Source organism: Taudactylus pleione, unplaced genomic scaffold (genome assembly GCF_031769625.1).
Source record: "Taudactylus pleione unplaced genomic scaffold, aTauple2 ptg000038l, whole genome shotgun sequence".
Classification (NCBI taxonomy): Eukaryota; Metazoa; Chordata; class Amphibia; order Anura; family Myobatrachidae; genus Taudactylus; species Taudactylus pleione.
Window position 1 is genome coordinate 2,004,995 of NW_028284440.1, and position 144,179 is coordinate 2,149,173.

The 144,179-nt window shown below is 42.5% G+C and overlaps 3 protein-coding genes across 4 annotated transcripts; 1 reads left to right on the forward strand and 2 right to left on the reverse strand.

Moving 5' to 3' along the window:
* Positions 1–778: 778 nt before the first annotated feature.
* NUP107 (nucleoporin 107) lies at positions 779–55,761 on the forward strand. The gene is made up of 28 exons (XM_088452484.1): positions 779–885; positions 3,629–3,720; positions 5,370–5,450; positions 6,694–6,806; positions 10,772–10,916; positions 10,989–11,092; positions 17,303–17,430; positions 18,707–18,755; positions 19,481–19,552; positions 21,651–21,739; positions 22,216–22,291; positions 23,177–23,290; positions 26,563–26,653; positions 26,786–26,862; positions 30,670–30,729; positions 33,056–33,201; positions 33,281–33,329; positions 33,734–33,803; positions 34,061–34,179; positions 41,655–41,693; positions 42,565–42,715; positions 42,913–43,025; positions 43,749–43,851; positions 44,377–44,537; positions 44,737–44,862; positions 47,031–47,144; positions 54,937–55,104; positions 55,464–55,761. The coding sequence occupies exons 1-28, from the start codon at positions 878–880 to the stop codon at positions 55,569–55,571; spliced, it is 2,766 nt and encodes a 921-aa protein (XP_088308610.1). The 5' UTR covers positions 779–877; the 3' UTR covers positions 55,572–55,761.
* Positions 55,762–62,370: 6,609 nt separating this feature from the next.
* On the reverse strand, positions 62,371–78,758 carry YEATS4 (YEATS domain containing 4). The gene is made up of 7 exons (XM_088452457.1): positions 78,404–78,758; positions 73,146–73,265; positions 71,417–71,483; positions 71,213–71,307; positions 70,272–70,364; positions 63,564–63,651; positions 62,371–62,884 (listed from the first exon to the last, which is right to left on the reverse strand). The coding sequence occupies exons 1-7, from the start codon at positions 78,452–78,454 to the stop codon at positions 62,715–62,717; spliced, it is 684 nt and encodes a 227-aa protein (XP_088308583.1). The 5' UTR covers positions 78,455–78,758; the 3' UTR covers positions 62,371–62,714.
* A 9,131-nt stretch (positions 78,759–87,889) lies between these two features.
* Positions 87,890–110,212, reverse strand: LYZ (lysozyme). Of its 2 annotated transcripts, none has more exons than XM_088452458.1 (4): positions 110,015–110,212; positions 104,803–104,967; positions 90,522–90,600; positions 87,890–88,442 (listed from the first exon to the last, which is right to left on the reverse strand). In XM_088452458.1, exons 1-4 carry the CDS (start codon positions 110,157–110,159, stop codon positions 88,352–88,354), a joined length of 480 nt encoding a protein of 159 aa, XP_088308584.1. In that variant the 5' UTR covers positions 110,160–110,212; the 3' UTR covers positions 87,890–88,351. The 2 variants fall into 2 exon arrangements, with proteins under 2 accessions (XP_088308584.1, XP_088308585.1); XM_088452459.1 differs by lacking the exon at positions 110,015–110,212 and adding an exon at positions 107,779–107,924.
* Between the last annotated feature and the right edge of the window lie 33,967 nt (positions 110,213–144,179).

Below are 144,179 nucleotides of genomic sequence, written 5' to 3' on the forward strand. Positions count from 1 at the left end.
GTGGTGAAGAAGAGTATTTAGAAGTTTTTTTTGCAGAAAATAAGTAGTCCCAGCAAATTTTGGGTACTTGAAAATGGGGGTGAGCATATTTAAAAGTTGCTAAAGTGAAGTTTTAAAAAACGTGAAAAATCCACCTGCCGCAAACACCTGAAATGAAAAAAACACCTGGGCCATACTTGGGGACCCCCCTAGATTGTAGTTCGCTAGTTTTTAACTTTGTACCTCCCAATTTTTTTTTTCACACCCAAAATGAAAGTGCTTTTATTGGGGTTGTCTGAGGTATTTTTTTTTAAATTTTTGACACAATTTACCTTTGGGGTCTGTCTGAAGGTTGCAGGGTGGTTTCCGAAATGTTGCACCCCAAAACCCCAATTCTGCACTTTTTTTCACCACCCATTCCTTGGTGATACTTTTTTGCAGGGTCGAATGCAATATACTCTTCGCACCGGCGAAAAGTTTTCAAATTGAATACAGTGTAAAAGTAAAAGCGGCGAAAATGACGTCATCCGAGCGAAAATCTTGCAGAAACTGAGTTTTCGCTCCATATTGAATACCCCTATTAATATGGATGATATGGATCATAAACAACCTATTTATGAAAACAATTATATGTATAAAAAAGTGGGGGTTACTTTTAAATTCACTAACTATAGCTTTATGGGCTTATCGGCATGCCTACAATGATAAATGCGATCCTATTACCATTTACCAGACAGTTCCTGGAATATTCCCTCAACAAAGATGGCGGCATACGTTGTTTGTCACCGGAAGTGGATCGTCTAGTTTGGATGGTGTCCGGCGGGTAGCACACAGCTTACTTCCTCCCGGTGTATGTCATCAGTAGCAGCCTGGCGCGAAGTTTGTGGCTGCTGTCATCATGGACAGGTGAGCCGGCCATTAGGCTGCCTGTATGTGTATAATGTGTGCCATTGTTATGCACATGGTAGAGTGATGTACTCGTACAGATTACACCGGGGAGGAGGAGGTGTGAGTGGGGATAGACTTGGCCCCTCCATATACAAAGCATGGGAAGCTGTCACACGTTCCTGCCTTCACTGATTTTATTGGGTCACCTATTATTGGATAACATTTATTTTTCCCTTATTTAAAATAGTCTCTGAGCATAGTGCTGCGCCCGGCGTGTATGTTACCTGTGTGCAGGGGAACGCTCCTAGAGGCAGAGCAGGCAGCAGCGGGAACTTTGTTAGATATATACAGTATTTCACTTCTGTTAAATATGGGAATATTGATGTGTAAATATCATATGCTGTAGCTGCCTGTGCCACCTAAGGTTTCACATATCCAAATGGGCATACACACACATTGGGCTCATCACAATTAGGAGCGAGTTTGCAAAAGTGAGTGTGTTTCATGAAGCTCAAATACATCGCATGAATACTCGCACCCGAGAAATGCGAGATGGAATTATGGCAATTTGCGATACTTGCGCGGAGGATGTGACTTTTCTATAAAATACCACCTGGGAGAAGTGCCTGAAAGTGGGGAAACCTGCCTGGACCCCAAAAAAGTGATACTGAAATAGCAGAACGATATAGAAGTCTTAGTGGTCATAAGGAACGTACTGGAGGTTCTTAAATGGTGTCAAATGACTGATTTATGTACTTTTTATTAATGGTGGGAAAATGATAGCGAGCAAATATATTACATTAAATTGTCTTTCCAGCATCTTACAGAAAAATGTCTGTATAGTAGGTATTCAGTGTTTTTATACAAGTTTGTAAAAAAATTAAATAAACACGCTTACCTCTCGTCTGCAAAACCCCCCTAATTTAACCCATTATTGAGCTTTTTTAGAGGATTTCTCCTGAAAACTGACAAATAGCATAATTTGGCCAATAAAGACTTAAGTCACTCCAATTGCATGATTATTCATTACGAGGGGTGTACCAGAGTTTCTGCACTGTGTTCCGACATTTGTACCTTTTTAAAATAAAGATTTTTTTTTTCTCTGCCTCTTCAACTGAGGAAAGTGCGCACAAAAAAACCCAGAATGAATGCAAGTTTGGAATTGAATTGCAATTGAAGTGTTAATTGAAAATGTAATACGCAGTGTGAGTTAGCTGTGAGAACTGATTGCAGAACACAACTCGCACCTAAATGGACTAATCTTATTGCTTCTGTTCTGTTCTGCATGATATACACATACAGAAGTGGCATACAGTATGTTGACCTCTAATATGTTGACATAATTAGGGCAGTGGTTTCCAAACTCAATCCTCAAGGCACCCTAACAGTTCAGTTTGATTCACAAGCATGAATATCCTTAAAACTTGGACTGTTAGGGTGCTTTGAGGACTGAGTTTGAGAACCCCTAGGTTAGGGATTCCATAGAAATGAATTGTCGACATGATCAACAATCAGTTTTGACTTGATAAACATGTTGTCTATCAACATTATCACTGTGTTGACATTCTCATGTTGACATTATGAATGTCGTTATGGTCACCATCTACACCACGGTAGATGTGTGCTTATACACTCCAGACATGATTTGTCATAGACTAAGGGTTCTCAACTTCAGTCTTCAACAGGACATGTTTAATGGATTTTTTTCAATCGTACAAGTGAATCCATCTATTTTGCTGGATGAGTAATTATCCCACCTCCTTCCAAAGGCAGAAATACTTAAAACTTGGCCTGTTGGGATATCTTGGGTGGTTGAGAAGCCGTGCACTACATTATGTAGAGATGAATGTAGTGCATTACCAGGCTTTAAAGATTTAATAATTTCTAGTAAATTATGTGTTGTAATCTCTAAAGCAATTATTTCAGTTTATCATCTGCCCTTATTCATATTTTCTTAACATTTCACTGCACATTCTGTTTGTTTCTATGGAGAGAATTTCCAGTGGTCAGACTGTGTGTGAGCTGTCAGTATTTGTGTTTAGCTGATGACTTATGCACAACACAATTATTACAATGAAGTAGAAGTAAAAGGAATATTCATATAGTATGGTTTGTTATAAGTTACTGGCTAAATACTATTATAGGAATTGGTAATCTGTGGTGTTACCATATCTGAGACTGCTTAGGTTATTGTGATGTCAGGCACTGGAGCACTTGTCACATTTGCAACATACTTTCCATACTTGTTTTTTTGTTCCTTCTGGATCAACAAATGGCTACAGAATGGCTACTCCCCCCTTCATTGTTTTAAATATAACTATTTACAACACGAATTTCAAAAAGTAGCAGAACTGTGGTAATCACATTCTTGATGCATTTATTCCACAATTCTTAAGCTGGGTACACACTGGAGCGATGTCTGGTTGATATGCCGTTTAGTAACGATACATCGCTCAGTGTGTACGCATGGTTGTGCACTTCCGTGGTCTCCAGTAACGGTCGCCAGGTTTAATGTGCTGCACATCAAACCTTGCGATATCGCTAGCGGTCTCTGCATTGTTAATGAATGATGGAACAGTCATCGTTCTGTCATTCATTAAAGTTGTCCAGTGTGGACGCACAATCACTGTTCACTCACAAAGAATGCCCGCCGCTCCAGTATGTACCCAGCCTTAGAATTTGATTACATGGATGTATTCTGGTTCTATTTTGTAAATCTAGTAAATTCTTGAGAGTGAGAGCTTATCCTATTCTGTTACAGAAGGACACTTGAGGATATGTCGTCTCCAGTCATTCGAGAAGCTGAAATTTCCAGGGCTGCCAGACGGCAAAGCTCCAATCAGCGGGCATCTGGTATCCTTACTTGTTTTGTGTTGAGGTTTCCTGAATAACATCAATTGTGCGGGTGTATATGTAAAAATATATTTTATATAATTTGTGGGATTCTGCTGGGACCCAATGCATTATCTTGTGTGCACTTTAGTACGGATAGAAATTTACCAGGACTTTTCTAGCCATGTATCATCTTTCTGCAAAAAGCTGATTGTGGAGATGTGTAAACTGCTGCTATATTGGAATACACCTGCTATCAGTGATAATTAGAACCCCTGGCATTTAAACAATCTTCTCCTATAGATTGACCAGTATACAGTATGCTGTTATTTCTCTCCCCTCCACCACTAACACCATGGACCCATATAATATTTGCCATATCCTGGCTTTCCCATTAGTGTGGCAAAAGGAAGAACTGGAATTCTGCAATATTTTTACTGTCCTTCAGTGCTTATCCACAACAACTCCACAATGTTGTTTAGTTGATGGGTAGAAGTTGCTAGGGCTGTTTTCAACTGAACTCCAGCACTGACCAGGTACTACAAGTTTGAGGTGCCTGTATTAGCTCAGCAATTTTACTCGGCTACTCGTTGTTTGATAGTAGCAAATTTATTAGGGGTCGATTCAATTAGGAGCGTGCAGGGTGAAGTACCACTGCAATGGCATGAAAACGCGCCAATTGCACCTTATTTAACTCTGGACTTGTGGATTTTTTTTTTTTTTTAAGGGTCAAGGATTTATAATAATTTGTTTACGGGTGCACAGTTTAAAAGATACATTTTTTTTATATCAACAATAAACAATCATTTATTATGTGGCTACAGTTGTTTTTATTAACCTGGTACCAATAGTCCAAAGGGTTCCTGTATGGGCCCAATGCTGAATAACTTGGGCCTATTGGGCAGGGAAAACTGCACAGCTTGTTTTATTCCTTACGCACCACATTCTTGTGTGAGGAGGTCTAGCTTCTACTTCTAATATCCTCTGATTACTGAAACCTATTTGGTGCCCATGATTACTAGCCACCAGCCAAAGGGGAGTGCGCAGAGGTACATTCACTACCCATTATCAGATACTGATTTAGCCATCAATCAAGTTTACTTAAAACCCCTCCTTAATTCATCAAACTGGTATGGGCCTTCATTCAGCATGACTGCCTCTGGATGCCGTAGTCATTTAGTGTGTGTTACTAAACAACTCTGCTTCTCACTGACGGGCCGTGGTACCACGCTGATAGCATAAGATGCGGATACACTAGGTCCACAGTAAAATCCAGTCGCCAGGTTTAAAATCCTAGGTGGCCTGGTGACTGGTGTGTGTTGAGCTCTGGCTTAAGCAATGACCATCATGCATCGTTCGGAACATATACCAAACAGTATTGGACAATGAGCTGTGGAGTTTAGATCTAGCAGCATTGGATAAAGCTGTAATGTAGCTTTCCCTCACACCTATAAACTGTTCCCCTTTCTTATCTCCCTCCAACAACACTCCCACCCATTCCATCCGGAAAAGATTTCAGCAAAGTTTTTAATAAAACTTTCATGTACACTTAACTTGCAAATATTGGTTTACATCTTCAGAGATAATATTTAATTTTGCTTGCTGTTTTTATTGTTTTTTTTCTGTCTCCGGCTTATTATTACATTATTTTCCTTAATGCATTCTCACAGCTGATGAGAGCTGGAGTGGGAGTAAGGCAATAAGAGGCCACACTGCCCAAAGGACTCCTGGATCTCTTCTCCGACAGCAAAGTAAGATTGAACTGCTTGTGTTTCCATTGGGGACATGGAGAGCACGCAGTAGAAAATGCTAAGGCATCTGTAATTACATTACTGTTCTAAGTGTTCTCTAAATGCAAGATTTGAAATACCAGTTGGTCATATTTGAGTCACAACTTACTAACAGCACTTGGAAAATAATACTTCTTTTGACATAAGTTCATAAGGTTTAATTGGTAGCATAAAAGGGATATTTAAGTATTTGGTTAAGGTTAACTGCTGAGTTGTGATTAATACACACAGACCATGTGCAGGCCGGTGTAAAATAATTTCATACATATCTAGTACCAGGGACTTATATTTTTATTTCTTGAATCCATATCATAAATGTCAGACAGGTGTCTTCAGTTTAAAGAAGCCCATGAAAAGTTCCTTCTGTGCATCCAAGCAACTAGATAATAAAATCCTCATTTAAGTCTAAAGTCCTCTGACATAGTCAATGACCAGTGAGTAATGGTGGTGTATCTTCTGCAATGCTTGGCCCCTTTCCATATATGAATGCTGGGTTTTTAATATTTGCAAATAGGGTACCAGAAAGTCTGCTCAGAGTATACCTTGTGGTCATTCCATTTTCTGCATTTCTGGTGCCAGAGAGGGGCAAATGTTTGTGTTTGGTTCTTGACCTTAATTCCCTGAACACTTTTTTTCTTTTCCAATATGATATCCCTCTCCATATGTTTGGTGGATGTTTTGGGCTCCCTGTTCATTAGTCTCATTTGTCCCCTCACGGCAGCATGTCATGGGGATTTTTCTGCTCTCATGTTTAAAACAACAGCTTGGCTGAGATCTTGTATACACCAATAATTTTCACTGCCCTTTTCTCTTTCATCCACTAGGGGACACTGGCGTATATATAATGGGGTATAGAAGGGTGAGAGAGTGGAGTCTGGCACTTTACATTTCTTTAGAAGTGTAGTTGTCTCATTCACCTCTATACCCCACCAGACCTCAGTATGGTTTAGTAGATGGATTCTGATTTGAAAAATAAAAAATGACTGTTAATCTTGTCTTCTGTATGCAAAATATAGTACACTGGCTAGCATAACATTGATACATATTTACTGTCTATTTTGCCCATTTTCCTTTAGTATAGCTAATTGCATGTACATTATGAGGACATGACCTTCTGTTCTGGTCTTATGTTTTCTTTAAGTTGGTGATGCTTTAAATTTGTGGTAAGAGTTGAGAAACAATATCTGTAATACCCCCTCCCCAGTGACTCCACAGCCCTGGAACACAAGGCCGCCAGATGTGTCTGCGATAATTGGGTCAGCAGGAAGATCGCCACACTTGATGCAGACTCCTGGGCGCTTCAGAGACATTTCCATGGTATGTACCCCACTGTCGTCCCCCCCCCCCCCCCCCAAATGCACCTGGTTTTCTGATGCTGTTACATTTTAATCGGAATGACAAGCTTAAGTATAAACCACATTAGTGATATAAAGTTGTACTTTATCTAGTAAACTGAACTCCAATCCTCCTTAATTGGTATAGACTAGATCAGGGATTCCCAACCACGGTCCTCAAGGCACACTAACAGTCCAGGTTTTAAGGATAGCCATACTTGAGCACAGGTGTCTTAATTAGTACCTCAGTTATTTTGATTTAACAATCTGTGCTCAGCCATGGATATCACTAAAACGTGGACTGTTGGTGTGCCTTGAGGACATTGGTTGGGAAACACTGGACTAGATAGTTTGTGCTTCTTATTCATGACCCCATGGAGATGCTGTCACACTAACGTGATATAGTAAATTCCAGTTCCTAAAGAAAGAGAAGTTGCCTTCTGGGACATCTTATTGCGTTAAAATGTCTACCGTTTTATAGGCTTGATTCAGCAGTGCACTGCTGAACGCAGACTCCCGATGTTTGGGAATCTGCGCTGGTGCCAGACCCCTTCTGCACATGTGCAGAACGGGTCTGCGAGTCCGCTTGCTGACTGTCGGTGATTGACAGTCTGCTGCCGTTTGGGGGCGGCGACAGCCTCCGTTAACCGAAACGGAGGCGTGTAGCCGCCATTGGGGGGAGGGAAGAGGCCAGGATCTCTGTTATGTGACGGAGATTTCCTTGTCTCTTCCTCTAAATTGCGGCCGCCAGCTGTGGGACCCTATGGGTCACCGCAGCCAGCCAATGGTACGCAGGTTAACCGATGCTGCGTTGAATAACGCAGCTCAATTAAGTAATGCATAGGGGGCGTGATGCATCCTGTGCATTACCATTTTTGCAAAGGATCTCAATTGCAAAGCTGCCTGCGTGCATACATCATATATCTATAGCCTGAGTGTAGCTTTGCGATTAAGAACCTTACAGAATCAGGCCCTGTATCCACATAGTAGCTACTTCACAATGATCCTAATTTGAAGTATGTAGTATAAATGAAACTCCATAAACAGCCAGAAACATTGTTATATATAAGGAAACTTTTTATTTTTTTTCTAAACAGCAGGGAGATAAAAGGCAACTGGGGAAGATGTGGAAGTTAACAAATCCATCAAGCAAAATAATTGTATAAACCATTCAGTAATACAGTAATGAATTGTGTAAAGGTTTGAGCAGAATGAACAATAAATGTGAGAGAACCTACAATCGTAGACTAGTACATAAGAAAGAGCTAATCCAAGATACATGGGGGGAGGGGCATTGTGATATATTGGTCACGGCGACCAAATGGAAAGTGTCCTATTATCTGCTACTGTACTCTATTTATATGCTCCATCTTGTAGGTAAACCATATTGCTTCTTTTATGGAGGAAAGTGATGGTGGGTCTGCAGACTTCCAATTGAGTGACATTTTGTTGCATTGATTATATGCCTTATGAGATTTTGATTGTGCTTTGAGTCACCGGGATAGTACTAGATAATAGGTAGGCGAGGTCGCAACTGTGGCGTCAGTGACCTTGGTGATGAGAATAATGTACACCTGTCCACATGGAAGTCAATTTTGGACAGATCCAAAATATGTGCTAATGAAAATCCTGATTTAGAAGTGTATGCAGTAGTGATCAGTGCTGTGTCCTTGGTATCAGCGGATCTGCAAAGGTATGTAAATAAAGCAGGTGTCGTTTTTTCAGAGGACACTCCCACCTGTGCCTTCTCAGATCCACTGCATGCATCCGAAGATACAGCATTGGATCACCACCGAGAGGATCTGTGTTGTTAGGAAAAAAACATTTCATTTGAGAGAATTTACTCTCTTGTTTGAAAGGTGTTCTTTGTCTTGGGGTCCAAATGGAACCATAAAACAACGTCAGGGCTCACAAGAAGTGAAGCAGACATGATGTTTGTAAACCATGCATATTTCGCTAAAGGCCGAGCTGCACGTTAATTTTTATAGGCGGATGGTATACAAGCTGTTCCATTTATTAAGCACTATGTTGCCAAACTACATGGCAAAACTAGACTAAGGGGTATATTAACTAAAATGCAGGCTTTTAGAGGTGGAGATGTTGCCCATAGCAACCAATCAGATTCTACTTAACATTTATCTAGCACCTTATAGGAGATTTTAGCTAGAATCTGGTTGCTATGGGCAACATTTCCACTTCCAAACAACCGAATTTAGTAAACATAACCCTTGGTATAAAAAAAATTGATCCTCGGTGGAAATATAAATGTTTGCACACTTTTCTGGAATTGCATATTTTTGTGATGGAATTGAGATAATCATGTCAGACCTTTTCTTTTAATGCAACTCTCCAACCAGCAAAATACAAGTAAAAAAAAAAAAAACAGATTTCTAGGAAACATGAAATACAAACCCTGCAACACCCTGGTTGCATACTTATGCACAACCTTTCATAATGGGACTAGCTGTGTTCAGAGGTGACATTCATTATGGTCGGCAAGGGGCTTTAAAAACATCTATGGTATCTCATTGTTAAAAGGTAGATGGATCACTCCAAACCACATGGCAGAAATGTCTGTTTAAACCAGGGGTAGGCAATAAGCGGCCCTCAAGCTGCTGTTGAACTACAGATCTTAGCATGCCTTGCAACAGTTTTAACTTGGTCAAATAGCAAAACAGTGGCAGGGCATGCTGGGATGTGTAGTTCTACAACAGCTGGGAGCCATGTATTGCCCACCCCAGTTTAAACAAAGGTTGAACTTCCTGGTCTTATTTCTAAAAGAAACGATTGTGGCAAAGACGGGTCAGCTCATTACCTAATAAACGCCATGCTTAATTTGACGCATGGTGGTGGCAGCATTATGCTTTGGGGTTGCTTCCTTCAGTTGGGACAAGGGTTCTTCTAATCAGAAAAATCAAAGTACATGGGATGGCTCACTCATGACTCAGACCTTGATCCATTTGATTGAGTTTAGTCTCTTTGCAGGGAAGAGTGGTATAAAATTGTAAAGTCACAATGTATAATTGCAGCTGTAGTCAATTTTTATAGATCAATTTACTCCGAAGAGAATGACTTTGTCATTATTGAATGTTCATCTGTATTAGTGAGAAAAATTGTCTAATTCTGAACTGAAGAATAAGTATTACTTTACCCTGAATAATCTGCCTATTGTGTATTCTGTTTTTGTAAGACTGAGGGGTATATTTACTAAGGTGCGGGTTTTTAGAAGTGGTTTTGTTGCCCATAACAACCAATCAGATTCTAGCTATTACCTTCTAGAAGGTGCTAGATAAATGTTAAGTAGAATCTGATTGGTTGCTATGGGCAACAAAACCACTTCTAAAAACCTGCACCTTAGTAAATATACCCCTAAGTATGCAAACATAAGAACCAAAGACATGGGAAAGGATGGAGGGGGAGAATACAGGTAATTGTGTTGCTTTTTAAATATTTTTTTTCTTTATATTTTATGTAGGAAAGTAAATGTGATTTGTTTATTCAAATTATCTAAGGTGGTTTTGATTTCTCTGCAATACTAGTCTTATCTGTTAGCACTCTATCACTTGTCTTTTAAAGAGAAATGAGCTGTAAAAAGGTAGTTGTCCTGCAACTGTCAGTCATTATTTTTTATTGAAAGTCCAATATAGTTTTCTGCCAGAATCTCAAAACAATGAGTTATATAGTGTACAATTATAATTGTTACACAGTATTACATTTTTTGCTCTTCACTATTGCTGTTTTTCAGAATTCTTGTCCATGCTTATTGTGTTCAGATTTTCAGGGATACTGTAATTGTGAATGTAGGTTTTCAATTGAGTAATATTTTATGTATTTTTTTTTGTAAGAGGTAAAATTGTTTACTTTCTGCTAAATTGATCATAATCCCATTTAGAATGTAAAGAATTATTATTATTTTTTTAAAATAAACGTCTTATTGCTTGGTTGCAGCTCTCCAATATGGATGATGGCGCATATACAACCTCCTTTTCCCCTCAGCGGACAGGAGCATTTTCCTCTTTTGATTCACCCAGTTTCACTGAAGACGTCACACTCAGTGCAGTTATGATGCGAGAGGAAGATCCAGGAGAGAGTGGTAAGTTATAGTGACATTTCTCTAATGTGTGATAAAAACATGCACTTGGTCACTACTTTTTTTTTTTTCCAGCAACAATGAGTCTCTATCAGGAGTTCCTGAATTCATTCCAGAAATTTTCTTCCAGTGAAGTGTTTGACCTTATAGGAAATTATGAATCTATATGCCATGAACAGGTACATATTTGTATTTATACACTTTTTGTAGTCTTGTTACATTCTAATTGGACACACTGTGGGAGAGAAGAATAAAATTGTCTGTGGCGGACATGTCTCTCCCTGTCCACATCCTCTCTATCTTTCTTTCTCTGTTGTGGCTAGTTTTTCATTAAGTATTGAAAACTGTGTAGAGCAGATGTGTCAAACTCTCCCCAAATGCATATTTTTGCGGCCCCGCATTTACGATTGTAAAACAAGTGGAATGCAGCCCGCCAGGTGAGTTCCTGCTGGGGCTACTCACACTGCTGCGGTGCCGGAGCTCAGCTCTGATCGAGCAGCATTCACCGTTCTGACAGCGAAGGAAGCTTCTGCGCAGAAGCTCTATGTAGAGACTGTAAAATGTCCCGGGGAGACATGCCCAGCTCAACAGCTACTCTCTCATGGGCCTTTGCAGTTCTGACTTCACAAACCTCTGCCACCCCACCGCATCCCGCCCGCTTAGTACAAGGAGCACTGATGACACGCTGTCCGCGCCCTGTGTGTGCCTGGCTGCCCCCGAAGAGCAGGAGGATTCATCTTTATTCTGCAAGGAAGAGGAGCAGATGACTGTTAAAGAATAAAGTAAGTTGGAGGGGGCTGGCACAGGTTGGAGGTTGAATAGGCATAGGACAGGAGGCACAGAGGGCTTGTAGTTTGAGGGACAGAGGGGGCTGGAAGAGACACGTGCCACGTTAGAGAGAAACCACCATTTAGGTAAGCCTTACGTATATGGTGGTTTCTCTCTAACGTAGAACATGTCACTCCAGCCACATGCTCCCTGTGTCCCCTGTACCTGAGGGCACACTGGCAGGGATGGTAAAGGGAGGAGGCAGTATTAATTATCAACTCCTGGCACACACTGTGTGGTAATATTGCACATAAGACTTTCTTTTTCTTGCGGCCCACAAAATATTAGACCTTCATTATTTGGCCCAATTGGGATTTTGAGTTTGACATGCCTGCTGTAGAGGATGAAACTATGTAGCTACACCCCATTGTGGTGTTTTCAAAAATGAAACCATAAAATAGCTTCACTTTCAGGTGCTCCTCTTTTGGAGGTGTGGCCATTCACAGGCTCATTTATCTCTGAATCTCTTTTCAAAACGGTATGTCAGCGGATAATCTCTGTATTGCTAAACTCTGCTGCGTGAGAGTTGTGTGGCATATAGGGGTACATGTACCAATAATTGCGGAACTGCTGCGATGATTATATAGCCATATTGCTGGGGATATTTTCATTTTTGATGAAAATATCCCTGCTATTTGCAAAGGGGAACTTGAAGGGACAGCGGTTGTGGTAACCGCTGTCCCTGTGCGTTATATCTCCCGGCAAATTGTGGAAGTCTTTCACAGAAGTGAAAAACTTCTCCGGGGGAAGCCAACACTGCGCTTGCGCACAGTGTCAGCTTCCAGAGCTGGCCAGGGCTGCGAGAAAGATCTAAAGATGGTGTAAACTACTGGAGCCAAACTCTGAAAAGGTTTGGAGTTTGGTACACAGAGGTCAGGTCATAGTCCCAATTGATGATAATAGGGACTACGATCTGCAGTGCTAATTAGCATTTTGCTGGAGATTTCTGTGAAATCTCCATTGTGCCCTTAGTACTTGGGTACAATACATACAATTTATGCAGTTTCTGCATAATTTTATGTAAAAAAAAAAAAAACAGCTTGATACATAGGCCTCATATTCCATGTATGTCTCGTTGATGCAGCACTCCTGTAACAAATCTCTTGATATCCAACTATATCACAAGGCGGTTTCATCCCTGGTGTAGATGGACCATGCCTATCTATTGGTAGGAAGATTCTTAGTCCTCATCTTGCAGTCATTACAAAAGCCAATCTTTGTTGATCTGCACCAGATGAGCTAGCTTGGATACAATGTCTGATCAAGGTTTCATCTACCTTGGAAAGGAACATGGAATCTGCCACCACTTATAGACCACGGAAACATCATATTCTGACACTGCTTCAGTCCTGCAAAGAGGAGAATTTTCCTCTCTGGGAGAAGGTGGCTGAAGACCTTGAGGTTTCCTTTTGCTTGGACAAAGCCAAAAGGAAGCATGGAATGTAGTGTAAGCCGTCCGTCAAGCATTAAATATTCCGGACAGACTTGTTTTCCTCCCCTCAGTTGGAAGACCATTTATGCAAAGGGTGCGTGAAACGTGATAGGTTTTCCTGGCTTTTCGGGATGTAGTCCCTTTATACTCTCCCTAGCAGGCATACAGTGAAATTAGTGTATCCACCAAATGTAGATGCTACCGTAACATATCTGTCTAGGACCATCATAATTCTGATTCTGTATGCAGCTACTTTAATGGTTAGCACAGGCACGAAGATTGTGGTCTCTTTTTATTGGGGCAGGTGCCTGATCTCTTTTAGCTTCAGCTTGTGCCAATAAAGCAGCTGAGAGCTGGCTGGAGGAAATGGCAGAAAGCTGTCTTGTAGACCCAGTTAAAATTTGCTAACTCTGGAGCACATCAACGATTCTTTCAAATACATGGGGAATCTGGCTATTGATGAGTGACCTTATTGTCCTTAGGATTATACTTTAGCATACTCAATACTCCCTGCTCTCTGACTTGGGGTATTAGAGGTGGACCCTGGGATTTTTTTGTTGGGTACTGAACTGGTTATGATGATTTTCTTTGCCATGATCAGAAAACATACCTTTCTACCCATCAAAGCCCCTGAACTAAGTGCACTAGGTTTATTTCCTCTAGGTTAGCTGTGAGACAAACTTCCAGAGGACAGCTGAGCGGAAAGTGGGGTTTTGGTCTGCTAAGAATAGAGATCCTTCTGGTAAACATTCTACATGACTCCCACCAGCGAAATCCCACTGTGGGAGTACATCTGCTTCTCTTTTTGGACCTGTGCTTTCAATCAACCTTAGACGTATTGGTGAAATTAATCATAAGTAAGTGGATACATGATAGATATACTGATGTTCTCATCCAGATGGTTATTCTTTACCGGCCTTCCTGCAGACAATAAAATGTGTTTGGTTTGATTTATTGAAAGCCATTGAGGTCTTGATCTCTTAAGGGTTACTTGTTCTGAAAAGCAGAAGTGATTGGGTTTAGACTCCAATATCTTGTTTCAGAAGCCAGACCAATTATTTCAGCCTAGTCTGAACCTGAAATCTCTAAACATCCAGCTTCAGATGTGCAGGTTCTACAATGGAGTTCTTGAGGCCCGCAATAAATTTCACGATATAGAATGAGTTCTGTCCATGAATGTCAAGTACGCTTCCTTGCATGCTCTGGCCTGGGAGGGACACCGTTCATTCTCATCATTTATCAATTTTGGGTATTACTATTTGGACTGAAGACATTGCCTAGGGCAGTGGTTCCCAAACTCAGTCCTCAGGACCTCACACTGTTCACGTTTTCCAGTTCACCTAGTAGGTGTACAGGTGTGTTAAGTACTCACTGACACATTTTAAGAGCCACAGGTGGAGGTAATTATTTCACTTGTGATGCTGTGAGGAGACTTGAAAAACATGCGCTGTTTAGGGTCCTGAGGCCGAGTTTGAGAACCTGTTGCCTAGGGTGTTCACGCCTACCTGGACGATGTACTGACCAGTGTGGCATACCTGAACTTGCTACAGGACCATGTACAGATCTTAAGGTGCGTATCCACTACGCGACCTTACTGAGCGATTGCACGATTATGACATCGTAATCGTGCAATCGCTCAGTAATCGGCCACAAATCGGGCATTTAAATGTCAAAAACCACCAGAGATGCGCGCGCCCGCTGGTCGTTTTTGACATCTATCATTGCCCGTACATGCTGGTCAACCTGACTATCACATCAGGTTCAGCATGTACGGGGATGATGGATGTGCCTAAACTGAACGACTGAACATTCAGTGTAGGCACATCACAGACTGTGAAACGTCAGCACGATTACAATGTCATAATCGTGTTCTCGTTTCACAGTCTGAAAGTGGATGTGCGGAATTAGAATCTCTCTGTTGGATCTTCAATTACAAGGAATCCAACTTAACACCTTTCCAGCAGATGGTCTTCCTAGCTCTATTGTCAGCTGAAGATTTTTTAACATCGTATAATAACCTTTCCTTAGAGGGACTATTGAAATCCTATTTGCATGATGTTCTTGGGGAACATGGTCTTTCGCAGTTTGCTAGGTTTCATATTGATATTAAACAAGTCACACTATCATTAGCCAATTGGTCAGATTGTCTCCAAAGGTGTGTCAGTCACTTCTTTGGTGGCTTAGGGATGACAAGGTGTGTCTGTCCCTTTTCAGTCACCCCTTCACTATTTTGGATTGGAAAACTTTTTAAGAGGAATGTCCATAAAGATCCAGTCAGACAATGCTATGGCATCAGTTAGGCATCAAGAACTTCTTTGCCATCAGAGAAACCAGAAGGATCTTGTATTAGCTGGAAGAATATTCCAGCTATCGTTAGCAGTGTTCGTACCAGTGCTGTAAAACTGGGAGGCACATTTTCCCAACAGATTGTGGAAATTTAAGGCTAGTCAGATGTTTCAATTATGCAACCATGCTTCTCCTTGCAGACAAGTTATCTGAAGGTGGTGGTTAGGAGACACCATGTCTGTCACTTAGACTTTTCATGTGATTTATATGTTCACTCCAGTAGCAGTGCTTCCGTATGTCTTTAAACTATGTAAAAAGAGAGGAAGTTCAGGTGATTTGGTAGCACTGGATTGGCCAAGGATGTCATTCTAAACATGATAGTGGGTCAGGTCTTTAAGGCCAGACCTGCTGTCAGGGCTATTTAATCACAAAGGTTTAGCTTGACTGACTACCAGCATGCTTGAGACCGTGCTTAAAACTAGAAAGCCAGTTTCTGCCAATACTGTCACAGGGTGTAGATTCTTACTTCATTTTCTGCTACTTGTGTTGCAGGGTATGGATGGCTAGCTGTTGTTTTGCTTTCTGTAGGTTCAGACTTCAGCGCTTTTATCCGAAAAGCAAAAACAAAGTTGTCCACACAGAATTATGCTAGTTAACAATCTTTTCCCCTTGATAATTGATCCTTATTAATAACTTTGAAAGGGGAGGTGCACCTGAGATTAAATATATCTTGCAACACACAACAAAAGGCAAAGTATTCTTATATTGGCAACAACCAGTTTTTAATTGTATTATTGCATGGACCTCACTAATGCGTTATTTAACTATAACTTTTATTTGTTTATTCCTTAAAATTGATAAGTTGAAATATAAACACAAAGGTGAGAAAGTAAATAACGTATGTTACCTAATGTTGAATTAACATTAGGTAATACACATTTTGTTTTCTCACCATTATTAATTTTGTTTATTTTGGTCCTCAACTATGATGTGTGACCCAGCCGATGGTACTAAGCAATGTAACGATTTATCACTTTCGTTACATCCTGAATGTAACAGCACCAAGTCGTTCATTGTGTACAGCACAGCACAACAATGCGATGAACAACCGTCGTGCACGCGCAATCGGGCATGTACACTGCACGATCCATATGATATATCGTATAGTGTGTACCAGGCTTTACAGTGGTGCACGAGAGCCTCGTCCTTAAAATGTGACCGTACAGTCTCCCAAAGGTTTGGCATATTTTGTCGATGGTTGATATGTCAAAATGCTAATAATGACAGCGAGCGGCTGTTCTGACAGTTGTGGAGATAGGTACCCTGTGTCCCTAAACCTAGTGTTGGCAGTTTGCATAATGTTGACATTTCACTTGTTTATGATGTCAACATTTTGCAGACATGTTAATTGTCGACATTTCAATAGTGTCGACAACTGTAGATATGAGTGTTGACATTGTAACAGTCGACTTGTTGACTACTTCCCTTCTCCCTGATCAGTGAATCACTCCTAATCGGCTGACCTCATTAACCCCCTCTTCCTGTGGCATAGCCCCACCCACTCACCTTATTGCAGAGGGTGGGGTATGGGTAACTGATCATCAGTTTCCAGCAGGGTAGTAAGAAGTTTATAGAGGAGTACAGGAGTATAATAAATTCCAGGGTCATGCTTTCCCAGGGATTGAAAATTAATTACTTAATGGTAAGAATAAAAAATATCACCTGATCTTAGGTTTCTTTTTGTAGCATTACGGATATTCTGAGCACGTTTGTCTACAAACTTAAAGAACTGCAGGTGCAATGCAACCTTGATCATTCTTCAACAGTCATTCTTTTATTTCAGGTCACTTTACTTCAAAAAATTGTCAACCGTGTCACTCCAGGGCAGCAAAAGTTTTTCAAAACTGCCAGTGTCTTATGGCTACTTCGGCAAGAAATGGTGACGTGGAGGCTGATTACATCTCTCTACAGGTTGGTCTTTCCTTCCTTTACCTTTTTATCATGAAAAATGCATAAACTACCAGAAACAAAGAGAATCTCACCTCAGTTTTCCTTGAGACAAAAAAATAAGGCTGTCCCACTAATATTTTTCTTCAAAATTAATTACATTTCTAAATTTTCATGAAAAGATAATATAATATATTTTCTTTTTCTTTTATATTATTTTGATACATTTCAAATATTTTTTTTTTAACTTTCATTAAACATATATACTGTATGTGTGTGTATATGTCTACATGTATATAGATAGATGTGTGTGTATGTATGTATTTTTTGTGTGTATATCTTTAGATACACCTAACTAAAGCACTGCACGGTTTTGTTTTAGTTTCTCAGGTTTTTTTTTTTTTTCTTCCTAGTTCTTCAACTACGTTGTTTCTACACACAACTTATTTTAAGTTATTTTGCAGGGATGGGGATAGCAATTATTTATTTTCATCTTTGAGTTCCGTTTTTAAAAATGGGCCTTGCTCTAGTCTGCTCAGCTTTTTTCATTCTTCAATTAATTCGTCTTTGTTAGTCTTCGGGCAGGTTTTGCCTTATATTCTTATATTTGCAACAAACATCTGACTCAGTCATTGATGCCATTTATTTCTAATTAGCCTCCCCAGAAAGCATAAGGATTTTTTCTGGTATAGTTGTGTAGTTCTGCCTATAATGTACTTGATTATTAAGCACAATTGTAAAGAAGGCGAAGAAGCTTTCGGATTCCCTGAAGAAAATCTTTTTGACTAGACCCAATTCAGGTTTACTCCAGGAGGCTTGGGCAACTTTTTGATGGTATTGGTAAAGAAGGCAGAGTCCATGCTCAGTCTTGTCTACATCTAAGCACCACTTTGTCTCCAGGAATGGTAGGGACTATGCTGTTTGTCTTTGCAGTAACCTTTTTGCTGGCAAGTTCATCAAATAGAATAGAATCAGACTTGGTGGCTACCGCATGTTCTGAGCGCATTTTATACAATACGTGTTCCGGAGAGTGATTTACCTAAGTTGGTACTGAGGCAGGCTATTTCACCAGTGGTGGTCACTGGAAGCTGAATTTGTTTTGATTAACATTCTGCAAGATTTTTGTTTTCTGCTTCTGTATGTCACTTGTTTCTATATGTAAAGTATGAGCCCAAGTTATTTTGTGTAACATACCAATGCATCCAGTGAATGACCTAAAACATGTCAGTCTGTGTTCCACATTGATTTTTGGTTAAAACTATTCATAAGTAAAAACTTTTTGTGTTTTATTAATATTTAGAGACCGGATACAGTCTGCATTAGAAGATGAAAACATGTTTGAGGTTGCGGTGAGTCACATATATCGGTTGTTATATACAGTACACACCTGTATGCTGTTGTGTTTCTTCCTCCCAGCACACATGGTAATCATTTTCATGGGTCTGCAGGTCTCCAGGTCCATGCAGTTGTCCTGTCTCTCTTTGGGGTGATTCAATTTGCTGGATGGTAGCTCCCGTGCTAAGTGCCCGGTAGCTATTTTTTATTATATTTTTTTAAGTTGCACAAGTGTAAAAACAGCAAAAGTTCCCTTTTATACGTTAAGCCTACCAGAAGGTGGGCAAATATTTGCCTGTCAATGAATGTTTAAGGCAAGGTTCCACTCCTCCAGCAGCATCAATTTGAGCATATGAAACAATAGGGAATACTCATAGTGCAAAACCTTTTATTAAGTAAATATTTATTAAAACTCATAAATCAGTCAGTGAATGCGCATACCAGATGTATCTAGAAGGCAGGTCACATCGCAAAAGTCCACAAAGTCCCGGACACACTGCTTGGTTCCGATGGCGCCCCCTTGTCTCAGGTGTATGCATATCTCTCCAGTATATTCTTTTTGTACAATTTAGGGAAATATGATGTCAAACTTTTTTATTTCCTGAAGGCTTGCTGTGTATACTTTGTTCATTGCCCTTCTGGTTTACACCCATCCTTTTGCTTATTTCTTTGCATATGAAAATGTTGTGCTTTCTTTGGTATCTTTACGTAATATTTTTATTCTCTCCTCTTGGTTTAGGCACCAAATGCCAGTGAGAAAATGATCATGGACAAACTGTTTGAGCGGGATTCACTTGTTCGACAGAGCCAGGTAAGGCGTGGTATAATCTTTCAGGATGGAATGTAAAGGGCTTATGGAGTTTTTAAAGCAAGTTTGCGTATTGATAGACTACTGTAATGAAAAATGTAGTCTAGAGCACAAGAGAGAGGAAGAGAGCTGGATAGGATGCTTGCAAGAAAATAGAAGAATTAGCTGCAGCAAAAATGTTAAATTACCATTAAAATTCTTATTTATCCTTCAGATCATTACAAATGGTGGATAGTCTCCTCCACTATTTAGGAGGCAGTTAAAGATAATCTGAACCCTACACCGCATGTCTAAGATCTTCTTTTTTTTTTTTTCTTGGTTTAAACCTGTCTAGGGTTATTGATGGCCTATAGGATTTTGCAATCAATAGGTCATCCTAATCTCATTTACCCAAGATTGTGTTGTACACCTCTCCAGATGAAGAGGAGTGTAAAACTAGGGATGAGACCAAATATCTTTTTAGCCACTCCCTCAGAATGAGTTGCTTTTCACTGTTGCTGAGGATGCATAGCTCGCTCCTCTGATGGTTGAGGAACAAACAGGTGCCATCTGTCTTGCCAAATGGAATTGGACAACTGTGACAGCAAAGCCAAGCCTTTTGAGCTTTTGCGCTGCTGGTCATTGCTGGTTTCAGGGTCTAGAGTTAAAGTTGCTCTTAAACACCCAAGTTCAGGAACCACTTTTCTTGTGGAGAGGGGTCCATAACAATTCAGTCAAGCAATGGCAAAATGGTACTTTAGGGATGCACAAATAGCAATGAAGGAGGCCACTCGGATCATGCACTGGATAAAGCAAAATATTCAGGCCAAATAGGCAGTCTCTTACCATAGGTGGAATTGCTTGGAGGACGCCATGCATCCAGGAGAATGGTCTCTCAAACAGGGCATTTTTCAGTGGTTAAGGGCAGATGGAGTCAGCATAATAGCAAAGACTAGCTCCATCAGTGTAACAGTTGCAGCTGTGATTCTTAAGTTGAAGGGTTACTCTGGCAGGCTGATCAGATACTAGAAAACTTATTTTGTGAAACTTATCATCAGGTCTAGATGACCTATAGTTTGTGGTTTGAGAATATGAAGTTTCCAACAACTACTTTCCCCTTGGCCCATTTATTACTGTTCCGATAGTATGACTAGGATAATCATTTGAAACTGAGTACCCTAAAGGTTCAGATTTCTGCACTCTGTTTCCTCCAGAAGAAGCTAATGCTTTTACTAGAGATCCAGAGTTTTGTACAGGAAGTGACTTATTTGAGACCACCATTAACTGCTCCTTCAGTCCCTAGGGACTTGAATTTAGTGTTAAAGAAAATCACAAGAAGTTAATTTTAAACTATTGGAAGCAATGATCTCAAGTTTCTCACACTGTATTCATTCTGCTCATTTCCATGGCCTGGAGGATGTTGGCACTAGGGGCTCTTTCAGTACATGATTGGGATTCTGACATAATGTCAGGAAGATGTATCCTTACTTGTGTAACTTGGACAGTGAGAGATGTATTATTACAGCACCTTAAGCAATAAATAGATAGTCTTTAGCACAGTATCAGTATAGTAAGATCTTAAATTGTAGCTCTTGGGTCTGTGTTGAGGTTTTGTATGTAGAAAGGGTGTGTTTGGATGCACACTATGTTTTGTCTATTGTATATAATTTACCAATGTATATGAAGTTCACTTATACCTCTTTTACACCAAAGCCCCAGGTCTGACCCGGGATTTGGAACACGTTTCCAACCCATAGAGAGACCCCTTTTACACTGCGGCCCCGACCAGGGCTTTGTCTGGGCCGACATCGTTCACACCGGAGCAGGGTCTGCACAGACCCGGCGCAGAAGAACAGCGTTTAATGGTTCGATCCTTTTACAGTGACACAAATCCTGGGTTGATGCGCGTACATGTGCAAAAGCGTGGGATTATCATGTCGATGTAAAAGCTGCATAAGTGTGATTTATATGCTTCTGTTTTGCCAGTTTGTCAGCATTGTCTTTGCTTCAATAACAAAACAAAACTGTAGCTCTTGTACTTTTGATTCCATCATGAATCAGATTTTCTTTTGTGCTATTTGAAATTGGCTTCTGGAAAGAAAACATATTTTTTTACTTTTAGCTCGTAGTAGATTGGCTGGAAAGCATTGCCAAGGATGATGTTGGTGACTTCTCTGAAAACATTGAGTTTTATGCTAAAGCAGTATACTGGTATGTAATAAAATGAATAACTACTTAGGGGGGTTTTGTAATTTATAAAAAAAAAAAATTGGGGGGGGAGGGGTGTCACAAATTTTAATGCTGAAGATGCAATGAAAATCTTAGTCACAATCGTTCTATTGGACTGCCTAGACTTCAGTGGTATGTGCGTTTTCAGATTACAATCTAAAATGAAAACATCCCTAAGATTATACAATGTGTTTAGAAATTTCACTCTCTAAATTATGAGTGTGGTTAATGAGTAAATGTGGGACAGCAATTCCAAATTGGCTTTACTAAAATGAGTACATGACAAATAGCATGTCTTAGTTTTGTGTGTCTAACAATTAATGTAATAGTTTGCAATAATACGTTAATAAATATTGATTGTGTGTCCGGTGAGTAAGTAAAATATTTTCTTTTGGAAATAAATGAGCTATAACACTTGGTCACAGAAAATAAGATCAATCTATTTTTTTTCCTGCTAGGGAAAATACTCTACACACGTTGAAACAGAGAAGTTTTTCAGCATTAGGCAGTAGTCGGCCATTGGTGTCTGAACTGGTACGTATAAACTATAAGAGTGTAGTGTTCACGCTTAGGCAGTCGGCTGGAGGCCTGTTGGAAAAAAGCACTTTAGCACATGTTGAAGACGCCCCTGGAAAAAGGGGTTGTGGCCTTAAGACGTGCGCCCTTTTCATCACTGTAGGTGGAGTGCCCAGGACTCGTAGAGATGCTGGGCTACCTCTGAGCTCTACCCACAGTGTGAATAGATGCCATGCGCACAGCTTCTATTCACTGGCCAGTGATTCTTTTACCGGAACTTCCCCTCCCCCCGCAGGGCACTGCGGCCCTCGGTTGGGGACAACTGTTTCAGCAGGGAGCTGCCATTACAGTAGGGCGCATTTTAGCGCTTTCAGAACAGACAGGGCGCGACGCTTAGACAGCCTAGTGGGAAAATGATGTATAAAACTGACTAAAGGATTTTGAACAAATTTCTGTTTATATGGTTTGAACAGTAAATTAATGTATATGGAACTAATCTAACTTTTTTTAGAACAGCTAATGCAAAAGTCTTTGGACACGTATAACTGGGGCATACTAAAAATATTGCAAATGACAATGTAAATTGTTTTGTTTTTTTCTCCCAGCAATATGTTAGCTCCTGTATCAGTCTGCCTGTCTCCATTGAACCACCCCATATCTGTTGCCTCATTCTACCAGTGTTGTCCAATCCCATACTGTCACTCTTTTTAATTACTTTTTAGCTTTTTTGTGCAAATTTTAATCGTATTATAGAAGATAATACTGGGTTTATAGCTGTACTGCTAAAAAAAAAAACAAAAAAAAAAAAACCGAGGGGCTTATAATCGATTATTTCACATATGGGAATATTCAGATTAAATGTCTTTCATCAAAAATATCCTTTCTTTATTTGACTCGCTGAAGGATCCTGATGCACCTATTAGACAGAAACTTCCCTTGGATGATCTTGATCGTGAAGATGATATCAGACTTCTGAAATACCTTTTTGCTTTGATCAGAGCTGGAATGACTGATGAGGTAAAATCTATTGTAGATGTCAGTTCTCGAATAGCAGAAACCATCACCTGACCTGGCTTTATCTGTGAGATGATAATGGTCTTCCAAATTTAGCTTAAACTTTTGATTTGAATGACCTGAACCCTGATTGTCAATCAGAAAGAAAGTGCTGGTCTCAGGAGCTCCTTGCGGTGTCCTGTGTGTTCAGGCTGATGTCTTGTTACTAATCTTAAATGGTGCTCCAACCAATCAGCTCTTAACTGTCATGTGTTTGATAAATGACAGGAGCTGATCGGTTGGAGCACCGTTTAAAATTAGTAACGAGTGATGACAAGGATATCACTCAGTGATAAATGAGGCCCTTAGTAATTATTAAAGTCACAGATAGAGGTCAAAATTGAATAGTAGAGGTTGTTGTGGAAAAAATCACACAGGAATCTTTTTATTACTTAACCCAGATGTTCCCAATCTCCACCATTACAGTACATGTTTTAAAACTATCTATGCTTGAGTGCAGATGACTAAATTAGTACCTCAGTCAATTGGATTTAACTATGTATAGTAACAATTTTGGAAGAAAAGTAGCAAAATCAAAGGGCGTGAGGGGAGGGGGGGAAGGAGGAATTGAAGGTAGCGAAGAGGCTTTGCGGCTTGGAGAGATGAGGGATTTCAAGTAAGACTGTTATAAGAGTGCAATAAAATCAATGTTATATTTCTATAAGAGCATACTGTTGGGTCTAGAAATAGGATTAATCATTTTATAAAAATAGTAAAAAAAATACTTGGCAAACAGAAACACAATCTATTAAAGAAACAAAAAAACAAATACAAGGTAACCTATGTATAGATCAGGCGCAAAGTGAACACAATTAAAATATGGTTAATTAACAGCTGTAATGCAGCTCTCACTTAAAGTGCTGGGAACACTTGTATAGCTATACAAAACTAGTAAAATACAGAACAAGGGAGCGCATATAGAATAAAACAAATTTTGTTTAATATAACATGAAAAAAAATCAATATTAGATAATAAAACAATAAAAGAAATAGAAACAATGTCTATAGACAATAAATGTCACTGATTGGTCTCAAGTTTCCGGCATAGAATTGACATTTAGATAGTCAGATGTTCCAATTAGTATTATATTGTGGCAAAAGTGCCAAATAGTTCACGTGCTCACTCTCCAAGGACTTAATCTCACCACCAATGTTGATGCCTAGCAATGTTTATCACAAAAAAGCTGTGGTGGGAGAATGGCCTCTGTGTATTACACTCCCCGGCTGAATACAATGTAGCCGCAGTCTTGGAAGAAACACATCCACGGCCTAATGTAATGTGGAGGGAGACTCAGCTTATGCTGTGAGCAGACATGCACAGTTCAGCGTATAAGGTATCTCACCAATCACAAGTTAAATGTCCAGCAGCCAGTATTAATGTCCAAAACAGAGCTTAATGCATTTCTCCGTTATTTATATCCAACGGTTTCATCAGAAGGTGAATATACATAACGGAGAAATGCAATATTAAAGAAACACCAGTTCCAATCAATCACAGTTGATTGCCGTGGATAATTTTATATAATACAAACAAAATCCCCAGCCACTTAGCTAAGTGAACAAAGCATGCCTTTTTACTGGTATATACAGTATTTAGAAAAATGCATCCCTGCTAGTTGGGTAGGATCATTTTAGTACAGCATATATTGATAATGAGTAGTATATTTTAATATATCACATGCTGGTCTGTAGCGGGTCTCGCTTGCAACTGTGTCACTACTCCTGCAATGATCCTTGGACCAACATGTCCACACACACACAGGAGAGCTCTTATCAACATACAGATGTGTCCACATACATCTATCCTCCATGCGCTACAAGTCACGACACACAACGCGAGAGCTCCGTGTGCCTCGGTAACGCCGAGCATCTTACGTGCGGCTTTTTACCTTCACATGCGTCTTATTCCCACAGTCTTGCACACTCAGCTTCTGCTGATTAAAATGATATGCAGCATGCCTATGTTCTGTGTGCATCTGTGGGTGTATCTGCATGTGAAATGCTACATTCGTGTCAGCGGCTGTAACACTTAAGTAGTGTTTCGCATGCAGACGCACAGAGAACACAGGCATGCCACATATCATTTTAATCAGCAGAAGCTGCTTGTGCTAGCTATTCGCATCACTGTGTGAATAAGATGCATTTAAAGCTAAAAAGTTACACGAAGGACACTCGGCGCTACCGAGCCACGCCATGGCGCGAATAGAAGGGCTGTTTAACGCGCAAGGAGGCTAGATGTATGAGGACACATCTGTAGTTCCTAACCAGTCACAATACATATTTTCTCCTTCCCACACAAACCGTCGCTCCAATCAGCTGTGACAAATGTTTTCCAAACAGCAATGGCTCCCAACTTCTATTTTTAATATAAACTAATTTTTGTAATATTCAGCCCGTGGAATTGCCACTGCGCTGTCTGATTTACTATACAGTATTTCCTTATTGCTGTACAAGCATTCTTATTGCTGAGAGCTATGTTGGGTTTGTGGTGCTGGGTTTTCTAATTATTTACTATCCATTTTAGAAGTATGACGAATCCATGGATTTGATATAAATAATAGATCTTGTTTTGGTTTGATGAGTCATATCAGAGTGTATTTATAATCAGGAACTTGAATCTGGACAGTTATGCAGCTGCTTTGATTTGAAAAAGTGGACTTTTAAATGCCAATTTTGAGAATGAGATCTATTGTTTAATATCATTTTGAAAGGAAGCACTAAGGTGTATGGCTCATAATATACGTCAAAAACTTTACCAATTCCTGTACTATGACTTATTGACCACAGCCGTCCGTGTAACTGCCCAACGGACAGCTGGCCTAATGCTAGCTCCTGGTTCTTCCACTTTCCCAGCCAGGATTCACCACTCTACGCATTTTGATTTTCAGCTCTCTGTTCCATAATTCTTACTTTTTTTTAAATTAGAAACCAAGTAGCGATTTAATGCATCTATGATTGTATGTACAATTTGGCTCATTTAAAAAACAAAATTCATATATGGAAGAAAATCTTTACGTATTTGTTTTCATAAAAATTTTTTTAGATTTCTGGTTTGCAGTGTTTATTTTTATTAACACAGGCTCAGAGCAGGTATTTGTGATCGGTGTTACAAGAGCTGAGTTTGTGTTACTAGACGTTCACTTATGTCTGAATATATAATATATGTGGAGTATAATATGTTTATTGCCTTTTAGTGAATAGGTGGTGTAGTAACTACTTTATCATGTTTGTGTCAGGCACAACGCTTATGTAAGAGATGTGGTCAAGCCTGGAGAGCAGCGACATTGGAAGGATGGAAACTTTATCATGACCCTAATATAAATGGAGGTAAGCTGTTCCAATAGGCCTAACTGTTGCTTCAGTCCTTTGATACTGATCACCTCTGTGTACTGTAAAGTTGTGCTAGATTTAGTTATGGAGCAATTTCCTCAGTTTCGCTAACAATTGCTTGTCATGTAGGCGGTGAGTTGCAGCCGGTGGAAGGTAACCCACAACGCTGTGTCTGGAAGGCTTGCTGCTGGCGTATGGCAGATGATGTAAGTTGTCACTATAGATACTTGTTACAGGACTTCTTCCAAGTGTTACAAAAAATAAAAACATCATCAGTGCTATGTTAGCACTTGAACATCCCAGAGACGGATGGTTGTGTAGGGGAGACATGCAGCGGGTCTCTCCTGTTTGTTAGCAATATTAGATACATGTACGCCCTTAGCTTCTGTTAAATCCAGTGTACACTAGTAATATTGGCAAAAGAAGAGACCCATCAAGGCAAATCCATGTCATTCTTGCTTGGAAGCTAATATCCCTGCATATTTTTGTCTAATTTTATACTACATCATATTTGGAGGTTATTAATTGAAACAATAACAATAATAATTACTTAGCTTGCTTTGGGAACAAAAAAGTTCCACAAGATGGTACATAAATAACCAAAGGGGATACAGGCTTTAGACAGTGGGTATAGGCTGGAGTAGGAGTCCAGGCACCAAACAGTTATTAATTTTCCTCCCAGCAGCCCAGGCTCCTTCTCCCCCATACCCAACCCCAGGCAGGCAAGTCATAGTTTAGTGCCTGCAGGAGCGGGCATGGTTTAAACAAGAGGCTGCTTTATGCAGCTTCATCTGTTATTTTCTTTAATTTTTTTTATTTTTACTTCTAGAGTGGGCAGCGTTAGGCTTCCCACAGGACGCCCGCACTGCCGCCCAAAAAAGAACCCTGCGGGGGCCGCAGTGCTGGTGACTGAGTTAGCATCTTTGGGTGGGCCCTCATCAACACACTGGGGGAGCCAAAGACTGATAATGCACGGGGACAAGTAAGAGCAGGGAGCCACATGGTAGCTGCGTTCACCAGCGGTGCAGGAGACCACCGGCGGTGCTGACAGTGGGGGTCCTGGCCGCCTGGTACCTCCACTAGACCAACAGGGTAGCAGGCAATAGGGCACTTCTTAGGAGATGACCATTGTCCTGGGGGTCAATGTCAGAAGGGGGAGGTAGGCACTTCCCGTTAGCTTCTCCCCCGCCCCTTGGCGTGTCACTTCACAGAGCCTTCAAGCTATAGGCTATTCCACCCCTCCTCCCACACACTGCTGCAGCCAGTCTCAGGAGAGTAGTATCAGGCTCCTGGTCTCACTGTATACCTCCTCCTCAGTGGTAAGGTTATACAGATAGCTCCTTTCTGCTGAGTGGGGCTTGGATTGTTGAGCACTTACTGCCCATTTTTATCTGCATTGAATCTATTTCTCCTGTTCTCTTATTCTATTCTGTCTATCCTTTTATGCTGTGGAGATAGCTTAAAGTGCTAATTGCTGCAGGGTTTAGTAATACCCTCTTCTGTAAAGCCTCACTTATTGTGGTGCGGTCACATTCATTGCACTTCCCCTTATTGCACACAATAGGTTACCTAGCTGGTATGCGGGGACTGCCCTGGATTGCTGTACTGTGTCTTTCAAGAGCAGGGATGGGGGTGCTTCTGTGTTGTGTAACTGCGGGACTTGTACCACCTGTAGTTTCTCCTCAGGCTCTGGGCCAGCCTTTCTCGAGGTCCCAGGGTTACTCATCCAAGGGTTCCAAGCCCCAAGCTAAACAACCCAGGACTACCAGATGCCCTGCCACCAAGCCTGCCACTTGACAGGGCAAGCCTCCACCTGGGGGATCCTAGCGTGGTAGGCCGACTTCTGCTGTTCTCCGAGAGCTGTATGGCAACCACGTCGGACGCGTGGGTGCGAGGTATTATCTCCCTGGGCTACACCGTAACCTTTTGGGGAACCAATTTTTTTCGACAGGTTTTTAGATTAATACAGGCAAAGTAGAAGCACTGCGGAGTCTGTTCCCTCCCTCCTGGCCTCCACAGTAAATGCTCCAGTTCCTCTGTCTCAAAGAGGCAAGGGCTTTTATGCCAAACTCTTCTTGAGAAGAGTCCAGAAGCCAAGCGGTTCCTGCTGGCCAACCCTCAACCTGAAGACCCTCAACAAGTTCTTGTGGGTCCACTTGGAGTCTCTACTTTCCATCCTTCTGGTGCTGGAGCCAGGGGATGGGTGACATCCAGGATGCTTATGTGCATGTTCCTGTCTGGCTCAGTAACCAGCGCTTCCTCCAGGAGGAACTTTTCCAATTTCAAGCATTGCCCTATGTCCTCATGAAAGTCACGGCGGTCATGGCAGCTTATTTGCGATGCAGGGGTATCGGGATTCTACCTTATCTAGACGACATTCTGATCCTTACCTGGTCACCGGAAGTCCTAGGGGACACATCCATCTCCCGACAGATCTCCTTCAGTCCCACGGATGGATCATTAATTGTAAGAAATCCTCCCTGACTCAGTGGGTCTTCCTCCTGACAGAAAAGCTTCAGGACCCATAGACCAGGATTTGCAGGTTCTTAAGTCATCGCCGAGTGTCAATACACTCCTGTATGCAGATCCTGGGCTTTCTAGTCTCCACCTTCGAGTATGCCCAGTTTCACTCCCGGCCTCTTCTGATGGAGGTTTTGACTAGGTGGAACAAGACCCCATCAGCAGTTCAAGACCCAAACTATCATTCTCTCTTAGGAGGTCCGGCTCTCCCTCTTATGGTAGCTCCAGACGTTTCACTTAGACAAGGGCCGTCCCTTTTGGATTCAGAACTGGGTCCTCCTCACCAACGCAAGTCTTTGCAGGTGGGGGGCAGTAACCTGTCAACAGACCTTTCAGGGTCGGTAGACTGCTTCAGAGAGCCGGCTATCAATCAATCTTGTGGAAATCCAAGCGGTTTTCAAGAGCTTTGTGCCTAGCTCTGCTGCTCCTCCAGCATTTTCCGGTTCTGTTACAAGCCGTCGCCTATATGAACCATCAACCACAAGCTACTGAGGTACTGCTCACACACCAAGAATATGGGAGCCCTTCTGGTGGATGCCTTAGCGGTTAGATGGACTTCCCATCTTATGTACATTTTTCTTCCGATCCTGCAGATCCTCCGCAAGTTGGAAGGTAGCACCGTGATCCTGGTAGCTCCTGATTGACCGCGCCGAGCTCGGTAGCGGATCTCCTAGGTCTCTCCATCAACACTCCGTTGCATCTTCCTCTGCGGCCGGTTCTTCTATTTCCAGTCCCATACTTCCATCCTGATCTGGCCTGTCTTGCTTTGACGTGGTGGCCCTTGAGACATCTGTCCTAGAGCTAAGGGATCCTCTAGATCAGTCGTTTGTACCATGCTGAATGCCTGTAAACCACCAAAATGTCACTGCGTCTGGCTGGCTTACTTTGCATGGTGTTCAGCCAGGGGGTTAACTCCAAATCATTTTGAGATTCACATGTCCTTTCCTTTCAGTAGGCGGGTTTGGACTAGGGTCTCCACCTCACTTCTTTGAAGGTGCAGGTTTGTGTCCTATTCCAGAGGCAGATTGCTCTAATGCCTGATGTACAGACTTTTCTGCAGGGTGTCCTCAATGTTTAGCCTCCGTTTGTTTCTCTCCTGTCAGTCTCTTCTGGGTATGTGAACCTGTGTGTGTCGAGGTTTTTTTATTTTTTTTTTATTTATATTTTTTTTTAAATCACTCCTGTCTTGGGCTTGCTAACTAAACTGGCCTGCTGGGGGTGGGAAGGGAAGGAGGAGCCTGGGCTGCTAGGAGAAAAAGATTAACTGTTTGGTGCCAGGACTCCTCCAGCCTATACCAACTGTCTGAAAACCTGTGTCCCCTATGGATATCGAAGAAAATAATTTAACCAGGTAAGAACATCTTTTTTCTGTTTTTGCTTATTTTCAGTCCTTTTAATACAGTTGTTGAAGCAAAATCCAGTGCTGTGTCCAGTTTTGAATCAGACTTACATTGTTTATTTAATTAAAAAGTGATTGTATCTTTTTGTTCCAGGAGCAGTTCAGTAGATACGAAAGAGCGATCTATGCCACTCTGAGTGGGAATCTTAAGCAGGTGTGGTTTTCAAATTCCCATTTTTACAAGGGGTAACGTGTGTATAAACATATAGCGCCATAGTTTATGCTACACTTTGCAAGAGACAATACAGTAAATTCTAGTGTCATACTATAAATGCAAACACATTTTGAGACTAGAGAGCTTACATTCTAATTACGATACATATAGGGATAAGAAGGAGAGGAGTACTTGCAGTAGATGGCTCTATCTGGCTACAGAAGTTGCTGGGTATGACTGTTGTGCCTTTTAGTCTGGGATTAAAAGTGAGAAGAGAATGTACATAACTATTGTGCTGACACTTGGAATACATTAAGTGAAAGAGTGAGAGGTGTTTATTGAGAGAGAGAGAGAGAGAGAGAGAGAGAGAGAGAGCTATAGAAGTTTATTAGTGGTTTATTCAGGATATGGTGGGCTTGGTATAAAAGATGAACAGGAATTAGACAACAGATATTATACAGCGAATACAGTAGGTCGACACAAAAATAGTCTGTTAATATATTTATTCTAACCCAAACCGTCCCTTCTAGTGCCTAACCCCAAAACCCCCCAAAAAATGTGACAAGCATTTTTGTGTCGACCTTTTATCCATGTTGACCTTTACTGTGTCAACCTTTTGTCCCTCTCCACCTATTGCCTGTCTAACATCTATTGTCTATCTAGACATTGTCGACCTTTTTACTGTCTATTGACTGGAAGCCAAATATGATTAGGGACATGGCGAGAAAGTAAAATCTGTAGGGAGAGGCAGATAAGTGTAGGGCCTTGGCTTTAAGCAGCAGTGCTTTGTACTTGAACATTATACAAGCCAAAATAGGGATTTAACTAGGATGTGTGTTGGGACTGAGTGGGAAGAACATTGGTTCTCAAACTCTGTCCTCAGGACCCCACACAGGTCACGTTTTTCAGATAACCCAGCAGGTGCACAGCTGTATTCATTACTCACTGACACATTTTAAAAGATCCACAGGTTGAGCTAATTCTTTCACTTGTGATTCTGAGTAGACCTGCAAAACATGCACTGTTTGGGGTCCTGAGGACCAAGTTTGAGAATCTATGGGGAAGAACATGAAATAATTCTCACTGCAGAATTGAGGGTAGATTGCAGTCGAGAACGATGGGATGTAGAGATGCCTGTTGTTAGTAGGTTACAGTCCTCCACACAGGAGGATAAAGGTATGAATTAGTTTGCCCATGTAATGAACAAAAGTGTAGATCTTGCTCACATTACAGTGGAAATGCTTCAATTTTATTCCATAAATGAATTTTTTTTCAGAAAAAGAGAGGAAAGAATCAAACTTCACATCTATATATCATGCTTGATCAAAGTGTGATTGTTCCATTGACTAAGATATTGAAGCTTAGAGATGGGCCACATTTCAGAGGAGTCATTTTAGACCCATTACATTTGACCTGTTGTAGTACTATTAAAACGTAATGTATAGTTTAGTAACATGCTGACCACCACTATTGCTGAGATCATGTCCTGCAGTGCGGAATGGCAGGCAGTATGGAAACTAGCCCTGCATCATAGAAATTTATGGCAGTAACTTGCAGTGCTGGGACACAAGCCCGCGTAAACACTTGCCGATATTTTGAATGATTGAACGATATTATCGTTCAGTTGTTCACAATAACGGAAAGCGTGTGTTCTAAAAACGACCAGCGATGCCCTCTCCCGCTGGTTGTTTACGATATCCCCAGTCGGCTGTACATGTCGCCCAATCTGGGTATATAAAAAGCGATGCCATGCTACTGAATGCAGCATTGCCCCCGCTCCCCCCCCCCTGCCGTCGCTGGTCGGCACCGGCAAGTGTGTATACACTTGCTGATGCCGGCACCCCTCCCGGGCCCGCCGATGACTATATCGCCACATGCACACATCATCTAGTGTGTATGCAGCAATAGGTGTGTGTCCTGGCACCGTCAGTAGTAGCATGATGAGAGTATGTCCACTGACTGGTTCTGGATAGAATATTTGACCAAGAGCTGTAAATATGAATTCATATTTATATTCTGTGTGCAATTTTATTCAGCCTCTTTAAATGTATACCTTTTGTGAATTAGATTTGAAAAGAATTGTGCAACAGCTTTTACAAACATAACCATTTACATCTAGGGATAAGGTAAACAGTTCCCAATGATCAGGTCCAGTTTGAGATACTTTGCTAACCATGTCCTTATCCTATACTAGATGGGATGCATTTCTATTCCCCAGTCATTTCACTCAAATAGAATGACCGAAGAGCTGTTTTGAATATAACGTTAAGCATTCTTTATATGAACACTGCTGAATTGAAACTGATGGAGTGTCTCTGGCTTCCAGCTCCTTCCTGTATGTGAAACTTGGGAAGATTCAGTTTGGGCACACTTCCGGGTAATGGTGGACAGTCTGGTTGAGCAGGAGATCAAAGCCTCATTTATTTTCTCCACAGAAGAAGACGAGCTGCCTCGAGAATACTTGGAAGCAAAGTAAGATGAGCTGTGCCTGTCAGGCTTAGCCGCTACTCCACATGATTTATTATAATGTATGTTTGTTTTTGTTTTCTAGTTGGACTTTAGAGAGAGTCTTTGAGGAGCTTCAGGCTACTGATAAAAAGGTGTGTAGTTTAATTCCATTTTACAGATTTGGCATGTTTCTTTTTAAATTGTTGAAGCCAAGTTCCACATGATGTATTCATGTATGATAATGGCACTGTTTTGGCTTAACCTTGTGCTACCACAATTGAGATACAGAGGTAGGTCCTCATGCACCATCTCACGAACCCCTAACCCTCATTTCAAGCTAATGATCCAGCTTGAATTGCTATAACCTTATCATCCATTTTAATTCAATAGTACCAGGTAGAGTTATGAGCAAATGGTTGAAATGATGGGCAGTGTGACTTGTGCTTATTTGTACCAGGCATGTAAAGGATCGTGCTTATTTGTACCAGACATGTAAAGGTTCCTTGCTCCTCAAATCCATTATTATTGCACATGCTATAACAACCATCCTTTTCAGAGGGTGTTGGAAGAAAATGAAGAACATTATCATATAATTCAGAAGTTTATTATCCTCGGGGACGTAGATGGTAAGTGCCTTTTGATGCTAGTGTGGTGTTTTTTGTCGGGGAAGACGGGTATGTCTATTTAGGTGATTTTAAATGTGTGTGGGGTGTAACATTTTGAAAATTAATTTTATATGGGGTATCATGTGGGACACAAACAATCTCTTGTAGGAACTACCACACCATACGCCCTTTTATTGCTTTGGGTAATGTTATATTGTTATGGCCCTGTGTTTTGCCCCGATGTGGCCCTGTTTAAGTGGTGAATATTTTTGTTCTAGGTTTAATGGAGGAGTTCAGCGAATGGTTGTCAAAAAAGAAGTCTTTGCTTCTTGGTCACTTACTGCGTTTCATGACCCACCTCATATTATTTTTCCGAACGCTAGGACTGCAAACTAAGGTAACCGTAAGGTTTCCCCAGAAATATTGTACAAAAAAAGGTACGAGGAGTCTTACATCATTTTATTGTAATTACATTTCTTCTTCAGGTTCCATAGGGTCCACAGGAACTACCTTGGGGTATGTGGTTGGAGTGATCCAGACACAAAACAGTCAAAACGCTTTCAGCTCCCAGAATGCCCTGGTCCTCCTCCACATATACCCCAGCCACAGGCATTCAGTTTTTCGTTTGGTGCTGCAGGAATCAGACGCACCTTTATAACCGGGGTACTGCTCAGGCAGTCCCAAGCTTTAAAATAAAAATAAAAAATAAAATTAGAGTTAGCAGTGCTGAGCATTTTAATAATACGCATGCACAGCAACTCGGACTACCTTCGTCAACACCAGTAATGTCCCTGGTGATTTCGGCGGCTCACAGCAGAGCTTGCAAGCGGTGACGCTGGGGGCCCAGACTACAACTATAAAAATCTGCTAAAATCACTTTTTTTTTTTTTGTGTGTGTTTTGTTCCTACAGTATTATTAACCTCAATAACAATAAGTTCCACTCGTTTCCAGTCAATTTTGGCCACCTCACAATATTGTTTTCATCCAGCTTAGGCCCAAAATTTGCAAAATTGGCTGACTAAGCTAAGTGGCAGCACAAACACGTGGCAGTTCAACTTGCAACATGGCACATCAGCAACCAAATTTTTTTATTATTCAAGAGGCCTGAGGGAGTTGGATTATATATGTAGTTGAAGGCAAGGACAGGAAGGGTTGATTGGTAGTAAATTTAATTACATTTTTTGATTCCGAAGTAAATTGATGAGGGGAGGCATTTACAAAAAATATTTTACTCATTCACATCAGTCCTTGCCCCGGAAGCATCCTTGAGCGCCATACCTGCTGCTCGGAGTGGATTTTCATCCCAGAAGGGGACCATCAAGACTACTAGTAGTGCTTTCCAAAACAATTGACTGTTAAATAATCCTTTGCAAAGATTCCACTTGAAAAGCATTTCCCAACCTGTACAGGGACATTAAAAAAACATAGTTAGTGGCCTCCAAACTGTCGTCGTACCCACTGTCCACAAGCCGAACAGAGTAAATGCAAGATTTAAGGTTTAGGTCTTACGTTGTCTTCCTTGAGAATCCTTGAGCGCTATGCCTGCTGCTGCTGGGTGTGGATTTTCATCCCAGAAGGGACAAAGACGTTGTTTCTTTCTTCCCAACGGAGACAGAACTGAAGAGATGTAAAGAGCTGTTAGTAAGCAAATTGTCAGCTCAAGTGGCACGTGATACAGCGATGGCTTCTTCGGTTTCTCCAGCAAGTGCATCTGCCGAGAAAAAACTGAACTTTCAATACACCCACTGGTGATGCAGTTGAGTCAACACAACCAAGTTTTAACTTTTGACATCTGGTTGGGTTAGAATTGCCTACAATTAATTACACCTCTACCGTGACTCCATCTGATATAGTCACCATTCAAAAAATGATGGAGGTTTATTTAAAAAAATTTCATGATCCCATCCAAATAGGCATGTCAGACAGTCTGTTTGACTACTGTAAAATTGTTTCTCTGCGCTCAATCCACCAAATTGTCAATTCTATTTGAGCTGCTGCTTCTAATGATAGGTGCGTTCTAAAAATGCACCCAAAATAAAATGACAAACCAAAAATAGTAGGAAGAAGTGGTGCTCAAATAATGAACTGCTATAGATATAAATGCTTAAATATATAATGGACTGTTAGTCTCTAATATACAGTCAGGTGTATTAATATTGGGACATTGACAGAATTTTCATGTTTTGGCCTCTATTCACCACTACAATGGCTTTGAAATGAAACAAACAAGATGTGCTTTAACGGCAGACTTTCAGATTTAATTTGAGGGTAATTACATCCAAATCTGGATAACGGTGTAGGAATTACAACGGTTTCTATATGTGCCTCCCACTTTTTAAGGGGCCGAAAGTAATGGGACAAATTAAACATTCCTAAATCTACCTTTCACTTTTTAATTCTTTGTTGCAAATCCCATGCAGGCAATTACAGCCTGAAGTCTGGAACGCATAGACATCACCAGACGCTGGGTTTCATCCCTGGTGATGCTCTGCCAGGCCTCTACTGCAAATGTCTTCAGTTCCTGCTTATTCTTGGGGCATTTTCCCTTCAGTTTTGTCTTCATCAAGTGAAATGCATGCTCAATCGGATTCAGGTCAGGGGATTGACTTGGCTATTGCATAACATTCCACTTTTTAGCCTTAAATAACTCTTTGGTTGCTTTTGCAGTATGCTTCGGGTCATTGTCCATCTGCACTGTGAAGCGCCGTCCAATGAGTTCTGAAGCATTTGACTGAATATGAGCATATAATATTGCCCGAAACACTTCAGAATTCATTCTGCTGCTTTTGTCAGCAGTCACATCATCAATAAATACAAGGGAACCAGTTCCATTGGCAGCCATACATGCCCACGCCATGATACTACCACCACCATGCTTCACTGATGAGGTGGTATGTTTTGGATCGTGAGCAGTTCCATTTCTTCTCCATACTCTTCTCTTCCCATCACTCTGGTACAAGTTGATCTTTGTCTAATCTGTCCATAGGATGTTCCAGAACTGTAATGGCTTTTTTGGATGTTGTTTGGCAAACTCTAATCTGGTCTTCCTGTTTTTGAGGCTCACCAATGGTTTACCCTTGGTGGTGAACCCTCTAAATTCACTCTTGTGAAGTCTTCTCTTGATTGTTGACTTTGACACATATACACCTACCTCCTGGAGAGTGTTCTTGATTTGGCCAACTGTTGTGAAGGGGTTTTTCTTCACCAGGGAAATAATTCTTCTAGCATCCACCACAGTTGTTTTCCGTGGTCTTCCGGGTCTTTTGGGGGTTGCTGAGCTCTCCGGTGCGTTCTTTCTTTTTAAGAATGTTCCAAACAGTTGATTTGGCCACACTTAATGTTTTTTCTATCTCTCTGATGGGTTTGTTTTGATTTTTCAGCCTAATGATGGCTTGCTTCACTGATAGTGACAGCTCTTTGGATCTCATATTGGAAGTCGACAGCAACTGATTCCAAATGCAAATGTTACACCTAGAATCAACTCCATACCTTTTACCTGCTTAATTGATAATGAAATAACGAGGGAATAGCCCACATCTGTCCATGAAATAGCTTTTGAGTTGATAGTCCCATTACTTTTGGCCCCTTAAAAAGTGGGAGGCACATATAGAAACTGTTGTAATTCCTACACCGTTCGCCTGTTTTGGATGTAATTACCCTCAAATTAAATCTGAAAGTCTGCAGTTAAAGCACATCTTGTTTGTTTCATTTCAAAGCCATTGTGGTGGTGAATAGAGGCCAAAATATGAAAATTCTGTCAATGTCCCAATATTTATGCACCTGACTGTATATAAATTTGGACTTATTTACTAACCGTGATAAATTGGACTGAGACCACTAACTTATAGAGAAGAGACAATAACTGAGAATATTATTACAATAACTATCAAGACATTGTGGCTGGATTACTACCGAATGGATACATATTAATCTAATAGAGATGTCAGCTTTATATCTATAGCGGTTTTTACTCTTGTATACATATTAATTTTTATTAATTTTATGCGCTTTTTTATGTAAAGTGTATAATTTATGGGAAATATTAATCCATGTTAATAAAAAAAAAAAATTTCTGGTGTCGCAAATCTAAAATCTTGTGAAGTTCATTATTTGAGCAGCGATTCTTCCTACTATTTTTCATTTGACTACTGGCAGGAAAAAAAAAAGTTATTTGGAGGCCCTTGCACAAACTGGCTTTGCTTTGCTTGAGCTGCCCACCCTCCAGTGTGTACTCAAAGTGTTTTCCGCACAGCCGGGAACCTTGTCAGTGATCGGCCTATGAGACTACTTCCCCAAAATGTGGAAAAGATGATGTCCATCAAAATGAACTACAAATTCTACGAGAAAGACCTTTACTGTCAATTGCGTGCAAAAATTGCAGAGGCACCTGTAATGGTGGATTCCAGCGGGGACAAATTAATGTGTGACGATGATGTATACACTGATAAGGGTGAGGAATCTGATCACTATGGCGACAACATCTTGCCTCTGTAAAGCCAGTTTGTGCACGTAGAGATCATTGCCAGCAATGTCAGCTGCCCATTTGTAGCTTGTTTTGTGGGGGCCCAAACAAACCAATCGCTTCATGATCGAGGATATTGTTGATGAAGGCGTTGGTGGTGAAGATGGCAGGTGCTTGGATCTAGCAGAGAGAAAGGAGCTAGCTGACACTGGGCTGCTTGTTACTTTTTTATCCAAAGTTTCTGAATTTTGCATAAACGTGGATGTGCTGCAGATGATGTAACAGGGTGAAGATTCCTAGATGGTTAAGGTCCCTATCTCTACTAATTTTGGCTTTACAAATGGTACAGATACCTTCACAACTGTTGTCAGGATTTGGGTTAAAATAATTCCACACCCAAGATGTGGCTTTTCTGGTCTTATGCCCAGGCATCACCCCAGCCAATAACCCCAGTTTATATAATTACCCCAGCCTATACCATCACCCCAGATTATACCAGCACCCAAGCCTATATCGTCATCCCATCCTGTGTTGTGTATAAATTACAGCTGCGCTCCCTGTTAGATTGGGGATTAATTTTCCACTTTAGTGGATGTGAGCTCCATTTTTTTAAACCATATCCTTTATTTTCATCTTTTGAAAATATGTTTGTGAATCTCAGCTGATGCGTTTGTGATGTCATTATGTTTAATATATTATGCACATTATTTAGCACTTTGTTTGGTCTTGTAGTCGGCCTGTAGACTAATAATTTATTCATGATTGAGGAAATAAGTGAAAAGTTGCATTTTTTTTTTTATTGCTAACTTTGTGTTAATAAATTGTAAAGTTTCCACTTGGTGTCACAAATTAATTTACGTGTTTTATATTACACTGTGGTTCCACCAACAGTGTCACAATATTTTTTACGAATACACTGTGTTTTCCACTTAGTACACTGCGCTATTACTTAGTGTCACAAACAAATGCATGAATATTACACTGCGGTCTGACAGGCAGCGTCCACAGTAAAAAAAAAAAAAAAAAAACATAATAGTACACTGGGGTACAGCAGAAAAAATATATATTTTTTAAAATTAATTTTATTAGCGTTTATTTTTTTTATACACTGGGCACCCCTGGATGGACACGGCACATCCGTTCACTACACTCTCCACAGCTGGAGTGAAAATGTTGCTGATTATAGGGACTTTAATATAATCCAAAACCCGCAAGAATCCGACAGCGGGAGGACGACGTTTTGAGATTCGAGTCAGGTGTGAAAACCCGAGCTGGACTCTGTTCTCACCACAGATCTGCAAATTCGGGTGGTTCCGGTTCTCTGAGAACCGTACCCGCTCATCTCTAATTTTTTCCAGCTGACCATTGCCTGTCTACAGGAGCACTGCTGGATAATCAATTGGAAAAAGTCTTCCCTTTCTTCAACACAGCGGGTGGTACATCTGGGAGCACTACTGGATTCCCTGGCACAAAGGATCTATCTGCCAGTGTACAAGATTTCTGCTCTACAATTGTGCGTGCGCAAATTGCTCCACAATCGAAGAGTATTAGTTCACTCAGCGATGCAGGTCCTGAGGTCCATGGTATCCCGTAGAGAGTATGATCCTAACGTTTTTATGGTCTCCCGAGTTCTTGCTTTTCTCAAGGCTGGATTAGACCTCGGTCTCCGCCTGGCCACTTTGAGAGTTCAGGTTTCTGTGCTGTCAGTTTGGTTTCATCGTAGAATCGCTCCCCTGACGGATATTAGAATGTTTTTTTAGGGTGTTCTCCACCTTCAACCACCTTTTGTCCCTCTGGTGGCACCGTGGGATTATTCCTTGGTACTCAGGGCTCTACAGGCTCCTCCCTTTGAACCCTTGGATACAGTGGACCTCAAGTGGTTGACAGTGAAGACACTTTTTCTCCTCGCTATCTCCTCAGCTTGCAGTGTCTCTGATTTGACCGCAGTTTCTCGTCGCTCCCCATTTTTGATTTTTTTGCCAGGATACAGGTGTCCTTCGTACACAGGCGGGTTATCTTCCAAAAGTAGTATCCCGTTTTCATTTGAATGAGGAAATTGTAGTTCCAGCCTTCCAGTCTTCAGAAGTGTCCGTAGGTGAAGCTTTCCTGGATGTTGTAACAAGTCCTCCGTATATACGTGGACCGTTCCATCAGGAAATCAGATGCGCTGTTTGTGTTATATGGTTTTCACAATTGAGGCTGGCCAGCTAACAAGCAGACTCTGGCTCGGTGGTTGCGTATGACTATATCTCAGGTTTATACGCAGGCTGATCTCCCTCTTCCAAACAGCACATTCGACACTGTCTGTGGAACCATCGTGGTCGTTTAGACATGGCGCCTCTGCTGAACAAGTGTGCAAGGCAGCCACTTGGCCTTCTGTCCACACTTACAAATTTTATGCATTTGATACTTTTGCCTCTCAGGATGCTTCCTTTGGGCGGCGGATTCTCCTCTCTGCTCAGGAGCGCCCCCACCCTTAAGGGAACTGCTTTAGGACATCCCCAAGGTAGTCCCTCTGGACCCTATGGAACTGAAGAAGAAAATAAGAGTTATGGTAGACTTACTTTTGTTTACTCTTTTTCTTCGAGGTCCACAGGGCACCCACTCTGACGCACCTGGCTTCAGTTGGCATTTGTTCCTTTTTGTCACTGATTCCCTCATCTTTCTGAGAGTGTGTCTAGTGTAAATTTTACTTCTCTACTTCTCCTGCCTTGGGCTTATTTACAAACTGAATGGCTGGGGGCGGGGTATATGCATGAGGAGGACCAGGGCATTCTGGGAGCTGAAAGCGTTTCGACTGTTTGGTGCCTGAATCACTCCAACCACATACCCCAAGGTAGTTCCTGTGGTCCCTATGGACCTCGAAGAAAGAGTAAACAAAGGTAAGTCTACCATATTTCTTATTTTTCACATCTGGATGTACATCTGTGCCTCAGCATGTTGTGAGGTACTATAAATCTACATGCTGTCCATATGGCCTACTCTCTGCTTACTGCGCTCATCAGCTAGTGTGATCATGTTTCTACAGTCTCCCATGGTGCAATACAAATAACCAGTTAAATATCACATTTTTGGGCTGATACATGTATGTTCCCTATAAAGCACCAATTCACCTCTACACTCCCCTGTCACTAGCTTATGGAAGATGAAACAGGAAAAAAAAAAGGCGAATGTCTATTTTATATAACAAGCAAGCTACATTTTCCCTCACACGTGCCCAACACCAGTAACAACCACATCTTATATCAATTGCCATTGTGTTCTCTGAGGTGTTTGTACACATCCTTTGGTGTGACATTCATCCAATGTTATTTACTATGAACATTTTATATTGCCGTAACCCATTTACTGTAGTTATGTTCCTTAATATGTGGCTCTATAGCTAATGTATATATTATCTTATGTTTAGGAAGAAGTGTCTGTGGAAGTGTTAAAGACTTACATACAGGTGAGCTTTTGTTTCGGTGGTATAGGCTAGTATATTGTGTCCCCTTTGGTGTAATTGGTGTTACACAATGTGAAGATATAATTTTTCTTTTTATTGATTTGGAGTCGCTCAACAGGAGGTACGGTTTTCCTTTTCCTATCTCATATGCTCAACCACGATTCAACTCCAATGATAGCTGCCTGTAATGTGGTGCAATGACAACAACTATTTGAGATCAGGAATAGCTACAGTGACATTGCAGCTCTCCAATGTAGGGATGTCTATTCTAACAATAAATCTGTGGGGATTACATTCTTTTATGCATACCATAATAACAGTGGTGCCTTTTGGCTTAATAAAGCAAACGCTATGATGCTCCTCATTTGTCAAATGATTTGTCCTTGAGAGAATGAGCACATTCAGGGCCCCATTTATCAACGAGTGATATTCTTATCACTTGTTGCTAATCTTAAATGGTGCTCCAACCAATGAGCTCCTAACTTATTTTTCAAACACATGCCAGGAGCTGATTGGATGGAGCACCATTTAATGTTAGTAATGATCAGTGGCGGCTCCAGAGGTGGGGCTTCAGTGCAGTTCAAAATTCAAATAGGGGAGCCATACCAACTGCCATTTCAAATGCTGCCAAACATCACTGGCTGGGACTCACTGGCAGTTGGTGTGACTCCCCTATTTGAATTTTGGACTGTGCTGCAGCCCCACCTCTGGAGCTGCCACTGGTAATGAGTAATGACTAGAATATCACTCGTTGATAAAATAAGTCCCTTAGTGAGGCACAGAACAAAAAGCTTTGTTTATTGTTTGAGCATGGATTAATGTAATGCTAAATAACAGTGTTCATTTGGCTTGCTTTTCTCTCTTTATACTCCAGATACTTGTGAAGGAGAAGCAAATTACTTTGATTGCTTTCTATGTCAGCCATCTGCCACAAGACCTGGGTATCTCTCAGTATGCGGAGTTTCTAGAGCACGTGACTGAAGCAGAGCAGCGGCATCAGTGCCTGGAGCTCGCTAAGGAAGCAGGTTGTTGCAATATATCACACAATACATTTTATTGTGTTTGTCACAATACATCAAATATGTTTAGCAAAACAAGACAAATCCAATGTAGCAATTGGTGTACGGCTCTTTCTATGAATTATGAGAGTACTGCTTTGTGTTCTGTTTAATCTCTATTTTATGTTTTTCCCATCTGACCTATTTTATGTTGTTATTTGAAGGTTTGGATATTGCAGCAATAACTAAGACTGTGGTTGAAAACACACGAAGAAGAGATGGTGGTGTATTAACTCCTCATGACTTTGCGCCAGCTGTGGATTCTGCCATTAATGAGGTCAGGACATGACTACCGCGAATTACTGCTGCCACTATTGTACTGAATGACACCATACATAACCGAATGCTTATTCCATATCTATGTTAAATTGTATCTGCCTAGTTCTCTGGTTCCTGTTGAAATTTCTGAAAATTCCTTTGGCTACTGTTTAAGATGGCAGTGTGCAGTATTAATATAGTACATCCAAGAGGACCATTTCCATGGTTCCATCCCCCTCTGTGTTTTGAAATGAGTTTACATGTAGCATTATGTAGTTACATAGGAGAATGCAGAGTTGTATAAAAAAGTTTCCTATAACCTCAAAAGTCTGAAAATAGACAAATCTTTGTCTTAAAACTGGGTCTGGCAGAAGCCTGACTGCTTCATGCTCCCCAAAAATAACCAGGTCCACAAAAGTTTGATCATGCCACATTCACTGTTTATTGTGTCAATTAAACAAATTAGTTGTGCATTAAATTGTCTAGAAATATTTTTACGCTTGTATGCTTTGTACATTGTGTTAATGTGCCTTCACACAGTGATTGAGTACAGTTTGACTAGGGGCATGTAAATGATAGCAAACCACTATAATCTGGTATTTCCAGAGTATTCGTATAATAGATAGTATGGACAGTGAACTTAAAAGGATTGTGCAATTTCCACAGTAAATGTCTTTGTAGAAATGTTGTTTTGCTTTTCTAATCAGCCCATCCATTACTAATCTAATCTTCCTGACTACAGGAGGACCGTGCAAGGATTGACGTGATAGACTGGCTGGTGTTTGATCCTGCACAGAGAGCTGAAGCTCTAAAGCAGAGCAATGCTATCATCAGGACATTTCTGGGTATGGTTTCTTCTGTGTGTAGTTTGTATGTATTTTTCTCTTTTACAGAGTAGTAACACAGCATTGTGCATTTAACTTACAAACAAACTTTGTATCTATTTGATGAAAATAAAAAAAAATATTTGATGTATTCAGGCCAGAAATCGATTTCAGCATCATTTATTGTTGTTGTCGCTTTTACACTTTTCATCAAGAAATAGCACATTAAAAAAAAAAGTGATAACAGAGCATTTCCAAGCTGCCGAATATGACTTTCCTAGAATTGCCTGACTTTATCGCGAGCTTTTACAGTAGGTGAAGGTAACATGGGGATTACCAGCTGCCACTCTACAGGATTCTATGATGTTAAAATGTAATATGTGGTAGGCCTCAGTGACTCCATGCTTACCTTCGATATGCAGTATACTGTACTTTCAAAGTGTAGGTAGTTACTACAGTTACATCTAATGCTGTACGTTATATCTATACAGTTTCAAATCTGTATACATTTTTTTTGTAGACTCCCATGTATTTTTAACTTTGTAGAATCTAAGAAACATGAAGCTGCAAAAGAAGTGTTTGCCAAAATCCCCCAGGATTCAATAGCAGAAATCTACAGTCAGTGGGAGGAGCAAGGGATGGACAGCGCGCTGCCAGCGGAGGATGACAATGCTATACGGGAGCATCTTTGTATAAGAGCTTACTTGGTGAGAACGGGGGACTAAAAACCAACACGTATGTTAATAGAATAAATATATTTTCTTCATTTTTAAAATCTATTCTTTATAAAGGGGGTTCATGTCCTAACCGCCTTCTCTATGAGCATCACACATAGAACATGCCCTCTGATAGGTCAGCCGCCCATAACAAAGTCTATATAATAGATAAATTTTCCTTCTCCTGTAGGAAGCGCATGAAACCTTCAGTGAGTGGTTCAAGCACATGAATTCTCCTCCTCAGAAGCCAGCACTGGTTGAGAATGCATCCTTCACTGAGAGAGTGGCTTACGAACACAAGGAAAAGAAATATGAGGCAAGTACTGTATTACCATTTGATATTCATAAAATGACCTGCAAAATACAAGATAATGTTTCTAAATTATTTAGTTCAGAATTGTAGGGGCTCAAGCCTGGTTCAGAATAAGTATTGCTGTTTATTGACTTGTACAAAAGCAAGTGCAGGCTCTCAGCAACAACATGTTCTCTGAATAAGTTTCAGGACATGTGTGCTAAATGCCAGACCTCATGGACTAATTGGGAAACCCTCATGCACTTGTGTTTCTCTGCAGCTGTCAGGTGGTAATAATACCCTTGCTATGTCTGAGTACAGTACATCAACAGTATTTCCCACCTCCGAATCCTAGTTTGAGAGGGCTCTAGCATGTACTCTGCTCCCATCCCAGAACCTACCTGAGCTATGTCCTCAACGCCACGATGGACCTTTCTAGGTAGCGGGTAAGGGCTTCAATGTCACACATTATTCTGAAAGCATACCCTCTTCTTATGGGGCACATCCACTAGACGATCTAATCCCTATCCAATCTCTAAACTATTTTCCCTTGATTTTTTCCCTTGAAATTTTATCTTTCAGTCTGAACGATTTGCAAACGATTTGCAAACTATCGTTAATAGATCAAGTGAAACTGACCTGCATGTTCAGTCGACTGACGAGACGATCAAACGACCAGCGGGGGCGCACATCGTTGATCGTTAACGACCAAACACTGCACGATTTATAAACGATTTTTAAACGATTGAATGATAACGACGTCGTTATCGTTCACTCGCCTACTAAAATCATGTAGTGGATCCCCCCCTTTACAAATTACATTCCAAACAAATCTGTGATGGACTGTTAAGGTGCGTACACACTAGGCGATCAGGAAAGACAGTACGATTACGACATCGTAATCGTACCGTTGTTCCTGATCCCCTGTAGTGTCTGCAGTGAACGATCAGTCGTTCAGTGCAGGCACTGTCCATCATTCCTGAACATGCCAATCTGTCGTTGTCGGCAGATTGTGCTGCATGTTCAGGCGACGGACAATATTGGAAACAACCAGTGGGAGTGCGCATCGCTGGTCGTTTCTGACATAAAAGTGCACGATTACTGAGCGATTGCACGATTACGATGTCGTAATCGTGCAGTCGCTCAGTAATGTCGCCCAGTGTGTTCGCACCTTTACAGGTACAAGGATTTGGCCCATGGTAGTGCAGTTGTCCATTTGGAATTTATTGCCTCTCTGCTACCAGTTGATCAAGCTGACTTATTATGGTGGCTCTCTCAGCTCTTGAATATCAGGACAGAAATAAGCAGTGAACTCCCACTTTGCATTTTTGGGAAATGTACCCACTGACCAGTCATCTTTACCCCTGTCCCTGAATCTTCAACAAACTGATGGTGGGGTGTGTCCCATAATATTTCAGATCAACCATAGATTATAGGAAACCTCAAGTAGTGTATCCTCTGGCCTAGCATCTAACTAATCTACAATTCCTCTCCCAGAAATCTTCAGGGAATCTTCAGAAAATAGGCTGTAAGGTTTTCTAAAGAGCATATTCCCCCATTTTGTTTATGCGCTTAGACCAGCATTTGAAAATTTTTGTTTGGTGGTAGTGACTTTTAATTGGGTGGAGCTCCTCCTTGAAGGGTTGCAGAAGGGCACACCCAAAAAGTACTTTGTTCATCTTGACTCTTATATATTGTGCTTAACTGTCTTATTGAGAGGATTTGACATTGGACAACATAGTAACAAGAGCGGCTACTGGTATGGTTGTGTGCAGGGTGCTTTGTGCTTGTGCTTGTCACTGGTACTGTTGACACCATGATGCTAAAACTGGAAAGGTCTTGTTGTTGAGGTGATATGATACTGTGTGGTCATTACTACATCATTGTATGGATCAAGCCACCTTCTCTTGTGTCTGTGATAGTTTTGCTGGTCTCATGTGTTTGTGTCAGAGGTTTTGTGTATATCCTACGTGCTGCTTTTTCTCCAGGGATGACTAATTGAAAGTGATTAGGTTCTAACCTCACAGAAGGTACAGTAGTCTACTAGCACCCTGACTTATTTCTCCTGCTGGTGGTTTGGTTTTCCTGGAAGTTGTGACTTGTGGGATTCCTTTTTATATATATATATATTATGTCATGCGTAGTGTCCTCGCTTTCCCTCCTTTTATTACCCAATTGGTTTCTTATTACAGATGGATTATGGCACTTGGAAGAATCATCTAGATGTCTTAACAGTCGATGTAAAAGAGAAAATTTACAATGTCTTGTTGTTTGTGGATGGAGGCTGGATGGTAGATGTCAGAGATGTGAGTAACCTCTTCTGTTTCTAAATGTTACCATACATTTAAACTTTATCCACTTTTTTTTTTTTCTTGCACAAAAGTAAGTAACAGATTACATGTGGTGTGAAGTACATGTAAATAACGTAGGAACAGTGGGTTCCAAGATGAAGATTCTTGTTTTCCTGATATTAATTGCAAAAAATTGTACTGTGCAACATTGACAGTTTGGTATATATAATAACCATTTCCTTACTTAGTATTGTCTAATATTAAATACTACCTAGCAGAGAACATATTTTTATTATCCCCAGAATCTTTCCTTTTATTAAACGTCCAACATGTCACACTTGTCTAAAATATAAGAATGGTAAAGGTAAATTTGGTGCAGCGCTTGGCCTATTGTGGTGATTATGGAAATCAGGTGTAATAATTATATTTCTTGATTTATATATGGTGGTATGTACCAATGACCTATATTGACATAATAATTATGTATAAAATATTAGGACCAATGGATATTATTAATAATGAGATTTACGTCAAATAGGCAGATAGTAAAAATTGATTAAATACAAATGAAGATAAAGGATAAAAATATCAATAATGTTCCATTCAAAGATTAAAAAAGATCTATATGCTTTTGATAGTTTCCCAACTGGTTTTTCAGATATATGTTCCCGATATTGCAGACCAAAGTATAGGTATATTCAATAATTGATTGTCCAGAAATGTTACAGAGTGTGGCGTCCCGCTACTCTGGCTATTGTAAAGAATGTGGAATAAAGTTCGTGCACATATCCGTGTTGGTCTTTTTTCTTCTGTGTGGTAATGTGGGCAGAGTATGGAAGGTATGCTAGGTTTAGGTTAGGCTTTGGTAGTCTTTGGAGTAGGGGAGTTTAGGGTTAGGCACCACGGGGGTAGCGGGTTAGGCTTGGTAGGGAGGGGCAGTTTAGGGTTAAGCACCAAGGGAGGAGGCTTAGGGTTAGGCACTAATAGGGAGGGTTAGTAAGAGAAGGGGGCGAGGGTTAGTATACTTACCCAACCCCTATCAGGATTTCGTGCATCGGGATGCTGCTGTTGGCATTTTGACAGCAGGCATCCCGACTGCTCGGGATATCATACCCAGCCCCATTAGATCAGTGGTTCTCAACTGCAGCCCTAAAGTACCCCGACAGGTCTTGTTTTTTGGATTTTTTTTTTTAATCATGCACAGTTGTTGTTCTATTTTGTTGATTCACTAATTATCGCACCTGCTTCCATAGACAGAGAATTTTAAAATATTATCTGTTGAGTGTTGCTGTTGAGAACCACTGCACTAGCTCACTGTGATCTTTTCTGCAGAGATTCATGGGAGACAATGTATCAAGTTGCCTCTGCACCAGTCCAATCCCTCCAAATCTGTTCCATGAGGACTGGAGCTGAGAAACCCTAACAGTGCATGTTTTTCACATCATCCAGCAGGAGCGCAGGTTTCTTAATTATTGACTGACACATTTTAAAAGATCTACAGGTAGTACTAATTTGATTTGTACTTCTTGAAGATACCTATAAAACATGCACTGTTAGGCTTCCCTGAACACTGAATTTGAGCAACACTGCTTTGAAACAGCTGGCTCTCCTTGCCAGCCTTGTCTAACGTAGTAGTAGTTGGCATGTAGACAATTTCTTCTTCAGGGTTCCATAGTGTCCACAAGAATTACCTTGGGGTCATTCCTTGCTGGGAACCACGTGGTGGTCCATACCTCCGGCAGTGGAGACCTGCCTGAGGCTGCTGTTGTGGGGAATCAGGGACGACTGCTTCTCCCACTAGACCACCGGGGCAGATAATTCTGGCGCCGGGGAGAGTGGCGGTGGCCATGTAAGAAGCCATTGCACCTGGTAGATTGACACAGCCTAGGGGAGGTAGGCTCTCCCCGGCAGCTCCTTCCTCAGCCCACACACTGGTCCAGAGACGAGGTTTCCCGCGTCTGGGTTGCTCCTCCCTGCCTCCTTGGTATATGAGACGCGTGAGACCACTTTCAGATGCTCTACTGAAGGTGCGAATCTCAGGTGGTTTGGTCAGTCTATCTGCAGACCTCTCCTTTGGTGGCCAGGTTATACAGAGCTCAATATCCTACTAAGCTTTTGTACTTTTCGTAGCTGACTAAGAACCTATTGTGTGTGTGTGTGTGTGTGTGTGTGTGTGTGTGTGTGTATATATATATATATATATATATGTGTGTGTGTATGTATGCATATATATATGAATATATAGTGTACACAGGGGTTGAAACGTGAGCGACAAAAGTGCTTAGTACACTCTATTTAAATAATTCAATAAATCTGTGAAAAACACTTAATTCATATGTAGTGTTTTTAAATCATAAACACAAGCTCATAAAAGTGCAACAATGAACGCATAAAGTGCCAAGTGAATAATTTACAAGCTAGCCTACAAGCATGAATAAATAGTTTAAATACAGGTGACTAAATATGTGTTTAAAAAGTTAATAATTAAATAAAGAATGTACCTTAGCTAAATAAAAAGTGATACATAATCAATAAAAAATATATATAGTTTAATTCATAAACATGACACCTACAGTAATAAAAAAACATAGACAATGTACATAAAAACATAACAAAGAGTAATATAGTTAAGAGGATAAAAAGGAGGAAAAAAACTGCAATATGCTTATCTTTTAGGTAAAAAAGAGATTGAAGAGTTCATGGAGATGTATAGTCAGCCTGTGTGTGTGTGTGTGTGTGTGTGTGTGTGTATATATATATATATATATATATATATAATCTATGTACACACACACACATTTTTATTTATTTTTTTTGCATTGTATGTGACTTATGTAAGTTCTGCTGTGTGTTATACTGCCTTTTTTATTCCTGAATGACTGTCAGTTATAACTATCACTGCTATTTCTCCTCCTAACCCTCTGCTACGGGTGTGTGGGTTGTTTAAGGAGTGAAAACTGTCACATTGTATTGTTATGTCTAAAGATAAGGAGAAACAGGAGGCTAAAGCCCCTGTGCTGGTTTCATGTCAGGTGGGCTTGTCCCCTCGGGATTTCATACAGGATGGATTGTGCTTATGCTGTTATAAGAAGCCACCACATCATTCCAGCCTACTAGCTTCTGGGCAGGAACACCCTTGGGCTTCCTTTTCTCCGATTATGGCGCAGTTGTGAACTGGTTGTCAACACCCATGCCGACCCCTACTATGGGGTACCCTTAGCAGCTACAACCTGCTAAGTTTATGCATCCGTCCTGGATGGATGTTTATGCCCACTCAAGCCAGAGTATGGCTCCGTGCCCTGCTGCATGTCAACAAATTCTGCAAGCAGGCAGGCCGGTAGTACCTATAACCAGAAGGCGGTCGGTTTCTTCCTATCAGTCCGTCCAGCCTGTAGATTCTGATGCATTTTTAGATGATTTTGAAGAGGTACAGGGCTCCTCACAAGAGTCTCTCTTAGGAGAGGAGGACCATCTGGCAGCAGTGGATGTTGCCTCCTTAATTAGGGTGGTCAAAACTATCTTAAACATAGTGAAGAACCAGAACCTAGGAAGGCTCTGGTGTTCAAGCGCCAGAAGATTGTTAACGCTGAGTTTCCCAAATCTGAGCAACTCTCTGCACTTATGGGGGAAGCATGGAGTTCTCCTAATAGACAAATAGACAATTCCATGTTACAAATAAAGTTACAGCTTTAATACCCCATTACACCGGGCGAATGTGCTAAATGGGAAGTTCCGCCTACTGTGGATGCTCATGTGGCACATCTGGTTAAGAGCGTCACATTGCTATACCATCTGCATCTTCCCTTAAGGATCCCACAGGTAGACTTGAAGCCTGTCTCAAGGCGTTTTTTCTCTGTCAGGAGCTGTTACCCGCCCGGCTATGGCCATGGCTTGGGTGTCTAAGGCCATTGAGGAATGGTCAGGAGCACTAGACAATACTCTTCCAGAGGCTTCCAGGGAGCAGCTGACGATTATCTCCTATATCAAGGAGGCAGCCTCCTATTTGGGATATTCTGGCTTCTAAGGCACTAGCTGCTTCAGTTGTTGCTCGCAGAGCCCTATGGTTAAGGGACTGGAAAGCAGATGCATTTTCCAAGAAGGCTTTGGAATCCCTGACGTTTACAGGAGGCATACTGTTTGGCACATAACTGGATAAGATTGTGGCTACTTTGGCAGCTTATAAAGTGGCTGGTCTACGTTTAAGGACTACCCCTAGACCTGGGCAGTCGTCGTTTTGAGCCTTTTGCCCGCAAGGAAAAGTGAAAGGCCAGTCTTCCTTTAGACAATCCAGTTGTCGTAGGAGACTGCGAACTAGGAGATCTTGGGCAAGCTGATGTCCGGCTTCCAAGTCAGACGACAAACCCTCGGCCTGATGGGGCGGGCCTCCCCCTGGGGAATCCCAGGGTGGGAGGCCGACTTCTTCAGTATTTGGGTACCTGGCATCAGACAACAGACGCCTGGGTCCGAGAAGTGGTCACTCGAGGGTACGCCCTTACTTTCTGGAAGAGTCCCCCGAAAAAGGTTTTTTATTGTATAACTCCCCTGAGTCTGCCAAGGCCTTAGCCCTTCAACAGGCCATTTGTTCCCTGCTGGGTTCAGGGGTGATAATCCCAGGTTGTTATTCCAATCTATTTTTGATCCAAAAACCCATTGGGTCCCACCAGCCTATTCTGAATCTGAAAGGCCTTAACAAATTTATCCGAGTACCCAAGTTCCGTATGGAAACTCTTCGGTCAATTGTTCTGGCAATGGAACCAGGGGATTTTATGGTGTACTTGGACATTCAGGATGCGTATCTGCATGTGTCAATTGCATCTTCCCTCCAAAGGTTTCTGCGGTTTGCTGTTCTGCAGCAACATTTCCAATTTCAGGCGCTGCCTTTTGGTTTGTCAACAGCCCCACCGGTTTTTACCAAAATAACGGCAGTGATGACGGCCTACCTCAGGCGTCAGGGAGTGAGAATACTGCCATACTTTGACAACCTCCTGATATTGGCACAGTCTCCAGATGCATTACAACATCATCTCAGACTGACGATTGTCTGCCTACACAGACACGGCAGGATCATAAATTTGAAAAAGTCATCGCTTTCTCCAGTACAGCAGATGGTGCATTTAGGTGCACTCCTGGATTCTCTGGCAAAAAGGATATTTCTCCAAGGAGGCAAGATTGTGGCCCTTCAATTGCGGATTCGCAGTTTTCTCCGCAATCAGACGATATCTATCAACTCGGCGATGCAGTTTCTGGGGTCCATAGTGTCCTCCTTCAACATGGTGGAATATGATCACTTCCACTCTGGACCACTGCAACAGCTGATCCTCTCCCGGTGGAGCGGGAAGTATCAGTTAATAAAGTCACAGACAAATCCGTCTTTCTCCAGAGGTACGGCTTTCCCTCTCATGGTGGCTGCAGACATTTAGTTTGAACAGGGGTGGCTCCTTCTGGATTACAGATTGGATGCTCCTTTCCACGGATGCCATCCTCTGCAAAAGGTCACAGGGACGGCTCGTCACACTTTTCAGGGAAGATGGATGACCAAGGAGGGTCACCTATTCATAAACATCCAGGAACTTCGTGCAGTATTCAGGGCACTCGTTCAGGCAGAGGATATACTGAAGGGCAGGCCTGTCCAGATACAGTCCGACAACGTGACCGCAGTAGTCTAGCTCAACTATCAGGGAGGCATTCGAAGTCTGGCAGCCATGATGGAAGTGACAAACATTCTGGTCTGGGCAAAATGTCATCTTCCAGCAATCTCGGCAGTATTCATACCAGGAGTCCTCAACTGGGAAGCGGACTTCCTAAGTAATCAGGATATACACGCCGTGTCTTTCAAATTCTAGTGGACAAATGGGGACTACCAGAGGTAGATCTCATAGCCACAACCACAAGGTCCTCCGGTACGGGTCCAGAACCAGGGATCCCTCATCCAATTTTGTGGACACTCTAGCAGTGAAGTGGGACTTCAAGCTAGCGTATCTCTTTCCTCCGATTTCCCTCCTCCCAAGGGTCATCAGGAAATTCAAGCAGGTGGGCAGCACAGTAATACTGATCCCTGCTTGGCCCAGACGCCATTGGTTCACCGACCTTCAGAGTCTCTCCATAGACACTCCATGGCCTCTTCCTCTAAGGCCGGACCTGTTAACGCAGGGTCCCTGCCTACATCCAGACCTTCCCCGTCTATCTTTGACGGCATGGCTCTTGAATCTTCCATCTTAAGAGCCAAGTATTTTACTACTACTGTAATTCAGACGAAGATTAGTGCACGGAAGTCTTCCTCTGCCTGCATCTATTACAGAATTTGGCGCTCGTATTTTCAATGGTGTAGTCATAGAAAATATGATCCTGAAGTTTTTAGGGTCTCACGAGTGCTTGCTTTTTCTCCAGGCTGGATTAGACCACGGTCTCCACTTTGCAACCCTGAGCGTTCAGGCATCTGCACTCTGGTTTCAGCGAAGGATCGCCCAGCTGCCTGATAAGACATTTTTTTTCAGGGTGTTCTCAGAGTTCAGCCTCCCTTTGTCCCTAGGGTAGCTTTGGTTCTCAGGGCTCTACAGGCTCCCCCATTTGAACACCTGAAATCAGTAGACCTTAGGTGGTTGACAGCAAGAAGAAGAAAAACTGTCTTTGCTATCTCCTCTGATTTGGCAGCCCTTTCTTGTCGCTCTCCCTTTTTGATTTTTCAACAGGATAGAGCTGTTCGTCCTACCAGGGCAGGTTACCTTCCTAAGGTAGTATCCCGCTTTCATGTAAATGAAGAAATAGTGGTTCCAGTCTTCAGACCTCTCTGTAGGTGAAGCTTCGCTGGATGTGGTGCGTGCCCTATGTATCTACGTGGATCCGTACCAACTCCTTTTTGGAAATTGGATTCTCTTTTTGTGCTGTATGGCTGTCATAAGCGAGGCTGGCCAGCTAACAGACTCTGGTTAGATGGCTTCATATGACGATTTCTCAGGCTTACACACAAGCTGATCTCTCTCACAGTGACAGCACATTCTACTCGATCTGTGGGACCATCGTGGGCATTTCGTCATGGTACCTCTGCTGAACAATTGTGCAAGGCAGCCACGTGGTTTTCCGTCTACACTTTTCTCAAATTTTATGCCTTTTATACTTTAGCCTCTCAGGATGCTTCCTTTGGGAGTCTGATTCTCCTAAACAGGAGCGTCCCCACCCTTAAGGGAACTGCTTTTGGACATCCCCAAGGTAATTCCTGTGGACCCTATGGAACCCGAAGAATAAAATAAGAGTCATGGTATAAAATACCTTTTTGTTAACTTTTTTTTTTTTTTTTCTTTGAGGTCCATAGGGTACCCAGGGCACACACCCTAACGCACCTGGTGTTATTGGGTAATCTTTTTTTTTTTTTTTTCCTTTTGTATTTCCATTATACCCTCTTCTTAGAATGTGTCTGGTGTACAATTGTGCTTCTTTCTCCTCTTTCCTGTTCCTGGCTTGGTAACAAACTAATTGCATGTAGCCAGGGGCAGTGCATCCTGGGAGCTAAAGCTTTTAACTGTTTGATGCCTGGATCACTCCCAACCACATACCCCAAGGTAATTCCTGTGGACCCTATGGACCTCGAAGAAAAAAAGTTAACGGTATGTTATACCATAACTCTTATTTTTCATACTAGCCCTTATCTTTGCTGCAGTATGTTTGTTTCCATGGCTTTTGGAGGAAATAGTACAGTCGTGGTAGACATAATCTGCATTTCTTAGGCACCAGATAATTTTAAATGGTAAAGTAATCTCATATCCCAGACTCATTATTTTTTTTTTGTGGCAAATGCTATATGTTTTACTAGGATGCAGAGGAGGATTCAGAACGTAAGCACCAGATGGAACGGCTAAGGAGTCTCTGCCTGCCAATGATGTGTTTCTTGCTGCACACCGTGCTGCATAACACACAGCAATACCAGGATTGTCTTCGACTGGCTGATGTCATCTCCTCTGAAAACCAGAAGTTATATAAGGTAGGTAGCTGGTACACATTCATGTTTACAACTTGTATACATTTTTGGTTTTGGAATTGTCTTGTGTACATACATATTTTGCTGAAGGACAACATTGCTGTGTCCCATTGTTTTTTTATCTGTAGCCCTCTTAGCAGAGTCAAGTACAGACAAAGTAGTGTTTGTTTTTAATTCCGTAGCATATATCATGGTCCCATTAGCTGTTAGTTTTGCTACTTCTTATGGCTGTTTACAACCTGCAGATTACAAAGTAAATAAAAAAGGTGTGAGAGATACTGATTCATATACTAGAAATGATTCATCCTATTTGTGTCTTTACAAGGGGAGAAATATGTTACATGTTTCCATTGTGAATACAGGTGTTTTCTAAGTCGGAACTGAAGAAGGTGTTGCAGAAGCTGAGGGAATCGTCTCTTATGCTGTTAGATATGCAACTGGATCCTTTAGGTTATGAAATCCAACCCTAATGTCACTGCCGACTGCGTGTGCGGAAATGATCTGGTCCTCTTAAAGAACTATTTATTGCAAATATTTCTGGATTTGGTTGTAATCTTCAAACAAACAAAGGCTGTTTGTACTTTTTCATATTAAAAAATATCTGAAAATGCTCAATAAAAATCATTCTTTTGTATTTCAGTAATAAAACATTTAACATGATGACTGCTTTGTTAATAAAGCATTTATGTGGCTTTTTAGAATTCTTAAAAAAAAAATGTCGTATTGTCTGAATTGCTAGTTAGTCTATATGTGTAATGTAGCATACTATATCTGCCATGGGAACACTTCATGCGTGCAATGCAGGATGGGATAGGGGTGCATCATAGAATAAGTACACGCCTTAGCCTTGATAAATATAGACACCCCCACCCTTTTCCCAATTGCAACTCCGTGTTGTTGGTTCTGTCTGCAGGAAATATATCCCCAGGTCTACTGCTTGGTAATAACTCATAAGGGACTAGCTGTCTTGTCTTATGTACAGTGCATACCTGTGTTTGTATAATATTTGTGAAATACTGTGAAGAAAATAAGGTAGGTACTGATTAAATGTGGCATGGCCATGCAAAGCAGAAGATGCACAATATTGCAAAAATAGGACTTAGGTTGAGACCTGTTTGAATTCTTGATACTCTACCCTCGGGGGACACTGGAACCCAAGAAGTTACCAAAGCTGACCCATCTAGTACGTACTAGTTGCAGTGCACTGTATGTACATTAAAAAAAGAAGAGAAAGGTAGCACTTAACACTGAGTCAACAATAATATGTGATTGTACCAAAACAAAGCTGTAAAAAATAAAGCACATGTATTCTTAAAATATTAAAAAATATCACTCTTAAAGATTCTAATCACTGTAGGAAATACATGAAGGTATTTCCAAATGTTGTTGATAACAAGTACTGTAACTATATAGTATATAACAACCCGAGTACCTTCTCTGTGAATGGCACTTCAAAAATAGTCAAGGATGTAATAATCCATTATTTTAGATCCATGCAATTGCAACAAAAGATTAAAGCAGCAGTCAGTACAATCTGTAATCATGAAAGATGATGCTATATGAAAAATTAACAGATGTCACCACAAATGTTTATCAGTATAAGTACAAAATCCCAAGTGTATAGTAAGGAATTTTACCAGCTCTCAAGGTTTTCTTTGTAGTCTGTTTAGCAATCAAATGTTCATATTCATCTTAACAGCAGCAACATTTCTCCTTCATCCACTAAGCGACACTGGAGCTACAACACAGGGCGTATAGACGTGGTGAGTAGAGCCTGGCACTTTAACTACACTAAAGAGTGTGACTTGCTCCTCCCCCTCTCTGCTCCTTCAGCCCCAGTTTTGAAAATGTGCCTGAGAGAGCTAGTGCACAAATTAGCTAGCCCTATTCGTTTAACAACTGATTTATTTACGGGCTATATGAGGACAAGCAGACTGCTCACTGCGGCAGCCTGCCGACTATGTAGGAGCTGCGGGAAGGGCACTGCCATGGCTACTGCAGCCTGTGTCCGGTGCCCTGAGAGGGGACCCCTGTGAGACATCGGTCTTGGTGAGACCTGCCACTGCTGGAAACGGCTTGTGTCTGGGTTCCTCACAAAAGCCCCCATAGCCCAGCATTCCGGCTGCAGTAGCACCAAATGTTACCACTGCTTCTGTCTAGCAGGAGAGGTGGGTTAAGTCTGGGCTCAGTGACAGCTTGCATTCAGTGTCTGTCACAGAGTACCGCATAGGAGAGAGAGAGCAGATGGCCAGTAAAAGCACTGGCGCTCTCTGTGACTGCGCGGACTCCTGCGGTTGTCATGGTTAGTTTAGTCGTGTCCCCACTCCCTCCCTCCTTCTATTGACAAACCATGCTACGCCATTAATTTTTACTGCCGCTGTCATTCACGGCGGCGTCAGCGCCCAGTGATGAGGGGGGCGGGGCTAATAGGGAACGGCCATTTTCTGCATTTACCAAGAGGACTTAGCACTGCCCTCTGCATAACCTCTTCAATTGGTGAGCACTGTTCACTCGGAGTGGCGCCATATTCCTGTGGTTCTCTCCATACACACTGCTGATAGAGTTCCTGAGCAGTTTTCTTATAGAGTGAGTGCTGGGTTGCTACAAGCTGACTGTATCCACTGCTGCTGCCTGGAGCCAGAGTTAATAAGGGGCTTATAAGTTCCCTCGGCGTTTGGGAGTATTATTGTAATTACTACTCTATCGCCCTTGTTTTATGATTATTCTTTCAGACAGGCTATCTGTGTGGTTTGTTTTTTTCTTGCTGTGTCTGTGAAGATGGCAACTAAGGCAGCAGAAAAGACGTCTCAAAAACTGCTTGCTCCAAATGCAAGAAGTTTTCACATGCTTGTTCTGAAGGCTCTTTTCTGTGCGAGGCTTGTGATTGAGAGGGATCTACAGTGAGTGTGCAGGGTCAGGCCATACCGCCTTCCTGGATGCATAGTTGAAAAGGGGTTATGGCAGATCTAACCTAAATTAACTGCTTGGAAAGAGAGACTGAGCGGCAGCATGGGAGGGTCCCAGTACAGCCCTAACTAATGAACCCCCCAGGCCTTAGCCCAGTCAGTGGATAGGTGGGTGCCCGCCTTCTACGGTTTTCGGAACTTTGGTTCCACGCGTGTTCCGACAGTATTGCACAGCCGCAGGGAAGCGGCTGTGCCATACCGTCCAACAAATACAAATGGAGCTAGAGGTGTCTGTAGGTATAAGACTCCTGCATGCATCTGCGATCCAAGTGCAGCGTCTGTAGACACAGCTTTGCCCAGGCTGCGTAAACTGAGATTTACTCAGCCTGGCCAACAGTTGCTCCATCCATTTTTTCAGCAAGCCGTGCTTATACTAGGTCCGAGTAATGCACCAGCTGCTACAGATTTAAGAATGGCCTTGAATCTTCTATAATATATACACTTTGCCTAAAGACTGCAGAAGTAGGAATTGAAAATGTATGGCCTTAAGAGGTATAGAGAGGTTTACAAAGTAGATTACATTTTCCATTTACAGTATCTGCACAGTATACTCTTGAGATAATGGATGGAGACTAATTTGAAACTAGTTCAAGCATAGATCAGGACTCACTGTCCTGCATTGGATAGTACCTGCTGAACCTGCCTGCTCTATACCATCCAACCCCATGTCATCTTGCAGAATCATCAATGCCTAATTCTTTCATTACCTTGCCTTATGGAGAGGAGTATTTAGTGTTGGACCAGATGAAGACTCGATTAAGCAGAAAACCTTAAGACATTGGTCTGTATTCAATGTTTTGCACCCACGATACTTTTTCGCCTGGTGGACTTTTCGCCTACATCGCATGTTTTGGGTGCGTCCCCAAAATGAAAGTAATTTTTTGGGGTGTTAAGTCTTTTTTTTAAGAATATTTTTTACACAGTTTACCTTTGGGGGACTGTCTGAAGGCTGCACGGGGGTTCTCACAACGTTGCACCCCAAACCCCCAGTTCTGCACTTTTTTCCGCCTGCTATTCATAAGCGAAACTTTTTCGCCTATTACATTGCATTGACTTTCCGCCTAGGCGGAAAGTCTTTAAAAGTGAATATGGCGATACTTTTCCGCCTGGCAAAATGATGTCATCAGCTAAACTTTTTCGCCGATCTCGGCTTTTCGCTCCAAATTGAATACGGGCCATTGCACTGATTTTGCCAAGCACTGTGCCCAAACCTGTTCATCTTGTGCTGTTGATAAGACATTAACTGATCTCTGGCAAACCACACTGGGACACATGGGATCATTCCTTACAGAGACGGGGAACAGCAAGTTATGCAAGCGCAAAAATAGAAATAAGGAACGTCACACAGGCTGGTTTGCCCAATCAGTGGTCACCCCTGTAACCATGTGTGACAGTTATCAGTCCACTTAGTCACCTTTTACACTTGTGTAAAATGTCATGCTAATGAAGCCCGCCAATCCTAGACCTGAAATTACTCTCTTTCTCCAATCAGGGGAATAGCAGCAGATCTATAGTGTGAAAAATTAGCCAAGGCCATATGCAGGGCCGGCGCTTCCACTAGGCAAGCTTCCCAGGGGCGATCACCCTCCGTGCTGGACTTTTCGCTCCACATCGGAAGTTTTGCAGGGATAAAGTATTGGGCGGGCGCGCGCCCGCTTTATCCCTGCATTCAATTAGATAGGAGTGGCGGAAAGGTAAGTAAAGGGAAAAAAAATAGGGAATTTTCAGGAAATCATCCAGGGATCCCCCCTAATGATGTCATGACATGGAGGATCACTATGGGTACCCCCATTTTGGCCTGCGGAAGGTAAATATGGTTTTTAAATAGCCGTGGCAGGTGTTTTTTTTCACCTGGGAAGAAGGGGTGAAAAAGAGCACCTAGGTTTTAAAAAGAAAAAAAGCCTATTTTCAAGTCCCTAAAGTGCATTTTTAAAATTCTTCAAAAATGCACCTGCCGCTACCACCCGCATTCTTTAATACAGCCGCATACTTGGGAACCCCCCCTGAATTAATTTCGTTAGTTTGAAACTTTGTTCCCCATAATTTTTTTATTTTTTTCCCCCAAAATAGATTTTATTTTTTTGGGGTGTCCCTATTTTTTTCTTTTACAGATCATTTTTAGGGGCCATTCCCAGGGGTGCAGGCTATTTTTATTTTTTTTTAAGCCTGCACCCCTAAGCCCCAATTCTGCACTTTTTTTGCCACCTATTCTGTGGTGAAAACTTATCCCCGTTTTTTCGCACCGTAATTGAATACGGGGATAATTAAAATAGGCGAAAATGATGTAATCTGCGATAAATTATCGCCGATTTAGACTTTTCGTAGCCTAATTGGATATGGTCCTATGTGTAGAGCAGACAACTTCAACTGTTCTGGGGTCAAGTGTAGAGCACACCTCCCTCCGACGAATTCTGCAAGTCACCCTTTCTCACTTTGATGCTTAGTCAATGCTACAGAGAAGGAGCTGCAGGGATCTGCCTGCTCTATGATACCGGCTGCTCTTTTTCTAGCAGTAAACAAAGGGCCTTATTCCAAGATTTATGCTAATGTAATTGCAACTGCATTCTCCCACAGTTCGCAGTTGCCAAAATATGCTAATGCCTTCCAAAGCATAGCCAAACATAAGGACACCTACTGCTGGCTTCTCATATTTGATGTGAAACAGCGTAAACCTCGGTAACATTGATGCACATCAGGCATTCACACAGCATGTACGTAAAGTCTGACCAGCCGCAAACACTGCAGCTCTCCTGACATGCTCTCATGCTGTGAAGGAGATCGCAATGGCTAATTTATGGACACCAATGCAGCAATTGCAAAAATTTGTAAATTGTATTTACACGCTACAGGTAGTGAGGGACTCAGGTTTTAAAAATGAGCAGGTCTTGCAGGACGTGTTGTGCGCGCACAGCAGCCAGCCCAATAACTTCCTCAGCGTCTCCCAACCAATCACCACGGGTGGCAGAGTTTCCTCATCCAATTGCCACCTAAGACCTCTGTCCTTCCCTCCCTGCCTGCCAGCATGCCTCTCCTCTCCAGGCTCTGCATTGTACATCCTCCTTGGCTGCAGCAGCATTGTCAGTGATTATGGGTCCCTCCAGCAGCCTGCGCTCCATCCCCGACTCCTTCAGCCAGCACTCTGCACGTAGTAGGCCAGGGAGGTTGCCACTGCCCTGGACAGTAGGCAGATGGAGGCAGACAACAGTGGCACGGCCAGGTCTAGCAGGAGGAAGTAACCAGTGCCCCAACTGCTATCTACCCTTACCTACTGCCTACCCCCAGTACTGCCCCAGCTGATATCCTGACCCCTTCACACCCCGTATTGCCTGCCCCAAACCTCCCCCTTGCCCCCCCCCCCTGAATACTGCCCCAGCAGCTATCTACCCTTATCCCCTCCCTACCCAAGTACTACCTGCTCCTTGCCTTCAGTACTGCCCCAGTACTGAATTACCCTCCTTACCCCCAGCACTACCTGCCCCTTACCCCCAGGTACTGCATCAGCTGCTATCTACCCTTGTCCCCTACCTACCCCCAGCACTGTCACAACTGCTGTCTGCACTTACTCCCAAGCTCTACCCCAACTTCTCCCTGCCTTTACACCAGGGCCGTAATTAGGGTGGTGCCACATGCCACGGCACCGGAGGGCAGGGGGCGCCTTTCAGCTGCGGTTGTTAATTTTCTATTTATAATCATTCTAACTTGTAGCTTCATCTTCTTTGCGACACCTCCTTACAGCCCTAACTCCCCCTTAATCTGGCCACCTCCCCTCCAGTCACATGCTCCTCTTCCATCTGAATACAGCCACTGCTTGCCCTTAGCCTCCTCTACTGTAACTGCTACCTACACTGTTCCAACTGCTGCCTGCCCTCACCCCCCATAATATGTGATGGACCCAAAAACAGTGAAGTAGGACCTCAATTTTTTTTTTTAAAGGGAGGAGTCTCTGGGACCTACAATTTTTTTTCACACAGTACAGTCACTGCCATGAATCGGTGTGTACTGTAAATAGTTCGACAACAGTGTTTTTCTAACCTCCCCGAAACGCTGACTACCTGTCACTCACTTTGCGAGTGGTGTCTCTGTCCAAGTAATAAGGAAGAAAGCATTGGAAAAAAAAAAAAAAAAAGCACCGGTAGTGATGATAGCTAATCCCACTACAGGGGAAAATGTTTCTATTTATACTATGGTAAGAAATCATCACCTGTTTGGCAGCAATTACATTACAGTTTACAAAGTGTGCGCATGTCTTAGACCTAAGACAGGAAGCCAAGAAGATGGTAGTGAATGGATCTGTGCTACAATATAAAAACAATCCCTCTCCTTTTATTCCGGAACAGTCTTGCTCCAACAACAAAGTCAGTAAAACCAGATCAGATCCCAGACTTGCATTTCAAGAAATAAATAAGAGCACTGACAATACAGGAAACCTGGTGAACATTATCCATAAAATAAAAATTAGCATCAGGTAAGTTAGAAGGTTTCTCTCCTAACAAGTTGTGTTGCTTTTAATGCAAATCTACATGGTGTCTCTTCTGCATGTAAAAATTAATTTAAGTCCATAGAATCCAAACAAGTAAAGTTTAAAAAATATTTACAGTAAACAAAAAAACACTTTCTGGGCAGTTATCCATAACACTCTCAGCAAGTTCATATATCTTTAGACTGATCATCTTCTTCAAGTTTCTTGATCTCATTTTTCAAACAGTTTATAGTTTCCCGACTGGCTTTTAATCTCTCCTTTAGCTCAGATATTTCAAAACTGGTCTTCTTCTTGGCAGCCTCAACCTTTTCTCTGGTTTTTGCCTCCAAATCTGGAACTAAAAACAAAAAGCAAAATGTAATGCACTAAAGCTATAGGTTGTATCACCCCCTGTAGCTAGACAGAAAACATTTTGTTGTTTTATAGAACTCACAACTATCTCCAAGAAAGATCAATCATGCCAAACTGAGTCACTATAGTAATCAAACTGCATGCACACTGAAACATCGACAAGTTAATGAGCCACAAATTCAGGGGTGGTATTTCCTGTACTGCAACATAGGTTACAGACAATGGGGCTTCCTTAAAGAAAGGGCACTTAAATCTTTTCAGCTCTTACGTTTCCCCTTTTTCCGCTGGCTATCCACGAAGGCATGGCTTGACACATGAAAAAGCCAGCAGGGATACAGATATGTTAGTTACTTCTAAAGCTTAAGGCATCATCTCACATGTGGGTGGTGAGAATAGCAGGATTTTTGGACTTACTGTTAAATCCCTTACTCCGAGTTGATGGGGGACACTGGAACACTAGAGAGATGCTATAGATCGTGACAAGTTAGTACACACAATTGCATCGTTGCATTGTTCCAGTGTCCCCCATGAATCAAGGAGAAAAATCCTTTTAAGCAGTTGCTGACTTTCAATTTAGTATTATACAATACCCATACAGCAGGGTATTTGGTTTATATGCATTCAAAGAAAATCAGATGGAATTTCACATGCTATACAAGACTTACATTCAGTTTCATGTTTATATGCTCCAAGAGTTAATTGGCGAGATGTAGTCAGAAGCTGCTGCATCATGGCGGTAGGGTCCTGGAATATCTACAGTGATAAACAGTTTTTATTCTCCACCCATTAGAAATGCTGCCATTGACGCGATTACACTGAATCATATATGGACCATATTCAGCTTGTCAGATAAAATGCTAGCTTCACTGATCAGTCGAAGGCATTAATTACATTTGTTTTATTAGCAGTTTCTTTCAGAATACGCCTTTATTTAGCATTATGTATTTATTTCATATACATGTCATACAATAGGGATTAGCACAGGAGCTTTTCTATAGCACGGATGTTATATGTATTAATGACATTAGCATGGCGATGTCTGGTTTCATGTGTACACACATCATAGCCACAGAAGGGGGGCCCTCTGATATAGCTATACTGGTTCTCCGACTCCAAACACTTCCTAATTGTTTCACTAAATAACTATATAATGTGATTAATGACAGGATCCCTAGTGGATATTTACAGCCAGCGCTCTCATCTATTATTATGGATAGCTACATTTCCTATCACTTTATACTAGAATACTATGTTAGCTTCATGTACATTAAAGCTCACATTTTGCAGCCTATGCCTGACTCAGTGTGCTGCTAATCTACGGGATGTAGTTAATAGACCAGCGGACTACATGCCGCCGGTCTATATCCCGATAACCAAAACCCGAGGGGGAACTTAAGATAGGCGTTAAAAATATGAGATATGGTAAGAACTTACCCTTGTTATCTCTATTTCTACGAAGTCCATAGGGTTCCACAGGATACCTTGGGTATAGGTGATGACGTCAACTCTATGGTGCCCGATGCCTGACATCATCACCTATACCCAAGGTATCCTGTGGAACCCTATGGACTTCGTAGAAATAGAGATAACAAGGGTAAGTTCTTACCATATCTCATATTTTCTACTTCAGGGTCCATAGGGTATCCACAGGATACCTTGGGGATGCTGAAAGGAGAATCCGCCGCCCGAAGGAAGCATCCTGAGAGGCAAAGGTGTCAAACGCGTAATACCTCACAAAGGTATGGACAGAGGACCACGTGGCCGCCTTGCAGATCTGGACTGCAGAGGCACCACGTCGAGCTGCTCACGAAGGACCCACAGACCTAGTGGAATGAGCCTTCACAGAAGGAGGAACCGGCAGGCCTTCATGAAGATAAGCTTCTAAAATCGCCATACGGATCCAGGCTGCCAAAGTTTGCTTTGAAGCAGGCCAACCCTTTTTACAGAAGCCATAGAGGACGAACAAGGCGTCCGACTTCCTAAACGAAGAAGTGCGGTCAATATAAGTCCTTAAGGCCTGCACAACATCCAAAGTGGCCTCACCGACTGAAAGGCCAGGTGAGTTAAAAGCCGGTACAACTATTTCCTCGTTAACATGAAACCAGGAAACAACTTTGGGAAGAAATTCAGGACGAGTGCGTAGCACTGCCCTGTTCCCATGAAAAATCAAGAAAGGAGGTCTACAGGAGAGAGCCCCTAAATCAGAAACACGTCTGGCCGAAGCTATAGCCAGAAGGAAAACAGTCTTAGCTGTTAGCCATTTAAGATCCACTGAGCCCAGTGGTTCAAACGGCGGTCCCTGGAGAGCCCTCAGGACCACAGCCAAGTCCCAAGGCGCCACAGGTGGAACAAATGGCGGGTGAATTCGCAGAAAACCTTGCATAACAGTGCGCACATCAGGGATTGTAGCAATCCTACGATGAAACCAGACAGACAGGGCAAAAACCTGCACCTTCAAAGAGGCAAGGCGAAGCCCATGGTCTAGTCCCGCTTGTAGGAAGGCTAGCACTAGACAGACGAAACTCCCGCGGTGCATATCCTCTCGGTCAACACCACTGGAAGAACGTATGCCACACGCGATGGTATATTCTCGCGGAAGACGGTTTCCGAGCTCTTAGCATGGTTCGCACTACAGAGCTGGAAAACCCCCTGGACCTCAACATGGCCGTCTCAACAGCCACGCCGTCAAAGACAGCCGAGTCAGGTCCGGGTGAAGACAAGGACCCTGTGACAGAAGGTCCGGTCGTAGTGGTAACCGCAGAGGACTGTCCACGGACAGACCCTGCAGGTCTGAGAACCAGTGCCGTCTAGGCCATGCGGGAGCTATCAACAGGAGCGTAGTCCCCAGGTTCCAGCGCCAGAATGATGGACCGTAGGGTCTCCATCCGAAACTTCGGCACCCGCAAAGACTTGTTGAGAGCTTTGAGGTTGAGTATCGGACAAAACGACCCATTGGGTTTCTGCACCAAAAAGAGATTGGAATAGAAACCCTGGCCCTTCTGGGAGAATGGAACAGGCACTATAACTCCAGCCTGTAGCATAGTGTGCAAGACCTTCCGCAGCTCCGCGGCTTTGTTCCGGTCTGATGGCAGACCCGTGGTGAAGAATCGAGACGGGGGTCTGTGCCGGAAGGAGAGGGCATACCCGTGTGAGACCACCTCGCGAACCCAAGTGTCTGTCGTGGTGACTGACCAAAACCGGGCGAACTGCAGCAGGCGGCCTCCCACCTTGGGATCCCCCAAAGGGAGGCCCGGACCGTCAGGCCGCAGGCTTGTCATCTGGCTTAGGGGCCGGACGTCTGGTACTCCAGGCCTGCTTCCGGGGCTTGGCCGATTTTTTGGGGCCAGCCTGTCGGGGAAAGGACTGTGCTTTAGGCCTACCCTGGGCCCTATAAGGCCGAAAGGACGACGTACCTGAACCGGAAGGAACTGCAGCAGACGGGAGACATGCCGATTTGGCTGCCGCCAGCGTGGCTACAATTTTGTCCAGGTCCGGACCAAAGAGAACTTCTCCGTAAAAGGCAACGCTTCCAAACCCTTTTTGGAATCAGCGTCCGCCTTCCAAGATCGCAACCACAATGTGCGACGAGCAGCTACAGCTGCCGAAGAAATTCGAGACGCCAGGGTACCAATATCCAAGGCCGCTTCGTTGATATAAGTGGTCGAATCCTGGAGATTTCCAAACAACTCCGTCTGTTCAGCCGACCAGTCGGATTCAAAGGACGCCTCCAACGTATCCGCCCAGCGCTCCATAGCTCTGGCAACCCAGCAAATGGCCATAGCTGGCCGCGCTGCCCCCCTCCCCCCGCAAGGGAATAAACAAACTTTAGGCAGATCTCCACCTTGCGGTCCGTAGCATCCTTAAGGGTGGACATGGATGGCATGGGTAAAGTGGCACTCCGGACGAGGCGTGTCATATGAGAATCCACCTGTGGAGGGGATTCCCACTTAGAAAAACAATTATCCGCGAACGGATAAGCCACCGCCAAACGCCTCTGCGGCTGGTATCATTTGCCAGGCTGTTTCCACGCCGCCTCTAAATGGTCCAACTGACCCGAAAGAGGAAAGACTGTGGCGTCACCCTTAACATCATTAAAAAAGGCATATTTGGATTTAGACGCCGGAGGAACTTCGTCCTCAATCACCAAAGCTGTGAGGACTGCCCGAATAAGTCCAGGAATATATACCTTGGACCTAGCGTCCGCCTCCTTAGTACGGAGAGGTTCCTGGTCGGAAAGATCTAGAATCTCCCCATCATCAGACGTCACTTCGTCATCCTCATATGGAGCAGACAGAGACGCCACTGGCCTCTTATGTGGCCGCAACACAGACTCCCCTTGTAACACATCCGACAAGTGCTGCACAGAACTAGTCAGGGAATTAACCCACGCCGACTCCTGAGAGACCGGGAGAGGGGAAATAGGGAGACTGCGGGGTACCATCAATTGCCTCGGGAAACCCTGCATGGGTGACGACACCACTGATTGCTGGGACAATCCCATCTGTGAGAACGCGGGCTGCGGAGCTAACTGGCCCACCAAGGATGTAAGCGCCTGAGCGAAAAAAGCCCAGGGCGGCTCCTGTACAGGTGCTGTGACCGTAATTGGCCGCGCCAATAGAAAACACTGCCGGCATAGACCCTCCGCGCTACCCTCCCCCTCCGCTATAGGTACTTTACACGTAGTACACTGAAGCCGGAGGACAGTTAGAAAGTAAAAGTACAGGCAGCAGCGCTAGCACAGTCACATACAATGCAAAGAAAAACAATTCCTGCACTAACAGCGCTGATCAACTACACAGACACAGAGTCTGGTAGGACACAGCGCTACATACACAGACCTGACCACAGCGGAGGAGAGGTATGCGGGGGGACCCAGACCACGATGTCTCTGTCCAGACTTCCAGCAGCGTTCACCATGCGTTCTAGAAGATGGCCACCGAGGAGCATAGAGGAGGCTGGCCTGGGGGAGGAGCGCTGCCACAGGGCCAGTTGGCGTGTGCAGAGAGGGCTGTGTGCAGCGGGGGAGGCGCCGGCTGTGAGACAGGGAAGGCGCGCTCCCCTGGCATGCATGTAACCCCTGGGACGCCACAGTGCTACCGCTCTGCCGCGGTCCTGCTGTCCCAGGGGGGTAGTGGAAGCGCAGGTTAGTACCTGGCTCCACGCTGCAGCCAGTCCCCAGGGAGCCCCCCTGCCTGGGGACTCTGGACCATGTATCAGCGGGGACCCACCGCGGGACCCCGCTGCTTACCTGCTGTCCCCCTTAAATCCGGCCATGGTCCTAAACATCTGGGGTCACCGCTAGCTGTGACCCCAGATGCCTACCAGCATCCCCGGATCGGTACCGGCGTTCTGGTACCGGCGGGGGTGTAGGGAAGACAGCATGGACGTCAGGACTGACTGTCTATGCTGTACTTCCAGATGTGCAGCCACAGCTGCATTGTAGAAACCTTCAGGGGCTCTTCATGGCCCCCCTCTAACAGGTGCATCCGACTCCGGTCGGGCACCAAACTAAACTGAGATGCCTTGGCTCGGGGGCGGGGTATAGGAGGGGGACCCTAGTGCATCCTGGGAGGCTGAAAACTTAACTCTATGGTGCCCGATGCCTGACGTCATCACCTATACCCAAGGTATCCTGTGGATACCCTATGGACCCTGAAGTAGAAATACAGACGCCTATCTTAATCCCAACGGCGGAATACAGAAGGACGCCAGACCAATCTAGGCAAGTTCGGGTGTCTTAGCACTTAGCCTGGGGGGCGGTAGGTTTAGGGTCTCCTCGGGGGGACTTAGGGTTAGACACTCCTCCGGGGGGGGGGTTAAGGCTAGGGGGAGGGGGGAGGTTAGGGTTAGGCACCACTAAGGGAAGGTTAGGGGGCAGAGAGGGGTAGGGATAGTGTACTTACCTGCCCTGTCAGGATCTTCTCCCTTCGGGGCCTCGGGATATGAACCGGCTGCTATTCAGGGACTTCATAATGTACACTATGGGCTTCAATGTTTTTGGGTGCTACATATCATACTACCTCAACGAAAGACTGTTCCAATTCTGTACACAGGGGATCTGTGTGGGCACTAGACTCCTATTCCTTTCTAAAGATTGTTAAACAGCAGCTCAATTAAGCTGCAACTTTTTGATCCTCCCCATTCTATTGCTGGTGCTAGTCGCAACACATTTCTAATTAAAATAACACAGCAGGATTTGTGCATATAAGTGAATGTCTCAGGGCTGCTGTGCCAAATCTATGCTCCTATGGACACAGTCTAACCTGTGCTAAAGGTGACTAGCAGGTCCAAGCCACATGCGAGTCCTGGAACCCTGCTAAATGTAAACATTGGTGGAATTCCCAAGGGAGAGACCTCCCAAGTATTATTAGTGGGATTTACTAAATGTGGAAAGACAATTTTAATTATGCTTCTCTGTACATGGACTAAGGCCCGTATTCAATTTGATTCGCACCCACAATACTTTTTTGCTTGCCGGACTTTTCGCCTATATCGCGTGTTTTGGGTGCGACAAATTTTCGCATGCGTCCCCGCGATTCCCCGTATTCAATTTGAAAGTAGGTGAAAACGGCACCCGGCGAAACTTGAACAGGCGGAATGTCCTCTCCAAAATGGGGTAATCAGCCTGGCACCCCCCAAAAGATGCACTGACATGGGGGATCACTATGGATACCCCCGAATTGGCCTGCTGAAGGTATTTGGGGATTTAAAATGGTCTCAATAAGTGCTGTTTTACGTATTTGCATAAGGGGTAAAGAATAGTATTTAGCAGGTTTTTTTTGTGAAATTAAGTAGTCCCATCAAATTTGGGGTACCTAAAAATGGGTGCTAGCATATTTTAAAGTTGCTAAAGTGAAGATTTAAAAATCGTAAAAAATTCACCTTCCGCAATCACCTGCAAACTTAAAAATACCTGGGGCATACTTATGGACCACCCAGGAGTCTATTTCGCTAGTTTTTAAGTGTGTCCCCCAACTTTGGTCTTTTTCGCCCCCAAAATGAAAGTACTTTTTTGGGGCGATCCGAAGTATTTTTGAAACTTTTTTTTGACAGTTTATCTTTGGGGGACTGTCTTAAGCCTGCACGGGGGTTCCCGCAACGTTGCACCCCAAAACCCCAATTCTGTACTTTTTTCCGCCTGCTATTCATAAGCAAAAATTTTTTGCCGGGTCCATTGCATTGACTTTCCGCATCGGCGAAAAGTATTTGAAATTGAATACGGCAAAACTTTTAAGTGGCAACTCCCCGGGCAGCATGCATAAGAACAGAAAGATGTATTTTTACTGCAGCAAAGGTCAACAAACTGCAGAAATAATTTCTCAAAACAGCTTGTTCCCACAGGAAGCACAAACAAGGACAGCAGATTTTCTTACCATTTCATCATAGAACTCTGAGACTACTGTCTTTTTCCCCAACATCACATTTGTGTCAGACTGAAACAGCTTCAGCAAATGGTACAATGTAACCTGAGTAGTTTTAACAGAATTAAAAAAAAAAAAAAAGTTTTCAGGAATCATAACAAAATAGAGGACAAATAACAAATCATATTATTATATGAATATATCTATCTATCTCCAGATTTCCAGACAACGCGAGTAGTATATGCCAGTTATCAGCGTGGGCTCCATCCTCTCTGGCAGCACAGACTCTGGCTTCGTGCCAGCGTCTACTGCGCATGCACAGGTCTCTGGGAACAGGGAGCCCGCGCTATATTCCCAGAAACTTCTCTACTGCACATGCCCAAATCTCCGGGAAAATGACCGCTGCACCATTTTCCCAGTGATTTCTGTCTGCAGCAACAGCCAACACGCAACTCCGGAGAGGCAAGTATAATCAAATGGAACCCAGGGGCCTGTGCACACCGCACACCTACTATAGGTACGCCAATGGTATAACTGTCTTTAACCTCCAGGGATTTCAGCATTTTGAGAGTTGCTCAGACATTCCGGGATAGAAGACTAATATGAGAGGAGGTTCAATTTTCACCATATACTGTATAGTTGTATCACCCATCAGTCCAGAAAACAAATGCAGCTACAGATATATATATTTCAACAAATAAAAGTATAATACCTTGTGTAAATGACAGGTCTATGGTTACACTACCTGGGTAAAACTACATAAAAATTTGGGTTTTTATGCCTATGTTTACCTGCCTCTCAGCCCTAGGTCAAGGGGGAAAAAAAACAAACACGTTACACAAACAAATTGAAAAGTAGTCTAGGAAAAATAAACAAACTCCAAAATAATTATCATCTATTACAATCTATTAGGGGTAGGGAACTCATACTGGGGTCATCCGTGAAATACTTACTGGTCTTTCATTTGGATCGATAAAAAATATTTTTATGATTATCTCAAATTCTCCCCAACCAGTCTCTGTAATTTCATAGGGGGGCTTGGTTACCACTATAAATACAATTGAACAATTTCATAATTATTGCATAGAAAAACAGATAAAATACATATAAAAACACAAATACACACACATGTAGAAGCACTGGCAATGTAATGTTACCTCTCAGAGGATTTCCATAGCTTTCGTGCAATTTAAACTGAATTTTCTTCACATAGGCAGACATGTCCTGAAATAAGCGAAAAAAATAAGGAGGACTCTCTAGAATACTTTAAATTATCTCATAAAAATGATACCTCCATCTCCATAACAAATGTTTATTGAGTCTTCAACTGTACAACAGAGCAAGAATAATATATAGATGGTGAGCTTTCAGTGTAAATACATAGTTTAATATCACGTATATATAGCCTGGTTCCATTCATCATAAGGTTTCTCAGTTGGTAGAATCATGCAATTGCTTAGTTACTACTGGATGATAAATGTTGGCATCACCTTACATTGCACATTTAAAAAGCATCAGAGTAAATGTACTTATTAGGGGTAGAGAAAGAGAAAACACTTTGCTACTGGCACTTCTTATGTTAATTATGTATAAATGTAGTGTATAAAAAAAAACTTAACCTCTAACAATATCGCAATAAACAATATCTCATTAAAATAAAGTGAGAACATTTTCTCATCTTAGTTTATTGAGATATTATTAAAGGTTAAGCTTTATTTGATAGGATATGTAGGTCAATAGTTTTGTAGAGGTATATAAAAGCCCTACGTGATAAAGTCAGGCTAAAAAATAAAAAAAATATTGTCTCCTGGTTTGATTGCTTTATGATTAATTTATCTTTACTTCGCTTTTAATAAAGAAATCTCTCATGTAACATTTTGGTAATTTCTGTCAGCTCACCATACATAATAAAAATGGATCGGAATTGTATGGTAGAAAAAAATAAGAGGAATAGCAGAAACCTATTCTCGCATTTCAATCATGTGGGGAGCAGAGTTTCTCATTCAGCCTTCTTTAAGGTTATACCAAACAATTAGATATTAATGTTGATGGGAAACTTTACTTAATTAATCCAGAGTTTTAAGCATTTACACTTGTTCTGCAAATTTTCCCTGATCTGCTCATTCTCCTTTGTGGAGCACAGAGAACTAAACGTCAAAACAATAATTCCCAAGAATCTGGAAAATGGTACCAGTTGCCATCTTTACTTTTCCACCAAGCAGTGAGTGATGCCATTGAGGGCCCGTTAATAAGGCTGAAGATCTACCATGCACAACTTTCCCAAAGTTCATGACCTTAGCTTAGTTTATGATGTTTGGATATACATTTGTGAATGACAACAGTGATTCTTTCATATAACCGTATCTTAGCATTATTGGGTTTTTAACAGTACGGTACCTTAAAAACAGATATATAAGGGCCTATACAGAGATGAATGCAAGGCAGTTTTGCAATGGACCTTGTGTTCTTTTCGCACTGCACAAGCAACATTGCTGAGCCCCAACGTCTATAGGCGATGCACAGTCATACACAATTCAGTCGCATGAAACAAGAAGAATCGCCTGGATAAGTGTGAACGGGCTGTAATGGTGCATTCAGTGACGATATGTAACAGAAGAGCAGGCTACGCAGAGTTGTGTGTACATGGAGTTATGCCAGTTTTCAGACACATCTCTTGCACCAAGTATAGGGCTCTGGCTGTGCACACATAAGGAGGACGGCTATGAAATGAACCATACTGTATGGATACGGGAAAAGCAGTAGCACAGATTCATACAGCTCTGCATATGAGAAAATATACATCTCTGTCAGTTCACACAATGAAGTGTATTGAAGGTCGACTTGCATTCGACTCTGCAAAATACAGATACGCTGTGTTATTGGTACCTCATTACGATAGGGTTTCACATAAACGGTCCACTGGTGAGTATGCCCATCTTCTTCTCTTTTCTTACCAAAGTATCGGGCCACATTTCCATAGACTATAGGTTTCACAATTGTTATTCCCTAAGAATAAGAATAAATTAAAATCAAAGTGCATAAATATTTGGACTCAAAATAATGATTGGTCCTTACTGCCATAGACTTATAATTTCCTTTGCCATTTTTATTTGCATTAAACAAATTTTACAACCGTCTACTCTGTTTGGGTAAAAGTATAGACGATATTTTTTATACTACCGGACCTATAAGCAGTATGATTTCCGCTGTCTGCCGAAGAGACAGCACTCTACGGTATTTAAAATGCCATAACACAATTACTTTATAGCAATCAGAATTGGAGATGGCCAAGAACTCAATAATTTAAATGTTCCTAACATTCCTCTAGGATTGTACAGCATCTGTTCCCCCTCTGCAACCTGCTTCACTGGCTCCCTATCCCTCTCAGAATCCAGTTCAAACTCCTCATCCATGCTTACAAAGCTTTATCACTCCTCCACGCCCTACATCTCTAATCTCATCTCTGTCCCCCCCACTCCACCCTGGCTACCTCTTCTCAGGCACGCCTCTAAAGCTGGCCATCCACTATACAATTTTCTGTCAGATATCTGTCCAATCTGCCTGGTTGGAATGAAAACCTGGTAATGTATGGGAACAAATGACAGTCGATCATATGGTTTTAAACACTGGAAAAAGGACAATAAAAAAATAAAATTGTTCAAATTGGTTACATTTGTTTGTTTTAACCAAATTATCTGAACGACCATTTTTGGCTATATTCCAGTGTTTGTGAGCAAATGGTCGGTAATGACATTTGCTCCCATACATTACCAGGTTTTCATTCCAACCAGCCAGATTGGACAGATATCTGACAGAAAATTGTGTAGTGGATGCCCAGTTTAAGAATTTCTCAAGGTACCCCCATAAACCCTAGAACTTCCACTCCTTTGCCGAATCAGACTCTCTAACAGTCTCTCCAGCTTTACACATGCTCTTAAAACATAACTTTTATTAAAGTACACCAGTTCGCCTCATAACACAAAACTATTCTACTCTACTCCTCCATCATATATCCTTCCCAGTTCACCCTTTCCCCTTAGTATGTAAGCTCTTAAGGGTAGAGCCATCCTACCTCTTGTTCTTCCCTAGCATTTTGCTCCCTTGTCTCATTCTAACCCTCAGCAACTCTGACTGTTTTCCCATATATAGGTTAGGTACAGACTCAGAGTGCTAAAATCGATTTCCACCTGTGACTCGCTGCTGTATTATTTTCCTGCTAGCTTTAGTGAGTTGTCCTACACTTAACAGTTATCCATTTGTTGTTTTATGTTTGGTAGTACTTCTGCTCTTATACCCTGTTACTTTGAAAGGATTCTATTTGTTTACCATGTACGAGCTGTTGACACTTTTTTTTTTTTTTAGAATTTATAAAGAACTACAAAGTAAAAATAATAAAAAAATCTGATAAGAATAAAATAATAAGATAATAATAGATAAATAATAATAATAGTAAACTAGGCTGCTGTAGTTTTAGTAGGCAATATATACTCCAGACGTGAACAAGCCACGATTTAGGCAATTTTTAAAGGCTAGTACAATTTTCTTAAAAGTTTAAAACCATTGTAAGGTTTAAAGGAAAACAAAACTTTTTAGAGGGTGGTGCATGTAAAATTCAGAGAGGACAAGAGCAGTATATAATTATTTCAGATTTCTAATTTGCCTAAAGCTGCCTGGAGACAAAATGAAAGGCAGCTATATCAAGAAAATTGGACCTCTCCGTTCTGCACGAGATCTGCGTCTCTCTCATCCACGAGCATTACTTGTTCCCATGCACGGTTACAGGACCTTTTTTGGGTTGCACCCACTCTGTGGAATGCCCTTGCACACAATAAAGCTGGGTACACACTGACAAATATATTGGCAGCTCAATTGATAGGCCAATATATCTGGTGCCTGTCGCCCAGTGTGTACCAGCTATATGACTGAACAACATCGTTCACAGACAAATCGCGTCAGCTGTGCTGAACAGATATATCTGTGTGTACAGACAATCTGCCGACCACCCGTACAAATGCAGCCGCGGGGAGGGGGTCGCGGCGGGACCTGCGGCTGCCTGGAAGATGATGGTTGTTCAGTGTATATGAACGACCATCATCTACAGGTATATCTGCAGATATATATTTGCAGTGTGTACCTACTTTAACATATTCCGCTAGTGTCCAAACAACTTTCAAGCGTTCCCTGAAAACACATCTCTTCAGACAAGCTTATAAGATTCCAGAACTACCCACATAACCTTCATAGCTTCCAAATCTAATTCCACCCCCTCTCACAGTCCACGCATAACCTCACACATTTTCTTTCTTCACTTTGACATCCTCCTGACCTTTGGCCTATATTCCTGTGTGGCTGGATCATACAGCCAGTGGCGGATCTAGACTTTACTTTTAGGGGGGCTGTTTAAGAATTAACACTGGCTCCTCCCCTCTCTACTCCGCCCACTTACAGTTCTGCCCTTACCAAAGGCTCGCCCCAGCCCCACATGTGCGCTGTGACCAGACCCTCTGAACAATAATATTCCCCACAGAGCAGGCTAGCACCCCCAGCCCCACATTTGCACCAGACACTCTTGGACCCCCCCCCCCCCCAATAATAATTTGCTGCATAAAGGCTTCCCCCAGCCCCATATGTGCACCACCCTTCCCCCCCCAACCACCCTGATATGCTCCACGGCACTCTTCAGAACAGTGACAGGCAGGAGAAGACCACAGTGTGCCAGCCAGCCCATGTCCAGCTCCTTTGTTAGCTTTATATTTTTGATTTGCCTTTTGGTCAACAGCCTCAGCTCCTATTTACAGGGCACAGGCAGTCAGAGTGGGTCCCAGTAGTTAGATGTTAGGAAACCCGCTCTGCCCCAGCTTTCACATGCGGCTGATGTCTGAACTTTGCGCACAGATCACCCATTCTCTCATGGAAGGATCTGGTGCATTAGAAAGAAACCTCAGATAAGCCAGCCACTGCCTACCTGCAAGTAGCGCTGACCTTGCGCATGCGCAAAGGAGGACAGGGGGAGCCAGCTGAGCCACGGAAAAGATTAACTCAGCCGCGCCACCCGTGTTCCTGCCAGCCAGGACTAGAGACGTCAGAGAGTCACATAACAGACCATCGCGCTAGTGCAGTGCCGCTGCCGCCTGTGCGGCTGCACTACTTACAGGCAGCAGCTCCAGCAGCAGCTAAGCCAGCTGACAGGACACTAGTCGCGACTGGTGTAAACAAGCATTCAGGGCTTTTGGGAATCGGGGCTGTGTGTACGGGGGGCGATCGATCGCCCCCCCCCCCCTGGATCCGCCGATGCATACAGCCCACCTAAAATCTCTGCAATCTGGCTGGGCTAATATGCAATATATAGCACCTATCCTTGTGTATCAATGCCTATCTCCCTATAGATTGTAAGCTTGCGAGCAGGGCCTTCCTGCCTCTATGTCTGTCTGTTATTACCCAGCTTGTTCTATTAATGTTTCCAATTGTAAAGCGCAACGGAACATGCTGCGCTATATAAGAAACTGTAAATAAAGCAATAAACAAATAGCATTATTGTATCTAGTTAACACTATTCTTTTGTTTTCAAAGTTTGCATCACTGTTCAATATATTATGTTACACTGGATACAACAATGTAAACAGCATTTCTAAACAGAAGAGTTTAAGCTGCCCACACACATAGCGATATTTCACCCGTTTTGGCCGATTTCAATGAATCGTGACGACAAATCGTGTAAAATATGATCTTGAGTGCCCACTCACGTTCATGATACCAATGCGCGTCCCCGCTCGTCATACACCTCATCTTCAGATCTGCAGTGCTGTAGGGCAGATTTGCCAATCTGGGACACAATGCACTGGATGCACGATAGATCTTAAATCAGATTGGACATTTTTTACTCCAAATCGTGAGTAGGATTGCTGGGGAGTTCAGGGGAAATCGCACACATCGTGGGATCATGTGCAGATCGCTATGTGTGTGGGCACCTTTACACTCCTGTGGAAAAACAATCTTATCTCATTTAATAGTAATTCATTCATGGGTAGATTGTGTCCCCCTTTTTGCATTATTCTTTCATAACCACACTGCTCTCTTATTTAAAACAGTTATGATGATTTTTTATTTTTTTTAGTTTGAATTTTGGTTGTTTTTATACATAATTTCCATACAGTGAACTAGATATTCTAATTTTCATCATTTATGACTAATCCTGGAATGACAAAGGTAAATTGAAGCAGATCTGAGCAGAGTGCTGATCTCCCTAAGCCAGCGTTTTTTGCAGCTGTCAGCTCAGGGCACTTGTACTGTAGTGTGTTTTATTCCTGAGGAAGCCAGTGTATCAAGTTTTATGCCTGTGGAGGCCAATGTGTATGTTTTTTCATTGGACACACACACACACAATCGCCAGATAGTGTGCCTTGGCAATTTTAAAATATGGTGTAGTATGCCTAAGCTATACTTTGCATAGAGGCTGCGGTATGTTGCATGAAGTTTTAAAACAAGCGTTTCCACGCCCATCTCAGGACCCCATCCCCTGACCATGCCTGCAGTGCCAGTCACCCCTATGACCATGCCTGCAGTGCCAGTCACCCCCTATGACCATGCCTGCAGTGCCAGTCACCCCCTATGACCATGCCTGCAGTGCCAGTCATCCCCACTGACCATGCCTGCAGTGCCAGTCACCCCCACTGACCATGCCTGCAGTGCCAGTCACCCCCACTGACCATGCCTGCAGTGCCAGTCACCCCCACTGACCATGCCTGCAGTGCCAGTCACCCCCACTGACCATGCCTGCAGTGCCAGTGATCCCCACTGACCATGCCTGCAGTGCCAGTCACCCCCTCTGACCATGCCTGCAGTACCAGCCACCCCCTTTCCTTGCAAACACTGCAGATTGTAAAACTTTGACTTAAAATGTGTTTCTTGCTCACCCAAACACTGTGTTACCTGCAGAGCCCTGGCACAGTGCACACGGTGATGGATGAACCCACATGCTGACACTGCTGAGTGCCAGCCACACAGAAAGAGATTTCAATGTGAACACAGCGTGATAGTCAGTGGACTAATGCACAAGTAAGGGGAAGACAAGCTCCGGGTAGAGCCCACTGCGGGACTGAGATCCTGCCACAGCTGTACATGCAGGAAGGTCCAAAGCCCCTCACCTTAACTCTCCCTCCGGAGTCCGGGCCGAATTCAGCCATCCTCTTGAACATATTGCAACAGCGGGAGGCGGCCGGGGAGGGGCAGGGGCAGCTCACGGCCGAGCCAGCGCCACACACAGCGGGAAGCGACCAGACAGTGACGGGGAGACAGCGGCCGCTGCGGCAACGGGTGCGGGAATTTCAGCGGCTCAGGCCGTTAACGCAATCCTGGTGCAAACGGCCCGCAGCACTCGAACCCCCTCCTATTTTATTGCGAGAATGGTACAGTCCGACCAGGCACCCACCTCTCTTTGTCACAGTAGCGGGCGTGCCCAGGCTGAAGCAGGGGGGTGGTGCCACGTGCCGACGCACGCAATGTCTGCTCATGTACTACTGGTACTTCTCCTTCGTAGAGTCCACTATGCACGTTCACATTTGTTTATTATTTCATTGCAGACAGTGAATAGCAAGGAGAAAAGGGTGTTACCTCTAATAACCTACACATGGTTATATGTCGATTTTGAAGAGAGAACAAAGGGTTATTTTTATTGATGTGCACTGTCTACTAATGTATACTACTAGCTGAAGTACCTGGTTACGGAATGGGATTGAAATGCCGACGGCTATGTAGCCGCCTGTTCAAATCCCGACAACGCTAGCCCGACACGGAGGAAATCCCGACAGCGGAGCCAGAGGTAAGTAATCTAACCCTCCCCTCTTCCCCCCCCCCCCCCTAACCCTGACCCTCCTTTAGGGGTGCCTATACCTAACCCCCCCTTTTCCTAACCTAAACCTCCCTGGAGGGGTGTCTAACCCTAAGTCCCCCTGGGAGGTCCCTAAACCTAACTCCCCATCCCCAGCTACATTGCTACTTACCTCCGACGCTGGACGATAGTCAGGGTCCCGGCGTCGGGATTAACATAGGCATTGGTATTTCAACGCCAATATTAGATCCCCTGCCGGGATTGTAGTGTCGGGATTGAGGCCCTGATTCAGAGCCGGACGCTCTGAATCAGGGCCGGGTTTTTTTTTTTTTTTAGAACGGCCTCCTGGCCGCTCGCATAGCTGTGGGTGACCACCCACAGCTATAGCGAGCGGCCAGGAAGATGGTCGCGATGGTCAAGACCATCACGACCATCGGGCTTGCGACGAGACCCTTGTGGTAGGATCTCGTTGCCGCAAGCCCCAGAGAGATTTCGGATCTAACAGCCGAAATCTCTCCCACTGACATCACTCGTGATGTCAGTGGGGCTGGCCCCAAACGGAGGCGTTCAAATGGGAACGCCTCCGTTTGGGCAGCCACTCCCTGGCCCGGCCTCCAAAGGAGGAGCACGCCCCCTTTGGTACGAGACCCAGAGCGACGGAGTGCCCGTCGCTATCCGGGTCTCGCGCATGCGCACGATGGAGCCGGCTCCGTCATGTGCTCTGGGCCACCATCGACCCGGTTGCGGCTCCGTTGTGCGCATGCGCTCTGGGCCACCATCGACCCGGTTGCGAGCACTCATCGCTTGCGACCGGGTCTGAATTAGGCCCTGAGACCGGCGGCCGCATTATAACTACAACCCGCTGATTACACCTGGGTAGACCTTAGATCTTTTCATTTCCTTCATACCATCTTAATTTATATTCTTAGTTTATTTTATGCCTTTGTTGTAAAGGAGCGTGCTAGCATGAAGGATCCCATCAGATTATTGTGTTAGTACTTAGGGCCTGAGTCAGACCCGTTCGCTAGGATGTTTTCGCACGCAGCCGTCAGCAGCCAAAGTATGCAAATCCCGCAATCGCTAGCAAGACATTAGCACGCCCACTATGTTTTGCCGTGCGATCGCGATATGTATTTAGACGCCCACCAGCCTAACACAAGACGCCCACTTTCCCTTAATAACACACGTCATCTCCAGGAAGTGTATTAAACAATCGGTAACATCGAACCCATACACAGCACTTGTGGCTGACCATACTCTACCGCAAGCACTGCGAGTGTTCCTGTGTGTAATTCAGCCATGTAACGTGTATGCTAACACTGCATCTTAATTATGCACACCCCTGAAACAGCGTTCAGACACACCTGCGTTCGCACCACCACACCCTCGTTTTCATTGACCACCCGCTGTCACCACCCACAAATGGCATGTCCTGTCACTCCACTCATTCTAGCCGGGCGTCTGTGTACAGGGTGCAAGTGCTTCACGATCGCATGGACTGATTCGCGCACTGCATCTTATACGCATATGCAGATTGCAAACATCGGCAGGCTACGCAGCCTAGCAAACGGGTCTGAATCAGCACGGTCCACCGTAGGATCAAACTGCGCATATTTCCGTACCCTCTTTTTAATGTGGGTGTATCTGGCACAACATTTGGCTTGAGCCTCCTTGGGAACAGGAAGAGTTGATGCCTCTGAGAGGTGTGAGGCGGAGTTGGGCTGGAGGAGGGGCAGTGTGGAGGTTCATATGGCAGGTACCCATTGCATTGGCTCCTAGAGAGGTACTGAATAAAGTGTAGCCTCACGGGGTGATGTTCAGCACAAAACTCTCCTAGAGCTCACCATTGTGGTAAACCTTGAAGATGAGCTCGAACAGTTGCCCAGCCACCACCAGTTCTCATAAACCACCATAAGTAAAGGGTTGGGACATGTCAAGGAGGTACACTCAGCTATTGGCTAGGGAGGTGCGTGAACTAATTGTGAGGCACGTGGTGGAAAACTGGGAGGAGTTCTCCATCACGTCCCACAACATGCTTCATGCCATTCCTTACACAGGTTCTAATTTGTTTTAGAGTAGGAAATTCTTTCACTTCTAGCTGTGCTTACAGATATAGTCAGACCAAAAGCAGCTAGTTTTGCTTACTTTGCAAAATATTTTTTGAGCTCAGTTATTATTGAAAATATATTAATAATTTGTTTTGAATCTAGATTTTTTGTAGGACCCAAGGACCTCATTCAGAGTCGGACGCTATTTGCGGACGCTCGTTCAGAAAAAGGGGCTGGCTATTTAAATTAAGCGCTCGCTCTTTGCGGTCTGTTGACGTCTCTATGTCTGAACGAGCGTCCGAAACATGCGCTCGCTATTTTGTAAAGACGCCCCCTGGCCGCTCGCATCATACGTCATCTCCGCTATTTATTAGATTAATCGAGTACATCGAACGGCGTATGAACTGCTCGCAATTCTTGTGGTAGCATTTTCCTACCGCAATCATGCGAGCAGTTCAGGCTAAAAGACAACCAAGTGACGTGGTCGATGACGCTGCTTTGTTAATTATGCACACCCTTAAAACGCCCGTTTTGACCGTTTGGCACGCCTGCGTTCGGATCTCCACTCCCCGTTTTCAAGCACCTTCCCCTGTTACCACCCACAAACGCCTCATTCTGTCACTCAAATTAGCAGGCATTCGCTATTTTGCGAGCGCACGATTTCCGACCGCACTGACTGGTTGGCGCATGCGCATTACAACCCATACGCATGCGCAGATGTGCGAACATTGCTCGGAGCGAACGAGCGGCCGCTTATGAGCGGCTCTGAATCAGCTCCCTAGTTCAATCAATTTTAATGCAACTACCCATTCTTATTTACTATTGTCATAGTTTAAGATTGCAGGACTTCCATTTTTAGAATAATGTTTATTATTATTATTTCAAATTCTTACTCATTACAGGTAATAGCTGACTGAAGACAGTTATCATTTTTAAGAGTGGCCCAGATACTGCACTCTTGCTTTTTGGACACAAATAATTTTTCTAATGCTGGGTACACACTAGATCACAGGTTCTCAAAGTCGGTCCTCAGCAGGGCCGGCTCCAGGGGTAGCCGCGCCCTAGTTGCGTGTGGCCAAAAATGGGGTGTGGCCTAATTACCATAGACCACGCCCCCTAAACAACATTATTTGGGGGCATGCCCGCATGGTAAGCCTCCCGTATAACATCAGGCTGAGGGCAAGCCCAGCACTCCGTCACTAGCTGGGCTTCCCCCAGCCCTCTCCCTGCTCTGAATAGATGTCGCGCGCATGCGTGGAGCATCCATTCAGCTACTCCGGTGTCCCGACCACCTGCGGGACACCGAAAGTGGGGCTGTCCCGCTGAAATCAGGATGTTGGGAGGGGTGCGCTCTCTATGGGGTGGCGCACCTGTTCGACTGCACTGGTCGAACATACCTCAAGCCGGCCCTGGTCCTCGGGACCCCAAACAGTGCATGTTTTCCAGGTCTCCTCGCAGAATCGCAAGTGAAATAATTAACTCCACCTGTGGATTTTTCAAACTGTATCAGTGAGTAACGAATACACCTGTGCACCTGCTGGGTGACCTGGAAAACGTGAAATTGTGTGGGGTCCTGAGGGCCGAGTTTGAGAACCACTGCACTAGACGATATGTCGTCCGATCCCGTGGATTAGATTGACATATCGGGTACATCGTCTAGTGTGTACCCATGATATGCGTACTCCCACAGGTCGCTAGCAACAACACGCGTCGGCCCTGCTGCAAGGCCGACGGGGGATGTCGCTAACGATGCCATACTGCAGAATGCAGCATGACAGACCCTCTCCCTGTCGGACCCAGCATCGGCAAGTGTGTTTACACTTTCTGCATTCTGGGTCCCATCACCAGTGATGTCTTGCTGGGTACACATCGCCTAATGTGTACCCAGCTTTAGAGTAACCCAGGTATTGCACAGTTGCTTTTTGGAACAAATAACTTTTTTTAAGAGTAACTAAGGTATTGCATGGTTGCTTTTTGGACACAAATAACTTTTCTAAGAGTAAACCTGGTATTGCACAGTTGCTTTGTAGGCACAAATAACTTTTCTAAGAATGGCTTAGATATTGCACACTTGCTATTTGGACACAAATGACTTTTCTAAGAGTGGTCCAGACACTTGCTATATGTGTCACGACCATGTCTAGTTTTCACCTGGGTCCTTTCCTGTCTGTGAGCACTGCTAGCCCTGATTGGAATCACAGGTGTAGTTCTGACTCAGTGCTGCAGAGATGAATACTCCCTCTGCATGTTGTGCCTTCCACCACTCAGAATGCTACTGCCAGACCACCTGTCCATATCCACCAATTGCAGCCAGACCCAGGGTATATATATCCTCTCCTGATAGCATTCTGGGCCTGAACATCTCGTTACTTCCCATGGTGTATGGTTTGTGCTGTTTCTGTGTACAAGTGTATCCCTGGCTCCTGCTGACAGCAATACCTGGCAATCCAGATGTCCTGCTACAGCAATACCTGGCAATCCAGTTATCCTGCTAGTTCCCAGGCCAGTGCAACTCCTGTGTTTTCAGCTATAAGTGAGTTCCTGTGTTTCTGACCTTAGTCCTGTGCTCTGCTGTTAGCCCTACTCCTGATTAGTCCCTGGCACCCTTGCAAACCTGCATTGTGCTTCCTGCTGTGGATCAACTCCTGCTCCTTCTACCTATCCACTCCCTCCCTGGACCTAAAATCCCAAATCTACCCATTCCTTCCTGAACCTGTTGTTTCCAATTACCCTATCCAGCCTGCACCTGAGTTCAGCCTTTGTCACACCATTTCCGGATTACCCTGTTTAGCCCTCGTCTCAGCATTACCTGATTTCCCTTCAGCCAGTGTCACGTTATTCCAGTCCAGAGTCAAGTTCCAAGTTCATCAGTTCAATCCACGTTATTCCAGTCCAGAGTCAAGTTCCAAGTTCACCAGTTCAACTCAACAAGTCTTCCTGCCGGTTCCAGTCCGGTTCCTCCAAGTTCCTGTCATTCATCATCAAAGGCAGTTCTCACTGCTACATAAATCTTGCAATAGAGCTATCTACGTCATCTGTGGTTCCAGTCATGTCGGTCTCCATTGAATCCCACTCATCACCTGAGACAGGTTACTCACAGACACCATTCTTGACAATATGGACACAAATAACTTTTCTAAGCGTGGTTTAGATACTGCACACTTGCTTTTCAGACACAAATAAAACATTTTAAGAGTGGCCCAGATATTGCACAGGTTCAAAATTCAGGGCAAAGGTAAAACTGGAATAATGGATCCTTGCACAAGTCCAACACTGTTAGTATTATACCAATTAGATTTGGCCCCTTAGTGTTCACAGCAAATTATTGTGTATATTTAAAGGAGGTGCAGCCTTTTGACAACTGTAAGACCTAAAACGCCAAAGAAGAAAAAAAAGTATTGTCCTGTTTGGTGCACCAATTAATAATATGTGACCTTTATTAAATCCAATTAAAACATGTAAGCTAAATCACCGAAATATTTAAAAACGGTAAGTGTATAAAAAGGTGAATAAAGTGATTAGAAAACAAATTGACCCACTGTGTTGTTTATTTGTTGTACATTAGCAGCATCTGTTTTATATTGGGTGTTGATTAATTCAATGCTGGTAATCCAGTTCAATAATATGTTAATACTGTATATTACACCCAATAAAGTTTGTTATTCATACGAGGGCTGGCTACATTACACATTACATACTATTGTAGCAGATTCTCCTCCAGCAATTTTCTCAATATAGAATGTCATGTGTAAACACCTCATGCATATTAAGCTGGTTATCTGAGCACAGAAGAACAATCTGATATAATAAATCAGTATACTGTGTTTAAAAGTATTTGTAATTTACCAAATGCCTTCTGTTAAATTAGCAGTTGTTTACTGCCAAATCTTGCAATACTTCCAATTAGTAGTCTGGCGCTGACGATCAAAAGGCTCAATTCTATTTTCTGCGAGTTCCATTGCTGCATGAGTAAGTGCGGCTATATGCTACACTTATGATTCTTCCAGACTCTCAGGTTTTTGTTCTCAGCCCCATAGGGCTGCATGCAAAAATCAGCGATTCTGGGGTGAGATCGGGTCATGAGGACGGCAAATTGCAGTGTTGTTGCCGGTGTTTCCTGTGTGTCTATGCCATTGCAACAGCAACTCACCCCCTTCACGGCTAATAGGATTGAGCCCAATATGCAGGCACAGGAAATAGAGGGTTTTATGTGTGGTGCTCCTGATGTAATGATAGTAAATAATAACATCGAACCCATACGCACAGTTGTGGTTGAGCTGACCCTGACTCACAAACTGCAAAACTTCCTGTCGACATCTAGACTTCTGGCTACGTATGCAATCGCATGAGCTTAATTATGCACATCCCTGTAACGGCGTTCAAGGGCACAGGCACACCTGCGTTCCTCCGACCACCCACCACCCCCAAATGGTGCTTCCTGTCAATCACTCTGCAGAGTCTCTGCACGTCCGCTGCATTAGATTTTGCGTTCGCAGTGGCTGGTATGCATACACAGAAAGCAATCATCGACCCAGACTTGGGATCCAAGCTGAATTAGGTCCATAGTGCATCCAAATATCATATAGTGGACCATATCTTGACCACTTCCCACACCTATCTCCCTTTTATTTATTACAAAGGAAAGGGTAAATCAAAACAAAACCACTTGGTCTGTTTGCAAATATTTAACTTCCCCTGAATTTATCTTACACTCAATTTTATCTACCCAGTAATGTCACTACTAATACTGGGCATACGCTGTCAGATACAATGCCTGTAAGACTGACAGACATTTTATCTGGCAGCCTGACAACCAGCTGATATCACTGGCATACACTGGGCGGGACGCAGCAAAGGGAGAAATGCATTTCTCATATGCACTAAGCCTCGGAATGCGGTGCATTGATCTGGATCCCTCTCAGCATCCCCCGCATCGTGTGCGTCAAGGACGCCAGAGGGGCTTCTGGCTTATAGAACCAGAAGTCCTTCATCCACAAAGGGCCGCTCTTACCGAGACAGCGGTCCTTTGCGCATTCCTACATGCATACTGGTGTTACCACTGGGATGCTTGCGAAGAGCGGCGGGATGCATTGCATCCCGAATGCAATGCATCCTGCCAACTGTGAGATAGCTCACGGTCTATTGGCCACAATATCTGCACCCCAGGGGAGGAGACATTTCCCCGTTCCTTCCCTGTGAAGGAACAGGGGAAATGACTGTCCGTCGGCCTCGGCTGGGCATAATCTGCCTGATGCGACTGACTCACTTTGAACATATTAGATTGATATCGGATTGGCCAGATAATTGTACAGTGTATGCCCAGCATAAGATTTGGTTCTAAGGGCCTATATATTAATAATCAAGGTACTACAGTGATTATTGGCAACAGTTTACGCCATCAGAGGATGTAGCTTTTACAACTGGCGTCACAAATGGGGTGCGGGACGTGCCGGGTGACACCAAAATAGCAGAGCTGCTCTGCTATTTTGGTGTCATCCACTTGGATGGTGTCACTGAGCAGCTGCAGCCACGTTTGTGAGATGCAGGGGAGAGGCTGTTGGCTGTCCAGCAGTGCTTCTGCGCTGAGCTGGAATTACTCAGCGGAGCAGCACAGCAGCCCCTAGCTCCTCCCTGCCCATTGATTGCAGAGGACAGGGGGCGTGACCAAGAGTGCGAAATATAAGTGGGTGTGGCTTCATGTGACAAAGAAACTCCCCCCTCCACCTGAGTCAAGCGATAATAGAGATGAGACAGACAGAAAAGAGAGATGAGACAGACAGACAGACAGATGATAGAAGGGGACAGACAGAAAAGAGAAGAGACGGACAGATAACAGAGAGGGAACAGACAGACAGATAAGAGAGATGAGACAGACAGATGACAGAGAGGGACAAACAGACTGATAACAGTGAAGAGATAGACAGGCAGATAACAGATGGTCAAACATAAGTGGGCGTGGCTTCACTCAACTAAGCCACACACCATTCCTCCCGCACGCGTGAGAACATGGCCCCCGGACCGACCACCGCACCGGGTGCATTTCAGGTAAGTGACGCCACTGGCTTTTACATAACCAAACCAACTTGGCACATGAATTCTATAAGAATACATAGACCGTACATTCAATGGAATAAATACATAAACCATGCACTTCAACTTGGACTGAGCTTCAATAGCAGATTGACCCCATGAAATCATAATTTCTTTAAACATTCACTACTGCCACCAAACCCCATTCACTGTGAGGTCACTATCAGTGGGTCTGCATGTACGTTTCTGTACTGCTTTTGTCCCAACACACTCTTGTAAGGAATTCTATAAATTAAATATTTTTGCTCTGGGAATTCATACAAATATAACAGTAAGTACGATTAGCAGAATGTGAATTTACGCATAGAAAATCATTATGATCTCCCCAGTCAAAATAAATACTATTAGGTCAGGTGTAATTTGGGTGAAACAGCAGCCAACAGCCCATTTTATCTCCATCAGTGAGTTGCTGGAGCAATTCTATTTATTAGATATTGTATGGAAGGCAAGTACATATTGACATCATATAAGGTATGCATGAGTCGTTGTATGCCTGTAACATAACTTATTTAAATCCTGGCAGGTATAGTGGTGCTGTGAAATCTGTCTATCCTTTTAGATTTTCTGAATTTAAGCATAAATGTGACCTTAAATGTGTGTAGATCTTCATCTGTCATAAAAATAAAGAGAAACAAACATTAAATAACACACAATGATATACAGTATATTGTTCATTAATTTATTGATTAAAATGATCCTACATTAAATTTGTTTATTGGAAAAAGTATGTCAACCTCTAGTATTATCAGTTCAGCTAAGGGGATAATTAGGCGTATATTTACTAAAGGTTGATTTTAATCGATGTTTATCGATTTTGATCGATTTTAAATCGATGTGTTTCTGGGGCTAAATCACACATTTACTAACATTGGAGTCAGACTGTAGTCCCCATTGATGATAAAGGAGACTGCGGTCTGCAGTGGTATTTAGCCTTCTGCAGGAAATTTCTGTGAAATCTCCTGCATTAGGCTGTTAATACAGAGCAGAAATCATAAAATAATGCAGAACCTGCTGTTTGTAATAATTTTATTTAAAACAAAAAATGCTTGATAAAAGGCCCCTAAATCTGGAGGGATACAATGTAGCGGTAGTGTAGTGGTATCAAGAATGATCAAATATGATGGAATTTACAAGATTACAACATCAGGAATATCAAGTTTGCAACCCCTGACCCATTGGGACAAGTCTCTTCCTTTGCAATTATTTCTCCATCCAACCCTGCAGGAGAAAAAGAAGTAATTATAAGGCTCATTTATTGAACTGTATGTCAGCGCAAAATTTGTAAAGAAATTGCCAAAAAAAAAAAAAACTATCAGAAAGTAGCGTCGATCTACCTAGTACAGGTTAGACAAGCAAAGAACTGGTTACTAGGGCGTCATGCACCTTTTGCAAATGCTGTATTAGTAAATAAGCCCTTTATTCAATAATTACAAAACATAACTTGATTGTATGTATGTATAAAAAATTTTATACTTGTATTTATATATTATATATTTTATAATATCTATTTTTAAATTTTTTATAAACTTTCATATATAGCCAACATCATAATGTAATTTGAGGTGCAATTGAGTGAGATAAAATAACCTGCACTTTCCAATCCTCCATTTTGGTAGTTCCCATGATGCTTCAAACGGTCTCCCTCTCAAGACAGGAAAGGGGGCTTAATATTGCCACTATAATTTTTTTTTTAAGATAACTTTGTCTCGTCCCAAGGAGGAGAAAGGATTTCCTTCTTGGATCTTTTAAGGCATCACTATAATTCTGAATAAATGATGCTGCCAGGTAGCCTGGGGAGATATGCTACAGTTAAGCAGCCTGGTTGTTAAGAAGGTCCCACAGAAAACAACTGCACATGGGCACCATTCCTTGTTAATACACCCCTGCAGGTAAGATCAGATAAGTAATGTTTTCTTAAAATGTCTCTCATAATTCCAATCAAAACTACATTTATAGTTATTTTTGGTGGGAAAAAGTTTCTTGTTTTGGTTGTTCATTGTTACTGACAGCAATGTACTGCAGTATCATATACTGTGGTTCTTCTAGTTAGGTATACATGGTTGAACAAATGGCTCAACATTCACCTACATCAGTAAGACAGATTGAAATAATGAAAGAAGATATTTACAGATTGGTGAGCAAGTGATAAAAGGAAACAAAAACACAGTAGAGATTAGGGAGAGATGCTGAGATGAGGGTGAACAAGCTCACACACTTCTATCCCTTTGGGGGCTTTTTAACCATGTTGATAGGTATAGCATGGCTGCCTTATAGTACACTGACATATAGGTATAGCATGGCTGCCTTATAGTACACTGACATATAGGTATAGCATGGCTGCCTTATAGTACACTGACATATAGGTATAGCATGGCTGCCTTATAGTACACTGACATATAGGTATAGCATGGCTGCCTTATAGTACACTGACATATAGGTATAGCATGGCTGCCTTATAGTACACTGACATATATAAAATTTTTACTTAATTAGGTTATATTGCAGCCCCTTAAAATGATGGTGCTCTTCCAATGTGGCCCTCAGACCAAAGAAAGTTTTGTAGATTGAAATTTCATGCAAATTAAGAATTACAAACCAACTAATATAAAACAAATATGAATTATACACCAAAAATCCATATCCAAAGTAAAATATCCTTTAGTATGTAAGATGTCATGGCAGGGGATGGGCACTCCATGCCACTAGTGCTCCACTGCCTTGTCACCTGATCCCCTTCAGTTAATCTGATACTATTTGGCAATCCATAAATTAATTCAGGATCATTATTGAATTGACCCCACCACTGCCTCATCTTACCACTGCTTTCTCTTTCAGTTTTTGGGAGTAGCCATACTCTGCCCTTGTTTTTGGTCCTAAGCAGTCTGTGATCATAGCAGTGTTTGGTACTGATGTCATGAATTTATGCTATATTTAGCTGGTGAGTACTATACTTATGCTCTGATACTCTTATTTTTTAATTTCTTTATCCCATATGACACTGCACACTTTGTGGTGCTTTAATTAAAAGATAATAATAATAATAATAATAATAATAATAATAATAAATCCATGTCCCTAACCATTAGGCAAAGGAAGAACTAAATCATTAATATTTAAAAAAGAAAAAGATAATGTCAAATTTTAGTCAGGTTCAGGTGAGAAATGATTAGCTGTATTGCATGACATGATTTGTGGCTGATCTCTACTGTCTATTTGCAAACTTTTCTGTTTCTTCTGCAGAAATAAACAAGCAAGAAGATACATTATTACTGTCAATGTTTAGCATCTAATACTTACCATGCATTCATACCATTTGGATCACTCACAACGCGTTTTGCACATCTCACAGATTCAGTGATATCATCTTTCAGTAGTGCTGTTAAGGAAAAATAGTACTGATTATTAAATAATAATTCTTTTTGGGAAAATGGTCAATATTACACCCAGGACCACTAGTCTGTCACTAGCTAGGTGTAGAATTCTAATGATAAAAATCCTAGTCTGTCCTCTTTTACTAGCTGATACTGTTCTCTTTAGCAAATAACCAGCATCATATGGGCAGCACAGAGGGTGTAATGGTTAGTATTCCTTCCTCACAGCACTGAGGTCGTGGGTTCGATTACAACTATGGCCCTAACTGTGTGGAGTTTGTATATTCTACCTTTGCTTGTGTTGGTTTCCATCAGGTACTCTAGTTTTCTCCCATACAAAAAGATTGATTCAGTCCGATCCCGGCAGCGGCAGCCCGGCAGGGGTGAAAATCCCGATCGTCAAAAGGTAAGTATTCACTAACCTAATTCTACCCCCTAACCCTCCCTTAGGGGTGCCTAGCCCTAACCTTCCCCCCCAAGTGCCTAAACCTAACCCCCCCTTCCCCACAGCCTAAACCTAAGTCCCCCGGGGGGGTGCCTAACCCTAACCTCCCCCCGGTGGTGCCTAACCTCCCCCCCTTCCCCTAGCCTAAACCTAACCTCCCGGTGGGGTGCCTAACCCTAAGCCCCCCCGGGAGCCCCTAACCTATCCCTCCCCCCCGTGGCTGTCCGTGCCCGGCGTCCGGCTTACCTTCGATCGGTAAGCCGGGTGTGGGGCTCCCGGCGTAGGTCTAATGACAGGCGTCGGGATTTCGAAGTCTGTCATTAGTGCCTTGCCAGGATTAGACAGTCGGGAAGTCGGCGGTCAGCATTACGTCCGTCGGCTTCCCGACTGCTTCCCCAAAAAGATATACTGGTAGGTTAATTGGCTCCCAACAAAAATTAAAGCTAGTGTGTATGTCTGTGAGCATGTGGTAAGGAATATAGATTGTAAGCTCCACTGGTGCAGGGACTGATGTTAATGGCCAAATATTCTCAGTAAAGCAGAATATGTGCATGCTATATAAAATAACTGGAAGTAATAATAATAAATCATATTTATGAAAGGTGTTATAAGGTCAAGAATAAAATTACTTAAATTGTTTAATTTGTGTGTTCAATATTTATTTTATATACAATCTACCGCGGGCTTGTCGCAGTGAGTTGAGCTATTGAATTGCAGCCAGCAGGCTTCACTTAACGCATATTTCTGTTCGCCCATTGTTGAGGCTCGAATAGAAATCTGTATTTAGTGGGGCTTTCTGCCCTTACTGCAACATGTTAACCCAGAATCTATGGGTTAACGTGTGTTAGCCGTACTTACTGTGCGAAGAAAAGGGCTCGTAATTGAGTAGCTCAGTGCGTTAAAGTCTGAGGCTTCAAGCCCACGGTAAGAATCTCAGATAATTGAATCCGGCATATAGAGTAAGCATTTATTGAGAGTTATTTACTAACATTGTTTATGCAAATTTGGTCATAATTTGCATGTACAAAAGGTGCGTTTTATTTAGTATGCAGAGAAATGTCCAGCTCAGCATCGGTAGCATATGCACCAGCTTTAATCCTGGAGTGAATAGAAGTGTATGGGCCTGGTTTATGCCAGGCAATATAGCTTCACAGTAGCAGCTATAGCAAATTATTAAAATAGATGCACAATCCATGCTATAGTACTAGACTGGTATTTACAGTGTAAAAGGAAATTAGTCCAAGATGCAAAGACAAAATGAAACATTTATAAGTTTCAAATGAATGCACACATCCTTGTTGTATTTTGGCCACTCTTAAGGTGCGTACACACTGGGCGATTAAAGTGGACGACTGAACGATAACGATATCGTTATCGTTCAGTCATCCACTTTATTGTCCATTTTTAACACTAAAACGAACGATAATGACGATGCACATTCCCGCGGGTCGTTCGTCATTATCGTTCTTCGGGCAAACATGCAGGCCAACCTGTCAATATTGTCAGGTTGCTGCATGTTGGAGAATGGGGGAGAGAGCCCGGCGCTGAACGATATCATTAATGATATCGTTCAGCGGGTGTGCTCAATGTCATGAATGACACTGCGCACACCCTGCCGGGGACACACTAGACGATATCGCTCAGGGAGCATAACGTCTAGTCTGTACACTCCTTTACATCCACCCACCCCAACACACCTGCACCTAGTCCCTTTTTTAGTGCACCCAGGGAAATCTCGAGAGGTTTGATCATGTCCTCCCAATCTCTCCCTATATCATGCCCCAACTAAACTCCTCAACCCCACATCATCATAGAAGTAAAAAATAAAAATGGTGTGTTGCGCTTGTATTTCCGCAGCTCAATAAATAGTGGTCAGATTAAAAATATGGGTATATGAGTGCTGGTATGGATTAGAATTGGTGGACCGCACAAATAAAAATATATGAATGTAATGAATAATCAGTAATCAATAATAAAACAAAACAAAAAAATAAAAAATAAATAAAAAAACAAAGATGAAAATAGAAAGAAAAAACAGCAAAGGAGAGAAAAGGCATAAACAGTATTATGGAATTAATGTTTATAGTCTTTATAGACTAGTTGGGGGTGTGCCAGTTCTGCATGTACCCCACGAGGGGTCCGCTGTGCTATTGCCACCTAACTCACCCTAACTAGCTCGGCGTTGACTGCTGACTTCAGCTGCAGATTCCCATCTGAGCCGCGATCACATGTCCCGCTGGGCTGGTGCCGCTTGATGACAGAGGGCGCCGGGGGATGTTCAGTGGCCTTGTAGCGGCAGCGGCAGTTGTTCTTTTCCTGTGCACTCCAACACGTTTCGGACCTTCCATGGGTCCTTTGTCAAGGATGAAGGGGGTGGGCCTTGGTATGGCTTTATTTATAATAAAAGTCGCCATTGTGCCAAAAATAATTTTTCCTAAGGATGAAATCTATTGAATCCATTATGAAGTTTATTTGTTCGTTTGGAATTGTTGATTGAGATGATAGGTAATGTCTAGTTGCGTCACATCCTTTTTCGTGATTGATGACTGTATATAATGACTTTATATCACTTGAACATAAGAGGTAAGTTTTTTCCAGACAAAGGTATCTAAAATTTGTACCCCTTGTGTCTAAACAACAAAGTTACCTTAAAGATACGATGCAGGTATTACAAATTTTAGAAATCTTTGTATCTTTGTCAATCATTTTTGGCACAATGGCAACTTTTTTCTACAAACAAGAGGAGCTGCAATGGGCACATCCTTTGCCCCTTGCTATGCAAACTTGTTTGTAGCATGGTGGGAGGATACTCATATCTGGCAGAATAACCCATATATTGGAAACATCAAATTATGGCGCAGGTTTATTGACGATTTGCTATTTATCTGGGATGGAACAGAAGATGACCTGAAGCAATTTCTTATTTCTCTGAATCAGAACAACCTAAATTTAGAATTCTCATCTAATTATAGCAAACAAATGATTATTCTTCTGGATTTGGAAATATTTATAGAAGACAGTGGAATAATGACCAGAAATCATGTTAACGATGTCAGTGGCAATAGCATTCTGCCTATTCAAAGTAACCATCATACAAAATGGAAAAACAACATACCAGGGGGCCAATTTTGCCACCTAAGAAGGAACTGTACCAAAGATGACACCTTTAGGGTATAGGCAACAGAAATGAAGTCAAATTTCACCAAGAAGGGTTATAAAGAAAAAAGACTATCAGAAGAAATAGAAAAAATTGGCAGATTAGACAGAGGCACACTCATTCAATACAATAACACAAAACAAGAAGAAGAAAGACCAGTCTCATTCATAACACAGTTCAATAGCAATTACAAACAGATCGAAAACATCCTTACGAAACACTGGAATATATTGAGGTTAGATGAGGAAGTGAAGAAGATACTGCCAGCACAGCCACGTATTATATACAGGAAGGCGTCAAACCTCAAACAACAACTAACGAAAAGCTTCTACGGGACCCAGAACAACAAAGAGAAAATAAATAAAGCTTCAAAGGGCTTCCATTTTTGCAAAAGTTGAACTGGCTGTAAGAACCAGATTAATGACACCAACAAGAAAACTGAATTCAATTCAAACCAAACAGGACAAAAGTATCCAGTTAAGGATTCCATCTCATGTGAGACCGAAGAAGCGATATACCTATTAGAGTGCCCATGTGGCATTCAATATATCGGCCAAACAAAAATAAAAATAAAAGTATGAATATCAGAACATATATACAACATCAAGAAAGGCCTCACTACTCACAGTGTATCAGCCCATTTTTTAAATAACCACAATAAGGACCCAAGAGGATTGAAGTTTATGGGTATCGAAAAAGTAACACAAAACTGGCGAGGTGAGGATCTGATCAAAGCATTAAAGAAAAAAGAAACAGAATGGATCTATAACCTCCACACATTGGAACCGTATGGACTGAACATTGATATAGAATTAAAAGCATTTTTATAAGTATTTTAAAATCAAAAGAATTTTTAGATTCATTATTCACTAGCAATTATTATTATTATTATTTTTATTTTTGATATTATTTCACTTTATTTTAATTTTATTATTTATATTTTGTATGTTATTCTTATCTTTATTTATCTTTATATTTATTCTTGTTTTGTTAGTTTCATATCATTGCTTATCTTTCATTTCTATTTTTCTTGAACTTTTCTCAATCTACACCATTCTGGCATAAACCAAAATGGAGTCAGGCACAGAAAAAAGAACATGTGCTTGCCTCCAACCCTCCTGCAACTTTTGGGACCGGATATCCGGGTTTTAACTCTTTTTACTAATTAGTCACACTATAAATAAAGCCATACCAAGGCCCACCCCCTTCATCCTTGACAAAGGACCCGTGGAAGGTTTGAAACGCATTGGAGATTGGAAAGAGTGCACAGGAAAAGAACAACTGCCGCTGCCGCTACAAGGCCACTGAACATCCCCCGGCGCCCTCTGTCATCAAGCAGCACCAGCCCGGCGGGACATGTGATCGCGGCTCAGATGGGAATCTGCAGCTGAAGTCAGCAGTCAACGCCGAGCTAGTTAGGGTGAGTTAGGTGGCAATAGCACAGCGGACCCCTCGTGGGGTACATGCAGAACTGGCACACCCCCAACTAGTCTATAAAGACTATAAACATTAATTCCATAATACTGTTTATGCCTTTTCTCTCCTTTGCTTTTTTTTCTTTCTATTTTCATCTTTGTTTTTTTATTTTTTATTTTTTTTTGTTTTGTTTTTTTTGTTTTGTTTTATTATTGATTACTGATTATTCATTACATTCATATATTTTTATTTGTGCGGTCCACCAATTCTAATCCATACCAGCGCTCATATACACATATTTTTAATCTGCCCACATCATCATAGTTCTCATCAATCCCCCACCCCCCTCCAACTCCTTCAACCCACTCATTTATGACCTGGCTGCAAGCTAATTTATTTGCTATGCAAGTTCCTTCTCAGGAAAGAAATAAATAACACATTCCCTTCTCCTTTAAACCCTATATTATGTCACAAAGTAGTTCCCCCAGTACATGTTATCAGGAGCGCCGAGAGGGGGGGAGCGGGAACTATTTACCTGAGCCCGAGCTTGCTAGAGGGGTCGGGTCCGGCGCCGCTCTCCCCCTCCCTCCCTCACTCCTCCCACCCACACAGCAGCAAAGAAACACATTGTGTGCTGGGCTGCAGTGGGAGACTGTTCACGGCTGCTGAGCAGCAGCCCCAGCAGTATCCTATGCCTGTGGGGGGGAGCAATCACACTGATCGTGCCCCCCCTCTGGCTTTGCGCCACGCTGAGGGGCTCACAGCGCCACCCTCCCCAGTGCGCAAAAGTGCTTTTTTGCTTTCTTTAGCTCATGGTGATGTGGCCACGCCTCTCACAATTAGGCCACGCCCCTTCACATGGGCCTGGCTGGGCTCTCTACACCCCTGCATGTTATGCCAAATAAAAATGTACCCAATTACTATGATGACAAACAGTAGTGTGCCTAGACCAGTTTTATATATAGCACATGTACAACTCACTGCACTACTCTGCTCTGTCCTAAGGTCCCTGGGGTGTGGCTAATTAGGGCATGAAGGGAAAGGTAGGCGCCACTACATCTTATATGTCACTGAGCGACTCATTCCTTGACACTGTCAGCTTATTGGAATACCAGTCGCATCAGCAGTTTTGATGAGAAGACAGGAGACAGTGCCCAACATTAGGTTGTGCTGATCACACCCCACATGGATCTCAGTCAGCATGGGAACGGATGTGTATTTTTGGTTCACAAGTGCAGTTAAAATATGCACATTTTGTAGGGGAAAATAAACACGATGGGGAATATTTAATTAGGTGTGAGAATAGCAAAAATCCCGCACCTGCAGGTTTTTCATGCAGGTGCAGGATTTTTGCTATTCAATTAGGTGCAGGGCTGTTTAGTTTTTGAGCGCAGGGAGGTTTTTTTTCGAGCAGCCCCAGAGGACGACCAATTTTTCCTAAAATTAATATTTGTAGGAAAAATTACCTGGAAATGCTCTGGGACCCTGGCGGCACCCCTTCTAATGGCTACTTAAGCAATTGGAAGTTTCCAATTAGCTTAAGTAGTCCTTAATTACTTCCCTTCCACAGCGCTGCCTTCTTCCTCCAGCATTGAGAGCCGGGTCTTCTGCAGCAAGGTGAGTATGGTGTTTGTGAGTGTTTGTAAGTGTGTATGAGTGAGTGTGTATGTGCATGAGTGTGTGAGTGACCCCTAGTGTATGTGACCCCCCCCACCCCCCGTGTAAGTGTATTCCCCACTGTAGCCAGCGCTGGTAGACCTACATCTCTCAGCAACCCTTGCTCCTCCTAGCACCCCCGGAGCATTCCAGCAGCCCCCTCCCCAGTGACAAGATGAAGGGAAGGCCACCAAGAGCTGCAGAGACCACCAGAGACCCCCAAACATGTAAGTTTAATTTTTTTTTTAGCTCTGAAAACCCTGCCACCACTTTACTTAATTGGATACCGCGGGTATCGGAAGCGCGCATACCCATGGTAATCCAAAATTGGACGCAAGGGGCACAAGGGGTTTTTAACCTCACTAAACCTCGCCCCCAACTGAATATGCCCCTAAATTGCATTTACTTTCAACTCCACATGAGGCCCTGTATGTCCATTCTTCATTAGGATAGTGTAACATCCTTTGAAGCTCAATCACTGTTGGACTACAGTATATATGTACAACCCTTTCTTATATTCTTGGGGAATCCATCACATTGCATTTCAAATTGCTTTATTGTTAATAATAATAAATGTGGCACAGTTATATTTTAGTATTTATTAACATTTAATTGTAAATATTGATATTATGAGGCTTATGTAATAAGGTCCGAGTTCTTTGAATCAGCGCCTTTCAGGTGATCTCAGTTACAGATTTAAAGTGGCAATAATCTAAAAGGCAAAACCAGCCTGGCTGTGCCTGTCACAATTTCAAACTTTTTTTCGCCAAAACATATACAGAATAAGGTGAACAGTAATTTGGAAGTTTGTAACACATCACATTTTTATGTTATAGTCTTGTGTTCTTTGTTTTAAAAAATGTAATGATTTTTTATTACTGCTTTAAGCTATTCAGTTAATGTAATTTAACTGAATGGGTTAAAGCAGGTATAATACTGGAAAAACAGTCATATTTGATAACAAAAAGCATTTTTAACAAACATATATATATATATATATATATATATATATATATATTATAAAAAATCCTTACAAAGGTGTGTGGATACATTTTGAAAATACACTACTTATGCTGGGTTAACACTAGACGATTTGTACCCAGCCCGACATCTGTACCGACGGGACCGGCACCAGCAAGTGCATATACACTTGCCAATGCGGGGAACGATGGCAGAGGCCATGCTGCATTCGGCAGCATGGCCCTCGCTAACAACATCCCGCTTCGGACCTGCATGTAGGGCAGATGGAGAATGTCGCTGACAACGCACGGGAACACACATAGTCAGCGACACACTTAACGATTTCTCATTCCGATGCGTCGGAATTGGCCAAATCGTTCAAAATATTGTCTAGTATGTAACCAGCATTAGAGTTATTTTTTGACCTTATGAGTAGTCTGGTCCTCCCTTATCAAAAACTAGCAATAATCACCAATCGTCACTGGATCCCATCTACCTTGATACCATTGTGCGAATATCTTGATGAAATTGTTCTCCCTGCTCATCACTCAGCTCCCAAATTGTCTGGAAAGAAGTCCCAGTGAGAATGTAAGAAATGTATCTTCAATGACATATGGCAGTGGTTCGCAAATTGGGTGCTGCAAGTCACTTGCAGGGGTGCTATGGGTTGGTGGTCCAGTACCAAATCAAATAATTTATGGTCAATGTGATCAGCAGAACCAATGTTGGTGGCTGCTAATCATAAAATATGTGGACAAACAAAATCATAAACCAATCCACAGCCATATACCTGAACCTAAGGATGACAGGTAAGTACATTTAGGGTAGCCATAATAGGGGACTGCCGGGACTGGAGTCCCAGTCCCAGAGAGGGAGAGGAGGACCACCCCTGGCTCCTACTGCTGAGAGTTGTACAACAGTGGTGTAACTTCCATATGCCATGGAAGCATTGTCACGGGGGCACAGAGAGATCCATGTATATCCGCTACATGTGCCCTACTGATAATGTAGCAGCAAAGACAGCGGTTATAGATGGATCACAGCTTCGGCAGGTCTCAGTTGTTACTCAGTGACCGGGACACCATGTCACGCCAGCCGAAATGGCCGATGGGCCTGATGGTTGCTATATAACTGGGACTATCTGTGGCCACACTGCCTGTTGGTCCTGGCTGTTTCTACAGCTGGGATGCTTTCTTTATACCTGCAGCTACTCAGCTGCAATATAATTAATTGCACGGGGCTTGTCTCTGTTTTGGGGTTCAATTGGCTCATTGAATAGTTAAAGCACAGTCAGGGCCTTGGTGCATTGCCAGTTATAGCTTCTGTCCTGCCAGAAGTCACCTCCCCTGCTGCAGTATTCCACGAGTTTTCTGCCATTTTTTGACAGCCATTCTTGAATTTCTACTTGTCCCTGCTTGTATGAGTCCTTGCCTGCTTGGTAATCTACGTTTTTCTGGACCTGGATTCTCTCCGGCTCCCATCTCAGTCTATTCCTTGTATAGCCTTCTTTTCACATTGGCTCTTTGTACCTGAGTTAAGTCCTGGCAGCATCCTAGTACCTGGCGGCATCCTAGTACTGGGTGAACTTACTACACCTGGGAAAGGCGGCTGTTATAGGTGAATAACTTTATTAGTCTACAGGAGTAGTATGGTAATCTAGGTGTGCATAACATTATCCTATCCATTACTGTGGGATCTGTCCAGGCAGCCGCTTGCCGGCGGCTGCCTGGTACAATAAAGTTTTTTTTTTCTTTTTTTGTTTGAGACAACACTGACATAGGAGCCTGTGGGCTGCAGGTGTGTGGATTCTGGGGCAGGCTGGAGAGACAGAAGAGAGGCTGGCTGGGGAGACAGAAGGGGTGCTGGCTGAAGAGACAGGAGGGGTGCTAGATGGAGAGTCATAAGGGGTGCTGGCTGGGGAGACAAGGGGTGCTGGCTGGAAAGACAGAAGGGGTGCTGGCTGGAGAGACATAAGGGCTGCTGGCTGGAGAGACAAAATGGAATCTGGCTGGAAAGACAGAAGTGGTGCTGGATGGAGAGACAGAAGGGGCTGGCTGGAGAGACAGAAGGGGCTGGCTGGATGGAGAGACAGAAGGGGCTGGCTGGATGGAGAGACAGAAGGGGTGCTGGCTGGAAAGATAGACGGGTGCTGGCTGGAGAGACAGAAGGGGCTGGCTGGAAAGACAGAAGGCGCTGGCTGGGGAAACAGAAGGAATGCTGGTTGGAAAAACAAGGGGTGTTGGCTGGAGAGATGTCTTTTAAAAGTAATCTAATTTGAGGGCCTACAAATATACCTTCTTTCAACTTAGCATCACTCAGTTTTGGAAACTGACCTTTTAAATAATCTGAACCTTCGACATTTTTGTCCATGGCCTTTATACATTTTTCATGAGGCCTAACTTAATATGTGATGGAGAGAGAAGCACCAGTTCAGGCTTCACTAAAGGTGCATAAATTATATAATGATTTCCGGGGACAAACTCCTCTGTGATGGGCCAGTCCTTCACAATGTAATGCAGCTATGTTACTTGACTATTCCATAAGCACAGAAACAACAATATTTAGTAAAACCATCCTACAGTCCAAGTAATAAATCAAACTTACAAATCATCACAGATTTGCCATCAAAATATGTTATAGTTGATGGCATTTAGATTGACATGGCATCGTAAGTTTCTTTCATAGCTTCCGAATGAGCCACTGGTACCGATGGTTTGGTGTTCCCATTATGTGATAATTTTAAAATATTTCGCTAAACACTGCGCTTAAACTAGACAACCTGCTACTGCAGTTTATAAGCCAAAACTAGGCAGCTTTTTTCCCTTCAGACACCTCCTGCTGGCATATTAGTTGTACTGTATTGAACAGCCACAGTGAAGCAGCTAAGGCAGCTAGGTAATACCGTACAAATCTGAATCAGGCCCACAGTGTATCTTTCTCCTGTTACATTGAAAAGCAACATTATGTATCCAGTCAAACACATTAGCAGCATTTACCGATTGCACAATGACAACAGTCACTACATACAAACTACATATTACACACTATTAGGCTATATTCAACAGCCATGCAATATAGTTTACACATAAATCCATTATTATATATAGATATACTTATGAGGAGAAGCTAGCAGTTTTTAAACACCTCATTTTTTTTCTCTTCACTGCTATATACTTTGTTTTATCTTTATGGGGACGATTCAATTGGTTTGTGTGCCCCCTGCTGGTCGTCTATACAAATAGGTGCCTGGCGGAGCAATTCAATTGTATCTCCGTTCGGGGGCCTATTAGTATTTAACGTACCTATAAGCATTGAGTTTAGCCATGCAAAGTGGCTAAACCCGTCTAAAGAACCACAGTTAGGGCACCCAAGCAATGGTCCTTGCACACATTTTCTCCCACACATCAGGAGGCTGCGAGAAGAAATGTGGCTGGTCATTTATCACTCTCCAATTTATCACTTTCCAGAACTTAGTACATCTCCCCTCTGTCTCCTATAAAACAACCAGAATGACACTTACATAAAGATTCTTACAGGTGTACAAAGGTTTCTTCATCTTGTCAGTCAACACAGTAAAAAGCCCTTCACACGCTCCCTCATATTAGAAAAACACTTGCATTCCTTTCCTGACATGCATTCCCATCAAGGTTTCTTTTGTTAATTTTAGATGTAATATGTGGAAATGCCAAATTCTTTATGCAATAATTATTTTTGTGTGTGTTGTGGTTATTTTAATATTTCCTTTGCTGGTGAACTACAGGTACCAGCGGGCCCTTAATGCCCTGCATGCTGGTACTTGTGCTCTCCAAGTACCAGCATGTGGGGTTGGCTTGCTTGGACCTCTAGTTCTCCAGCAAAAGACAATATACAGACAATATACTGACAATGTACTAACATCTATTTTTTTACACACACATTTACACAATCAACCCGGCACCCACCAGCAAGGGGTTCTGGGGATAGCCCGGGCTATCAGCCCAGGTCTGGGGTGCCCTGGAGAGGGGGACCCATTTATTGGGGGGTCCCCACCTCCCCAGTGATCCCTGGCCTGGGCTGACTAGCAATCAGGTGTAATGCTTTGGCCGGGGGACCCGGTGAAACGGTTCCCCTGGCTGTGGCATTACACCCCACTAGAAAGAGTCCGGTGCTGGTTATGGAAAATACAGGGGACCCCTACTCATTTTGTCCCCTGTATTTCCAAAACCAGGACCGGCTCACTGAGCCCAGTGCTGGTTGTGCTAAATACAGGGGACCCTTACGTCTTTTGTCCCTCGTAATTTACACAACCAGGACTGGCTCTGAAAAGTCCAGTGCTGGTTGGTCTTTTAAGGGGGGCCATCACGTAATATTTTTTAAAACAAGCTTTTACACACAGATGCATGCACGGATCTCACTGATCTGTGCATGCATCTGTGTCATAGTACTGCCCCCTATTTAAATTTTGCAGATATCTTTAAGATTGTCGTCAGGTGTTTTGTTAAGCAAACGATATACCGTTAATGATCTAACGATTTGGAAATTGTTATTGATGCACAATATATCGTTTGGTCATTGGTAACATTGCACAGTGTGTATGCACTATGGGCCTGATTCACTACCGTACGCAACTGCAAATACGCATGATATCTTCAGATTGTTTTGCACTGCACATGCGTACACATTAAAGTGCGCATGTGCAAACCAGCCGCTGCGATGGGGACTGCGATTGCAGCAGCTACGCAGACTCATCACAGAGTGATTGAAAGGAAGTGCCATTTGTGGGTGGTAACGGGGGGTGGTCGGTGGAACGCAGGCATGCCAGTGCGTTCGCACGCTGTTGCAGGGGCGTGCGTAAATTATCCATTGTGATCCCATATGCAGTGTGAGGTCTCATAGCGTGCATGGATATTAGCAATTTCTGAGTAAGGTCAGGGCTTGTGCAAGTGTGCGTGAGGCTGCGATGGTACTCAATTGTACCGATGGCTTTGCTATTCTGCTAAACATTATGGATGTGTGTATGGTAAAGTGGGCGTCTTTATGTAGTGCTGCGTTTGCATTGTGATCGCAGTGGATTAGCATACTATCGCAGTTGAACTGCATGCGTATGCAGTATTGCGATCCATAGTGAATCAGGCCCTATATAGTTTGTCTGGGAGTTCCAGGGAGTTCAAGGGAAACTGTAAATGACATTGCATCTTTTGCATGTCTTCAAAAGGCCCCCATACATCAGCAATTGATTGCAGCAATTCTGCAATTTGAAATCGATTGTGTATAAAAATATTTTCCCTTTTTCAATCGATTGTGGCAATTCTGCAATCTGCAATTGATTGAAAAAGGGAAAGATTTTTATACACAATGTATGGGGGCCTTAATGTGTACCCAGCTTAAGTGTCTTTCTAATATGATAATATGTGTGAAGTGCTTTTTACTGTGTTGACTGACCAGATAAAGAAACCTGTACATGTCAGTCTGGTTGTTTCAAAGGAGACGGAGAGTGAAAGAACCTCCACTTTGCAGAAGACACAGCAAGATAAAACATTGGAATAGAATTATAGTAAAATAGTGACATTTTAATTAATTACTTTCTAAATTTTTTATCATTTATGTACAGTAGCGCTGGTTGCGTCTTTAATTTAAATGCCATATTGATAAAGAGCTAAGGTGCGCACACTAGACAATTTGTTCAAATATCTTCTAAATCATGCATATCGTTCAAAATCATGCAAATGTGTATGCAGTATGTCGTGCAGTGCGCGCTCCCGTGGGGTCGTCAGTCGCATCGTCAAGTTGGCCTGCATATAGGGGCCGACATATCGGGCGGTGGGGCACCGGATTGCCTAGTATGTACAGTCCTCCCGATATGTCAGCCCATCGACTGGGGGGGTCGCCGGTTGCATCGTTGGGTACACACATAACGTAGTGTGTACTCCGCATTAGAGGTGTTCTCTTGTGGAAGTTTACTACCTGCTGCAAATTTTGTGTGGCGCAGGGTTGATAAAAACTTCTTATTCACAATGTGGAAAGTGTTGTGCCATAGGGGGTCATTCAGACCCGCTCGTGAGCGTCAGTATGCTCGCAAGTGGGTCAATGTTCCCCACTGCGCATGCGCACGACAGAGGGAGCTCTGTCGTGCGCATGCGCGAGACCCGGGGAGCGACGGGCTTTCCATCGCTCCGGGTCTCGCACCAAAGGGGGCGTGCTGTCGATGTTGATTGACAGCACGCCCCCTTTGGTGGGTGTGCCTGCCAGACAGAGGCGTTCCCATGGGAACGTCTACCATCTGAAGCCGGCCCCACTGACATCACTAGTGATGTCAGTGGGAGTGATTTTGGCTCTGATAGAGCCAAAATCACTCCAGGGCTTGTGGCAGGGAGACCCTACCGCAGGGTCTCCGTCGCAAGTCCGATGGTCGCGATGGTCAAGGAGTTCCGGCCAGGAGGCTGCTCCATTTTCATGGAGGAGGGCCCTGATTCAGAGCGAGCGCTCTGGTCAGAGCGTCCGGCTCTGAATCAGGTCCTTAGCTCTCTCAACATTAGTCTACAACATCTTATACATTAACAAATAAGAAAAATGAAAGTCAGACATTGCACTTACCATTGCAGTCGATATTGCAAGCATTGTGAGATCTGGGGGTCTTGTAATCATTACACCACCAACGACTATTTATTTGGAGAATGCCATAATCAGTGCTGTTGTCACCAGGGTTGAAGTTTATGCGGTTTGTGAAAAATGAGCTCTCAAAGAATGCGGTGCACACCCCTGTAAAGATTATGGTAGGGTCTTTTTATTATAAACAAAACATGTTGGTACAGTTGTATTAGTTATGTACACTTACTATATGGAAGCAGACTACTAGTACACAGTAATTTAAAACTGCCTTATTACCAGGAAAATATATTCCTAAGGTGGTCCCTCCCTCTAACCAGAGCTTGGTGCAACCAGGGCCAGGGGCATAGAGAGCCACGCCGGGCCCGGTAAAGAGGGGGCGTTGCCTAATCGCAGGTGTGGCCACACCCCCTTGAAAAAAAAAAAGAACAAGAACATTGTTTTGCAGCGCCGGGGAGGGGGCGCTGTGAGCCCGTCAGCCCGGCGCAAAGCCAGAAGGGGCGCGATCAGTGTGATTGCTCCCCCCTTCAGGCATAGGAGATTGCTGTGGCTGCTGATTAGCAGCCGCAAGCAATCTCCCACGCTGTGTGCTGGGCTGCTGCAGAGGGAGGGTGGAGGGAGGAAGTGAGGGGGGGGGCGGCGCGGGACACGGGCCCCCGCCGGGCCCCTCTGGAAACCTGGGTCCGGGTAAACTGTACCCGCTCCCCCACCCACTCCCGGCGCCACTGACCATGGCACCTCTAATTCTATCACAGTTCCAGCCAAGAGATTGCAGTTTATGATTGGTACTCCAGTACACACACACCTCCTCTGCTAGCATTTAATCTTGGGTAACAAAATCAACGTGACAGTTATGTATTACAGAACCGGCAGATCCCAGTGATAAACGGAAGTAGTAGACGTGGGGCTGTGGGTGGGAGGGACCATCTTGGTATGTGGTAGTTCATCTTTAAATAAAAAAGTTGCTCAAATCTCTGGATTAAGAGTCTAATTTAACAGACAAATAATGAAACAACTATCTTTCTAGCATAATATCCTCATAATCATGGTGACCCTATCATAATATAATCAGTCAAACATAACATAAGAAGGCGCAAAGAAATCAAACTCGCCTCCAGCATCGCCTATTATTTACTTAGGATGCAGAAGGAAAAAACAGGACTCTGCAGTAGACAGGGATGGGGAGGAGGTATAAGGAAAGAATAGACTGTCCAACACAAAATGGTAAATCCTGAATGGAGTTATGGAGATAACTTTTATCTGAACTTAATAATTCTTGTTCTTAGTGCACATTTTGATCAAACTGTGAAAGCCCATCTACCACAGCAAGGTGACCTCTTTCAGATTGGGGTATATTTACTAAAGTGCGTGTTTTTTACAATTGGAGCTGTTGCCAATAGCAACCAATCAGATTCTACTTATCATTTATCTAGCACAGAGGTTCTCAATCGTGGTCCTCAAGGCTCCTTAACAGTTCAGGTTTTAGAGATTTCCATGGTTGAGCACAGGTGACTAATACCCCTTTTCCACCTAAATTCCGGGTCTGACCCATAGTTGGAATAAAGGGCTGATTCAGAGCCGGACGCAATTTACGGACGGTCGTTCAGGAAAAGGGGGTGGCTATTCAAATGAACCGTTCGCTCTTTGCGATCTGTTCACGCCTCTATGTCTGAACGAGCGAACAAAACTTGCGATCATTTTTTGAAAAAATACGCCCCCTGGGCCGCTCGCTTCCTACGTCATGTCCGCTATTTATTAGATTAATCGAGTACATCGACCAGCGTATGAACTGCTCGCTATTCTTGTGGTTGGTTTCTGCTACCACAATCTTGCGAGCAGTTCTGGCTATAAAATAACCCAGTGACGTGGTCAATGACGCTGCTGTATTAATTATGCACACCCATCAAACGCCCGTTTTGACCTTTAAGCACGCCTGCGTTCGGATCTCCACTCCCCGTTTTCAAGCACCTTCCCCTGTTACCACCCACATACGCCTCTTTCTGTCACTCAAAATAGCAGGCATTCACTAGTTAGCGAACAAACGATTTTTGGCCGCACTGACTGGTTCGCGCATGCGTATAATGATCCGTACGCATGCGCAGTTGGGCAAACATCACTCGGAGCGAACGAGCGGCCGCTTACGAGCGGCTCTGAATCAGGCCCAAAGTTCCTATATGGATCAGACCCGGAATTTTGCCGGCGCCGACTCGGGATATTCCCGAGTCAGCGCCGCTCACACCGCAGTCGGGTCTGCATAGACCCGGCTTTTACGGAGTGAGAGTGGTCGCTTGGAGATGACGTCATCTCCAAGCGCCACTGAACCCGGACCAATCGGCCGGCTAGCAGCGCACTCCAGGTCATCGTGACCCGGAGTGCGCTGTTCTCACAGCAGGGTTTCACGGGCTACGCCCGTGTTAAACCCTGCTAGTTACCTGGGTTGGATTTCCGGGTCGAGTGACCCGGCAATCCAACTCTCTCCCCTTTTACACCAGGGAGCTGCCCGGGTTAACCCTTCAAAATCCCGGGTTTTAGCTCCGTTGTAAAAGGGGTATAAGGGGTCTATTTACTAAGCAGGGTTAGGAGATAAAATGAACGGTGATAAGGTATCAGCCAATCAGCTCCCAACTGTCATTTTTCAAGCACAACCTGTGAGATGGCAGTTAGGAACTGATTGGCTGGCACCTTATCACTTTTCACTCTGTCTCCTAACACTGCTTAGTAAATAGACCCCTTAATTAGTACCTCAGTCAATTTGATTTAAACACCTGTGCTCAACCATGGATATCTCTAAAACGAAACTGTTGGGGAGCCTTGATAACCGTGTTTGGGAACCTCTGATCTAGCACCTTCTAGAAGATAATATCTAGAATCTGTCTGGTTGCTATGGGCAACATCTCCACTTCTAAAATCCTGCACTTTAGTAAATATACCCTTAAGACTCTATAATTTTGATGTGCAGCTTACCATACTTTGTGCCTGAGCTTGAAAAAGAATTTGAAACGTCGTTGTTGGCACAATAAACACATTGGTTTATCGCATCTAATCCTGAGTGGCGTTTTTTCATTCCTTACTAACAATATTGGACTATGGCACCTGGACTTTAAACATTTATTTAGGGTGAGTGGCTGATTACGACGGTCTGCAGGTGCCCATATGGTAATTGAGGGACTTTCCAAACATAAAATTGATATGTCTTATATTAGTGATATGTTTTGCAAAGACCATAAATGCCGTCTCAATTTTCTTGGTAGGTATGTGGAGCAAAAGATTTTGTTTCTGGACTAGGACACCTCTGCATTTTTGAATATGGATATTTCGAGTGCCAGACATCAGCATTATATACATAAAAAAGTTTTTTTTAGAAATAGTATTGTTAAAAAAAAAATCTTAAATAAATAAAGGGCATTTATATGATACAATATCTGGGGGTACATATACTAATGTTCTATTTTGACTTTAGTGTGATTTGACATTTGATTTGCATTCGATTTTGTATTTGGAGATTTACGAAAGGCAAAACTGAATGTCTAATCGAACATAAAACCGAATCCCACTCAAAATCAAACATCGGAAAAACATTGCTACTTTTACATAGCCCAACATACAAATCCCACATTTACTAAGATTCGATTTGAAAAGGAACACCAAATCAAACTTAAAATCGAACTTCAAATCCCCCAAACTTCTTCATGCATTCGATTTTAGCATGAGCAGGTATGATTGACACAGATCATGCACAGATCAGTGAGGTCCATGCATGCATCTGTGTGTAAAAAGCTACAAAAGTTTTAAAATGAAAAAAAAAAAATGATGTGGAGTTCCTCCTAAAATCATAACCAGCCCCGAATTTTTCAGTCAGTCCTGGTTGTGTAAATACGGGGAACAAAAGATGTAGGGGTCCCCTGTATGTAGCACAACCTGCACATAGCTTACCGAGCCAGTCCTGGTTTTGGTAATTCAGGGGACAAATTGAGTAGAGGTCCCCTGTATTTACCATAACCTGCACCAGACTCTTTCTAGTGGGGGTGTAATGCCACAGCCAGGGGAACCCTTTCACCGGGTCCCCTGGCCAAAGAATTACACCTGACTGCTAGTCAGCCTAAGCCAGGGATCCCTGGGGAGGTGGGGACCCTCCCAATAAAGGGATCCCCCGGCACCCCTTGACGGTGGGTGCCGGGTTGATAGTGTAAAGTGTGTGCAAAAAATATATAATAACATTTTCTTTTGTCAGTCAAACTACACTTCCCAGCAAGCCTCCCCTGCATGCTGGTACTTGGAGAACCACAGGTACCAGCATGCGGGGCATTAAGGGCCCGCTGATACCTCTAGTTCACCTGTAAAAGAAATGTTAAAATAAAGACAACACTCACAAACCACAAAAGCATTACACACACATACACACTCACACATACTCTACTAACAATACCTGGACAGGTCCTCTTCAACGTTTTCTTAAAACAAAAAAACGAGGAGCCCGAACCACGAACTTACTACCATCCGCTAAGGATGATACTTCTATAATGACGGGCTCAGCCGCAGCATTTCTCTTAGAAATGCCGTGACTGAGCGTTCATTGGTGAGCCTCTGCCTCTCTCAGCCAATAAACAGTTCCCATCATTGACTTTAGATGATTTTTTTACACAGATGAATGCACGGATCTCACGGATCTGTACATGCATCTGTGTCAATCAGATCTGCTGATGCTAAAATTGAAAGCATGAAGCAGGTCTATTCATTTGGGGATTTGAAGTTCAATTTTGAGTAGGATTTGGTGTCCGAATTGGATATGGGCATGCAATATCGCACATCATATCACTGTTCAAAATCAAACCAAATCTAATTCAAGTTAGAAAAGTCTTCTAAAATTGACTTTTAGTAAATGTGGGACTAGATGAGGGATTTATACATTTGATTTGATTCAATTTGAGGTGAGTTAAATCGAACATCAAATCGAATGTAAAATCGAACTTTGATAAATATACCCCTGGGGTGTAAGTGAGTCACATTCTACTTGCACCAAGCCCCCAGATATAGTGGATCAGTGCATAAAGTGTGTGTGTATGTATAATAACAAACAGCAATCTTCACTTTTAAAAAAAATCAGGAAGAAACGTTACTCCTATCCAGTTCTGGTATGTCCTTTATGAAGGTCTGACTACAGACAAAACCGTAAATTCTGCACTAACACAAGAGTACTTACAGTTTGGCAGTGAGTAGCCTCTGAATCCATCAAGTCCCATCATTTTCATAGCCCTTGCAAGTTCACATTTTTCATATTTCTTGCAGTTTGCAGCTGCAAGTATGAGGAGGAGCCCTCCAAAGATTTGCATTGCAGACTTGTTCATAGTTGAATCTCAGGACACAGGTGTGAGAACAAGTTAAAACATACGTATATATATATGGGATCTAAATCTCGAACTCTGAAACAACTTCCTTTAACTGCACACATGATCATCTGTTTAATGTGATAGTAAGTAATATGACCACATGACCTAAGTGGTTTTCCCAGTTCTGAAAAAGCGAATGACATTAGGGAAGTAACCACAAAAATATGGTGAAATTTCAGAAAGTACAAAATGAAAGAGTTTTTACAGAGCAGATGTAATATTGTTATTTATCACTTATGGACTACAACAGATCATTCTGTGTAGAAACAGAAATAAATACATGACAATCTCTAATGCCTGAAAATGGAAATTCCAGTCTTTCTGCCATTCATTCTGCTTTTACTCATATTGGGGCTCATATGTAGTTGGAAGTATGTCTGTTTCTTGTGTAATATATACACTCTTGTACTGCCCGAGCATCAAATTCTTTTGTATGCAAATTTTATTACATTTTACCCTTAAGATGCCTGGAGTGAAGACCAGGGGAGGGAAGGGGTGGTCATGCGTAGGCCAAATGCAGTCAGGACCTCGTTAGGGTTTGCAGGGATGTCAGGGCGTAACGGAGGGGGAGTGACTGAAAAGGGGTGTGACCGCTTGGGATGTGGCCTCATGACATGTTCTTCATTTTCATCACTCTGGGGGTATGCCCAGCACTTCCAGAGATGTTTGAACTGCAAGGCATCTATTTACCCACAGCGGTGAGAATGCTTATCCAAACTCACGCTTAGTAAGACACTGTAACCCGCGGGTGGGACGACAGGACAGTCCCCGTAAAACAGGACTGTTGGGAGGTATGACTAACAATAAAATTGTCATAATGATGTTTGTTAATGTCAGTGGTGTCACAGGGGAGGTGTGGCCCGCACCCGGGTGTCGCCCGCCTAGGGGTGACACTAAAGTGCCGACCGGGTGCTGCACTGTAGCATTACGTGCAGCAATTGGCACCTGACACAGAGAGGGAGCCAGCACTACACACAGAGTGGTCCCGGGGGCAGTCCGTATCTCCAGGCACCCCCCTGGAGTGATTACAATGGGGGTTCAGGCCGCAAAGCCACAACTCCTCCCCGCGAGGCCCCGCACCGGGTGTCACTGCAAGGAGGGATACCACTGGCCAATGTTATTAAAAAATATAATGTGTCAATCAGCCTTGTGTTTGTTTCCACTGACATTACACACATGATACACACTGATTACCATACACAGGTCACACTAATCACACACCTGATACACTCTGAACTCCATGTACAGGTCACTCTGATATAACTCACCTCATGCACATTTATCACTATACACAGCTCACAAGGTTATCACACACTTTAAATATTCTGATCACCATACACAGGTTATACCAGTATCACACACGTGACACACATTGATCACCATACACAGGTTATATCAGTATCACACATTGATCACAATACATAGGTTACACCAGTATCACACACATGACACACATTGACCACCGTACACAGGTTATAGCAGTATCACACACGTGACACACATTGATCACCATACACAGGTTATACCAGTATCATACACATGACACACATTGATCAATATACTATCGATTCCTACCTATCGATTCCTACCTACCTATGCACTCTAAAATAATTGTCGCTGTTTAGCATTATGAGTCGCACAAGAAATAATTGCTTTCAGACTTTGATTGTGGTTCCAAAGCACAAAAGGTTATTATTCAACATAAAAACAGATAGTTACACACTTTGATATAAATACAATTAGCGCAAATAATTATACAGACCCAAGGTACAGTCGTTACGTATGCATGCGCTCTGGACCCAGATCCCGATATCAAAGAAGAACCTCCGTCAACAGCAAAGCAAGAAGACTGAGATCCAGTTTCAGAGAGCTCACATATATACCCTTACAGAGATTGGCAGGATTCTATTGGTTCTTCTTCCTGGTTCTTCTGTTACAGTATTGTTCATAGGTCAGTTCGTATGGTCACAATCCAGCCTTCAACAGCCCTTTGTGTCCATTTTCCCCCTGCATAATAAATCTAAGCTGGCTACATTACAGAGTACATTTTAATGTTTAACTTTCTATAGTCCATAGTTTGCAGACACATGTTGCGATCTTCTCACCGATGGTACCGGAAATCTGCAAAGACACAGTGGATCAGAACGACACCAAACACGGTCTGCTTACCATGTACTAAACCTTAGATATCAAATAACATTTATTTCACAACATTACTAATACTGAATAAACCTTGAATATTACACTTTAATGCTAGGGAACCTTTTTATGTAAGTGTGCAGCGTGTAAGTATTGGGGTATTGAGAAAAGACACAAGTTAGCGTTGTGCGACTACGTGTTTGTGGAGTACACCATGGTACGTGTTTTGCAGGGTTGATCATTTTATATGTTTAGTGATGGTCTGTATTTATTTAATGAGGACTTTTAGCATCGCCGTATGTACTTATAATGGGTGAGAATCACTAAAATGGCGCTGGACGGCCAGTCGCAAAATGGCGTCTCAATGCCATTCACAAAATGGCATCATGCAGATCTAATTTTAAACTGATTCTGTCTCAGCCAGTTATCCAGCTTTAACAGTCCACCCCTTGATAGCAAACAATGCTCTGATTTTAAAATTAATTTAGGCTTACATTATGACATATTATTTAATGTTATATTATGGGATGGCACAAGGTGGTTCTTAAACCATCAATAATGGGTCTCTAGGAGGGGACATAAAACTACCCTTATACGCACACCGCAGATCTTGAGAGATCATGGGAAAGATATGGGGATGCACCAATCCTATAAAGGAAGTTTTGAGGCTTAATAGGGACTTACATTATTTAAGATGTTTTAAAATAACATTTTAATAACACATTTCATGCATGTCTAAATCTTATACATTATATGATAGTGCCTTCTAGTTCAGGGTTGTATTGCAGTTCTACATTTACCTCAGTATTCATATTGTTGCTACTGGCCACCATCATAATTTAATTCCTTTGATTCACCTTATCTTTACACTTTCCACATTTCAACACAGTAGGAACACACCTGACACATATGCCAATTACTAAGATGACAAACAATATAAGGATCAGGAGTTTACCTATACTCACAATCATTTCCTGGACCCACTCTCCTAGACCTGAGAACCATTTCACTGGGTTCAACCAAGAAACCCATTCCTCTACCTTCTCCTCTACTTCAGCCACTGAAGCATTATGGTTCTTTTGAAATTCCCATTTTAGCTGCAGAATTTCATCCATCTTCTGGTCTATCACCTCCTTGGGATCGCTGGTATCGTTTGTAATGTAAGTGCAACATTTTGCACCAAATTGGGTGGCCAAAGTTACGCAATACCCTCCAGTGACAGCTGTTAAATAATTTAACACTAGCCTATGTTGTACGAGTCCTTTCTTGTAAGCTTGCAACTCCTTACCTGTGTACCTGAATGTGTCATCATACATCTCTGTGATATTATCTATTAATTTAGCAAGATCTTGGATATATCTAAAATTTAGTGTACCCCGAGCGATCCTGGTGGGATCCAATGCTACCAAAACCTGAAAGCCAGTTGTTTCACTAATTAACTGTGTGGCTTTATGTACGTCACCAGGTATCATATTTCTATTGTCTCTGTGTTCATACTGTGTGTGAAGATATGGTGATGGTGTGTTTTTATGAATACCAAGCATTTCACCATGTGTAAGGGTCATAACCTCTGGGACTACTCTTCCCAGGTAACACAAACCTTCGGAACTCGGAGAGAGCCACTTATACGCTTTCCTTCCACATATAAAATATACATAATCAGGGAGAACACAAGGGATAGAATGCATCATGATCATCCAACACATTTACCTCACAAATGATCCTATCTCAGGTTCTCCCATCTGGCTAACACATGTTTCTGGTTGTATCACCCTGGCACAGTACCCTTCTGGTATTCTGCCAACCATTTCTTTGATGTTACTTAGTGTATATTTATACCGGAAGTGTCTTCCACCCGACCTAATTGTGAGTAACAGTTCATAATTCATTGGCTCATGATCAGCTCTTAGAGATAAGGTCAACATCTGGTTATTCCCAGTCACCTACCAACTTCCTGGTTAATTGGAGTTGGTGATGTTTACACATAAAAGTGTTTTATCTACCTGGTACTGGTGGAGTTTAAAATGGGGTGGTTTGGTGTTAAGAAATTTTCCATCCAGTGTCTTCCCTTTTTGTAATTCTAAAATCTCAGAGACATTTAATGGAAATGGCACTAACCCTACATTATGCTGTCCTTGGGGAACGTGAGAGCACACCCAACAGTCGGTTTGGTTCAACAATTTTGCCCACCATGGTATGATAATCCTCTAAAGGATACCCACCCCAATACTGGTTATACTTAGGTTGGCACTGTTGGATGCATCTCTCATTGACTACGGACCCACAGAACTCACACATACAATAATCCTCAGATGATAGACCTTCACACTGGCTCCAAGTATCCAGAATAGCAGATCTCTTAACAATTACTGTACTGGGCTTGGTCAGATACCACCCTTATGACTGTATTGCTCCTTCTCCTGACTCCATTCCATTGATATCACCATCAGCACCCCTCTCCGTCCTCTGTCCTCAATCACAGAAACCAGAGATCCCGAAACAACCCAGGATAATGAGGACTCTGGGAGAAAACACAAAGAAAAGATAACCACAGCAGACCAATCCATTGCTGAAAACACTGATCTACAAATTTCTTTAGCTCAGGTATCTCACTGTAACCTTTAACCTTCCCGGAACAGACTCGCAATTGACAGTTCTACGTTATCTGTCTCGATTCCGCCTTGTTTCTCCACCGGTTCGTTGACCTTCTTACCTTGAGTGGAATGGACCCAGATATCTCTCTCTGCCACCTTCAATGAAGTTGTACTAATCAGTAACACCTGATACGGACCTTCCCACCGATCGGTCAAACAACCTGAACGCAAGAAATTTCTGATCATAACAAATTCTCCAGGTTCAACATCATGACAGTTTGTTTCAGGCATATCATGTGACAACAATTTCAGTTTCTGCTGTAGCTGTTTTAACTGTTTACTCATTGTTATAAGATACCTTACAGTAATCTCATTGTTACTTTTCAAATCCTCCTGTGGGCTTATAATTTAGTGAGGTTGTCTACCAAACAGTATTTCAAAGAGGGACAGATTGAGAGGGGGTCTAGGAGTTGTCCTGATACTATGAAGGACAAGTGGTAGTGCTTCTGGCCAACCCAGTCCAGTTTCCATCATGATTTTACTTAATTTGTTTTTAATAGTCCCATTCATCCTCTCCACCTTGGCGCTGGCTTGCGCTCGGTAGGGGGTCGACTATTAATACCCTTCAATTTACACATATTTTGGAAAACATCACCTGTGAAATGAGTACCCCTATCACTCTCAATAATTCTAGGGATACTGTATCTGCATATAAACTCCTGAACAATTTTCTTGGCAGTTAACAAAGCAGTATTAGTGGCAGCTGGGTATGCCTCAATCCAATTCGAAAACACATCAGTGCACACTAATACATACTTGAGATTCCTGCAGGGAGGTAATTGGATTAAATCAATTTGTATTACCTGAAAAGGTCCGTCAGTCGGCGGAATGTGGGATGGTTCAGTAGGGATCATTTTCCCAATGTTTTTCCTCAAGCAGGTCAGACAGGACATTGCTCTCTTTTCCGCTTGAAAAGAAAAACCCGGTGCACACCAGTATGGTCTCACCAATTTGCACATACCTTGCTTTCCCAGGTGAGTCAGACCGTGCGCTGCCTCAGCCAGGCTTGGGTAGTACGCCTTGGGAGCCACTGGCTTACCTTGTCCATCTCTCCAGAGTCAAGAGAACTCTTGCCCACATCCCTTGGACCTCCAGACTGTCTTTTCTTGAATGGAACACAAACTTTGCATCTCAATTAATTTCAGCATGTCAATCGTTTGAAAAGTCATCATTTGTTCAGATGGTACATTCATTTTTAACCCTGCTGCCCATTTTGCAGCTTCGTCTGCCCTGTTGTTGCCTAGTGACACCGGATCATCCTCACATGTATGGGCTTTACACTTAATTACCGCCACTGCCTTAGGCAATTGGATTGCTGTCAGTAGTCTTTTTATATGTCTGGAAATTACGATTGGTGTGCCTGCTGCTGTCATAAAATTTCTCAGACGCCATAGAGCACCGAAATCGTGTGCTACCCCAAAGGCGTACCTAGAGTCAGTGTAGATATTAGCAGATTTACCTTTCGCTATTTCACATGCTCTCTTTAGTGCCACCAGTTCCGCCACTTGGGCTGAATGTGGTGGACCTAAAGGTTCGGCTTCTATAACGTCCTTGTCATTTACCACACCATAACCTGTACATAACTCTCCAGTGTCAGTTTGTCTATGACAACTCCCATCCGTGTAAAATGTCTCATCTACATTTTCTAAAGGTGTATCCAGTATGTCAGGTCTTGCAGTAAAGGTTTGATTCAGATATTCCATACAATCATGTGCATCAATATACCTGCTGAACTCACCTTTCACCAGTGACTCACCTCTCTCCACCCTTTGTGCATCATGTTGCACATATGGTAAAAACATAGCTGGATTTAATGTACTGCACCTTTTGATGGTGATGTTTGCAGGTGCTATTAGGGCTAGTTCCCATTTTGTGAACCTAGCTGAGGAGACATGTCTGGTTTGGGCAGAGTTTAGCAAAGCAGATACAGCATGGGGAGTATAGACAATCATATCATGGCCTAATACCACATCCTCACTCTTACTGACCAATAGAGCAGTTGCTGTTACACTTCTTAAACACGTTGGGAGTGATTTTGCCACAGTGTCCAATTGTGCACTGTAGTATGCTATGGGCCTACTGGCATCACCATGTTTTTGTGTGAGGACACCTGCTGCACAACCATTAGCTTCCGTACAATACAAATCAAAAGGTTTTTCATAATCAGGTATTCCCAATGCAGGTGCTCTTGTCAGACTATCCTTAAGATTAAGGAAAGCCTGCTCTGATTCCTCTGTGTGTATGACACGATCGGGCTTTGAGGAAGAGTCTGTCCTGTAATGGCAAGGCCAAAATAGAAAAACCTGGGATCCACATTCTGCAGTATCCACACATTCCCAAGAAGGTACAAATGTGCTGGCAATCGTGTCCATGTGTATTGTACTCCCCTGTATATAAAAGCGAATAGGTACTGACAGTCAGGATGAAGAGGTCAATGACAGTGAAATGGGGTTGCATTTGGTGGGATCTGCATAAGAATGACCGCTGGATTTGGCACTACAGGAAATTGGCTCTCTACTACTTTTATTAACCCCTCTAGGGTCTTGTACCAGCCTATAGCCCCTCCCACCACTTTTCTTCACAGGAAAGATGGGACTGTTGGCTACACTTGCTGTACGGACTAAAGTTCCCTGCTGTAATAATCACTCAATTATGGGATAAACCCCTAATTCTACCTCCTGTTTTAATGGGTACTGGTGAATTTTTGGAGCTTGCCTACCGCTTTTTAGATTTACCATTACGGGAGCTACATATGCCATCAATCCAGTGTCCTGTCCATCCTTGGTCCAAAGTGAATCTGGAATTTAGGATAACATTTGATCTACCTGAGATGGATTTTTACCTGAACCGGTAGAGTGATACATTATCCTTTGGGGAGTGTCCAAAATATCCCTTACCTCGTGTGCAACTCTCTCTGAGATATCTAGAAATATACCATCAGGGGTACAATATATGACACATCCCATCTTACATAACAAATCCCTTCCCAGTAGGTTAGTAGGAGCTGCTGCTGCCAGAAGAAAAGAATGGCTGGTATGCAATGGCCTGATAGTAACCTCTGTGGATTTAGTTACAGGATAATGTTGCACTTTACCCATTACACCCATTGCTGGTACTCTCTCGCTGGTCACCTGTAAATTAGCGGGAGATTTTATCACTGATCTGGTCGCCCCTGTGTCTACAAGAAAAGGATGTTTAGTACCAACTACATCAACCATCATCACCGGTTCCTCCCTAGTACTTCCCGTTAACCTGACTATCTGTAGACTACAGGTATGACCTGACCCCTAGTATTGACTTTCACTCTCCAATACAGCATTTAAGGCCACAATTGGAGCTGGTGACTGTTGGAAATTTCCTGTACTCTGTATATCCCTTATGTGGATATCCAGGTACTCCCTTCTTCACCTTACAGTTCCTACTTACATATCCCACTTGGTTGCAGTTAAAGCACTTTCGTGAGTGGGGTGGGTGAAAGGGTTGCTGTGTAGGTTGAGTGGTAGAGTAAGATTGTGGGTGTGGATAAGGTTTTTGAGTGTAATATGGTGGTTGTGGATAGTATGGGTTTTGTAGCTGTGTGTGATAAGTGGGGTAGGGTTGTGTATGTAGTGGTGCAGGATTGGTGAGGGTGTGTAGCTGTGCAGGTGTGTCTGGTGGCTGTGATGTCACATTCATTCCTTCTAGAGCTTGAATACTAACAGCGATTAGCTTCTCGCTCTGGGTTTTTCTCTATTTGAGGATGTTTTTATCATGTTCAATAGCGGATTCCATGAGTGTGTCTACAGTAACTCCTCTCCAGCCAGGTATTGAGGTCTGAACTCGGGTCTTTAGATTGTCTTTTAGACCATCCATTAGTACCGTGATGATCATTCCCCTGTGATGAGTGCTATCTTTAAATTCAGTATTTTTTATTAATTTTAAGAAAATAGAAACAAACATAGCAAAAATACCCCCCAAAAATGTGGTAGACAATGAGAAATGAAAAAATACAGAAATGCAGCATTGATAATAGCATATATCGTAAATAACATGTTGAAGAACATATATGAGCAAACAGGATATAAGTACAATCCCCAACAAATAAATGAATAGAACAGGTACCCGAAGGCGCCATCCGGATACCTGCAACTTGAACCAGCGTAAAAAAAAGTGGGACCTGGAGAATATCTGCACACTATATTATACAAAATATATAAAATAAATAAATAAACCCCATCTACCAAAATAAATGATAAACCCAAAACAAACCACCCAATTACCCCCCACCCTGTATGACCTAACCCCAACCCAGGCACTCTTGGATCCCCAAAACAGCCCAGACCCCAAATCTGCACTAACTACCTAAGAAACTAACCCCCCCTCCATCCCTAATACAGGATATTAGAACAATGTAAATAACCAGGGCTCTAAATTTATGACCTTAAGCTAGGTCAACTCAGCTCTCCCGCTATAAAGAAAATAATTATGGAGCTCCCTCCATACAAATTACTTGAACCGCACATTCAAATGTACAACAATCAGGATTATATAAACTATAATATTGGTCTGGCCAGGCCTCAACCTCTTGCCAAAATAAAAACAGAATAAATTGACCTGTCCCATCCTACTTGGAAACAAATAAAAAAACAAGTAAAACTTTTGAATTTAAAATCTTGGAATCTCAGCACATCTAATATTAATATAAACAGAATTTTGTGGCAAACCATTTTAAACCCACCACCCCCAGCCTCAAAATAGTTGACAAATACAGGCAGGTCCACAGCCAGTGGAGAAAATAAGTCCAGAATATCCTCTTTCGGAGAGGATATGAGAACAGCAGGAACAAGAGATTTAGGCACATCCATTTCAGCCCCATCAGATATCAACCAAGGAGCAGAACAGGAAGTCATGGTGTCCATCTGTAAATTGTCTAATTTATTGAGAATATTCTGAGTAGATATTTCAATTGCCCAAAGGATCTGATACAGAGAACTGTCCATCCTTGAAGTGAGCGAGCACAATTGGACACTGTGGCAAGATCACTCCCAATGTGTTTAAGAAGTATAGCAGCAACTGCTCTATTGGTCAGTAAGAGTGAGGATGTAGTATTAGGCCATGATATGATAGGTTATACACCCCATGCTGTATCTGCTTTACTGAATTCTGCCCAAACCAGACATGTTTCCTCAGCTAGGTTCACGAAATGGGAACTAGTCCTAATAGCACCTGCAAACATCACCATTAAGCGGTGCAGTATGTTAAATCCAGGAACGTATTTACCATATGTGCCTCAGGATGCACAAAGGGTGGAGAGAGGTGAGTCGCTGGTGGAAGGTGAGTTCTGCAGGTATGTTGATGCACATGATTGTATGGAATATCTGAATCAAACCTTTACTGCAAGACCTGACATACGGGATACACCTTTAGAAAATGCAGATGTGACATTTTACATGGATGGGAGTTGTCATAGACAGAGTGACACTGGAGAGTTATGTACAGGTTATGCTGTGGTAAATGACAAAGACATCATAGAAGCCGAACCTCTTGGTCCACCTCACTCGGCCCAAGTGGTGGAGCTGGTGGCACTAAGAAGAGCGTGTGAAAGGACAAATCTGCTAATATCTACACTGACTCTAGGCACGCCTTCGGGGTTGTACATGATTTTGGAGCTCTATGGCATCTGAGAAATTTTATGATAGCAGCAGGCACACCAGTCGCACATTCCAGACACATAAAAGGACTACTGACAGCGATCCAATTGCCTAAGGCAGTGGCCGTAATTAAGTGTAAAGCCCATACATGTGAGGACGATCTGGTGTCACTGGGTAACAGGGCAGAGGAAGCTGCCAAATGGGCAGCAGGTTAACATGCCCATTAACCAAATCATGTTTCAAACAATTTATATGCAGAAATTAATTGAGGTGCAAAATTTGTGTTCCATTCAGGAAAAGGCAGTCTGGAGGTCCAAAGGATGTGGGCAAGAGTCCTCTGGACTCTGGAGAGATGGACAAGGTAAGCCAGTGGCTCCCAAGGCATACTACCCAAGCCTGGCTGAGGCAGCGCATGGTCTGACTCACTTGGGAAAGCAAGGTATGTGCAAGTTTTTGAGAGCATACTGGTGTGCACCAGGTTTTTCTTCCCAAGCAGAAAAGAAAGCAATGTCCTGTTTGACCTACTTGAGGAAAAACATTGGGAAAACAATCCCTACCGAGTCATCCCACATTCCTCTGACCGACGGACCTTTTCAGGTAATAGAAATTGATTTCATCCAATTACCACCCTGCAGGAATATCAAGTATGTATTAGTGTGCACTGATGTGTTTTCTAATTGGATTGAGGCATACCCAGCTGCCATTAATACTGCTACGTTTACTGCTAAGAAAATTGTTCAGGAGTTTGTATGCAGATACGGTATCCCTAGAATTATTGAAAGTGATAGGGGTACTCATTACACAGGTGATGACTTCCAAAACATGTGTAAATTGATGGGTATTAATAGTAGACTTCACACCCCTTACCGACCGCAAGCCAGCGCCAAGGTGGAGAGGATGAACGGTACTATTAAAAATAAATTAAGTAAGATCATGGCAGAAACTGGACTGGGGTGGCCAGAAGCACTACCACTTGTCCTCCACAGTATCAGGACAACTCCTAGACCCCCCTCAATCTGTCCCCCTTTGAAATACTGTTTGGTAGACAACCTCACTTGATTATAAGTCCACAGGAAGATTTGAAAAGTAACAACGAGGTTACTATAAGGGATCTTATAACAATGAGTAAACAGTTAAAGCAGCAACAACAGAAACTGAAATTGTTGTCACATGTTATGCCTGAAACAAACTGTCATGATGTTGAACCTGGAGAATTTGTTATGATCAGAAATTTCTTGCATTCAGGTTGTTTGACAGATCGGTGGGAAGGTCCATATCAGGTATTGCTGACAAGTACAACTTCATTGAAAGTGGCAGAGACAGATACCTGGGTCCATTCCACTCACTGTAAGAAGGTCAACCAACCGGTGGAAAGACAAGGTGGAATCGAGGCAGATAACGTAGACCTGTCAATTGCGAGTCTGTTCCGGGAGGGTTAAAGGTAACAGTGAGATACCAATGCTAAAGAAATTTGTAAATCATTGTTTTCAGCAATGGACTGCTCTGCTGTGGTTATCTTTGTGTTTTCTCCAGAGTTTTCATCATCCTGTGTTGTTTCGGGATCTCTGGTTTCTGTGACAGAGGACAGAGGACAGAGAGGGGAGCTGATGGTGATATCGATGGAGTGGTGTTGGGAGAAGGAGCAATACAGTCACAAGGGCGGTATCTGACCAACCCAGTACAGTAATTGTTAAGAGATCTGTTATTTTGGAAACTCGGAGACAGTGTGAAGGTCTATCGTCTGAGGATTATTGTATGTGTGAGTTTTGTGGGTCCCAAATTGATGAGAATTGCATCCAACGGTGTCAACCTAAGTATAACCTGTATTGGGGTGGGTAGCCTTTAGAGGATTATCATATCATGGCGGGCAAAGTTTTAAACCAATCTTACTGTTGGGTGTGCTCTCACGTGCATCAAGGACAGCATAATGTAGGGTTAGTGCCATTTCCATTAAATGTCTCTGAGGTCTTGGAATTGCAAAGAGGGGATGCACTGGATGGAAAATTTCTTAAGTCCAAACCACCTCATTGTAAACTCCACCAGTACCAAGTAGATAAATCACTTCTATGTTTAAACATCACCAACTCCAATAAACCAGGAAGTTGGGAGGTGACTGGGAATAACCAGACGATGACCTTCTCACTAAGAGCTGATTATGAGCCTATAAATCTTGAACTTTTACGCACAATTAGGCTAAATGGGAGACACTTCCGGTATCGGTACACAGTAAGTGACATCAAAGAAATGGTTGGTAGGATACCAGAAGGATATTGTGCCAAGGTATTACAACCAGAAACTTGTATGAGTCAAAAGGGAGAACCTGAAATAGGATCACTTGCGTGGGAAATGTGTGTGATGATAATGATGTTTACTATTCCTTATGTTCTCCCGATGATGTATATTTTATATATGGTAGAAAAGTGTATAAGTGGCTCTCTCCGAGTTTCGAAGGTTTGTGTTATCTGGGAAGAGTACTCCCAGAGGTTATGACCTTTACACATGGTGAAATGCTTGGTATTCATAAAAACACACCATCACCATATCTTCACACACAGTATGAACATAGAGACAAAAGAAATATGAAACCTGGTTGTGTACATAAAGCCACACAATTGATTAGTGAAACAACTGGCTTTCAAGTTTTAGTCGCATTGGATCCCACCAGGATTGCTCGGGGTACACTACATTTGAGATATATTCAAGATCTTGTTAAATTAATAGATAATATCACAGAGATGTATGATGACACGTTTAGGTACACAGGTAAGGAGTTACAGGCTTATAAGAAAGAACTGGTACAACAAAGATTAGTATTAAATTATTTAACAGCTGTCACTGGAGGGTACTGTGTGACCTTAGCCACCCAATTTGGTGTAAAGTGTTGCACATACATCACAAATAATGCTAGTGACCCCAAGGAGGTGATAGACCGGAAGATGGACGAAATTCTGCAGTTAAAATGGGAATTTTGGATGAACCATAATGCTTCAGTGGCTGAAGTAGAGGAGAAAGTAGAGGAATGGGTTTCTTGGTTGAACCCAGTGAAATGGTTCTCCGGTCTAGGAGAGTGGGTCCAGGAAATAGTTGCTAGCATAGGGAAACTCCTGATCCTCATATTGGTTGTTATCATAGTAATTGGCTTATGTGTCAAATGTGTGCCTACTGTGTTGAAGTGTGGAAAATGTAAAGATAAGGTAAATCGAAGGAATGAAATTATGATGGTGGTCAGTAGTAACACTATGAATACTGAGGTAAATGAAGGACTGCACTACAACCCTGAACTAGAATGTATCATCAGATGATGTATAGATTTAGACATGCATGAAATGTATTATGAAATGTTATTTTAAACATCTTAAATAATGTAAGTCCCTATCCCTTCAAGACTTCCTTTATAGGTTAGATGCATCCCCACATCTTTCCCATGATCTCCCAATATCCGCGGTGTGCGTATAAGGGTAGTTTTATGTGCCTCCCAGAGACACATTATTGATGATTTAAGAACCACCTAGTGCCATCCCATAATATAACATCAAATAATATGTCATAGTGTAAGCCTAAATAATTTTTTTTAAAATCAGAGTGTGATAGCATGTTGTTGGCTATCAAAGGGTGGACTGTTGAAGCCGGATAATTGGCTGAGACAGAATCTGTTGAAATTAAAATCTGCATGACGCCATTTTGCGAATGGCAACAAGACGCCATTTTGCGAATGGCTGCCCAGTGCCATTTTAGCGAATCTCACACAATATCAGTACATACGGCGATGTTATTATTTAGCATCATGCGATTCCCACGCAATAGAACAATGTTAAAAGTACTCATTATAAAAATACATACATTTACTAAAACATATAATATGAACAATCCTGCAAAACACATACCACGGTGTACTCCACAAACACGTAGACACACAACGCTAACTAGCTTCTTTTCTTAATATCCTTACACTTACACAGTGCACACTTACATAGGAAGGTTCTAGCATTAAGGTTAATATCCAAGGTTTTATTCATTATTAATTATGTAATAAAGCGACTGTATTTAGTACATGATAAGCAGACCGTGTTTGGTGCCATTCTGAACCACTGTTTATTTGCAGATTTCCGGTTCCATCGGCTAGGAAATCGCAACATGCGTCTGCAAATTATGGATCGTAGAGAGTTAGGCAATGAAATGTACTCTGTAATGTAGCCAGTTTAGACTTGTTCTTCGGCTGGAAAACGGACACAAAGAACTGTTGGAGGCTGAGCTATAACAATACAAACTGACCTATGAACTGTATCGTAACAGAAGAACCGGGAAGAAGAACCAATGGGATTATGCCAACTTGTTCTATTGTATTGCCTAATCTCTGCAAGGGTATATATGCAAGCACCCTGGATCTGTTAGTTAGTCATCTTTCTTTGCTGACGGAGGTTTCGTAGTTGATGCCGGGAATCTGGATTCAGAGCGCATGCGTATGTATTCGACTGTACCTTGTGATTGTATAAGTTGTTTGCACTAATTGTATTTAGATCACAGCGTGTAACTATCTGCTTTCTGGTGAATAATATCTTTTTGTGCTTTGGAACCACAATCCAAGTCTTGAAAGCAATTATTTCTTGTGTGATTGTGATTTATAACGCTAAATAGCGACATTTAGGGTGTATAGATCATTAGGTATTCATACCTGCCTATGGGTTGACGTTAGCTTTTCTATAGACGCGGTTTACCTGATTTGCTTTTATTAAGCATTCTGTATTTTTTCATATGTGTTGAATGACACCTCAATTGTACCTGGCCTTTTATGACACTCCTGGACGTTTCCATCTTTTATTAGTGCTGGGTCGGGTTAAGGGATAAAATGCTGAAATTTGTTTTGATACCATCCATCTGTACCAAATTGAGGCTCCTGTTTACTAAATGTTATATTACTTCTTTGTTGTACTTTTGTTTTGCCATATCTCTTCCCCCTGTCTGTCATTTGCCCATGTTTTCTTGATCCTCCCCTCCCTCCTCCATTGCTTTCTACAAGGATAATTATTTCCCCCATTTGGTATATTATTTACATTCTGATATTGATATATGTGTTTCTGCTATTGCATTGTTATGTTTTTCCAGTAATTTATGTCACAGATAAAAATAGGGATGTGAAACACTGGGGTCTTTAACTCCCCCATAAAAGTACTGATTTCTTTGAATAAGATGCACATTGACCTGGCATTTTACAAGAAACTCATTTAGTACGATCTGAAGTTGTTAAACTTAATAAGCTAGGTTGTTTTCTCTGCTCCATTTAATACTAAATCCCGAGGAGTGGTATTGCTAGCTAAACATTCCCTACCTGTTAATGTTCTCCCTTCCAGTGTTGATCCTGAAGGACGTTATGTCAAACTGGGGGTTACCATTGTAGATTCCCTTTATATTTTGTGTAACATATATGCGCCAAATGGGTGTGATAAATAGTTTAACCTTCCCTTCTCTCACGTCTATATACATTTGCAGATGCTAATTAAAAAATCCAATGCTTATCCCCCTAAATTGGGAATTTCACACTTTACAACAATGGGAGGGTCAAACATCAATAACAATATAACAATATTATTGGCAGATTCTCTATATCTGAGAGTTTGGGATAGAGAGATTGAAATGATTGGTATCTCTGATCATGCATTAGTTTGAGTCTCCCTGGCTATGACTGTAGACAAAGGATATTTTAGACATTGACATTTAAGGGCTAAAGTAAGATGCAAAGGAAATCTCCATAGTTGGGTGGAGACCTTGTGGCAGACATACAAGCATGATAATTTGGCTCATGAAAACGATGACCCTTTACTGCTTTGGCAAACCATTAGTTTGAGGCAATATTATTTCTTATGTTGCTAATAACTGGAGAAAATTCCTGTTGTTATTTAAGTCCTCTCACCTACCCTAACAGATGCTTTCCAAAAATTCAAAACTTCCCCTCCTCCAAATAATAAACATTCCTATTTGGAACAAAAAGCTCATTTTGATAGGTTATTGGCTGATATGGATGATCATATTACTTTTCAGAAAGAATTTAAAAGTTATGTTTGGAAATAGAAGGGATCGCCTTTTATCTAATCTTTTACAGGGACCTTGAACTACCACTCTTATTAAACACCTTAGGAAACTTTACGATACTCACATCCTCCATCCATACATCTAGTTCCCAGATCATGCCTATATTTAGAAATTTATATGCTTCTTTATATATTAATTCTCCACCTGATGCACATAACCAAAACTCCTTCTGGTGTAACCTATCTCTATCTCAACAGTCGCCCAACATGGCTGTTACTCTAACTACCCCTGTCACTGCATTTGAAGAGCAGAAAGTCATAAAAGGTCTAACACCTGGTAAAGCTCCTGGTCCTGATGGCCTCAGTGGAGATTACTACAAGCTGTTGTCCGCCAGAATCGTGGATAATCTTACTACCACTTATAACTTTATTCTTACTAATAAATGACTTCCAACATATTTTAATTTGGCGATTCTTAAAGTTCTCCCTAAACTGGGCAAAAATCCAGAGATTGCAGGGTCTATTAGACTAAATTCTCTCCTTAACAATGATTATAAAATATTGACAAAAATTCTGGTGGACAAATTAAAACTGAGTTTATTTGGGGTAGACACTCTGTGGTCAACATATAATTCTTTCAGCAGCTCGCTGGCTCAGATCCACATGAGACCAGGGCCTTAATGTGATATTGTTTGTAGATGTTGAAAAGGCATTTGGCATGGTCTCCTGGGATCATTTATTTCACTCTTTACACAGTTTTGAAATTACTGGTGCCTTTATTTCTATTCTTAAAACACTCTATGTTAATACTGCTTCCCAGATCTTGTAATGATTATATATAAAACCCTTTTAATATTAAATGTGGCACAAGACAAGGTTGCTCCCTTTCCACATTGTTGTTTGCAATTGCTTTAGAGCCACTTGAAAATGCCCAACGTCAGTCTCCTGGGTTCCGGGGGATCGAGGTAGATAGGGATGTTGTTTGTCTCTGGCCTCCTCGGTCCCTGAGGTGCTCAGGATTATTTTACAGTTTGGCTCTTTTGTAGGGTATAGAGTCAATGTAACCAAGTCAGAATACGTACCTCTCACTGGTTTTTCTGGTGATTGTCTTTCTTCACCTGCTTTTCAATTCCACCACACACAACTAAACTAAAATATTTAGGGATTTACATTCCCTTGAACCTAGAGACACTATTTTCTGTAAATTTTTCCCCTTTATTACAATCCATACCGAGGATGCTCACCAATTGGATCTCTCTACCCTTATTGCTGTTGGGTACATTAGCAGTACTAAAGAGTATTATCTTCCCTAAAATTTCATATGCAATGCAAGTGTTACTTATCGCTTTAACAAAAAGGAATATTACCTCACTCCATAAATCTTTTTCAAAATTTTCATGGAATAATTGGAAGCCAAAACTTCTTTAGCACCTAACCCACCACGAATAAATGGTGGGTTAGGTGTACCAGACTTTTTCTTTACCTCAATCTGATACATATCAGATTGAGGACAGCTGCGGGCATGGCAGGAGCGGAGATTCAGGTAAGTGTTGTGTTTTTTTTGTGTGTGTTTTTATATAAGGGGCACTACTGGGGGCACTGTATAGGTGGGACAACTACTGGGGGCACTGCATAGGGGGGACTACTACTGAGGGCACTGCATAGGAAGGAGTACTACTGGGGGCACTACATTCAAATCAAGCGGGGGATAGGAATCGGATAAATAACACTGCTTCAGCATTATGATCCCCCCTTGGTATTGTGCTAACTTAAAACCCCTAGGAGTTCAGCATATATGTGATTCTTTCACTCTGGTGAGGTCCCTTCTTCCTGGTAGTTCAGGACATATCACAAACAAAAAAAAGAAAAGTGATTGTCCTGTAATGGTACATACTTTAATAATACATAACCTTTAATGTGTTTTCAACAATAAACTATTTAGACAAAACCAGATAACTATTCTTTCAAGAGAGAAAGAAAGGTGATTATAAAACCAAAAAGTACGACTATGTGTTTATTTATGCTTTCCCTTAAATCAGTACCAAATGTGTGTGTATAAATCTTACATATATATTTGACTGCCTAGCGACTATTGGACACACGCAAGCCGTTCTAAATAATTAACCCTAGGAGGAACCTCCGTACGGGTGAATTCAGATCATACAAGCCAATTAGAGTGGTCATATAGAGCAATTTATTAAATGTGTGGTGCTTAATATGCTATTTTAGACTCATATGTACTATTAAGGTTTTTTATTTTAGAGAGGTGTTAATTGGATTTAATCATATATGAAGGATAATTAGTAATATGGTTAATTTTATGCAATAGATGCTCAAAAATGTTTTATGAATAAAACTGTACATTTATACGCAGAGTCTATTTTGTTCTGTTTATCTGTCTGTAGTTGTATGGGGCAATTCCAGCCCTTATAGTGACTTTGCAGCAGATATTCAATTGAGATTTATCTCTATAAATTATAGTTCTGAGAAAACGGTTTTTTATTAGTGCTGTAGCCATTCTTCTTTTGAAGTTTTGCTGTTGTATTAATCTTACACCTTGATAAATTGTGGTGTTAATCTTTCTTTAGCGGTTTTTATATCAATACAGAGAATGTGTACCAGAGGAATTAATCTCAATGTAGTGCATGATGTCCTATTCATTGATTTTATTTATATCATGTTGGGATAAAAACAAACCCCTGTAATGTGTATGTAAATATTCCACTTCTAAAAAGTCTATTGTAACAATCATTAGGCCAAGAATTATTTCAAACTAGTTATTGTGCACAGGCCCTATTGTAGTAAAGAACTTGGGATCAAATATATATATATGTACAGTGATGTCATAGAGAATAGCTGTAATTTGTGATGGGCTGATACAAAGATTCAGCTCTCTATAATTCACAGACTGGTATTATTGTAAAGGAGATCTACCATCTGTGATGAGATGAAATAATAACTAAGCTCTTTATAGCTTCTGTGAATTATAGAGAGGAGAGCTATTATTTCAGCATTGTCTGGTGACTTCCAGAAATTACTCAAGACATTAATCCAACAATTTTTCCGATGTTCACAGATAAAGCCCTTAAAACATAAAAAGTCCTGGTAGACACACTCAGCCAAAGGCCAAAACTAGATGTTTTAGACGAAATAGGCTCAGTATCCCGGTAAAAGGGGATGCCGGCACTCAGAATACAGGTGCCAGAATCCAGACATCTGTCAGAATCCTAGCGCCGGCATCCCATCTGCTGGAATCCCGATGGTAAGTAGCGGAGTTGGAGGGAGGGGTTAGGCACCAAGGGGAGGGTTAGGCACTTGGGGGGGGAGGGTTAGGGTAGGGAGAGGGTAAGGATACCTACTGACAGGTGTTGGTATCCTAACCCTGTCGGGATGTCGGTATCAGGATTTTGATCACCAGGATCCCGAGCACCTGCATCCCGTACCTCTCCCGTTTTAGACAGTTAGTAATTTAAGGTCTGGTGACAGGTTTCAAATAATAAAAGAGAAGACAGAGGTTGGTCAGATACAATCAAAGGTTTGGTAACAGGTATCCAAGTATCAATGAGAAAAGACAGAGGCAGCCAGGTCAGGTTCAGTCCAAGGTCTGGTAACAGGTTTCCAAGTATAAGCACTGATGACAGGCACAAGAGTTGAGTCAATGTCTATGAAAAGACTAATCACCTAACAATTCCTGTTAGGTGGGGCACTCTTAAGCACCTTCAAACAACCTGCTATTTTATGCCAGCCTGAGTTCACTAAACTAGCAAGCACCTGAACTTCCGGTTTCTGAATAACAGCAGCCGTAAACAATGATGCCTATGTGCAGGTGCCCAACCTCCAGAAATCAGAGACAAGGTTGTAAACAGCGGGGAAAGACCTGGGTACTGGTGGGGTTGTGACCAAATAGTGGAGGCGTGGCCACGCCCCCTACAAAAATATATACATGGTGCCATGAAGCAGCGCCATCTGTCCTTCAACCAGGACACAGATCCAGAGGGTGGGGTGATCAGTGTGATTGCTAACCCCCACACATGCAGGCAGAGAGAGTCTGCTGCAGCTCAGCGGTAGAAGCCTCCCTGGACCCTCCACAGCCCAGTTGTCACTGACAGGTAAAAAGTGTAGTGGAGGGTTGGACCTAGGCACTGGCCAGGCCCCTCCAACAAGTCCCCCGCCCCTTCTCTCAGTATCCTCACTGCTCTGGCGGCTGAAAAATTATTAAAGTGTAGGAGACAGGAACAGCAACCTGCTCACAGAGATTTACCAAAAATCACATCCAGGGACAGGAACTCTGATAGGAGCCGTCCCTGTGATATATAAAAGTAAAGTGATTGCTAATGCATTTACTTTACTCTAAGGTTTGGAACCTTACAGGCTATGGTGCCTGCGTGGTCCTCTGGTAATTTTTGTATAATGTAGCCCATAGGCTACTATGGCAAATCTGAATGCTTTGCATTCCAGAACTTGGTAAATTTTCCAGTCAAGCAGCCCCCAGAGAACCCTATGGAATTTTAAGGCACCACGGGAGATATTGTACATATATGCTGCAGTCCCTTTATGTTAGATTTAGGGGAAACTTTACTTTTGCAGTGATCCTGCAAAATAAAACTGGCAATTATTCTCAAGTGAGACCGACTCATTCTTGTTATCGCACTGTAAGCACACTACTCTGTCTAGTCTTTATGAATTTGGTTTTTAAAATGTGGTTCCGGATGTGTTGGATACTGCACATTTTTATGATAGCACTGTAAACACTATATTAAACTTGTTAATCATATGTGTAATTCACTATTTTTCCTACTATTTTTCTCAATGCTTTTCTTCTAATTTTTAGATGATCCAAAATAGTCTGACAAGATTTCCTCCTCAAGAAAAGAGACCTTAAGGTGCTCTCCAGAAGTCATCCCTTGAATATTTATTGCTATTTTGTGAAAAATTCAATATCCTAAAACACAACATTTATTGAATTTACTATTTAAAATTGAGATAGACCATCCCTATCGATGTGTTTCAAAAATATGTTAAAATGTTAGAGAAAAAAGTGAAAAAGTATGAATACTGTGAATTAAAATGAACACCCACTGTCTCTGTCTTACTGAAATCCTTGGTATTGGGACATTATTCTACTTATTCACATAAATGTCAGGTCGCAACGACTTCGGAGCTGCAGTCCAGACTTCACAGCAGTCATTTATCAGTCCCTCTTACTAAATAATCTCTCCCCTTAACTCCTTACCAAGCGGTGTTGTCAGCTAGTACTGGTTACTTGTATCACAATATCAGAGGCTTAGTATCCTTGGGCTTATATTGATACTAATTACTCCACTGGTCCTGTTATATTGTTACCATCGAATCAGTATACTGGCTGTTCTTGCATGTTGCTTATTATTTCCCAATATACTCACCCCTTGCTAAAAATTCTTCTAAACATCTAGTACTGGCAGGCAATTATATCAGCAGATAACCGTGCTAGTAGATTAATCTATATGTGTTAATAGAGTACCGTGTCTCCAAATTCCCCTGTTTTCACATGCACAGAATTTCCAATATCAATTTCCCATTCTACAAGGTGTTTTATTGTTTTTATTCCAACACATATAAGGCTTCACAACCAGCCGCTGACCTGTATCCCAATATTGGGATACACCATCCCGTGTATATCCGGCAGTGTATTAGACTGCTGCTGCTGCTCAAAAAAACTGTACGCGTCTCAGTCAGAATAATCACTTATTATCTGTATTATTACAAACTGTGAGAGCTGGTTAGCAGGTCTGTTAAATGGTGTTTAGGTTAGCGGCTGGTTGTGAAACTTTTACATTATGGGGGTACGTATCAAAGCTGGGAGAGAGATAACTTTGTAAAAAATAAATTACCAACCAATCAGCTCCTATAATTTTTTAAATACGGCCTGCAAAATGTAAATTGGAAGCTGATTGGTTAGTACTCTATATCTCACAATTTTATCTCTCTCCCATCTTTGATAGATACCCCTGTGTTGGAATAAAAATAAAACACCTTGTAGAATGTGAAATTGATATTGGAAATTCTGTGCATGTGAGAATGGGAAATTGGAGACACAGGGCCTGATTCAGCAAGGATCGCTGATGGGATTGTGGCAGCAAGCGTGTACACAGTTCTGCTGCAAAATTATGCAAATGACTGCGATCGCAATTTCGCCGCAGCACAACCTAAAGACGCCCACTTCCCTTTACTCACATCCGTAAGACCTTGCAAGTCTGTGAAATCATCGGTGCCATCGATTACCATTGGAGCCTCACGCAACAATTAAGGCAGGTCAGACCTTACCCAGAAATTGCTAAACTTCCTGTATGCAGCTAGAGCTCATGCTGCATATGCCGATGCTGTGGCTAATTTATGGACGCTCGTTATGGTATTGAAACGCACTGGCACGCCTGCTTTTCTCTGGCCACTTCCCCGTCACCACCCCCAAATGGTAATTCCTGTCAATCACTCTGTGATGGGTCTGCGTAGTCACTGCGATCGCAGTGGATGGTTTGCCCTTGCGCACTGCATACACAGAAGGCAACAATCAACCGGGTGTGTGCATTTTTGCACTTGTGATCCTTGCTGAATTAGGACCACAGTACTCTCCTATCTATGGTAACAATATAACAGGACCAGTGGAGTAATTAGTATCAATATAAGCCCAAGGATACTAAGCCTCTGATATTGTGATACAAGTAACCAGTACTAGCTGACAACACCGCTTGATAAGGAGTTAAGGGGAGAGATTATTTAGCAAGAGGGACTGATAAATGACTGCTGTGAAGTCTGGACTGCAGCTCCGAAGTCGGTGCGACCTGACATTTATGTGAATAAGTAGAATAATGTCCCAATAGCAAGGATTTCAGTAAGACAGAGACAGTGGGTGTTCATTTTAATTCACAGTATTCATACTTTTTAATTTTTCTCTATAATTTTACCATATTTTTGCCCATGATATTTTAGGGGTAGTCTATCCCAATTTTAAATAGTAATTTGAATAAAGGTTATGTTTTAGGATATTGAATTTTCATAGAATACCTATAAATCAAGGGATGACTTCTGGAGAGCACCTTAAGGTCTCATTCTTTTTTTCTCTTTTCTTGATATATATACTTTAGTGAGTGAAGTAGCACTGGGCCCCAGAGAAATGACAATGCGGTTTATATTCAAGTAATATATAGTACAACCTAACTAAAATACAGGAGGGAATGCAGAAGTGGTTTTGAAAACTTCTGAATCTTTATCTGTACAAGGCAATCTTCCACGTTTGAAGAATTCCTCCTCCTCAACTGGAAACTTTATTAAGTAGGAGCCGTCACATTTCCCTAAAACTTATTTGCAGGAGGCTGAAATGAAAGCCTTGCTACACCTCCTGCAGGATTAGAATTTCCTAATACTTATGTCAGAATTCTGGGAGCCTCTACCATCTAGTTAGAAGTTTATGTTCTATCTAAGCTACTGATATTCTTTGGTAACACCCATGAGTAGCTTGAAAGACCTTGGACTAGGTGATCTGTACTGCAGATTCGATTTTATCTCTATACCAGGCCTCTCTGAAATGGACTCAGGGTTTAAATAGGTAATGTAGGAGTATATTTTATATAGTGGATACTGTATATTATGTGCAGGGGATAGGTCCCTACCAAAAATATGTTCCCCCTGTAGACTTAAGAAAATGTTGCATTTGAATGAATCTCCAGAAGTCTCAGTTTAGTGAGAATTTCTCATTCATTAATTTAGTTACCAGTTGGACTAGTATTGTAAAACCTGCCTCAGACCACCTTCGGAAGATCTCTTGAATGAGGTTCAAAGAGAAGTCTGGGTTAAGCATTACTGGGGAAAAGGGAGAGATGGGTGGAATGTTGTGTCCTAACCTTGTACCATGTGCCAAGTTTGGGTACTATGGATCCGCATACAGGTGAGAGTGTACTTTGGTATTTTCTATTTCATCCCACTGCTTATCCATATGCCTCCTAGTCAACTCTGACACCACCAAGAGCTATTTCCTGATGATAACTGTACACATGGGCAATTATATGCCATCTTGATGTTGAAAAATACTGCATGCTTGAATCTTGGTCTCGTCTTATTTGAAGTGTTTGGACCTTGGGCAGTACAGTCATTTTTACTAATGTTGACCCCCCCAATCCAAATTCCCAAGTGTCCACAAATTTTAGCTAGGAGATGAGTGTAGCTCAGGCTAAACAGCTGTTTTCTCTAGAGCAAGCAATTGATAGAAATTGGATGACCGCTTTTGTACCTCCCAAAGGGTTAACTAAAATGTTTTTCTATTATTATTGCTAAAGTGATAAATTTGTCTAGGGCTGCTTGCAACTAAGTTTTGCGGTAGGAGTTTTACGATAGTTGTTCTTTGAATTTCCAGGTCTACTGCCTGGGAGGAAGTCAGCCAAGTATTTGTCATGTGTTTGATGGCATGACTCATTGTCTGACCTATGCACAAGTATATCACTAAATCAATGTATCTGGTTATTGAACAGGTAATCTATTCTTGAATAGTTTGAATGTTGATCAGAGTAGACAATGTAATCCCTGTCGGACTGATAGAGTAATCTCCAGACATTGGCCAAATCTTCTGCATGATATGGTGTGGAAATGGTGAGGAGAACATAAAAGAGAACTCACATTCCCACCAGGGATTTAAACAGCAAGGGAGAAGGAAAGAAAAGCCAAATTAACCTAAAACAGAAATATTTCATTGCAAAATATTTAAACTGAACAGAAGTCTTTGCAAACACATAACCCATATTGTCATTTATTTACCTACCATAAGCTTAACACAATAGATTGTTATCTATGGCTTACCTTCTCTCTAGCAAAGTGACAGGCTCAGATAGCACTCTGGGCCTGATTCAGGAAGGAACACAGGCCTTGATTCAGAGACGGATGCTCTGAAAGAGCGCTCGCTCTGAATCAGGGCGTATTTTTAAATTTTTTGTGCGGCCTCCTGGCCACTCGCATAGCTGTGGGTGACCACCCACAGCTATTGCGAGCGGCCAGGATGATGGTCACGATGGTCAAGACCATTGCGACTATCGGGGCTTGCGACGAGACCCTTGTGGTAGGGTCTCATGGCCGCAAGCCCCAGAGAGCTTCTGGCATCACCGGTGATGTCAGTGGGGCCGCCCACAAATGGCAGGCTTTTGCTTGGGAACGCCTCCGTTTGTGAAGCCACCCCTCCCACCACGCCCACAAAACGGGGCGAGCTGTCGATCAACATCGACAGCCGCCCCTTTTGTAGTGAGCCACGGAGCGAGAGAATTTCTCTCTTGCGCCAGGGCTTGCGCACGTGCAGTGCGACCGCTGTGCGTGCGCAGAGCCCACCATTGACCCACTCGCAAGCGCTCAAGCGCTTGCGAGCGGGTCTGAATCAGGCCCACAGTTGCTAGTACGCACGCAATTGGTTGATTACTTCACACTGTGCATGCATCGCAGTGCGCGAGCCAGACGCGCCATTCAGAACTGCGTACGTAGAGACTACACAGACTCTTAACAGAGCGATTGACAGGAAGTGCTGGTTGTGGCTGGTGACGGGGGAGGGGTGGACGGGTGAACGCTGGCATGCCAGTGCATTTCAATGCCGTTGCATGGGCATACATAAATTATCCACTGCGATACCAGATGCCTCCTGAGGTCTCATAGTGTGCGCAGAAGTTAGCAATTTCTGAGTGAGGTCTGGGCTTCCTTAACTGTGCGTCTGGGTCCAAAGTTACCAATTGTTACCTATGTTGCCCTAGTATACGGATATAAGTAAGGGGAAGTGGGCGTCCTTATGTCAGGCTGCATACTCAATGTGAACATAGGCAAACGCAGGGGGGGTTCTGTCTGTCTGGAAACCCCCCTCCCTAGCCCACACCATGATCACAATAGAAATAGTAATATAATAAAATTATACTAGTGCTGCATGTTCTTCTCAGTATCACAAAGGAAACAATTAGCACCACCTGTGGATCTTTTAACATATATCAGTCAGTAATAAATAACCTGTGCACCAACTAGGAGATCTGGAAAACATTCACTGTTAGGGATGTGCTGCTATAGTGCCCAATATGTACATATATGTCCAGGGCAATGCTAGGTTATTCTGCTGCTCCTCCAGACTCCCAGAATTGCTCTAATACTCTGGAATGGTGCTCACATCTAAAATAAAAAAATTCAGTTCAGGCAGGATGGCCCTACTGCTGATCCTAATGGCTTACTGTGATCACTGGTCCTCTATAAGCTGGAATTATGACGCACAATACACTTTGTATGATGCATATTAAAGCTGGTTAAGTGCTAATTCTACCCTCCTTATGGACTGGCCACACTCACTCTAAAATCAAGCACAGAACAAACACACAGCCGCCAACGGTAGCTGTGTGTTTGTTACAGCAGCCATAGAGAGTTACACAGACTCTCATTGGCTGCTGCACGGAGGGAGCCGGCTGGAGCTCACTCAGGAGCCCCATCTTCCGGCTCCCTCTACGTTGCGTGGCAGCAGAGCGGACGGCGGCTGGAGTGGGGATACAGGTAAGTTTTAAATTTTTTTTTTTTAATGTGTGTATGGGGGCTTGCTAATGGAGGGGCCTACTACTGGGGGGGACATACTACTGGGGGCCTGCTTATGGGGGCATACTACTGAGGGGGCATACTACTGGGGGCCTGCTAAGGGGGGGCATACTACTGGGGGGGCCTGCTACTGGGGGGCATACTAGTGGGGGGCCAGCTAATGGGGGGCATTCTACTGGTGGGGGCATACTACTGGGGGTCTGCTAATGGGGGGCATACTACTGGGGGGGCCTGCTAATGGGGGGTATACTACTGAGGGCACTGCATAGGGGGCCCTACTACTACTACTACTACTAAGGGGACTGCACAGGGGGAACCACTAATGGGGGCATTGTGTAAGGAACACCACTGCTGGGGGTATTGTGTAAGGGACACCACTGCTGGGGGCATTGTGTAAGGGACACTATTGCTGTGGGCATTGTATAGTGGCACTACTACTGTGGGCATTGTATAAGGGGCATTACTACTGTGGGCTTTGTGTATAAGGGTCACTACTGTGGGCATTGTGTAAAATGGGCACTACTGTGTGTCGTAACATAAATAAGAGACACTACTTTATGGTGTAATGTGAATCGGGCACTATGTGCGGTGTAATGTGAATAAGATTGTGCCGTAGCCTACTTTGTAAGTACTGTGACTCTGCTGGCCGTACCCCACTGGGTGGGTGCACTACTTTTCATTTCTGCCACTGCTGTGTGGCAATGTGTCATAGATGTGCTTTATACTGTGGTGTCTGTGTCGTTGTGCCGCTGCTTTGTCGCTTAGTAACCAGTCAGCTCACTGCAACCTTTGGCCAATAATGTTGAAAACAATATTATAAGCTGTGAGGTGGTCTAAATTGACTGGAAATCAATGTTATTGAGGTTAATAATACTCTAGGAAGAAAAAAAAGACCAAATTTATGTGATTTCAGCTTTTTTGACAATTTTTGTAAAAAAAAAATCCATATCCAAATCCAAAGCCAGTCACCGCAGTTTGGCAAATCCAAATCCAAAGCCGGACGACGCATTAGAACCAAATCCAAATCCGGCAAAAATGGTCCGGCGCACATCCCTAGTTTAAATAGCACCGCTGATATTAGCAACTGCGGTGTGTGCGTATAAGCAGAATCCATGCTGAATCAGGCCCTCTTCTCTGTTCCTCTGGTCTGGTAGTACAGCAATGCCTTCTGCTTTTGCTGATGATATCCCAGTCTTCCCTTCTGAATTCTGCTGTTTTGATAAACTGAGAATCTCTGCAAGGAGTCATGTTTGTTATTAGTAGTATTGCTTGTTATGGTCACTTTAATACTCAGTGGGAATCCCCAGTGACATTTGATGTTTCTCTAATTCATTGCTGAAAGCTTAAATATTCCCTGCTGCTAAGGGCTGGACCATAAGAGATCCTGTTATAGCTGTATTTTATGGCTGTTAAATCCAATCCCTTCAAAGCTTCTCACTTTCCTAAGAATCTTTTATATGATTGTATAGTGTAGGAGCCTAACAATTATGCTGTGATGTATCTTATACTGTAAGCCACTATGCATTTGGGATATTGCCCAAGATCTAGTTGAAAATTATTGGCAAAAGCATCCACAATAATTTGATTTTGGTTATTATCTGATAAATCCTTTGAATTCAATGGGGAGGATACTGCAGAAACACTAGGTATAGGAGGTGCTGGAAGAATCTTGGTACTATATACTTAAATATATAGAAAGTACTTGCAATTGTGCACACCCTCCGGGGTGTAATGACCTCTAAACAAGAAAGATCATTTTCTATTGTTGTTTTGCATCAAGAATCCACTTCTTATAGTATTATATAATCAGGGGTTTTTCTCACTCTGAGTTGAATATTCTGGCATTACTTTCTTGGGAGTGTTTACTCGTATGTAGTGAATCTGGTTGATGAGGTTGTGGAGGATCCACTTGCATCTTTGTTGCTTGTGCGGCAAATATGGTGCGAGCTGTGCGCTGCAATCCATAGGATTGCATGGTGCGAACGCAGCATGCGGCATGGCGTATTGTGGCGCGTACAGCAGCGGCAAATCGCTTGCTGCGGAAGCAGCAAAAATGCAAGAGGATAGATCTGTATGATGGCTAAAACCTGTTAAACGCTGCATGCATAGTTGATACACTTTGTTTCCCATTATCCTTTTTGGAGTCTTCTTTCTTAAGCTTGCTCATTTAGAACATCCAGCAGGTAATTGAATCACTGTATCATATTAATCTTTGAGCTTTCCTGAGCTGCTATCTCCCAGGACACATTTTAAAATGTTATCATTGTAGACCAGAAACTACTGGACATGGGGTCTGATTCAGAGTTGAACGCTATGCCGATTTTCATGCATTTGAGTGATTATCATTGGTCTGTGCATGCGTCATGGTGACGGGGAGTTCTGGCCAAAATGGGGCAGTTTCCTGAGCGTGTACTAGCCAGCGTCTGCGATCGCGCACGCGGAGAACAAAGCACCAGCGTCTCAGTTACTGCGGCCATTCTGAGTGACCATAGACTCACATGAGGATCCAATGTTTCTATGATCTGCGTCCAATGCTGCATTTGTGTAGGCAGTTGCAGGCAGCTGCGAGGGCTTCGGTGGGCGTCTCAAAACAAATTCCGCCAACTGATTCATTAGCAAATTTTAGCAATTGCTAAGCGACAAAATGTGTTTGCATTGGCGTACAGCGCTGAATCAGGTCCATGGTGTACAGGATTATTCTCCAGGTGGCATGTCAGGAAGGATGCCAACTTATAGACACACAACAGCCTCCCCACTCTACCATAGAACATTTGGTTAGGCATTACCTGATGTACAGAGTACAGTTGTGTTATAGATGGTAATAAAGGCTGAGGGTGTTACACTTTGGAGAAATACCAAAGTGCAGCTGAACAAGTTTACTACAGAACTGTGGGCTTCATTCAGAGGTGAATGCAGTGGTTGGTGTTGCGTCTTCAGTCACTGCGCATCTAAGAACAAATGCAAAATCTGCAGGTGCCATCTTCTGTAATGAGACACCCACTGCGGGCTTCTCAGATCCGCTGCCGAATCTGAGCCCAATGTTTACTTTATGATATGATCTGAAACCACTACCTAATTGTTCACCCAGTTTTACCCTAGGGTTTTTTCAAGCTGGTTAATTTTCACTACTTACTTCTGAGTTGGTTGTAACAGTTGTTCCTTAAAAATATAAAACTAGAGAATGTCATATATCACTCTATGCTATTGTTCCTGCTTATGTGACGTGTGTTTTATTTGGTGTAATATATATGCGATCACCGTATACTTTCTTTTGTTCTGCTCACTGGGAAGTATTAGAAGACTACTCCATGACAATTTCTCAATATCTTGCCAATAAAAAGGGGGTTGGTTAGATTCCATCAATGGTTGATACCCAGTTACTAGTACACATACTAAATGATCATGGAAAATCATGTCTTGGAATGCAGAGGGGTTAAATACATCTTAAAAAGGGAAAACCTGATATTGTCCCATTACAGGAATCTCATTGGAGCAATAAAGATCCCGATACCTGGATAAGAGTACAAACTGCTCAATTTCTGAATAAACAGAGAGCTGTAATAATTAGACTTAATAAATACATCCAATATGAGATCCTAGATAATCTTCCAGATCCAAATGACATTTGTTTTTAAAACTTTTGATAGTTAAAAATGTACTACAGCTACTATATATGTTCTGAAGGGGTCTAATAATGTCTTCTTTATACATGCTAGCGATATTGGCCAAAAGACATTATTTGAACCGTACAAACAAGAAAATGGAACATTATGCTGGTGGATTAATCCCATTTATTGAGAAAACTCTATTATTCTGTGTGTGGATTCCAACTCCTTGCTATCCCCACACTGGATAATCTGGTAACGTGCCTAAACAGTGCACCATAGACTTTATTCCTACTTATCAACTCCTTGCAGCTGGTTGACCCCTGGAGGTACCACCATCTTACATTTACAGTAGGGAATACACATTTTACTCCAAACTTCATAACACCTGGACAAGAATAGATCACTAATCTGCTTCACAAAGTTTAGAATTCCAGCAATGGAAACATAGTAATCTCTGATTATATCCCAGTGTTTTACCATAAGATTACAATCATTGATAAAGTGGTGTGATATGTAATGTCAGCATTCAGAATGTCGACAGTCATAATTTTGCCAGCTTGCTTTTTTTTTTTTTGTTAGAGCCCTAACTGCAGCCTAGCCCTAAATCTAACAGTGACATGCACTATCAAAGTTGTGACTGTCAACATTCACCATGTCCAGATGTCAACATGTTCAGTCAACATTTAGACCATGACTACATAATGACTACATACCAATGCTGAGCTCATTCAATTGGTGCTTTTAGCCTATTTAGCCTTATCTGATGATTACATCTCTATAATCAATATCAATTTCTGAATTATGTTGCTGATAGAATTACACACACCCAGAACATTTATTTATTTTGGGCACACTCTAAACTGATCCTTAGAGGCCACATTATTGCTCATATGGTTTAAAAAAGAAAAATATGGCGCAGATGTTCCAGGCCTTGAGTGCTGACATTTTTTGCACTGAACAAACTAAAATGAATCTGGATGGTCAGACAAAAAGTTTTCTGGATATTGCCCCAGCAGAGAAACTACTAGTCAATATAATTTGGACAAGATCAGCTCCGAAGCATAGAACTGAATTTACTAGATTCTTCACAATAGCAATTATTTGGTTGACCATGTCAGCTTTGGCCTCCTTTATTTGTGTCCCACTGGAACTGAATTATGGTTTCTAGTGTCAGCTCTTTATAACCACGCATATAAAGAGCTAAGACTGGGCCTTTTAATATTTTTCAGAGTTGCAATACATGGACACTGAGGACATCCCTGTACTGACTGTCTGCACAGCAGTGTAGAGGACTTTGTTGGATCACAATTATGGGCATGATTTAGCAAAGGACGGAATTGCAAACCCGCACACAAGCAGCTTCGCAATTCCGTCCATGCTAATATGGTAATGCAGCAGGAGGCGTCAAGCCTCCTTCATGCATTAATGATCCGAGCTACGTTCTTGGACATAGCATCGGATCATCTGCGTGATCCTCAACCAGCTGAGTGACCATGGAGCCACGCAAGGCGGCCATCACAGATGAAGGAAAGAGGCCAGGATATCTACATCAGCCGACAGAGATCCTGGCCTCTTCCTTACTCCCAAAGGCCGTGAGATGCCTCCGATTTGGGAAATGGAGGTCGTTGCCTGCCCCTTCCCACCCAGAAATGGCAGCAGACTGTCAATCACAGACAGTCTGCTGTAGGGCTGTGTGTGATCACGCAGACCCGTACTGCACATGCACGGTACGGAACCTGCGCAGTTTCCCAACAACCAGGAATCTGCATTCAGCAGTGCACTGCTGAATCAGGCCCTATGTCCTTATTTGCTAATAACACTCTGGCAGTCCTTAGTGGAGCCATGATCAAAGATACTCCTATTGCTTAATGCACAAGCCATAGCGGTAGCAGATACAGGTTATTTTTTTAAATCTCTGTATGCCCATCAGAGCAGCCTTACTTAGATTTACTGTCTCCCAGTCACACAGCACTTACCAGTTATTTTCACCATGTTTTTGTTTTTCCTACTACTGATCTTTCTTCATAAAATCGATCTCAACAATCTCCCTCCCCAACCACACTACGGGCATCTGGAGTCTGTATCACACCACTGTAACAGTCAATATCAATGCAATCTACCTTCAGCCAAGTTCATCACATTTGCTCTAACCTCACTTAAATCTTCACTTAGACAATAAAAATGTTGAATACAGAATACTTGTTTATCTCTTTGGATTAATAAAATGTGTGAAGAAACAGATACCAGTTCTCAATAACATAAAAGGAATGGCATTTGAAGAGTTGAGAAGCATTGAACATTCCAGTTCTCTATTCTAGAAAAATGGAAGCCTGTCACTTGGACCAGTGGTGATATTATTTTAATATAGTAAGTGCTTGTGAAATCATTTCTTTTTTACTTCACATTCCCTATTTTTAAAACCCACATTGCATAGATGTTGTGTAAACAAATATTACAACAGAGGGGAGAAAAAACATGGCAATGCTGAAATAATGGTGAAGTAAAAAATGCTCCATTCTTTATCACTGGTATTTATTTTCTCACTAAGGGGCATATTTACTAAGCAGTGGAATTTCAAAACCCTCGATTTTTACAGATTTTGTCTTTCATATTTAAAAGGGTAATAATACACAGTAAATGCAAAATCAGGCTGGTTTTGCAATAAGTATTATTTCCCTTTTAAATATGAAAGGCAAAATCTGTAGAAATCGAGGGATTTGAAATTCCACTGCTTAGTAAATATGCCCCTAACTCCCCCAGATATTTCCAGTGATTGTTTTCTTAGAAATATTTCTTAAGGTCAAAAATAATTTCCCTTAATTTAAAAGAATACTCTGAAATTCTACCACAACATTGATCTTTAAGGAAAGGGTGCCCCTAAGCTTTAAGTAAATAGTTAAGGGACTGGTCATACAAACAAATGCAAAACTCACTGAACAATGGATTTCCAAATGGTATACTGGGGTACATATGATCATTGGTGCACAAATAACTGTGCCAAAGAAGTGACATTATACTTAGTCGTATTTACTCTATACAGTATATAAATATGGACTGTTAGGATGCCTTGAGGACAGAGGACCTTATTCAGAGTCGGTCGAAGCGGCCGCACGGTCGTACGGGAAAAGGGGCCGGATATGCAAATGATTCCCTCGCAAGTTGCGTCCCTAAGTTCGGATCGGTAGCTGACCGACCATGGGGAGGAAGCGGTCGGAAGACAAAAAAATACGCCCCCTTCTCGTACGCATTACACGTCATCTCCGGGCATATAAGGATTAATCGAGACCATCGGGAACCATCGGAACTGGTCGTAGAGCTTAAGGTTGACCATGCCCTCTCTTAAGCTCTA

Bases quoted from the DNA above. Each gene is read 5' to 3' on its own strand.
- YEATS4 (XM_088452457.1), bottom strand. From the start codon at position 78,454: ATGTTCAAGAGGATGGCTGAATTCGGCCCGGACTCCGGAGGGAGAGTT. The intron at 71,484-73,145 runs GTACCAATAACA...CGCTTATTTCAG, and splicing joins TGAAACCCTATCGTAATGAG to GACATGTCTGCCTATGTGAA. The intron at 70,365-71,212 runs GTAAGTATTTCA...AAAACTACTCAG, and splicing joins TCGATCCAAATGAAAGACCA to GTTACATTGTACCATTTGCT.
- NUP107 (XM_088452484.1), top strand. The intron at 33,202-33,280 runs GTAAGATGAGCT...TTTGTTTTCTAG, and splicing joins CGAGAATACTTGGAAGCAAA to TTGGACTTTAGAGAGAGTCT. The intron at 55,105-55,463 runs GTAGGTAGCTGG...TTGTGAATACAG, and splicing joins AAAACCAGAAGTTATATAAG to GTGTTTTCTAAGTCGGAACT.
- LYZ (XM_088452458.1), bottom strand. From the start codon at position 110,159: ATGAACAAGTCTGCAATGCAAATCTTTGGAGGGCTCCTCCTCATACTT. The intron at 90,601-104,802 runs GTAAGTGCAATG...TTTCCTTAACAG, and splicing joins TTGCAATATCGACTGCAATG to CACTACTGAAAGATGATATC. The intron at 88,443-90,521 runs GTAAGTATTAGA...TTTCTCCTGCAG, and splicing joins CCAAATGGTATGAATGCATG to GGTTGGATGGAGAAATAATT.